The sequence below is a fragment of the Lethenteron reissneri genome, chromosome 33 (genome assembly GCF_015708825.2).
Source record: "Lethenteron reissneri isolate LAM-NWPU_2019-01 chromosome 33, ASM1570882v1, whole genome shotgun sequence".
Classification (NCBI taxonomy): domain Eukaryota; kingdom Metazoa; phylum Chordata; class Hyperoartia; order Petromyzontiformes; family Petromyzontidae; genus Lethenteron; species Lethenteron reissneri.
In genome coordinates this window covers 14,756,248-14,900,022 of record NC_083811.1, presented here as the reverse complement: position 1 = coordinate 14,900,022, position 143,775 = coordinate 14,756,248, and the positions used below count along the sequence as shown (strand labels likewise).

At 47.0% G+C, this 143,775-nt stretch overlaps 4 protein-coding genes, 1 long non-coding RNA gene, 7 other non-coding genes and 2 pseudogenes across 23 annotated transcripts; 11 read left to right on the top strand and 3 right to left on the bottom strand.

Annotated features, from left to right (window-relative positions):
• Positions 1 to 21,523: 21,523 nt before the first annotated feature.
• LOC133350411 (gamma-crystallin S-like) lies at positions 21,524 to 24,659 on the bottom strand. The gene is made up of 3 exons (XM_061564748.1): positions 24,621 to 24,659; positions 23,315 to 23,557; positions 21,524 to 21,927 (listed from the first exon to the last, which is right to left on the bottom strand). The coding sequence occupies exons 1-3, from the start codon at positions 24,627 to 24,629 to the stop codon at positions 21,652 to 21,654; spliced, it is 528 nt and encodes a 175-aa protein (XP_061420732.1). The 5' UTR covers positions 24,630 to 24,659; the 3' UTR covers positions 21,524 to 21,651.
• A 3,888-nt stretch (positions 24,660 to 28,547) lies between these two features.
• Positions 28,548 to 36,531, top strand: LOC133350438 (gamma-crystallin S-like). The gene is made up of 3 exons (XM_061564776.1): positions 28,548 to 28,566; positions 31,120 to 31,430; positions 36,197 to 36,531. The coding sequence occupies exons 1-3, from the start codon at positions 28,548 to 28,550 to the stop codon at positions 36,470 to 36,472; spliced, it is 606 nt and encodes a 201-aa protein (XP_061420760.1). The 3' UTR covers positions 36,473 to 36,531.
• A 13,322-nt stretch (positions 36,532 to 49,853) lies between these two features.
• Positions 49,854 to 50,913, top strand: LOC133350437 (uncharacterized; annotated as a pseudogene).
• Positions 50,914 to 66,947: 16,034 nt separating this feature from the next.
• Positions 66,948 to 90,648, bottom strand: LOC133350381 (uncharacterized; annotated as a pseudogene). The gene is made up of 4 exons (XR_009756056.1): positions 90,594 to 90,648; positions 90,102 to 90,169; positions 86,430 to 86,549; positions 66,948 to 69,211 (listed from the first exon to the last, which is right to left on the bottom strand). The product of XR_009756056.1 is annotated as an uncharacterized LOC133350381 (transcript).
• Positions 90,649 to 90,765: 117 nt separating this feature from the next.
• Positions 90,766 to 109,624, top strand: LOC133350377 (D-2-hydroxyglutarate dehydrogenase, mitochondrial-like). Of its 2 annotated transcripts, XM_061564696.1 has the most exons (12): positions 90,767 to 91,260; positions 91,390 to 91,499; positions 93,416 to 93,594; positions 94,542 to 94,721; positions 96,505 to 96,562; positions 98,415 to 98,554; positions 99,932 to 100,125; positions 100,691 to 100,859; positions 101,930 to 102,073; positions 103,301 to 103,443; positions 104,366 to 104,531; positions 107,611 to 109,624. In XM_061564696.1, exons 3-12 carry the CDS (start codon positions 93,441 to 93,443, stop codon positions 107,862 to 107,864), a joined length of 1,602 nt encoding a protein of 533 aa, XP_061420680.1. In that variant the 5' UTR covers positions 90,767 to 91,260; positions 91,390 to 91,499; positions 93,416 to 93,440; the 3' UTR covers positions 107,865 to 109,624. The 2 variants fall into 2 exon arrangements, with proteins under 2 accessions (XP_061420681.1, XP_061420680.1); XM_061564697.1 differs by lacking the exon at positions 91,390 to 91,499 and having other exon boundaries at positions 90,766 to 91,260.
• A 144-nt stretch (positions 109,625 to 109,768) lies between these two features.
• Positions 109,769 to 124,298, bottom strand: PIH1D1 (PIH1 domain containing 1). Of its 6 annotated transcripts, none has more exons than XM_061564702.1 (11): positions 124,234 to 124,298; positions 119,636 to 119,709; positions 118,109 to 118,178; positions 116,899 to 117,096; positions 116,479 to 116,540; positions 115,832 to 115,913; positions 114,239 to 114,335; positions 112,743 to 112,784; positions 112,086 to 112,173; positions 111,132 to 111,279; positions 109,769 to 110,570 (listed from the first exon to the last, which is right to left on the bottom strand). In XM_061564702.1, the coding sequence occupies exons 2-10, from the start codon at positions 119,705 to 119,707 to the stop codon at positions 111,139 to 111,141; spliced, it is 852 nt and encodes a 283-aa protein (XP_061420686.1). In that variant the 5' UTR covers positions 119,708 to 119,709; positions 124,234 to 124,298; the 3' UTR covers positions 109,769 to 110,570; positions 111,132 to 111,138. The 6 variants fall into 6 exon arrangements, with proteins under 6 accessions (XP_061420686.1, XP_061420684.1, XP_061420683.1 ...); XM_061564700.1 differs by lacking the exon at positions 124,234 to 124,298 and adding an exon at positions 121,963 to 122,323; XM_061564699.1 differs by lacking the exon at positions 124,234 to 124,298 and adding an exon at positions 122,017 to 122,323.
• LOC133350379 (uncharacterized) lies at positions 123,121 to 141,161 on the top strand. 5 transcript variants are annotated; one of them, XR_009756054.1, is made up of 9 exons: positions 123,121 to 124,631; positions 129,116 to 130,897; positions 131,926 to 132,051; positions 132,701 to 132,772; positions 133,863 to 133,933; positions 135,023 to 135,093; positions 136,187 to 136,258; positions 137,343 to 137,414; positions 138,502 to 141,161. It is a non-coding gene; the product is annotated as an uncharacterized LOC133350379 (long non-coding RNA). The 5 variants fall into 5 exon arrangements; XR_009756053.1 differs by lacking the exon at positions 131,926 to 132,051 and having other exon boundaries at positions 123,123 to 124,631; positions 129,116 to 129,186; positions 129,697 to 130,897; XR_009756051.1 differs by lacking the exon at positions 131,926 to 132,051 and having other exon boundaries at positions 123,122 to 124,631.
• LOC133350468 (small nucleolar RNA SNORD53/SNORD92) lies at positions 128,913 to 128,998 on the top strand. The gene has a single exon (XR_009756076.1). It is a non-coding gene; the product is annotated as a small nucleolar RNA SNORD53/SNORD92 (small nucleolar RNA).
• LOC133350465 (small nucleolar RNA SNORD53/SNORD92) lies at positions 132,491 to 132,576 on the top strand. The gene has a single exon (XR_009756073.1). It is a non-coding gene; the product is annotated as a small nucleolar RNA SNORD53/SNORD92 (small nucleolar RNA).
• Positions 133,653 to 133,738, top strand: LOC133350464 (small nucleolar RNA SNORD53/SNORD92). Its single transcript, XR_009756072.1, has one exon. It is a non-coding gene; the product is annotated as a small nucleolar RNA SNORD53/SNORD92 (small nucleolar RNA).
• LOC133350463 (small nucleolar RNA SNORD53/SNORD92) lies at positions 134,816 to 134,901 on the top strand. The gene has a single exon (XR_009756071.1). It is a non-coding gene; the product is annotated as a small nucleolar RNA SNORD53/SNORD92 (small nucleolar RNA).
• Positions 135,977 to 136,062, top strand: LOC133350466 (small nucleolar RNA SNORD53/SNORD92). The gene has a single exon (XR_009756074.1). It is a non-coding gene; the product is annotated as a small nucleolar RNA SNORD53/SNORD92 (small nucleolar RNA).
• Positions 137,133 to 137,218, top strand: LOC133350462 (small nucleolar RNA SNORD53/SNORD92). The gene has a single exon (XR_009756070.1). It is a non-coding gene; the product is annotated as a small nucleolar RNA SNORD53/SNORD92 (small nucleolar RNA).
• LOC133350467 (small nucleolar RNA SNORD53/SNORD92) lies at positions 138,296 to 138,381 on the top strand. The gene has a single exon (XR_009756075.1). It is a non-coding gene; the product is annotated as a small nucleolar RNA SNORD53/SNORD92 (small nucleolar RNA).
• Positions 141,162 to 143,775: the final 2,614 nt, after the last annotated feature.

The following is a 143,775-nucleotide window of genomic DNA, read 5'->3' as shown; positions in this document are numbered from 1 at the left end:
CAAGCTCTTAAGGCAAATGGTTACTCCGACTATACAATCCGCAAAGCCATCACTCCAACCATCAAGAAGGATCCTGTTGAGGAGCCTTTCAAGACCATCACCTTACCCTACATTGCTGGGGTCACAAAAAAGATCTCCAAAATCCTGATTAAACACAAGATCCAGGTCCGATTCAACACAGTACATAAAATCCGTGATCTGGTACCGTCTGTAAAAGATGTGGTTCCAGACATACAGTACCCTGGCGTCTACAAACTAAGTTGCCTCTGTGGTAGCAGTTACATTGGGGAAACCAAACGACATGTCTCGGACCGCATCCGTGAACATAAAGCTGACCTGAAACACGGTAGGACTAACACCTCAGCCGTGGCAGATCACTGTTACAACTCAGTGGGCTCACATGATATTGACTTCTCCAAGACAGAGGTTCTCTGCAAGCCATCTGGCTATCATGAGAGATTCGTTCATGAGGCGATCCACATATACAAACACAGAGACAACTTTAACCGAGAAGATGGATTCTGGCTCAGCAATCATTGGAAGGACGTAATAAACCATTTCGATACACATTAGGGTGTGTAGAATAATACATAGTGTGATATTAAATGTATAAGATATAGGTTGGTTTACAGCAATACAGTATATAATTTAATGTTGGGTTTATCTATGGCAGTATATAGTACGGTATATGCTCGTGTGATGTAAGAGAATAAGGTTTAGATGGAAGCATATTATAGAATTTTTACGAGGTAAAATTGTAATGTATTACTTGCTGTTAGTAACTCAGCTTATTATAGAGTATAGTAAGTATACTGATGGTGCGATGCAGTTTATACTTTAGTTTTTTATGTAGTTTATACTTTAGTTTTCTACGTGGTTGTTGAGTAACTGCAGCTACATATCATTAACATTCCTTTCCTTTGTTACTGCTAATCCCTGCACCCCCCTTGGTTGCTGCTGATCCTGCATAATGCATGGGCATAATATGACTTTGACACCCCCCCGCCCAACGCCTACGCATTTTCCATGAATATGCTAAATCCCTCTTCACATGCACATTCTTTTTGTTAAGGCGCTCTTCAACCCCCAATGCAGCTTATATATAAGCTCCTAGTTTGGTAGTGTCTCATTCTTCACCTGAAGACGGCTGCTTGCGTTGTAGCCGAAACGTCGTGAGAATTGTTTTATTATGTTTTGTTTTTATTATTTTTGATTACTTCCCTTCTACGTGACTTTACCGAAAGAAACAAGAAGATGAATCCCTGCAGTCACGAAAGCTTTAAATCGAAATGTTTCTGTATGGTGGGAGAAACAGCTTGGCGGATGGTGCGGTCAGAGTATCCGTTCATCCTGAGGGCCCGATGTACATGTCTTAATTCACTGGCCAGGTGGTGTTGGTCAGAAATGCCATGAGCTCTGTGGTATAGCGTTTTGATGAGAGAATTCTTTTGAGATGGGTGGTGGTGGGAATCGGGTTTCAAGTAGGAATCTGTGTGGGTGGCTTTCCTGTAGACAGAATGTCCCAAGGATCCGTCAGGTCTCCTCTCAAACAGAATATCTAAGAATGGTAGTTTACCATCATTCTCCACTTCCATGGTGAATCTGATGAATGGGTGTCTGGAATTGAAGTGGTCCAAGAAGTGGTTCAATGCTGGGAGGCCATGTGGCCAAATGACGAAAGTGTCATCCACATACCTCTTCCACAGGGAAGGACGCAGTGTGGATGTCTGGATGGCGTCCGATTCAAACTTTTCCATGAACATGTTGGCTATCACTGGTGACAAGGGGGAGCCCATAGGGGTACCCTCATTCTGTTTGTAGAAGGTGCCATTCCAGGTAAAATAAGTGTTGGTGAGGCAATGCCTAACCAGCGCAGGTACATACGAATTCAATCCATGTTGGACCAAGTCCTCAATTATTGTTAGGGTGTCAGATACTGGGACCTTGGTAAACAGAGATATTACATCAAAACTGACGAGGATATCATCAGGAGATAGTACCATGTCCTTGACCATAGAGTCTTATTGGGTTGAATTGAGTACTGCCGAAGAGGTCTTGCCTGTGAAGGGAAGCAGAGTATCTGATATAGTAATACAGTATGTAATTTAATGTTGGGTTTGTCTATGGCAGTATATAGTACGGTGTAGACCCGTGTGATGTAAGAGAATAAAGTTTAGCTGGAAGCATATTTAATTTTTTGCGACATAGAATTGTAATGTATTACTGTTAGTAGCTCAGCTTATTGGAGAGTATATTTAGTATACTGATGATACTATGTAGTTTATACTTTAGTTGTTTACGTGGTGGTTTAGTTACTGCAGCTACATACTATTAACATTCCTTCCCTTTATTAATGTTACCCCTATCCCCTCCCTAGGATGCTGCTAATCCTGCATAATGTAAGGGCATAATATGACTTTAAACCCCCTGCCAAACCTCCTACGCATTTTACAAGTAGTACTAATCGCATATCTGCATTTTTCATAAATATGCTAAATTCCTCTTGATATGCAAATTATTTTGTCAAGGCGCTCTTACCCCCTCCATCCCAGCTTAAATAGACGCTCCAAGCCTGGGGTGTGTCATTCAGACTCTGTCTTCTCGACAGACCTGTTCTCCACCTGAGGACGGCTGCTTGCATTGTGGCCGAAACGTCGTGAGAATTATTTTATTATGTTTTATTTTTATTATTTTATTATTTCCATTCTACGTGACTTTACCGAAAGAACCAAGAAGAAGGTGACACCAGTTGGTGCGATTATTCGCAAATGGAAGAAACACAAAAGAACTGTCAATCTCCCTCAGCCTGGGACTCTATGCAAGATCTCACCTCGTGGAGTTGCAATGATCATGAGAACGGTGAGGAATCAGCCCAGAACTACACGGGAGGATCTTGTCAATGATCTCAAGGCATCTGGGACCATAGTCACCAAGAAAACAGTTGGCAACACACTACGCCGTGAAGGACTGAAATCCTGGAGCCCCCTGCTCAAGAAAGCACATATACATGCCTGTCTGAAGTTTGCCAATGAACATCTGAATGATTCAGAGGACAACTGGGTGAAAGTGTTGTGGTCAGATGAGACCAAAATGGAGCTCTTTGGCATAAACTCAACTCGTCATGTTTGGAGGAGGAGGAATGCTGCCTATGACCCCAAGAACACCATCCCCACCGTCAAACATGGAGGTGGAAACATTATGCTTTGGGGGTGTTTTTCTGCTAAGGGGACAGGACAACTTCACCGCATCAAATAGACGATGGACGGGGCCATGTACCGTCAAATCTTGGGTGAGAACCTCCTTCCCTCAGCCAGGGCATTGAAAATGGGTCGTGGATGGGTTTTCCAGCATGACAATGACCCAATACACACGGCCAAGGCAACAAAGGAGTGGCTCAAGAAGAAGCACATTAAGGTCCTGGAGTGGTCTAGCCAGTCTCCAGACCTTAATCCCATAGAAAATCTGTGGAGGGAACTGAAGGTTCGAGTTGCCAAACGTCAGCCTCGAAACCTTAATGACTTGGAGAAGATCTGCAAAGAGGAGTGGGACAAAATCCCTCCTGAGATGTGTGCAAACCTGGTGGCCAACTACAAGAAACGTCTGACCTCTGTGATTGCCAACAAGGGTTTTGCCACCAAGTACTAAGTCATGTTTTGCAGAGGGGTCAAATACTAATTTCCCTCATTAAAATGCTAATCAATTTATAACATTTTTGACATGCGTTTTTCTGGATTTTCTTGTTGTTATTCTGTCTCTCACTGTTCAAATAAACCTACCATTAAAATTATAGACTGATAATTTCTTTGCCAGTGGGCAAACGTACAAAATCAGCAGGGGATCAAATACTTTTTCCCTCACTGTACATATAACTTAGCCTAATCGCCATCAGTCTAACTCACCGGACACCACCCGAAGCACAGCCCAGTCACACTCCGGGAATTTTTGTTAAAAATTTAAATGATAAATAAAACACACATTTTAATGCGTTATTTGATTTGATATACATTATATGTAGCTTAAACGCAATGATTTGAGTGCAAGCCAGCAAAGTACAACTCAAAAAGGGGTGAAATTTGCAAACATGACCATATACAAACAATGGTGTTCATCGTGAATAAAAAAAAAAACGTGACAAAACAGCACTTGTATTACCAAACTATGACAATATAGAAGCATTGCAATTCTGCACACAACTATAACATTGGTTGAATTCGCGAGATGCTGTTCTTATAGAGTTGCAGGAATCATGGTACAAACATGTATTTAATTATTTGCACAAGTACCACGACTGGAAGTCAATGCACACAATTTGTTGAGTAAGTAAGCCAGGAGAAGTTACGTTATTGTGTCCAGGTCGACAGGGGCATTTAAATAAGAAATATTTAGAAATGATGCCACTCCAAAAGACGTGACAGGGAAACATACTTGCAAAGACAATATTTACGTGGAGCCACGACCACGGAACAACTCCGCAAGCGCCGCGATTCCCTCCTGGCCCCTTAACTAAACACACACCCGCACGCAGCGCACCCACGTAGTGTTCTGGCGGGGGATTGCCTGGCACATCGGGTTTTAATGCAAAGGGCTCGTAGAGGGAGAGTCCCACGATTTTCCAGTGCCAGGAGATTGGCCGACCCTCACAGGACAGGTTACATTGCGGTGCCCCTAAATTGGATTAAAATTATATGGGCGCAGAAGGAAAAGGTTCACTGGGCCAACAGCAATACGTAATTCACGACATTGGGAGAGACTGAGGGTGGAATATTAGAAAAGAAACTCCTTTAAAAAAAAAAATTAAACAACGGTTTTATTAACAACTTCGTTTAACTCACAGTGCGGCCTCAGTTGCTACGGCTGGTACACGACCACCCGCTAGGGGGCCATGAGGGGGAACAGCACACTCAGGAGACCCTGCGTCGCCAGCATCTCTGGCCCAAACTGAGGCAAGACGTGGCCGCCTGGGTACAGGGCTGCCGCACTTGTCAACAGTGTAGACAGAAACTGGCATGGTATCAGGTGCCCCTGATGCCGTTCCGCATCAGCCAGGCGAACCAGCTAGTTGGAGTCGACCTACAGGGGCCATTCCCGCGATCCCACCAAGGCAACCGATATATTCCCGTAGCGGTAGAATATTTCACGTGCTATCCAGTGGCATTGGCCATCCCCGATAAGACGGCCCTTGTGGTCGCTCGTGCATTTGTGGAGCATTACGTGCTTCAACATATGGATCCCCAAATGAGTCATTACTGACTAGGGTAGTGAGTTCAAGGCAGAGCTAATTCAGGCGCTGTGCCGGGAATTCAGAATCCAGAAGGACCAAACCACGTCATAACACCTCCCGGCGAACTGGAGGAACGGAGCCAGCCCGTGGAGCACTTAATGGGGACCCTGCGGGGGGCCCGTGGCCAGGCCTACCAACAGGGGGAGGCCGCACATCAGCGGCAAGAGTGGGGCGCCGCCCCCATGTGAAACCCCCTTCGACTCAGCGGGCTCCAAGGTATGGCTGCATACCCCATGCCCGATGGCACACCTCCGTACATGGGCCCCGCTGGGCCCCAGTTCCCAGCGGACCCCAAACCCGGCAACGAGGCGACGGGCGCGGCGGCACATATCCCTACGCCTCTGAGTTTGTTCCCCAGCCAGTGGATGCCGGAAGACGGGAGCAGCCTCTGGAATGGACACAGAGATCGCCGCAAGAGCCTCGGACAGCTCAATCACCACCCACAAAACCGCCAACAAGGGCCGGGCGAGTACCACTGACTCCCCGGCGCTACTTGGTTGGTTGTTGGTTGGAGCGATCCAGGCGAGGTGCTCCAGTCAGCCCAGGATGGGGACAAGCACCTAAAGGGGCTATGTGGTGCCATGACCACGCAATTTCGTCCCGGCCCCTGCACTAACCCTCACGCAGCGCACTCACGTAGTGTCCTGGTGGGGGATTGCCTGGCACATCGGATTTTAATCCTAAGGGCCCCTAGAGGGAAGTTCCCATGGTTCCCAGTGCCAGGAGATTGGCATACCCTCACAGGACAGGTTACATTGCGGTGTCCCTAAATTGGCTTGAAATTGAATGGGTGCAGAAGGAAAAGGTTCAGTGGGCCAACTGCAATAAGTGAACATAAAGCAGACTTGAAACACGGTAGGAGAAACACATCAGCCGTGGCAGATCACTGTTACAATTCAGTGGGCTCACATGATATTGACTTCTCCAAGACAGAGGTTCTCTGCAAGCCATCTGGCTACCAAGAGAGATTCGTTCATGAGGCGATCCACATATACAAACACAGAGACAATTTCAACCGAGAAGATGGATTCTGACTTAGCAATCATTGGAAGGACGTAATAAACCATTTCGGATCTTAACTGATTGTGTTCACGTTTACGGTGACTTTCAGACCGCGTTCCACTCACTGGCATTGTATTCTCCGCAGGGAATGGATTCTTTGCTCCGCTGCATTGCCATATTTTGTTTCTTCCTCTTAGTATCTTTCACACGACGGTCAACGGTACAATGTATAATAACAAATAGTATAAAAATGTATATGCTTAATACAGTGTACAAAGTAATATATAGTATCGTAATTGTATAGTGAATATACAGCAGTGTGATATACATTAGGGTGGGTAGAATAATACATAGTGTAATATTACAATGGATAAGGTGGTTTATAGCAATACAGTATTTAATTAAATGTTGGGTTTGTCTATGGCAGTATATAGTACGGTGTAGACTCGTGTGATATAAGAGAATAAAGCTTAGATGGAAGCATATTCAATTTTTTACGACGTAGAATTGAATGTATTACTTACTGTTAGTAACTCAGATTATTGTAGAGTATATTTAGTATAATGATGATACCATGTAGTTTATGCTTTAGTTGTTTACGTGGTGGTTTTAGTTACTGCAGCTACATACTATTAACACTTCTTCCCTTTATTAATGCTACCCCTATCCCCTCCCTGTGATGCTGCTAATCCTGCATAATGCACGGGCAAAGTAGCACTAATCACATACCTGCATTTCCCATATCCCCTCCCTTGGATGCTGCTAATCCTGCATAATGGACGGACATAAGTAGTACTAATCACTTACCTGCATTTCCCATAAATATGCTAAATTCCTCTTGATATGCAAATTATTTTGTCAAGGCGCCCTTCCCCCCCCCCCCCCCCCCCCCGCCTTCTAACCCAGCTTATATATATGCTCCAAGCACGTGTGCTGTTTCATTCAAACGCTGTCACCTCGACAGCTCTGGTTTCACCTGAGGACGGCTGCTTGCGTTGTGTTCGAAACGTCGTGAGAATTATTTTATTATGTTTTATTTTTATTATTTTATCACTTCCCTTCTACGTGACTTTACCGAAAGAACCAAGAAGATGAATCCTAAACAATACAACAAAGCACTCAAATGCTGTCCTCATGACCCTCAAGTCCACACTACACAACCCCTTTGACACTTCCAAAAGCCTAAAGAACAATTAAAGATCAGCTGACACGACTCTACAAATGTAACCTTTCGTCTGTTGATGGTCGGCTAATCTCGACGAGCTGTGGCCGATGCACTATGATGCATACGAGCGTTCAGGGTTTCAATGCAATCGTCCTCGCTGCGTATTGACATCGTGGAATAGCATTGATTTCGGATTGATTGCTACCCTAGTCACGCAGTTAAATACACCCCTGGAAAAAAAGTATCCCAGAAATAAATATTTAATTGCCTCGGCCATTTTTTATTATTTGCTACCCCAGGGTACTGCCATAAGGATGAATTAGCAAATGCAAACAAAACACCGCCTACTGTACAATAACCACCACATACCGTCATACACTCACCTACGTGTCGGCCGTGACCTGCTATATTTGCGCAGTGGAACCTAGCGTTGTGGCATCGTCATTACACCCATGGGTGACTTTTTCACCACCCTAAATGGGTCTCCAACGGGGTGGCTAAAATGCGAAGCTCATCGCATTTAATGTAGGGACATCTGTGGGGGCTGACGCCCACCTTCCCGCTCCCCGTGAGCAGGCGGGGCGCGGCGTCCACCCCCTCCACTTCCCCCACCTCCTCGGCCACTTCTCGCCGGGCCACCACCGATCGGGTGATTGCCCCCCCCGCACGAACGCCCTCTCTGAGGGACATGGCTCGCTTGCTGGCTCACCACCGCCCGGGAGTTATCCCACACACTCCCACGTACACCACCACTAATGCGGAGGTGGCTGCGTGCACGCGCCTGCCCGTGCATGCACACGTTGCCCACCACGGCTAGCGCTAAAAATAGCCATGTGAATATGCACCCCTACCCTCCAGTGGATCAGCCTTAATCCGCGGTGTACCAATACTGATGCTACACGAAAAGAAGAAGATGACCTGCGGCAGGACCCTGGGTACACGTCTCGCCGTTAAGGCTATTTCTACAGTGTAAACGCGCCACGTAAAACACACTGTGTAAACACGCACGCGAGTGCAAGCACGCGGTAACGATGACAGTTGTATAGATGGTAATCTATGCGCACCTCACACACCCAACCCGAGCTGACACCCTGTAGCCCCGCGCTCGCTCTCTCACGCACCCCACCCTGCACGCAGTCGCTCCACTCAAAAAATCACAGACACCACGCACAAATACACCCACACACAGATATCACACTACACCAGGCCTCCTAAAACTGTAGATTCGCTATAAATAGCGCCACATATCTACAAACTAAGCCTGGCTGCGTCTACAAACTAGTGAGTGCGCGGAGTGCGCAGTTGCGTAATCCGCGGCAAGACGTACCGCATCGTTATACCGAGCATTGCAGCTGCAGCAACATGGGAGGGAAGAAAGTGGCGACGCCGTTCCAATCCTCACACACCCTTCAGTATCATCACGACGGAGGCCAATGGCGCGCAGTCCTGTCGTTGCTTGTTCTGTGTTCACCAAGGCCGTGATGTGGTCGAGGTGACGGGCGACTCGGGCCGCAAGCGCAAGAACCGCACCGACATCAAGTACTTCACGAAGCCGTTCCTGCCGCATCAGTACCGCCACCATCTTGAAGGGCAGCACAAGGAATCGTGGATGCTCTACCAGATGCTGTCGCCCGATGAGAAGAAGAGCTACTTCAATGGCATGGCCAAGCGCACCAACACGCTCCACAACTACATGGACCTGTCGACCGCGTCGATCGACTACGTGATCCAGAACAGCATCATTGAGACAATTATCGGGGACTTGTTTTTTCGCGATGACGACGAGGACAGCGGCGACGACAACGACGACGAGGACGCGGCCGCAGCCATCGCCAAGAAGGCCGCCAAGAAGGCCAAGGAGAAGGTCAACGCGATGAAGCTGTTCGTCAAGAAAGTGAACATCGAGACGGGGACGTATACGTACACGGCAACAATCAAGAACGAGATGCGCTTCGAGCTCGCCATGGACCACGTCGGTGTCGGCATGTCGTTCCGTCAAACGGCTGCTGCCATCGATCATGCCAGGATCCGCACCAACACGCCGAAGCTGCAGGGCATGAACGACCTCATCGTCGCACAGTCAGTCCGTGTTCTGGTGGCCGACGGGCTGCAGATGATCGCCAGGACAATCGACGATCCATCGGTGTGGGCCTTCTCTCTGGCTGGCGACGGCAGTACTCACCACGGCCAGTCGTTCTTCGACCTGCGCACCCGCGTTTGTTACCGCGGATTCCTCGTCAATCTGCACCTGGTCGCGATCCCTATGTTCGAGCGTCACACTGCTCAGAACATCTTTGGCATGCTCATCAAGTTCCTCGACGAGCTGTACCCCAACTGGCGCGCCAAGCTGATCGGCTTTTCATCGGACGGCGAGAATACGATCACTGGGCGTCATGGGGGGCTGGTGACGCTCATTGTGAAGGAGGCCGAGAACGACGTCATTCGAATCTGGTGTCCGCTTCATCAGATCGATATTGTGGTCAAGAAATCCGCCGAGTGCGTCTTCGATGGCAGCTGGGTGAAGATCGTGTACGACTTTTCGGTGTACCTCCGCGCCCAAAACAACCTGATCATCAAGATGAAGGTCAAGTGCCCCAGGAAGGCTAACCGATGGGCCAATCTCGGGAACGTGCTCAAGTTCTACAAGCAGTACCGCTGAGCATTGATCGAGTACACTACTGAGAACAACCCCGCGAAGCTGCCCACCGCCGATTGGTGGTTTCTTACCTACGCGCTCGCGCCCGCCATCGACGCCATCAACGTCACTATCGTCCAGCTCCAGAGCCAGTCGCTGCTCATCGCGCAGCAGGAGGAGCATATTCAGTCGCTTATCGGGTCGCTCACCGTTTTGTTCAGTGTTGAGATCGTTGATGGCGTCAACAATCATGATGAGGCGTACATGTCGTATCATGATCAGTCGATGCGCATCGCGTCTGCCGCGATCATTGCCCACATTGAGGACCAGGGATCGTTTGCGCAGGAGAGCTACGAGAGTCTCAATGAGGTCGACAAGACAAGGATCGTCAAGGAGATCTCGATATATGCGATGACGCTGATCGCGGGTCTCAACGACGTCAAAGCAGAGCGTAACGATGCCAATCGAGCTCTCGACCAGGATGCGGCGCCTGTGATTCCCGCTCAGCTCGTGAAGATGCATCCTGGTGTGTTCGTGAAGGACGTGCTGGCAGTGCGTCGCGTGCATGTTACGAAATTCTGGTCAGCTGTGAAGGTCGACATGGTCGAGGAGGAGCATCGCCAACTGGTCAAGCTCTACAAGGAGGACACGATCATTCACGACGCCATCAACAAGCACACCAACACGACGACATTCAACGACGCGTGGGATGTGCTGCCGAGTGGTTTCGACAACCTCCGCGCTTTCAGCGGCGGGTTGGCATCGGTGCTCGCCAACACGACGGCAGTCGAGTCGGACTTCTCGATACTCAAGTGGGAACTCGACGAGTTCCGCAGTTCTATGATGCATCTGTCCCTTGAGGGCATCTTCCAGACAAATCAGCGTCGCCTCCTGGTGTCGTTGCTTCGTTAGCGAGCGTAAATCAATGAAACAATGGGGCTCTATAGATGATCTACATTTATTCTACAAACTAATCCTGGCGGTGTCTACAAACTAAGCTAGTCTGTATAGTTTGTAGATATGCACAGTTTTAGGAGGCCTGCACTACACTGATCTTCTGAACTGAAGTTTATTAATGGCGCGTCTATAGAAAACCCTGTGTGGCCCGGAGTAAATATTCTATGAGCAGCGCCTAGCCTATCCCTATTCAATCCCTGGGTGTACCCCCACTCTACTTCTCACCTGCAGACGCACTCACGGTGTCGCACAGACGCGGTGAGAGTCGGAGGGACGGGGATTCGAGAGGTCTCTGCCTGGGGTCGAGTCGTAGCAGCACTCGCTAGCGTCTCTCGGACGCTGCGAGCGGCTGGAAGTCGGATCGGGCAGCTGAACAGCTGGAGGAGAACTACCCATCGTTTTTCCGCTCCTTCCTTTTATGCCCTCGGAATCCATAGATCAGGGTCACGTGGTGTTTTCCTTCGCGGCCAATCGGGTGCCTACCTTTCGATTTTAAACTGATGCCCCACCCCTACCTGGAGCGTTGCTTCCCATTACGACTTGATCCATTGTCTACGCACCCATCCTCCCTACCCCGGACTCAAACGGTTTGATCTGGGTGGCCGTCCCGCGGAATACACCTGCAGTGGGTCCAGGAATTTCTCTCCCACCTCCTCTTATGTGCTGCTCGCACAGTGTTTGCCCTCGAGGCCCTATCTCCCTGTGCTGTGAGTGTCTCATTGCGGTTAGCCCTGTGAGCTTCGTCGCGCCCATACATTTTAAGCCAATTCACGGAGGCCGCAATGCAATTTGGCCGGGGGGGGGGGGGGTCGGCCAATCTCCTGGCAATGGGAAACCGTGGGACATCACCGCTAGGGGCCCCTCGGGTAAAAACCCATGGTACCAGGTGACCCCTCCCCCCACGAAACCCTACGTGGGTGCTTGTGTGGGCTTAGTGGTGGTGTGCGTGCATTCGTGTGGAGAAGTGCGAGGGGATGGCGGCACCGACGGAGTTGCTCCGTTTCTGTGGCACTACACATCTCTCACTCGGACACCTTCAGAGCTGCCCCGAGACCTCCCTGAGGCACAAATCAGACTGTGGTGTTGCATCGGTTTCTAATATGAACTTAAAATTGTATCTTCATTTGTCCATTCATGTTATATTTTAAATTTTTAAACACAACAAAACAATGTATAGAAAATTATTTTATTAGAAGAATGATTTAGCATCTCCAGCTGATTGGTGGGACGGAGCCCCATCGCCTCTAGTGGACGAACCGTGCCTGGTTGTGAAACCAAAATATAGTTTGTAACTAATTGAGTGTTTCATGCTTCGTCACCCTGGTGCAGAAGGTCAAATAGCATCATTATAATAACGTTCACTTCATTCATATGAACATCACACATCACGTTGCATATTCAAAAATTTTCATTGTACGCTGTGTGAAATTGGGAGAGCAACGCGAGTTAGACATCTGCTTTGTGGACATGTTAAACAGCACACATATATAAAATATGAACCCATCACATTTATTTTTCTGATGTTGACCTCGGCATCTACAACGGTGCACGGTTCACCGTGTACAAACATGGAAACAGCAGCCACAATGCAGGTATTGCCATAATGCAGGTATTGTGGTCTATGCAAATGTAGAGGTGTAATTGCGCATGTCTACGAATGTTGAGGTGTGATTATGCATGGCCACGGATGGCCAACAAACACAAGGGGCGGGGTTACGGCCGTACACAAGGGTGGCGCTCGCACCGACGTCCGCATGTGTATCCCCCACGGGCCCCCCCTTGGGGGCAAGTCCTATAAAAGGTGATGAGCCGAAAGGCTCGGGAGTCGGGACTCAGCTATAACCAGAGAAGACGGAAGACCTGCTAGTGTAGGCCCCAGAGCTCCCCTGGCTCGCTGTCCTTATAAGGGCCGACCAGGGCAAGCCGGTGGCGTGGCCCCGAGAGCCCAGACGAAGCTGGTCTGGTGACTCAGGGAGCCGGGATCCCAGCTTAACCAAGCTGGGACAGATAGCCTCCCCTAGTCCCGTAGTGGAGGAATTGGTATAGGTTAGAGGGGTTAGCTGTCGAGAAATCCCTGTAGCCCAGTGACCTGTAATAACTGTGTTGGTGTAATAAATAAGTGTGCCTCCGATCCTGTCGTCAAGCCTCCATATACTTACTACATCTGGTGTCAGAAGTAAAACGTCCAAACGATGGACACACGAGGGACGACACGTACCAAGGAGTCGGAGATGGAAGACGCCGCGGCCGATTCAACACCAGAGATGGCCGGGGTCGGATCGGAGCAGCCGGGGCCAAGTACGCCCGCGCCGCTACGACAAGAGGGGGGGGATGCGTCGGCTGAAGGACTCCGGCTGGCCCACTCCCGCCTGGCGGAACTGCTCTACGCCGCCGCCGCTGCGTTGGAGGAGATCACGCGGCTGGGGGCTGGAGGGGCAGCGCGGGTCGACGACAGCAGCCGGCGCGCGGCGACGTTTCCCGCCACCCCGACGCGGCTGGCGGTTAAATTTCCCGCCATCTCTACAGTGCGAGCGGACGGCGGGGCCGGCCCGCGTCACGTGACTGCTGAGCGCCAAGCACAAGCCGTGACATCATCAACACCGGCCGGCGCGTCAACATCGGAGCGACCGGCGATGCCATGTGCACAGCCCGCCCACACTGTATCATCGGCGGGGAGCGACGGAGAGCGATCTACAGCCACGGACGTCGCCTTGCAGCAGCGTCTGCCGCCTCTGAAAGAATTCGTAGGCGCAGACGGAGACTGGGGCGGCTTCAAGAGGCGGTTCATCGCTCATCAGGAGATGGCGAACTGGACGGACGCCGAGGCTCTACGCGCGCTGCCAGCGATGCTGGACAACGACGCCCTGGCTACCCTCACCTCGGCGCCGAGGGAAAAGCGCGCCACCCTACACCTGGCGTTGCAGCTGCTGTCAGCCGTCTATGGGCCGCCTTCGGACTGCAGGCAGCTTTTCCACGATCGGCGTCGGGGCACCAACGAATCACCTCTGGCCTTCCGGACTGCTCTCCTGGCTCTAGCGAAGGCTGCTTTCCCAAGGATGGACGAGGAAGGAGTGGATGCCATGGTGGCTGAGAAGCTGCTGCTACTCGCTGATGAGCTGGACGTCAACGTCCTGGCTCAAGACGACGCAGAGATGTCGTCCCTGCTGGTCGCGCGCCACATCCACGGGGGCTTGCGGTCCCTTCGTCGAAAGGCGGCAAAGGGGGCGGCCAGCCATGCCATGGCGGCTACCGCCCTCCCATCGAAGGAGGTCTGCGGGGTGGAGCGGCGAGGGGAATGGAGAGCGGCAGCACCGCAGGCTCGGAATGGACCGAGCCGCCAGGAGCAGCCCAGGACATCGGGGGCGCTCACACGCTGCTACAACTGTGGCCTGCAAGGCCACGTTGCGTCAGGATGCCGGGCTCCCCGTCAGCGCGGGGCGACACCTCGTCAGGACGCCACGCCGTCTCCTCCCAAGCTCCAGCAGAGGAATACGGCGAGTCGCGGCACCTCACACGTTTGGCCCACGCACACATCCGACACACACTCACGCGCCCAACTAAACAGGGCTCCAAATTCCCCATCCGTCGCGCGCGATTGTTCGGTAATGCGGCGGGCGCTCCAACCGGGTCAGTGGTCGGAGCTCGCCCATCGTGTCGTTGCTGCGTCGGCGGGATCATCGGTCGTGGTCGGTCACATTGATGGGGTAGAGGTGCGGATTTTAATTGACACAGGGGCATCGGCGACCATTATATCTGATTTAATTTGTAACATCCTTCCCGTTCAAAGTCGTCCCTTGCTCCCTGTTGACGTGCCGTGCTATGCCGCTAACGGGGGCTCTCTGGGCATTATTGGCCAAATCCGCGCCACTATCTGCATTGGGGACATTAAATTATCCGGGCCTGTTTTGGTTTCCTCCTCACTCGCGGTTCCGTGCCTGTTGGGGACGGATTTTCTGGCCAAAATGCCCATCCGCATCCTTATTGACCAAGGGTGCATTGAGCTCCCATCAGGCCGACGCGTTACATTTCTGTCTTCCCCCACCACGGAGCGTCGGGCGTTTGCCACCGTGCAGGCGCTCGTCACAAAAACTGTGCGCGTGCCTCCGGGGGCTCAGATGCTCGTCCCTCTTAGGTTGCGTCGGCCGTTTAATGAAGGGGTTGCGGATCGGGGGGTCTTGTTGGGACCATCTCGGGCCGGGGTAAATGGACCCGATTTGCTCGCGGCTCAGACCATGGTGAGAGGGGATGGGGACCCCTTCATTGCAGTCCTTAATGTGGGATCGCGAACGGCCGTGGTTCCTCAAGGGACCGTGCTTGCACACGCAACGCCGGTACCCTATGAGGAACAACTCGTGGGTCAGGTATCCACCGATCCTCCGTCGCGACCGCATTCGGACTGTGATGACGGATGGCTGGATGCGCTTTGCGCGGGTTCAGTGGACCTGTCCGACTCGCAGCGCGCGCAGCTGCGAGTTCTTCTGAGCGAATTTGCTGACGTTTTTAGTCAACACAAATTTGATATTGGTTGTACTAAATTGCTGCGACACCATATTGACACGGGTGACAGCGCGCCAATCCGCCAAAATCCCTTTCGGTTGAGTCCCGCCGAAAAGGATCATGTCAAATCGGCTGTTGATGACATGCTAGCCGCCGATATCATTTCCCCTTCCAACAGCCCGTGGGGCGCGCCGATCGTTTTGGTGAAAAAACACGACGGCTCACTGCGGTTTTGTGTCGACTTTCGGCGTCTGAACAAAATCTCTGTGGCAGATGCGTACCCGCTTCCTCGAATGGATGAGTCGCTCGATGCCTTGGCGGGGGCGCGATTCTTTTCCACCCTCGATTTGGTATCTGGATTCTGGCAGCTTCCTCTGGATGACGAATCAAAACCTAAGACTGCTTTTCGGACACCGCAAGGTCTCTTCCAATTTAACCGCTTGCCGATGGGTTTACATTCTGCGCCGGCAACTTTTCAGCGGTTAATGGAATTGGTCTTGGCAGGTTTGCAATGGGATTCGTGTTTGATTTACTTAGACGATGTCATCGTCTTTAGCAAATCCTTCGAGGAACACCTCCAGAGGTTGCGTGCTGTTTTTCTCAAAATGCGGGCTGCCAATTTGAAATTTAAACCACAGAAGTGCCATTTACTCCGCGAATCGGTGCGATATTTGGGTCACATTGTTGGGCGCTCGGGGATATCCACTGATCCCGCCAAAACGGAATGCGTCAGCTCCTGGCCGACTCCCACCTCTGTGGGAGAGGTCAGGAGTTTCATTGGGTTCGCGTCGTATTATCGCCGATTTGTGGCTGACTTCGCTACGATTGCGAAACCATTGCATGCCTTGACGTCCAAGGGAGTCAGGTTTCATTGGGGGCCGGAGGAGGAGGCTTCTTTTCGCGCCCTCCGGAATGCTTTGGTGGGGGCTCCGCCGTTGAATTACCCGGATTTTTCACAACCCTTCTTGCTCGATACAGATGCAAGTAACACGGGCATCGGGGGCGTGCTGTCCCAGCTCATTGGGGGCGTAGAGCATGTGGTGGCTTACGGTAGTCGGGTACTGTCTCCAGCCGAACAGCGGTACTGCGTTACCCGTCGGGAATTATTGGCGATTGTTTATTTCATTCAGCAGTACCGCCCGTATCTGTACGGTCGGCGGTTCACCGTCCGTACAGATCATGCGGCCCTACAATACGCCCTGCGGGTTCAACAACCATCGGGCCAGTTGTCTCGATGGTTGGAGATTCTCCAAGACTATGACTTTGTCACCACATATCGTAAGGGTCTCCGCCACACGAACGCTGACGCCCTGTCGCGATTGCCACCCACTTCGGAGTGCGCGTGCCTCTTGGGTTCGGGGCGTTGTAGGTCTCCGAACGTCACCACCGATTCGGTCCTCGTGGTCGCTGCCGATGCGCCTTCGGTTTCGGGTCCTATCGAGCAAGAAGGGAGGGATTCGTTGCTGGGGTTGTCGGTCGCAGAATGGGGTCGCCTCCAAATGGAGGACACCTCCCTCCTCGCTCTGCGCCGTCGCGCCGGGGGGGTTGGCCAGGGGGTGGAAAACGTTGACTCGTGGGGGTTGTTCCAGGGACTTTTAACGCACTGGGATGGTAAAACCCGGCGCCAGCGGCTCGTGGTGCCTGCTGCTTTAAGGGGTAAGGTGGTATGGGCTGTTCATGAGTGGCTTCTGCACTTGGGGGTTCATAAGACCTTTGCCACGCTCCAGCTAGATTTCTTCTGGCCGGGCATGGAAAAGGACGTGGGGGATCTCTTGGGGTCATGCACGCAATGCGCGCAGAGGAAGCCACCTGCTAGGGGGTCCAACCCTCCGCTGCAGTCCATAAAAGTTTCCAGGGTTAACGAGCTCGTCGCTCTGGACATACTTGGCCCATTTCCCGCTACACCCAGGGGCAATAGGTATTTACTAACGGGGGTTGAATACTTCACGAGATGGCCTATGGCCTGGCCCCTGGCGAACCAGTCGGCAGCAGCCATCGCGGAGGCCTTTGTCCAGGGCTATGTCCTCGACAAGGGTGCTCCGGAACGGCTGCTTACTGACCAGGGTAGGAATTTTTCTGGTAAACTCCTACGTGAGGTGTGCGACCTCTTGGGTACGGAGAAGGTTCGGACCTCTCCGTATCACCCACAAACTGACGGGATGGTGGAACGGCTGCATCGGACCATCACGTCCATGCTGTCCCAGCAGGTGTCGGTATCCCAGACGGATTGGGACCTCCGCATAGCCGGTGTGTTGCAGGCCTACAGAATGGCTCCCCATGCGGCCACCGGATTTTCCTCTTTCTTTTTAATGTATGGGCGCGAAGTTAACCCTCCTGTGGCAACCCAGCTGAAGCTCTCGGCGCTCCAGGCGAAGTCTAATTTGTCCGAACACGTTAAATTTAACATCGCTCAATTGTCTGAGGCGCGGGAAGCGGCCGTGCAAAATTCTGAACTCCGCCAGAAGGCGAACGAGAGGCTTCGGTTGGGGCGGGTGCAGGTGGTCAAATGGGAACCAGGGGACAGGGCGTGGTTGCACTGTCCTCAGGTGCCGCTGGCAACCTCGTCGAAATTGGTACGGCCGTGGCGGGGGCCAGTGGAGGTCGTGCAGGTTTTGCGGCCGCAATGTGTTCGCGTCAAATGGGGGAGGCGCCGGTGGTACGTGCACCCCTCAAGGTTAAAACCATTCGTCACGCCGCCCCGGGGTTCACACACACACACGCATGGCCAAACGTGTGAGGGTGTCGCCGACTCCCCGTCGTCGCTGCACTCGCCTAACCTGACGCCAACTGTTCCGTCCCCAGGTGAAACAGGAGTGACGGGCCCACGCCCACCAACCCCTCCCAGAGGGGTCGGGGGTCACTCGGCAGCGAAGCCTGACCCTCTTGCACCCGGACCGTCAACAACCGTCACTGAGCGTGCCGGGACGGGCCCTTGTGACGGACCCGCCGCGAGAACGCGCGCCAAAACGCGCAGACTTTTGTGAGGTCGGCCGTTGGGGGGCCTTGCGGACAAAAGGGGAGGGGTGTTGTGAGGTCGGCCGTTGGGGGGCCTTGCGGACGATGGGAAAGGTGGCGTCCGGAGTGTATATATATGTTGGTTTTGGGGTGTTATCCGGTGGGGGTGCGTCGGGTTATTTTTTTCTCTCTCTCTCTCTTCCTCTCGTTGTTCTTGTTGAAGTTTTCTTGTTCTTGTTAAAAATTACGCGAGGCACACACACGGGGTTTTTGTGAGGGATGCACCTTTATTCTGATTTTTTTTGCAGCCGGGGACGGCTGCGAGCTGTACAGGGGGGGGTGATGTAGAGGTGTAATTGCGCATGTCTACGAATGTTGAGGTGTGATTATGCATGGCCACGGATGGCCAACAAACACAAGGGGCGGGGTTACGGCCGTACACAAGGGTGGCGCTCGCACCGACGTCCGCATGTGTATCCCCCACGGGCCCCCCCTTGGGGGCAAGTCCTATAAAAGGTGATGAGCCGAAAGGCTCGGGAGTCGGGACTCAGCTATAACCAGAGAAGACGGAAGACCTGCTAGTGTAGGCCCCAGAGCTCCCCTGGCTCGCTGTCCTTATAAGGGCCGACCAGGGCAAGCCGGTGGCGTGGCCCCGAGAGCCCAGACGAAGCTGGTCTGGTGACTCAGGGAGCCGGGATCCCAGCTTAACCAAGCTGGGACAGATAGCCTCCCCTAGTCCCGTAGTGGAGGAATTGGTATAGGTTAGAGGGGTTAGCTGTCGAGAAATCCCTGTAGCCCAGTGACCTGTAATAACTGTGTTGGTGTAATAAATAAGTGTGCCTCCGATCCTGTCGTCAAGCCTCCATATACTTACTACACAAACATGAATCCTCGTAAAAAAAGGTGTCAGTTTTGTTGCCAGATAAAAGGGTAAAAAAACAATTATCATATAATTTTTACTGGTAAATGAGGTTCCAATGGTGTAAATGCTTACCCCGAGCTCTCATACTCTGATGGTGCATTGTCTTTGAGTTGTGCGCCTTTTGGCGTCATCTGGTCCAACCCATGTGAGACTAGGCTCTAAGGAAAGCTGTCTCGGGTGTAGACCAATCAACTTCAAGGACAGTGCATATATTATCAGAGTTATGTTTTAAGTTTGCATTATGGCTGCAGGTATTGTGGTCTATGCAAACATGACTCCTTGTAAAATTAAAGGTGTCAGTTTTGTTGCCAGATAGAAGAGTAAAAAAACAATTATCATATTTTTTACTGGCAAATGAGGTTCCAATGGTGGAATAGCAAAACAATTAAATTAACGTTTCTATATCAGCATTTTTGTCTAAGTTCGGGGTTTGTCGGAACTGTATGAAAATGGTGAGTAATACTTATTTTAGATTTATAAAAAAGATATATGGTACTGATGCAACTCGTGTTTTTTTTATAATACTTGTACAGTCCCGAAAGGATAAATGCAGGCACCCTAAGGATGGGATGTCGGTGAGTTTGAACAAAAGAACAGAGCCGTGGATCAGGACAAATATGATCCAAAGGAAATTAAGTAATGGTTTAAATGTAAATATAATTATTATATTTACAACACAACTGATCTAAAAAAATGTATTATCAATCTGCAAATGTTATTTTATGTTTTGCAGGTGGACTTTTTAAGGAAATAGATTTTCTTTATAGATTTTTACATTTTAATTATTCATTAATATCTATTGTTGAAACCCAAACTTCGATTAATAGTCACCTAAAAAATAAATCGAGTTTGCCCTGGCTAATACACCTGTAGAGAATATGTACATTTTGAACATCAGGAGGACCTGGGAAAGAGAGCAATATATACTGCAGGAACATCTGTACCCGAGATCAATCGTGGGAAAAATTGTATAGGCCAATCGCTGAACAAACGCAAAGTATTTCCACGCAATGTGTCGCTAACATCATTGCAGAAAATCGAGCTGGAAGGTAGGCAGCAACAAAGAAGACAATACAAAAATACCTCAGTTAGAGGAATTATTGAAACATCAAGTGTTGACACATTTCAACCTAAACAAACAGCCAATCAAAGACACAAAATAAGGGCACAGGCAAAAAAGACTGGTCAAAGAAAGTCTTGCAGTTTCTGCAGTCAAATAAACTATTGATAAATATAGGAAAATCGAAGTGGTGCCAGCTTCTGAAATGTATGTTTCTATTACTGAGTTTACACTGGAAGTTAGATAGAATGTGAAAGCGGCCTTTAAAATAGTTTTGTAGCATTAATGTTTTGTAATTTTCTGATGTTAATATTTTTGATTATTGATAAAATATTACGAAGTTTGTGCTTTTTTATGTTTGTCATGAACTCTGTGTGAGCAGGGATAGAGCACAAATCAAGCACGGATCGCGCTCTCATCGAGTACGGATCGAGATCCCATCGAGCACCGATCGAGCTCTGATGGATCACGGATAGCACCGATCGAGTTATGACATTTTGAATACACGTGTCTATGTCTTTGAGCTTGGATCGAGCATGGATTGATCTGTGATATTTTGATTACCTGTGTCTATGTTTTCCAGCATGGATCAAGGTGTGGTATTTTGGATACCTGTGTGTATGTGTTCGAGCATGGATCGAGCATGGAAGCAAGCTGTGATATTTTGATTACCTGTGTATACGTGTTCAGGCACAGATCAAGCTGTGAAATGTTTAATGACTGTTGGATTTTACTGTGAATTAGGACGAGAATCTAACCACTGTTGGATGAAGTTTTCTCCATGCCGTGTTGGTTACTGGGTTTGTTGAACTATACCTCACCATGCTGCGCAATGCAAGGGGTGCCTAAGAATTTGAATTTGCTACTGGTTTTCGCCATATTTGGGTATCGAACTCAAGTTATTGATTCATATTGCAGTGCACTAACCACTGCTCATCTCGTATATATGTTTTATAGTTGTGATGTTCAGCGATATATGATTAGATCAACAAACACACCCGTTGGTACCATTGTCAGGCATCACAAGAAATCTCACACTCTCAGATAGGTAATGCTCATCCAATCAATTTATTGTACAGAAAACCAATACAATTATTTTCCAACTTTGAAGATTGTTCAGCACGAGTTTAGACCGTTACATGGTTTGTTTTAACCTCGGTGAGCTGCAGCAAAGCATTCAGAATCGTCGGATGCAGCGCACCGACTGCATGGTGGGGCTCATTGCGCCGTACTCGCAGCACTTGCGGTAGTCGCCCTTCTCCAGCAGGTACTGGCGCCCGCGGTAGTGCGGCTCCTCGTACCCCACCCAGGCGCCGTCGTGCACCCTCACAGAGCGCACCTCTCTCATGCTGAAGCGGTCGTGCAGGTGTGAGCAGTCTTCGGTCAGCTCCATGGTTTGCCCACCGAAGTCATCATGCTGATACATGGCAATGCGGAAGTTGGAACTGTTTTGCTGAAAGAAGGGAACAAACCCACACACAAACGGGGTTTTAGATTTAATGCGTGGGGTTTCGCAGCCAATGTTATGGTTCGTAATGGATTTTGTTTGGGGGGGTTAGGCCCCGTAATGACCTCACCGGACGGTAGCCAGACAAGATATCACGTGCACACTTTTCCTGTGAGAATGTTTAATCAACCTGACGAGTGAAATGAAACAATAATGCATTGCGCGTGAAAACTGTGGTGCACGTGGCAAAATCATTTCATTGGATATATCCCGGTGGATATATCAGCATTGTTAAATCTTACTTTTTTTAAACAATTGAATAAAAAAAATAACTCGAGGGCTCTCAGTTACTTTCAAATCAGCTTCGTGTCGTTATTATTGGCAGTGATTTTTATTTAGAAATTTACTTATTGAAACGTCTCATTGCAAAGGTGTCCAGGGTGTCAATAAAAATATACAAAGCAGCAAATATATGACTTTTTTTAAAATATAACCTACACCGTATTTTATAGAACACAGTTGCTGAACACAGGAGGAAAAAGCCAAGCAGACAACAACACATATTCATTGCGAGCTGAGATAGAGCCAATGTGGTGCTCAAACCAAACGCATGAAAAATAAAATACCGCATAACCCTGCATGTTTGAGTATTTTAAGTTCGTTTAAATGACAATCCAAAGGTGAAAAACGTAGAAACGGTCAATGAGCAGCAACACAAATAATAGTCGATACCATACGAAATATGTACAATAATACAGGTCTACAAATCGCTTCATGGTCTTGCCCCACCATATCTTGCCAATCGTTTATCTTTCTACGTCCCCTTCTTGCCCTCCACGTTCTCAATCTTTGCTGTCGCTCTCTGTTCTTCCATCTTCTTGCGCTCAATCCACGCTTTCGCTATTTTTCTCTTCTTGCCCCCCATTCACTGGAACAAACTTCCACATTAATAGGTCACCTTCGCTCACTCAGATTCTGCTATCTCTCTCAAAACTCAATTATTGTTCTTTAGCTCACCACACGACCCGTTAACCCCCCCCCCCCCTCATAACCACCACCGTTACTGAACAGCAGCATTACATGGCTACCACACATTCCCCATTCATTCAATCCACCATTATTCACTGTCATCAATTCGCTTTTACCGAATTCACGAATCACAGATTTGCCCCATTGGTTCATCTCATCTATTTAATTCACCGTTACATTCACGTACGTTGTACCGTTATTAATTCTTCGTAAAGCGCCTTATTTTATCCGCTTTTAAAAATTCCAGTAGAATGAGATAAGCGTCAGGAAATGTCGGAAGTCATAACTCCGGATGTCACACTTTTCTTTCTGCTCCTTCCCCCTCCCCACCCCCTGTGCACTGGCCGCACGTTGGGATACTCACACCACGAATGGTTCTGCAAGAGCCGATGTGGTCGTTGTGCGCCATCCAGCGCTGGTACTCGGGGTACTCCCCGGGCTCCATGATGTACATGTTGCCCTTGTGGTCCGGACGCTCGTAGATGACCCAGGCGCCGCCCTCCACGCGGATCGAGTTGCAGCGGCTCAGGTTCGACGCCAGGTTCATGCAGTCCTGGCCGGACTCATAGTGGCGGCCCTTGAAGTCCCGCTCCTCGAAGAAGATGATCTGCGGTGCGCAGCCGAGCGTGGGGCACACATGCCGGATTTCACGAGCCGTTAAAAGTTGTGAAGTTGCTGCTTCGTGAACTTACACGTAGAAGCAAATGTTTATTAAGTGTACTACATTATGTTTAATATAGTACTGTACTGCCATTCAGAGGAAAGGAAGTTTTTAATATTTCGACGAATTGGCTTTCCTCTAAGTAAATCTTCCGTTTCTTTTCCGTGACTTTGAAAAATAAACCACCACTCTGCTCTAATGTATACAAACATGTTCTAGTCCAATTCCAATTTTATTTTGTTTAGCCAGGTGAAAAACTTTGATGCCAGGATGAGTCTCATTTTCAAGAGTAACCTGTGCCACCGAATTACAAAAACAAGAGCATGAAAAAACAAGTTCAACATTGAAGCAAATATAATTAGAGAATGAAAACATCCCTAAATGTAACTCTTCATTTAAATTAAAAAATTGATAATTTGATTTAGAATTCACCAACAAAAGCCTCTCGCAGTGATTAAAACAATCTTCAGAAACAGCACTCGTGTGTTTGGGTGTGATATTAGATTGTTCACACACAATTTGTATTAGTAAGAGATTTAAAATATCTGCTTATGTCTCATGTATTAGCTCAGTGCCAGTTGAGACCCTGGACACCCTTTACAAAGATAAGTTCCATCTCTAGGGATTTCAAGGTGAAATTTTTTAATTGGTAAAATATAACACCCAGGATTTCAACCCATGTGGCCACACTTGCTGTACAGTGTGAACCATCAGTAATGCCACGAATCCCCACTAAGTAAGCAGTGAGTGAGTACTCAGTGAGTGAGTAGTTAGAGCTACAATGGTGAACGCTGTGTGATATCTGTGTGTATGTGTGTGACACGCTGTATATAAGCACAGGCACACATATCGCTTGTTCTTATTAGCAAACCAAATGTATGTACTTTCTAACAACCACCGCTTCATCCCACCTCATATTGACAATACAATGGCGTATACCGTTTACGTAAACACGATGCTCAGCTGAATTGTGGTATATTACCAACACACCGATACTTTACCACTTTACCTTTTTCATGGTGAGGCTGTGGTTGTCAGCGCAGAGGAGTGCACTTAGTTGAGGCTACAGGGACACTATATATAGGGCTGAGCGTTCCCCTTCGGTGACAATCCAATTGTCAACCTCTCACAATGTATTAATTGTTACGCTGCGTTTAGCAAACCGTTGCTTATTGAGTGGTGCATCAGCAAGATAAATGCTTACTCTGCACTTCTATATCGCTCGTGCAGCGAGCATCCACCGCGTGTTGAATGTTCACTCTCTGTAATTAGTCATTGCGAAGCTAAACATCAGGAGTACATGCTTAAAGAAAGTTTTACATTAAATCGTATAATTTGCGTGAAATCGACATGCACATACGCCAATGGATACATACTCATTATCGAATTCATATTTAACCACGAACACAAAAAACAAGTGAATATTTAATAAAACCGGAGAAGGCAGTTTATTCTTTATATTAATTTGATATATAGTGATTGTAAGAGACCCGTTTAATAAATACGCTAGTGCATGTATTGTTGTTAAAGGGTTAAAATGTCCTTTCATATTTTAAATCCCGTTTAGGTAACAGCCAAAATCTTGTCCCGTGTTACTTATGACCGTGTTGAGGAACCTTCCCATGCTGTTGTTGTCCTTGCAGCCTTGAGCATGCAGCATATAGGGAAATGTGATCGGGTAGTCTGCTTGTATACAGCGAATTGTGGCATAGCAGGATCAGGAGAGATGGTGATTGCGTGGGGAGGCCTTTATCCAGCAGTAGATAGAAAATGGCATATGTTGATGTTTATTTTGCTGCTGCTGCCACAATGTCATATCAACTGTGGATTGTGCTGCAGCCAAGAGGCATGACACACAACGCTGCTCGTACAATGGACTCACGAATCACTTACCTAGCAGAGCAACACTGAGTCCAATGACTCAAATCCAGGGCGGTCCTGCATTGCTTTTTTATGTTAAACACTTTACATTTAAATTTGTATGTTAGCAGGTAAGGCCCACTGAGCTATATAGCTCTTTTTCAGAAGCGACCTGGCTATCACAAATAATTGCTCAACGAAGTGATTTTTCACGTGGAAATGTATAGCAGCCAAATACCCTAAAGGCGTGTTGATTCAAAATGTGGAGGAAAAAAACCGGAGAACCCGGAGAAATATTCACATGACCACAGGGAGAACATACAAACTATAAATATACAGCAGGCGTAAGAGTCGGGATCGAACCCACGACGTCCTCTATACTAGGCGAGGTAGTCAACATTTCACGGGCGATACAATAAAACGAATACTGTTCGTACAAAAACAATTTGCATGACTACAGGGAACCGTTAACGCGAAATCTCCCAGATAACTGTTATTATTATCATTATTAGTATCACTATTATTGTCATAATCATACGAACCGCCGCTGCAGGATACACCACGAGATTGACACGGTGGAGACCGAGAACGCACTGATGTGATGTTTATTGTTTCGTTTAATGTCGTCCTGTAATTTCGTTAACAAATTACTGCAACCGAATCCCTAAAAGTTTGACAATGATATAACGTCACTTGCCTAATTCTGTCCACGTCCAACTAACCAGCTGAATTCCATGGCTGCGGGTTTTTGTGTGAGTCTATGGGGTCTCTGTGTGAATCTGTGGGATGTCTGAGTGAGTGTAAGGGGTCTCTGTGTGAGTCTATGGGGGTTCTGTGCGAGTCTATGAGGTCTCTGTGTGAGTCTATGGGTTATCTGTGTGAGTGTAAGGGGTCTCTGTGTGAGTCTATGGGGTTTCTGTGTGAGTTTATGAGGTCTCTGTGTGAGTCTATGGGGTGTCTGTGTGAGTGTAAGGGGTCTCTGTGTGAGTCTGTGGGGCCTCTATGTGATTCTATGGAGTCGCTGTGTGAGGCTATTGGGTCTCTGTGTGAATCTATGGGGTATCTGTGTGAGTCTATCGGTTCTTTATGAAAGTATGTGAAGTCTCTATGCGAGTCTGTGGCATCTCTACCTGAGTCTATAGGGTCTATGTGTGAATCTGTGAGATCTCTATGCGAGTCTGTGGGGTCTCTTTGTGAGTCTGTGAGGTCTCTATGTGAGTCTATGGGTCTCTGTGTCAGTTTATGTAGTTTCTGTGTGAGTCTGTTGGGTCTCTATGTGAGTCTATGGGGTCTCTGTGTGAATCTATGAGGTATATGTGTGAGTCTGTGGAGTCTCTATGTCAATCTGTGGGGTCTCTGTGTGTTGGGTCTCTTTGTGAGTCTGTGAGGTCTCTGTGTGAGTCTATGAGCTCTCTGTGCGAGTCTGTGGGGTCTCTGTGTTTGTCTTTGGTGTCTCTATGTGACTATATGGGGTCTCTGTATGAGTATATTTGGTCTCTGTGTGAAACTATGGGTCTTTGTGTGAGTCTGTAAGGTCTCTATGTGAGTTTGTGGGGTCTCTATGTGAGTCTGTGGAGTCTCTATGTGAGTCTGTGGGGTCTCTATGTGAGTCTGTAAGGTATCTGTGTAAGTCTGTGGGATGTATCTGTGAATCTGTGGGTTCTCTGTGTGGGTCTGCGGGGTCTCTTTGTGACTCTATGGGGTCTCTGTGTGAGCCTGTGGGGTCGCTATGTGAGTCTGTACGGTCTCTATGCGAGTCTGTGGGGTCTCTGTGTGAGTCTATGGGGTCTCTATGTGAGGGGTCTCTATGTCAATCTGTGGGGTCTGTTTGTGAGTCTGCAGGGTCTCTATGTGAGGGTCTCTATGCGAGTCTGTGGGGTCTCTGTGTGAGTCTATGGGGTCTTTGTGCAAGCCTGTGGGGTCTCCATTGTACCATTTGTGACCGGGCTGAGACCATCATTCCAACGTCCTGGGAACTCTGGAGCTTTGCGGTTTAGGTGCTGCGAAGTCACGGGGGGTTGTTTGACCAAAACCCAACCACGCTGATCATTGTGGCTTGATAAAGGGAATAACATTGTTTTCTCGCTTCTTGCGTAGCACCTAACTCGCGTGGGTGCCCCTATCCAGAAGAGCTGCTCAGGTTTTTAAGATCCCTCAAGCTTTTTTGGCATGTCACAGTCCGCTAGAGAATAATTTTCAAGAATGAAGCACAAATCCGCTCGTATAATAGCCATGCATGTCTGCGATGTCTTTAAAATTGGATATCATCATCAACATCATTACAATTACGTGTATTTTTATTTCCTTACGTATTTTTGTATACATTTTTATTTGATAATTATTAGCAGAGTTTGTTTGTATTATCTGTGTACGGAACTGGATAAGTGATTTACACCATTGGAACCTCATTTGCCAGTAAAACATATGATAATTGTTTTTTTACCCTTCTATCTGGCAACAAAACGAACACCTTTTTTACAAGGAGTCATGTTTTCCAGATAGAAAGGTTAAAAAACCAATTATCATATTTTTTTACTGGCAAATGAGGTTCCAATGGTGTAAATGCTTACCCCGAGCTCTCATACTCTGATGGTGCATTGTCTTTGAGTTGTGCGCCCTTTGGCGTCATCTGGTCCAACCCATGTGAGACTAGGCTCTAAGGAAAGTTGTCTCGGGTGTGGACCAATCAACTTCAAGGACAGTGCATATATTATCAGAGTTATGTTTTTTGTTTGCATTATGGCTGCAGGTATTGTGGTCTATGCAAACATGACTCCTTGTAAAAAAGGTGTCAGTTTTGTTGCCAGATAGAAGGGTAGAAAACTTATTATCATATTTTTTACTGGCAAATGAGGTTCCAATGGTGTAAATGCTTACCCCGAGCTCTCATACTCTGATGGTGCATTGTCTTTAAGTTGTGCGCCTTTTGGCGTCATCTGGTCCAATCCATGTGAGACTAGGCTCTAAGGAAAGCTGTCTCGGGTGTGGACCAATCAACTTCAAGGACAGTGTACATATTATCAGAGTTATGTTTTTTGTTTGCATTATGGCTGCAGGTATTCTGGTCTACGCAAACATGGCTCCTTGTAAAAAAGGTGTCAGTTTTGTTGCCAGATAGAAGGGTAAAAAACCAATTATCATGGATAAGTGATGTGCAGCGTTGTGGGATGTAATTGCAGGAATTACGTTCTATGAAATGAAATTATTATTATTTTACGTTTCATTGACTGCACAAAAGATGACAATAAAGAGAGGCATGAAGAGGGAATGATTGCGCTCGGGAATGTCGATCAATATTGAACACACCTTAGAGTAATAATTCGTTTATTTTGGGAGGGAAACAGCAGCCATTAGAGTTGATGGAGAGGTTAAGTGTTGTGTCCGTAATGAGAGGCTTTAGACAAGGATGTGCATCATCAGCTGATTCGTTTGTCCTACATCGTGAAATGATTCTAAGAGATAGAGGAGCTACATGCAGGAAAGGTTGGTGCTCAATATCTAACTCACCCCGAGATATGCAGATGATAGCTGTGTTGTATTTATGTATGTAATGTATATTGAACTTATTTCGCACCGTGCTAATCGGAGGTGATGAGGCAAGGTTGACTGGAGACCGATTAAGGGATTTGAAGGTGGTCGGCTGGGAGTTTAGGGTCGGTTGAGAAGACTCGGGCACCACCCGAGGAACCTGTACGCAGAGAATGCGTCAGGCCACCTGGGCGCCTGTTGTGCGTTGCTCGTCACACGCCTCAAGAGAGTCCCCTTGCATGTCTGCGAGTTATCGGGATATTAAATTAAGCGCCTGCGGACATTCCTCGTCCGGACTTTCCCTTCACCTCTATACAGCATTTTTCATGATGTGTGCATATAGAATCTATTTTGAAAGTATCGCACGCGTGTTCCGTTCTGGCACAATGGATATTGCACAGGACTGATATTATCCAAAAAGCTTTAGATATGTCAGGCTTGCATCAGCAGCTTTTTACCTTGTTTCTGACCTGCTGACCAATCAACTAACACGCGGTATGTTAACACGAACAATGCACACAATGCAACGCGAGATTTAGCAGCAATGCTAAATAAGCGTGTTCACAATGGGCGGCTCTATATAAATACAGCTGTGGATCCGAGCCAACAGACTCGTTACATTGCTTACGTGTCCCTGCCTTCAAAATGAGAAAGGTACTTCGGCGCATCGTTCCAGCAGATGAGGACATCGTATGTGTGTACCTGTACGTGTGTGTACCTGTACGTCTGTGTGTACCTGTACGTGTGTGCGTGTGTACCTGTACGTGTGTGTGTGTACCTGTACGTGTGTGTGTACCTGTGCGTGTGTGTGTATACCTGTACGCGTGTGTATACCTGTACGTGTGTGTACCTGTACGTGTGTGTGTACCCGTACGTGTGTGTGTATCTGTACGTGTGTGTGTGTACCTGTACGTGTGTGTGTACCTGTACGTGTGTGTGTGTACCTATACGTGTGTGTGTTTGTACCTGTACGTGTGTGTGTACCTGTACGTGTGTGTGTGTGTGCCTTTACGTGTGTGTGTTTGTACCTGTACGTGTGTGTACCTGTACGCGTGTGTGTGCCTGCACGTGTGTGTGTGTGTACCTGTACGTGTGTGGGGAGCAGTAGTGTAGCGGTCAGCGCGCTGCGCTATGAACCCGGCGACCCGAGTTCGATTCCCGTTCACGGCCAACGCCAGTGACGATTATCTGAACCGGTACCGGGCCTCCCCTAGGTCGACTCAGCTTCAAATGAGTACCTGGTGCGGTGTTTAAACATCGCCACTAGGGAGACAAAGGCGGCCGGGCGTGGTGCTGGCCACCCACCCCGCTGTGTGCCGTGCCAACCTTCATAGGTGCTCGCTAACAGCACTTACACCAACAGTCTGTTCAGGCTATACGGGGGATCTTTGTCTTTTTTTGAACATGTTATTCTCCTCTGATAGGTATAAATAATATATATGTACAAAGGGTTGCCACTTATCCGGATTTGAGCTGGATAGTCTATGTGGCATCTGTGTTCGGGTAGCAGGAATTGATTTGTACTGCGATCTAGTACTGCTACTGTGTTGCACTTTATCACAGTATACTGCAACGTTTTGATATACGTCGGATAAATTGCAAAGTTGCTCACAACACTAAGATATTATCTTGCCTAGACCTCTCACACGTCCTGCTAGGTTTAGAGTCCACTGCTAAGCACTGTGCATAGATTTTATTTATGACAATATTTTGTTTGCGATGGTGTCGGGGGTATTCGATTGACACGGACATAGCACACACGTAATGGTATGTATACAAACATTTTCAAATTAGTAACATGGACTCTTTCATTTCATACGTGAATATCACACATAGTTAAAGACGTCACTTTTGTTTGAAGATTTAAGATTTTTCATTGCGACAGGTTTATATTTAAAAAAGATATACATTTGACACGGAAAATATGAATATGTTAAAATAACATGTTGGTGAAAATTCTAACAGCGTATTCATTTAATCTTGATTGCCACTGATAGGATATTTTCAGAGGAAGGCCAGTCAGTCAAAATGCCATCATCTTCTTTGTCTCCCAAGAGCAAGATAGATTTAAACAATAGTTTCATAAACTAATGATTCTACGTGCAAATTCACTTAAGCAGCAACTTCACAATTTTTAACGGCGTGTGAAATCCGGCGTGTGTCCCGCGCACTCGGCTGCGCACCGCAGATCATCTTCTTCGAGGAGCGGGACTTCAAGGGCCGCCACTATGAGTCCGGCCAGGACTGCATGAACCTGGCGTCGAACCTGAGCCGCTGCAACTCGATCCGCGTGGAGGGCGGCGCCTGGGTCATCTACGAGCGTCCGGACCACAAGGGCAACATGTACATCATGGAGCCCGGGGAGTACCCCGAGTACCAGCGCTGGATGGCGCACAACGACCACATCGGCTCTTGCAGAGCCATCCGTGGTGTGAGTATCGTAAATATTGCCTTGCAATGATACAATTCAACAAGTTAATAGTAGAGTTTTTTTTTTCAATTGAAATATTTCACCGCTTTTAGGTTGAACAGCTCGTTTGCGAGCGCGTTAACAGGGATACGTACACATAAAACACGTAATGGCACCGTGTACACACACATAAGCACGCGAGCTTATCCACACATATTCACATACCCCCCCATCCGACCACATGGATGAATATGTCTTTGAAATGAATGCCCAGACGTGCTGCTCTCAGGAGCTTATTTAAGCACATTCCTGTGGAGGGAGCTGGTAGGAACGTGTGCGTTGCTCAGTCAATGGCCAGGGTCAACGGCGGCGTGGTGTATTCCGCAAATATGCCCGACTGTGAGGGTGGGCACAAACCGGCATGAGTAGGTTAAACGTTGAGTTGTATAAGGGCACCACGGGGTGACCAGCCCCTCCTCACCCAGCCCCACCCCTCCCACCCCCCACCCAGCCCCACCCTCCCCACCCCCCCACCCAACCCCTCCCCATCCACTTCACCAACGTGTACAAGCTAGTATGGCGATGTACGGGTGGAAGCCTCCATCCCACATTAAATGACCACATATGAATAGTATGCAATGTTTACGTCACTAGATAACGACGCAGGATCGCCACGTGCCAGGGTTTGACGTCGACTGTCCAACAATTGGCGTCTTGTTTTGGGTGGCGGAAATGTATTTACACCAAGATTTGGTGCCGGCACTACGTTGAACTGTATCACAGTGTACTGCACAGTTTGGATAGACCTAGAGTCGCAAAAAATATGTGGGTTTGGTCTGTGGAAAAGGTAGCGACAATACCACTACATATGACTACGAGTACTTGTCGTTGTTGCCACGGATAAAACAAGTAGTAAAAACGAGTATGTTTCCATCTACGGATAATCTAAATTCTTAAATCATTTTGTATATATGTATTTTGAACTTCTTTCGCACCGTACCTAGCCAGATAGAAATAGCGCGACTGTTCTCGAGTGCCGTTGTATCGTCTCTACCAAAGCGATGCTCTGTGCGTGGGGTTGCCGCGATGGCAAGTCAGACTGCTCCACGGCTTTCAGATCGACCCTTGACCGCCCGATCCCGTCGGGACCTAATTTCTCAAACTTTATTGGATCTCCATTGGCTTCCGATTGATTGAGCTCCGTGCAGAAATTAAAAGACTGTGTTAAATTCACAAAACGCTGCGCTGTCTGCAATTGCAGCTTTACAATCCTCTCAGACGTTTGAGGTCCCTACACACTCCATGTCCCTCTGTCAGACAACGTTTCATCGATACATCTTTGCGGCTTGGCCTTTTTATGGTCCTTGGTTCTTAAATCTGGAATGCTCTGCCCGTAGAAAATGGGTAGTGTTTTTTTTCGTTACGAGGGGGTGGTGTCATTGACACATGTGTTGAGCATGTTAAAGAAGATGCCATTCCTATGCATTGCCACTGATATATTGCACTGTGAGATATCTATATATATAAAATCGTTCATGTCTGTCTGTGTGTGTGTGTGTGTGGATTTCGGCCCATACGCACTTTCATTGGACGACGGTTGCCCCTGGCAACGGCTAGCCACGCCTTCGCCGCTTTCATTGGACCTGGCAACGGCTAGCGACGCCTTCGCCAAGGGCTGCAGTTTCATTGGACGGCGGTTGCCCCTGCCAACGGCTAGCCACGCCTTCGCCACTTTCATAAGCTCCGTATTTAATTAAATAATAGCCATTACACAGTATTGTTGGAGCGCTGAGGGGGGGGGGGGAAGGCACGCCACCCGTACCCTGCCTCTTCCAAGCCGACAATTTTAGGCGAGGCCGCAGGCTTTGCACGCTACTAGGCCTCGACACCCACCACGCCACTCTGAGGTAAATTCATCAAAGTTTTTCCTACTCTTCACTACACCCCCACCACAATGTGTGCTATTAATATTACTTTTAAACCCAACGCGCCAACAATCGATTACTTTAATGTTCACTGTACAAATACTCATTAAGCTGGGTGAGCGTACTGCCAGTCTATCATGTACACTGTAGCCTGCTTATTAAGCTCGGTGAGCGTACTGCCACTCTATCATGTACACTCTAGCCTGCTTATGAAGCTGAGTGCGTGTACTGGCAGTCTATAATGTGGACTCTTGCCTGGTTATTATAATCGATTCTTTATATGTTCTTTGTACAAACAGTCATTAAGCTGCTTGAGCGACCCCAGTTCGATTCCAACTCACGCCCACCACCGCTGACGATTATTTGAAACGGACCTGGCCCTCCCCTAGGTCCACTCAGCCTCAAACGCGTAACTGCTGTCGTGTGTGAACATCGTCACTGGGGAGACAAAGGCGGCCGGGCATCGTGGATCCAAGTCCCGGGCGAAGCCGGGTCATGTGTATGTGTGTTTATGTGTATGTCTGTGTGTCTCTATGTATGTGTGTATGTATGTGTATGTATGTGTTTGTGTGTATGTGTGTGTGTATGTATGTGGGTTTTTTTGTATGTCTTTATGTGTATGTCTGCGTGTCTCTATGTATGTGTGTATGTACGTGTGTGCATGTGTTTGTGTGTATGTATGTGTGTGTGTATGTATGTGTGTGTATGTGTTTCTGTGTATGTATGTGTGTGTATGTATGTGTGTTATGTGTCTGTCTGTGTGTCTGCATGTATGTGTGTGTGTATTGTGTATGTGTTTGTGTGCATGTATGTGTGTGTTTGTGTGTATGTGTATGTCTGTGTGTGTGTATGTGTGTGTATGTGTATGTATGTGTTTGTATGTGTTTGTGTGTTTACGCTCGCATTACACAAATGTGTTGCAGGTCTAAGGCGTTCCTCGCGCAGCATTGCCGCTTTATTATTGCAGTCGTTTACTGCCGTGCGCACCCTGAAAGTCGTGTGTGTCTGCAGCAAGCGCGTGTATGTGTTCCTATGGACGCGCGCGCGTGTGTTGTGTAGGGGGAACGGTAGTGTAGTGCTTAGCGTGCTGTCTGTGTCTGTGTGTGTGTGTCTGTGTGTGTGTCTGTGTGTGTGCGTGTGTGGTGTGTGGGGAGCGATAGTGTAGTGCTTAGCGTGCTGTCTGTGTGTCTGTGTGTGTGTGTGTCTGTCTGTGTCTGTCTGTGTGTGTCTGCGTGTGTCTGTGTGTGTGTCTGTGTGTGTGTCTGTGCGTGTGTGGTGTGTGAGGAGCGGTGGGTGTAGTGCTTAACGCTACGCTGCGCTACCAACCCGGCGAACCGAGTTCGATTCCCGCTCACGGCCACCACCGGTGACGATTATTTGAACCTCCCCTAGGTCCACTCAGCCTCAAACGAGTAACTGGTGTTGCGTATTAACATCGGCACTGGGGAGACAAAGGCGGCCGGGCGTGGTGGATCCAAGTCCCGGGCGAAGCCGGGTCATGTGTATGTGTGTATGTGTTTATGTGTATGTCTGTGTGTCTGTATGCATGTGTGTATGTATGTGTGTGCATGTGTTTGTGTGTATGTATGTGTGTGTGTATGTATGTGGGTTTTTTTGTATGTGTTTATGTGTATGTCTGCGTGCCTGTATGTATGTGTGTATGTACGTCTGTGGATGTGTTTGTGTGTATGTATGTGTGTGTCTATGTATGTGTGTGTATGTGTTTCTGTGTTTGTATGTGTGTGTATGTATGTGTGTTATGTGTCTGTCTGTGTGTCTGCATGTATGTGTGTGTGTATTGTGTATGTGTTTGTGTGTGTTTGTGTGTTTACGCTCGCATTACACAAATGTGTAATGCGGGTCTAAGGCGTTCCTTACACAGCATTGCCGCTTTATTATTTCAGTCGTTTACTGCCGTACGCACCCTGAAAGTCGTGTGTGTCTGCAGCAAGCGCGTGTATGTGTACCTATGGACGCGCGCGCGTGTGTTGTGTAGGGGGAACGGTAGTGTAGTGCTTAGCGTGCTGCCTGTGTCTGTGTGTGTGTGTCTGTGTGTGTGTGTGTGTGTCTGTGTGTGTGTCTGTGTGTGTGTGTGTGCGTGTGTGGTGTGTGGGGAGCGGTAGTGTAGTGGTTAGCGTGCTGTCTGTGTGTCTGTGTGTCTCTGTCTGTGTGTGTCTGCGTGTGTCTGTGTGTGTGTCTGTGTGTGTGTCTGTGCGTGTGTGGTGTGTGAGGAGCGGTGGGTGTAGTGCTTAACGCTACGCTGCGCTACCAACCCGGCGAACCCAGTTCGATTCCCGCTCACGGCCACCACCGGTGACGATTATTTGAACCTCCCCTAGGTCGACTCTGCCTCAAACGAGTAACTGCTGTAGCGTATTAACATCGCCACTGGGGAGACAAAGGCGGCCGGCCGTGGTAGATACAAGTCCCGGGCGAAGCCGGGTAGTACAGCTAGTATCTTATATATGTGCTTTTGTGACTCATTAAAAGTTATTTTATCATCCTGTACAGCGCTCTGAAACCACGTTGTGATACGTTGCGCTTGAGAATGTTTGTTAAATAAACAAAGTGTACAAAACCAAACATATGTTTTTGCACTGATGGCTGCTGTATAAACTTTCCGAACGGTGGCTCATTCGCTAAACTTTAAAGGGAAACATATTCTCACAAAGCAATGTCAATATATCAGCGATCTGTGCATGTATGTCCTTTGGTCTGTACGAGGCAAGCTAATTTTTCTTTTTTACAACGGTGACAAATAAGACATTTCGAACGAGCAGCCAGAATTTCATCGTGCAGCAATGCAGGGTTCGAAATTGTAACACTCTGTCTTCGAATCCTCTCCGCGGTGTGTGTTCGCAGTGCAACACCACCAACAACCGCCTGTCCCTGTATCGCGAAGACAACTTCGGTGGCCACATGACGGAGTGCGCGGAGGATTGCCCACACCTTTACGACCGCTACAGCATGCGAGAGGCGCGCTCTGTGAGGGTGCACGACGGCGCCTGGGTGGCGTACGAGGAGCCGCACTACCGCGGGCGCCAGTACCTGCTGGAGAAGGGCGACTACCGCAAGTGCAACGAGTGGGGCGCAATGAGCCCCACCATGCAGTCGGTGCGCTGCATCCGACAGTTCTGAAGGCTCCACGGCAGAATATCCCTGCTCGGCCATTGCTGTTCATGTGATTGAATAGTTAATAAATAAGCATGCAACAAAAAATACCAATACGCCTTTTTGCTGTTTTTTTCCAAGGATAGACAAATGTTGTTGAGATTTGACTCTTCAGAATGCGATAGGATTTGGGGTTTTGCCCAAACTCTGCTATTTACTACTATAATGAGCCAATAATGTCTGTGTGTCTCACGCTTGACGTCACTCGACGGCCAGCCTCCCTCATTAATAATCATGAGCAGGTGACGTCACTCCACATCAAACAGCCCCCCTTATTAATAATCATGAAGAGGTGACGTCTTCCAAATGGACACCCCCCCCCCGCCATTAATAATAATTAGCGGGTGACGTCACTCCACATGGGGGGGCGAGGCGCCTCCTCCCCATTCCTCAGCGTCAACTTACAACCCTCACTACAAAGGCTCTCACGTCACGCGATCTCCGTAACGCTGTTGAGACATCGAAGTAAAAAGGAAGTCATGATGAACAAGGGATTATAACCTTTCAATGAAATAAGTCTGTGTCACCGCGGCGTTACAAATTGCACGCGAATTGATGCAATGAATATCACGTCGCGGTCTGCTTTTCGCTTGCAAGTTTCAGATTTATTGAAATACACACGTCCTTGGACGGGCAAAAGGCTCGTTGTACATAAGAATGGTGGAAATTCGCCAGTATATACGACGGCTTGCTGTGCCGGCAGTTCTCGCGACACCAAGAATGTCATGTGGAAATTTATAGCAGAAAAATAATCTCATTATTTACTGCAGCCATGCAATTCCCCCGCACTTGTCACTTTGTGGCGTGATTATATGCATGGTTTATCACAAATATAACCATACCTAGGCAGAATACCAGTACAATACCCGATTAATGTGGATATTGTAACATTCTAACTTTAAATGCAGCCCATAAAATAAAAAAATTAGGCAAGAGAAAAATGAATCTGGGTCTGTAATTCTTGACAGAAAAGACAATTTGGCTGGGACAGCAAACTTGACTTCATGGCCAAATTAAAACCGGTGGCTACGACTCCGTCTCATGTGTAATAAAAGGACTCGAACACTTCTTTCTGTCTTCGTGTCTTTATTCAGGTTCACGTCTTTACCCACACGGCACTCTGTTATAACTCCTGTATTTGTAGCCCCCGGCTATTCACTGCTATTATAGCTTCCTCTCCCCTCTGACTCTCTGCTTCATCTACTGTAACCTCCTCCCTGCAGACTCGCTTCTACCCCTACGCAGACTCCTGCTGCTACCCCTATGTGCAGACCCTCTGGCTGTCACTGTATGCAGACCCGCTGCCCACTCTCTCTCTGTGCAGCCCCGCTGCTGACTGCAGCCTCCTCGCTGCTTCGGGTCGGTCACCGCTGGCCAACGGTGCCGATCCTCGCTCCCCCCGTGTTCGTGGCGATCTCGCCACACCCTGCTTCGCCCTTCGTGGCCTTCCTCTGTTCCTGGTTCCCCGTCACTCCCCTTGCTCTTCCGGTTCCCCTCCTTCTATACTCAACCCCTCTGCCCCCCACGTGACCTAACTCCTCCCCCCCTGACGGCACCTCAGAAGGGCCGTTTACAACCGCATTACATCACCCTCCCCCCTAAAGAAAATCCAGCCGACCTCGGCTGAATTGCAACCTGAAAAGCAATGCGGGTGTAAAGGGCCAACACGCAAAAAGACACGAAGCATTGAAGAACATTATAACAATAACACAACACAACACAATCTAACGAAACGTGAGGGATTTCGAGCGAGTACGGGTAGCCGGGCCGTCCCGGACGGTCGGCGGCCCACCCGCCGAGCGGGAACGTGGAAGGGTTTTAGGGGCGACGGGCGCAAGTTCTTCCGTCGCCATTGGAGGCCCGCCACTGTCCCGCTCGCGTCCAGAAACATCCCGTACTCGCGTCCGCGGAGGGATAGGAAGAGCTGCAGGTCCCGTGGGTTCTGCGGCTCCGGTCGGCGTCCCACAAGCGGAAGGTCCTCCTCCCTGCGTTGTCACGGCCGGCTTGTCTGTGAAGGGTACGACAGGCGCTCTCGCAAGGTCAGCAGACACAGGCAAGGGCGAGTCGGCAGCAACAGACCCCGGCAAGGCAACTTCGGGAGATGACGCATCCGGCCGTGGGGCAATGTATGGCTTCAACCGGGACGTGTGCACGAACCAACGCCGTGCACCAACCTGAACACGCGCCGACTGTGGGTTGGGAACCTCAATGAGGCGGACCGGACCCTGCCAAGGTCGATGTAATTTAGGAGATGTACCTGGCCGCACCTGTGGGCAATGAAGCCAGGCCAGGTCCCCCTTTCTCCAGGGACACTCCCCCTTTGAACGTCGGGCACACCGCTCATTCCTGGCCTGAGCCTTGGCAGTAGCCATGCGGGCATTTTCCCTCGCCTCAGCGACACGCCGAACGTTGTCCTTAATATACTCAGGAAGAGGCTTAACAGGCCCCCTCGCACCGGTTCCCAACTGGTCATGAATCGGCGGCACATTCTCACGGCCGTACATAAGAAAAAACGGCGAGTATCCAGTAGCCGCGTGCGGCGTCATGCGATACGCCGAAAGCACCCCAGGGATATGAAAATCCCAATCAGATTGGTTTTCCCCGACCGTATGGCACAGCATGGCGGACAGAGTCCGATTCAACCGTTCCACCATACCATCCGTTTGCGGGTGGTAGGGGGACGTCCGTATCTTTTTAGTTCCAAGAGCCGCACACACCTCCCCCAACAATTTAGACGAAAAGTTACGTCCCTGATCCGTAAGGAGCCTCTCCGGAGCCCCTTTGTCCATTACATACCCAAATAGAAAGGCGTCCGTGATAGACGCCGCTGACTGGTCAGGCAAGGGCCAGGCCATCGGCCAGCGGGAGAGGTACTCCACCCCCACCAGTAAATACTTATTCCCTTTAGCTGATGGCGGAAAGGGTCCCAAAATATCTAACGCCACCAACTCATTAACCCGAGATACTTTAATCGATTGTATCGGCGGAACATATGGATGTTTAGGCGGCTTACGGCGGGCACAATCGGGACACGCGCGAACGTGACCGACGACATCCGTCGTCATGCCGTGCCAATAATAGTCTCGCTGCAGCGTCAATAGGGTTTTCTGCACCCCCAGGTGTAAAAGTGTGTCACAGTGCAAGGATCTAATCAACTCATAGCGCAATGACGCAGGCACAACGAGACGCCAGTGTTCCTGTATCCCTTCCCTCCACATCAGTAACCCATCTCGGAGAGCAGTTTCCGAATTACCACCCGCACCGACTTCCTTACCCGCCCTCTCCGTTCGTTTCCGTAACGACACCAAAGAATCGTCCAACATTTGCTCCCGAATCCACACAGACCTTGGAAGACGCAAAATCCCGTCAGCCGGTCCCCCTTCAACCGGTCCCGGTGTAAGCGGAGGTTCGAGAACATCCACTGCCCGCGCGACAGGCTGAGGGGGGGGCTGAGCCGGTCCACACCTATGCGTCCCCGACGCACACGCACAAGGGGATTGTTGCGGCAATCTGGACAGTGCGTCCGCGTTAGCGTGACGCACACCCTTCCGATGGTGAATTTGGAAGGAGAATTCTTGCAACGTGTCCAGCCATCTCGCCAATTGTCCGGATGGCTGGTCCATCTTAAGAGCGTACTGCAAGGCCGCATGGTCCGTTCGGACAATAAACGACCGACCGTACAGATACGGTCGAAATTGGCGGAGAAAATACACAATAGCCAAAAGTTCCCTGCGAGTGACGCAGTAACGAGTTTCCGCGGGAGACAAAACCCGACTCCCGTACGCCACCACACGCTCAACACCACCTTTTGACTGGGACAACACCGCCCCAATCCCGGTGTCACTCGCATCAGTATCCAGAATGAAGGGATGGTCAAAATCCGGATAATCCAACGTCGGCGCAGTAGCCAGTAAGTCGCGCAGGCTCCGAAACGCCGCCTCCTCCGGCGGTCCCCACACAAATTTGTGCCCCTTCCCAGTAAGGAGATGCAAAGGCCTGGCGATAGTAGCGAAATTCGGAACAAACCTCCGGTAATATGAGGCGAACCCCAAAAACCGACGCACATCACCCACCGTGGCGGGGGTTGCCCAATCCCGGACACACGCAGTTTTCTCTGGATCCGTGGCCACCCCGTCCGCACTAACAATATGTCCCAAGTATCGAACGGAACGTTGCAGTAGATGACATTTCTTAGGCTTGAATTTCAAATTAGCAGAACGCATTCTGGCAAAAACGGCCTCCAACCGCAATAGATGCTCATCAAATGTGCGGCTGAAGACAATAATATCATCTAAATAAATGAGACATGTCTCCCACTGCAACCCCGTCAATACCAACTCCATCAATCTCTGAAAGGTGGCAGGGGCTGCATTCAACCCCATCGGCAGACAGTTAAATTGGAACAACCCCTGCGGCGTACGGAACGCTGTCTTTTCCCGCGAGGGCTCGTCAAGGGGAAGCTGCCAGAAGCCCGAAGAGAGATCTAGCGTTGAAAAAAACTTAGCCCCTGACAAGGCGTCGAGAGAATCGTCCATACGCGGCAGGGGATACGCATCTGCCACCGATACTCTATTTAACTTCCGAAAATCCACACAAAATCGTAATTTACCATCTTTCTTTTTAACCAACACAACAGGCGCGCCCCACGGGCTATTAGACGGAGATATAATATCCGCTTCCAACATGTCTTCCACTGCCCCTCGAACGTGCTCACGCTCAGCCGGACTCATCCGACGCGAGTTCAAGCGGATAGGGGCCGCGTCCCCCGTTTCGATGTGATGAGAGAGCAGCGAGGTGCGTCCCAAGTCCAAATCGTCCGAGCTAAACACATCGGAATAGCTCGCTAATAATTTATGAATCGCACAACGCTGCTCAGCGGAAAGGGCCGAATTTTCCGCACATAATTCGGCGATCCAACGATCGTCCACCCCTCCGTCGTGTGAAACACCACCCACCAGCCCCCCCGTCCGGAATGTCACTCTGAGCCGTAAACGCCGTAGTGGCGTGTGCCACAACGGTACCAGCCGGCACACACACGCTTTCAGAACTCGCATTTAACACCTGCAAAAACGGGCGCTGATCCGGACGGACAATGGTTTGCGCCCCCACCAGTGCCAATCCGCCCGTAACAGCGGCGGACGGCGACAGCAAAATTCCACAAGCACCCTGCCGACCCGGAACCGGCTTCCGGTATCGTAGGGGAATGAGCATCTGCGAGCCAGGTGGAATATCAACTGAAACTTCCGATAACGCCTGCACCTGGGCAACCGGAGCCGGTCGCCCCCAGGTGGACTGTAAAAACGCCAATTTGCGGCCCCCTGGTAGTTCAATGCAATTTTCGTTGATCCTAATTAGAATGGGCATCTTAGCCAAAAAATCCGTGCCCAACATGCAAGGAACCGCCAGGGACCTCGAAATTAACACAACGCCCGAGGCCGAGACCCCCCCGATAGAAATATTAGCGTCCACCTGTCCCACGATGCCCATACTACCCCCGTTCGCAGCGATGCAGGAAGCGTAAGCCGGCCTCACGGCCCCCGGTGGGATGTTCAAAAGATGAAATATAACATCCGAAATAATGGTCGCGGACGCCCCGGAATCCACCAAAATACGCACGTCCACCCCTTGGATCGACCCCGGTACAGTGGACGAACCTGTAGCGGCCGCGACAACCCGCCGAGCCAACTTACGCCACTGCGTTATCGAGCGACAAGGCGCAGATACTGGCCTCCCGTATTTTAGAACATCCGCGTCGCACAACAAGGGCGATGAGTGAGGTGTCAGGCCTTGCCGGGTGTCTGGTGCGCACCGACTTGCCTGTGCCGGAGGGTCTTTCTTTGGGACGTCCGCGATCGAGGCCTCCTGCTGGGGCGGCCCCGGAACCCGGGCCCAGCAGTCCCTGGCATAGTGGCCCCGACGGCCGCAACGGAAACAGTCGACGTCGGGTCGGCGCGCAGCAGGCACCCCGTCCCGACGTGGCCGCGCCGGCGGCGGAGCCCGCGGCCCCGGCCCGCTTCGAGCCGGCCACGGAGTGGAGGCGGCCGACAGCTCCTTTGGGCCGGTCGCATCCGGCACGTACACGGCCTTTGTAGGGTCCCACCCTACGGCCCCCCCATCGACGACAGGACCGCCCGTCCACGCCGTGACTTGTTTCCAGCGGCGGAGATTGAACTGGGCGTCCAAACACTTGGCCGCGGTCCGGGACGTGAGTTTCTCGTGACCGCACGCCGGCATAGGAATGCCCAGATCCCGGGATAACTCTAACATCTTCCCCAAGATGAGAGGTTCCAGCAGGTCAGGCTCCGTCTCCGGGTAAGCGGCCATCGCGAGTTCCAGCACGGCGCCCCTGTACGCTACAGGCGACTCCTCCGGTGCGCGTTGCCGCAGCACGAAGCGGCGATGGGCGTCATCCGGTGGCTCGTACGCGTCCGTAATTTCGTCGAACACTCCACGCAATGTTTTCTTCTTCGCAGCTTTTATAGAGCGAAAAAAACGAACAGACTCATCGTCAAGGAGAGTCGGAAGCACCTCCAGCGCCTCGGCGTCCGTCCACCTTGCCGTTCGTACCGCCGCCAAAAATCGACAAGCGAACGCACTCCAATCGCCCCCGATGGAGAACTCCTTAACAGTTGTAAGGTGACGACTGCGGCTCCTTGGCCTGCTTCCGTCCGTCACCGACTCTTCCGGCGGCAAGTTCAGCAAGGCGTCGCAACGCGGTGTCTCCAAGATGGCGGACGATCCTCGTGGCGGCCCCAAAATGGCGGCTTCCCGCCTTCCGTGGTGCGCCACGCCCAAGATGGCGTCTTCACGCCGCGTGGTCGATGGCGGCGCCATCGAAGACGACCCGGGCTCCTGCCGATCACCACCATCACCTACCAACGCCGCCCTTGGCGTGACAAGGTCACACAACTCCGTGATGACGGTTTTTAGGGTCGCCAGTTGCTCCGCCATCCGGGTCCATCTTAAATCTTCGTCCTTCAACGCAGATGGGTCGGACGCAGCGGCAACCTCCTCCACACCCGGGCCCTCATGGATCTCTCCCTCCGCCGAAGTGAAGCCGACCTCAGGAGGAAGATCGTCGTCGTCCGATGATGAAGCCGACGCCGGAGATGGGATATTCTTCTTCCTCAGTTGTTTCGCCATGCCGTTTCACTTCTGACTCCAGTGTAATAAAAGGACTCGAACACTTCTTTCTGTCTTCGTGTCTTTATTCAGGTTCACGTCTTTACCCACACGGCACTCTGTTATAACTCCTGTATTTGTAGCCCCCGGCTATTCACTGCTATTATAGCTTCCTCTCCCCTCTGACTCTCTGCTTCATCTACTGTAACCTCCTCCCTGCAGACTCGCTTCTACCCCTACGCAGACTCCTGCTGCTACCCCTATGTGCAGACCCTCTGGCTGTCACTGTATGCAGACCCGCTGCCCACTCTCTCTCTGTGCAGCCCCGCTGCTGACTGCAGCCTCCTCGCTGCTTCGGGTCGGTCACCGCTGGCCAACGGTGCCGATCCTCGCTCCCCCCGTGTTCGTGGCGATCTCGCCACACCCTGCTTCGCCCTTCGTGGCCTTCCTCTGTTCCTGGTTCCCCGTCACTCCCCTTGCTCTTCCGGTTCCCCTCCTTCTATACTCAACCCCTCTGCCCCCCACGTGACCTAACTCCTCCCCCCCTGACGGCACCTCAGAAGGGCCGTTTACAACCGCATTACACATGGATGAACCAACTTAGATTCAAGAGGCATCATGACATGATGCCCTTTGGGCACCACGGTGGCTAGTAGATGTTAACTACCTAGCCTGGTATACAGGAGGGCGTGGGTTCAATCCCGATCCAGACCCTGGTGCCTGTATATTTGGAGTTTGCATGTTCTACCCGTGGATTTGTATCCAAGTCCTCCGGGTTTTCCCTCTAGAACTTCCACCAGTTCTATGTCGGCTCCATAAGTTCTCAAATAGTGGAACTATACTCTTCGGAGACTATTTTGAAACTTGTACAAAAATGTCTTGTATTCAAACAATGCTGCTTAAATTATCTACTCCATGATGGCCGTACAGTCATTATTTTTTACGCGGAGAGACGAATAACTGAACGTATTGGCGGTACACCGCGATTCGCAACCCGCTCAGAAAATCTTTTGCGAGGTAGTGGTGTCAAAATCAGTTCTCGTGATGTCAAAGAGGTCGGAAGACGAATGTTTATACGAGCAGCTGAACACGAAGCCTCACAGTCTGTTGCCACATAGCAGCACCCAGCCGGACAATTCACTGGCTCGGTGTTCCAAAGGCAGATTTGACTCCTCGTGCCCAAGACTTGGTCGGACGGTGCCTCGATTCATTTCTGGAATAATTTCTTGGCGGACGGTGGCATCAAAAGATTATGACTTCATGTCACACGTTCGAATGTAAAAGCATCTGCTGAATATAAGGCAACTTCTGATAGAGAGTCTGCAGCTCGCTCAATGGCAACAAAGACATCATCAGACTGTTCTATGAGGACCGGCGTGTTATGGTGCACCAGTGTACCGCCAATATGTCCATATGATGGAGACGGTGACCTACCTATAGAGAGTAACTATCGTTCAATCACCTCGACTTCATCACACAGCTGTCGTAAATCATTATTTATTTATTATAATCCATCCACACGAAATCATGTAGTGTTTAAAACCAACGTCTTTTCTTGACAAAAATACACGAGCACAACATATATCTATCCACAAGTGTGACTTGGGTCATCTAGAAACAAAATACACGATGTCGAGATGTTACTGCGATCAATCCCAGAGTCAACGTTTTATGCAAGAAACTGAGCAGTGCTCAGTCCCCTGGAGCCACACAGGAGGACGGAAAGGAGGAGCTGTATAATCTACAACATTTCTACAAAGTGCTATTTTATTCAACCGGGTTAACAATAACAATTATATATTGAAGAGCAGCCCCACAATTGTCCAAGTTGATGAAATAATACCACATACAGCAGTGCTCACTGCCTCAAACTAATTAATACTAAAATACAATACTAATGTCAGCGGTTGTCAGAATAACGTTAACTAAAAGACACTCACAAACCAAAACTTACATTCGCACAAAATAGTCTCCGTCTCCAAAATATCCATTGCAACACGCGGGAGGGGCGCATTGCATGACGCACGCTGCCATAGAGAGCGGCTCTCGTGCTGCTCCAACCCTCCGCGGTTCCCTTAACATCTTCGACGGCCGTTGACGTTCCGTTGCACTGGGCACTTTCCATGCCTGCGATTTTGTCCGTGTTTTTTGCAATGAAGGTTCTCAAGTAAATAATGTCGGAACAGGCACAGTCCCAGGGGTTGTTGAGGGCACGCTTTATAATTAATTGTACACATAATATACCAGTATTATGTTTTTTTGTTCATTTAATCTTTGATTACATTTTTATACCGTACAAGCAAACTACTGCACGTAGCTTAGACCGTGGCTCACCTTGCCACGGTTTAAGAATATGCGTTGTGCTTGATATCTGCATGCCCAACAGCAGCAGTGATGGTGCGACAGTAATATTTAAGAAGGCCATAATGAGTAGTCACGGTCATCTTGGATGATGGGACTGGTAAAAATCTGTTTCCAAAGTGAAAAACCATCAGGGACACGCTGGTGATGATGTTGAAGATCGGTGTGTAACCAATACAGATTTTTTTGTTGTTGCAATCCAAGTATCCATCCAAACTTCAGAGCATCGTGATGCGAAAGTTGACAGCGCATGATGCCATAGAAGCACTGATGGCGCAACCTGGATCTCTGAATGCATTTGTTTTTTTATAACCGTGCTGTACAATCTCAGCTTGCTTAGCAATGAAATGCAACTGCAATTAAAGACAGCGTCACAAATATTTTATTCAAAGGAAAAAAAGAAACTAAACATTGTTGAGAAACCTTAGCTTCAAATGTAATTATCAGTCAATTACAATCAACTATATAAAAAAAAAACTCGTTTATATGAATGAATATAGATAATGAAATAAATTTTCGTTTAAGCTGCAAAAAAGAAAATCACTGTGCACGTAAAATCAACGCCACAACTGGACGATTTCTAATTAATCTGTATCTTTATTTATCCTGGAAAAATCCGATTAGCTAAAAAGCTTTTTTTTTAAGATTTCCAGTAGGGGTGTTGCATAATGATACAAACAATACAAAAAACGATTGGAGTGCAAAGTATAGGAAAGGTAAGCAAATCACTCAAATAAATTCGTTCAATATATAAAGTAGATAAGTTCACATTACAACAGCAAGAACAGTCCCAGGCCACACCAATAAAATAGCACGTTAAAATGTAACTATCGATACACGGTTAAGGATCAAAGTTACAAGTCACATTTTTCAAGGGAAGATTTTAAGATGTTAAGAGAGGCAACAAGGTTATGCCAAAACGTTAGTTCTGGAACTGCAAAGGCTTTGTCAGCTATTATTATTCTTGTGATAGTTGGAATGATGAAGCATGTTTGGTTTGATCAGTGTTTCATAAGTGGCTGATCTTTAATCAGTGTCACGGTCGTCAATGGGTGGTATAATGATGCAGTCAACAATTTGCAGGCGCGATTGAATGGGAAAACGTTCGTTTCCGTATAAAAACCCGATGGGGCGGTTGTACAAGGAACCTTTCTTATTTCCATCAACTCTCACTTGCTATTGACAAATGCGTCTATGCGAAGGCTGCAATTGCGATGTTATTTTTAAGATCGCCACTTAACGTAATGTTTCAGTCGTTGGAACATTGGGCAGAAGAATCACCACAAATCAAAATGAGTTCACCTTAAAACAATCCAGAGTGTTTTATTTATACCACTCATTATGAACTCTGAAAATTCTTATTCTCACAAATTAGTCTATAATCACATTTTAACTTTGAAAGGAAAACCCTACCCACTTAATTAAAACGTATGTTATTTACATATATAAATATAACTCCCTCTAATTATCCTGAATAGACATTCATTGCGAGAAAATAGGACTTTAACACAGGGCTGGTATTAAATATATTTTTCCTCTCCAACGTCACAAGGCGAAGATAAATGTGGCATTCACAGTGATATAGTTTTAACTTGAACAAGGTGAAGTTAACTTCAACGTTCAAAGAACTGCAGCCTGGTTGGCAAGCATACCGGCTGGCAAAAACATATGGGGACGGGACGTGCTTAGGGATGCCACGTGTCCACGTTTCACTCGGCTCTAAGTAATGTGCACACTCAGCCTATGACAGGGGTTGGCAACCAAAACAACAAGAAGAGCCTGGGTTATTATTCGGTATAAGAAACTTATAATTTCAAGAGCCGCAATGCACTGTGGGTGAATATGAGACTCTGGTCCTTAATAAATACTGTAATGTCAATAAGCAGCATTCCTTAAAGAGGCAACGCATGCGGCTCCAGAACCATAGGTTGCTGACCCCTGGCCTAGGACAAACCAGGGGGAGACAAAAAGAGAGTACGTGGATATCTTTGTTTGGATTCACAATTAAATATATCCCCTTCATTCCCAAAAAATAAACATTAATAATAGAAACGCCCAACTGTATCTGTGATGACTATGATGAACGCTGCACTTCCCGTCGTTTTCAAGGAGGGGGCGCTGCAAACATACGCGCCCCGTGCATGAACGATGGAGGTGCAGGGAAGACTTCGATTACGTTTAAATCGATCTGTAGACAGCGGTCTTCTCACACGGCCAGCTCTATGTCACCTTATCTCGATCCCGCAATCCTAAACAGGTGAAAGTCCGCATCGCACCGAACCCTCAGCAAGGACATCTACTTAACGATGAGAGAAAATTTACACGAAATGTCGTTTACAATGAAGTCTTCCAGATCTAAAATGATATTAATAATATAAACGCCCAACTTTATCTATGATGAACATGATGAACGTTCGAGAGAGAGAGAAAACGAGGTGCATCGGTGTTGATTCCCAGAATCGATTCCCAGAATCGGCTTGGCCCCTATTGACACGACTTTGCCATTTGTTTTGCAACGGCGACAATTTCCCATTCTACCCGCATACGCTATCAAAATCAACAAGTCGCAGGAACAGACGTTCGATTACGTTGGTAAGCGCACTACTTTATCTATATTTGTATAATGAATATGATGAACGCTTGAAAGATAGAGAGAAGAGCGAGGAGATGCCAAGGAGAGGCGGCCCACTCTTCTCTCTCTTTTTGCCTTCATAATGTTCCTTAAAGACTTTTTTTCCCTTCCAGTAACAAATTATGGATGAGGACGAAGATCCCATCGCAAAAAAGCGTCGAAAGGCTAACAAACGAAAGCAAAGTTGGTTGGCTAAGCAAAGTCAGGAGTCGCTGGAGAGAATTAGTGCAGCACACTGTGAATCTCAACAACGTTACATCAATCGACAAACTGCTGAGCAATCGAAGTCACGGCGTGAAGCAGATGACACAGCCCATCGACTTCGAATCGCGCCTGAAACTCCTGAACCATCGCAGTAGCGGCGTGCAGCGGTCGTTCAGAGTCATCGCTTAGTTCCAGACCGTCAGCGAAAAGTGATCTGCAATGAAGCCATCAATTTCGACGACACTCGTGTAGAGGCGCACAATTGCAGTCCACTGAACATCACCTGCCAGTTCTGCGGCTCGAGGAACTTCATCTCAGAACGCCCTGTTGATCGGAAATTCACTTCGTGCTGCTGTAAGGGAAAATTCAAGTTGCAAAAGCCAAAGGACGTCAACGGAGTTGAGCTGGAATATCCTGAGTTTATCCACGCATTGCTGACTGACCCAACTCATCAGAATCACGCTCACTTGCGCGATCACATACGATCCTACAACAGCGCGGTCTCCTTCGCGTCGATGGGAGCGAAAATCGTCGATTTGCCAGGACGAGGCCCATATGTCTTCAAGGTCCACGGCCAGACATATCACCGCACATCTCACCTGCAGCCACTTGACAATCAAGCATCGCAGTACGTGCAGCTGTACGTGCTTGACAGCACGCAAGCAATGGAGATCCGTCAAGAGCACACCGCGAATGCTCAGTGTCGTCAACCTATCCTGGACGAAATTATCGCTTTTACTGCCGGCACAACAGATTCCCCAACAGCTACCAGTTGATGCGCGAAGTCGAAGCACGAGAAGATGACCGTGCATTTGAAGCGGGAGAAATAAATTCCGTTGGTCAGCATGGTGCTGAGACGTGACCGTAAGTCGGATCAACGACGATACAACGCACCAACATCAAACGAAGTCGATGGTCTTCGTCTATGAGGATGGCGAGCCACTGTTCAAGCATGACATTCGCATCTACCCGAGGAATCCACAGAATGCCAATTAGCAGTTCATCAACCTCAATATTTTGAGTCCCAACATGGATCCCATGACGTACGCGATTCTGTATCCATACGGCGAGCCCGGATGGCAACCAAACTGGCCTTGCAAGGCTTACGAGGGAACACAACTGAATAGAGTTGGGAACAATGTCAGCATACTTCAGTGTAAAGCAGCTCAAATGATGATTCGCGGCAACTTCAATCCAGTCATGAGTGCCGGAAAGCTGACTCAACAATGGTTGGTATATTCGTACCTGCAAGTCGCGTCCAACAATCTCAACTACAACCGTCAAAATCAGCAGTGACTGCGAGCAGAGCAGTACCAAGATCTCGCAGACCACGTCACAAACCCAAAATGCAAACATTGCAGCTGGTGTCGCAGTCATCCTCCCTTCGAGCTTCGAGAGATCGCCGAGAAACACGCACGAGCGATGCTGCGATGCAATGTGGATCTTTGCGAGATGAGGTGCACCCGACCTCTTCATAACGTTCACCGCAAATCCAAGCTGGCCAGAAATCAGTGACAACCTTCGATCGGGTGAGCAGCCATCAGCTCGATCTGACTTGGTGGCCTGTGTATTCAAAATCAAGTTGGACGCTCTGATTGACGATCTGACCAAACACGGCGTGTTTGTAGAATCGAAGGCGCACGTCTACACCATCGAGTTCCAGAAGCGAGGCCTTCCGCACGCCCACCTCTTGGTGACTCTGCGAGCTCAGGACAAGTTCACAACCGCCGAACGGACCGACCAGTTTGTGGGCACCGAAATTCCAACGCGGGACCATCCACAACTGCGTGAGATTGTTACAAGATGCATGATGCACGGTCCGTGCGGTGCTGCAAACCTACGTGCCCCCTGCATAAACAACGGAAAGTGCAACAAGGAGTTCCCAAAGTTTTCAACAATACCACAATCTCGAATGTGAGCGGCTACCCACTCTACCGTCGTCGATACACTGAGCAGGTAGAAGTCAGAGGTGTTTCAATGGACAATCGATACGTCGTGCCATACAACCCCTACTTGACACTCAAGTACAATTGCACACATCAACGTGGAAGTGTGCACTTCCCTTCAAGCCATCAAGTACATCTATTAATACATATTCATGGCATTCGATTGTGCCAACATTGCTCTCACTTCGAATGGACAGCCGGAACTGCGCTACAATGAAATCACCATTTCATCGATTGCCGTTACGTGAGCATTCCAGAGGCGATGTGGCGGCTCCTCGAGTCGAAGATGCACGATTCCTCGCATACGGTGATGAGACTGCCAGTCCATCTGCCCAACCAACAGACGATAATGTTTAAAGCTGTACACGAGGAGGAAGCTCTGCTAGCAGCACAGACCGGTTGCCCAAAGCTGGAATCGTGGTTCTTGCTGAACGGAAGCGATCAAAACGCATGTCAGTTGCTCTACATGGACATCCTGCAGCACCATGTCTACGTTCGAGGCAACTGGCAGAAGCGGCAGAGAGGAGCCGACAAGATCGTGTCCCACATGTACACGGTCAGCATCAAAGACGAAGAACGTTTCTTTCCTCGAATGCTGCTGTTGCATGTTCGAGGTGCGACCAGCTGTGAGTCGCTGCAGACCGTCGACGGAGTGGTGTGCAAGAGCTTCAAGTCAGCAGCTTCAGTGCGAGGTCTTCTTGATTCGGACAATGACCGGGATCGCTGCTTAATGGATGCCAGCACCTACATCATGCCGAAGCAGTTGCGCGACATGTTTGCTTTCATCTGCTGCTTCTCTCAGCCCACATCACCTTTCAAGCTGTGGGAGGACCACAAATTCGACTTAACTCTCGACTACATGCGAAGAGATGCTGACGACACCGCAATCAATAAAGTACTTCACGACATCAACAGCGTTCTGCAGCAGCACGGATTTTCTTGCAAAGCAATTGGCTTGCCAACACCAAAGGGAAACCCACCGGAAGAAGATGTGTATGTCCAAGTTGAGGAAGCAAATGAGGGCACATAACGTCTCGCGATGCTCAACGAGATGCAGCTCGACGCGTTCAACAAGATCATCATGGCTGTGGATGACGAAAATGTGACGAACCGATGCTTCTATCTCGATGATCCCGGAGGTTCGGGCAAGACCTTCCTCTACACAACTCTCATGGCGTACATCCGGGGTCGAGGACAAATTGTACTGCTATTTGCAACGACAGGCATCGCCAGAACAATGTTCAAAGGAGGACGTACTATTTAAAGCTCCCAGTTCCCTTGCTCGACACTTCAGTCTCTTGCATGCGACCTGCATCGCCACAAGCCGACGTTCTGTGCAAAGCTTCGCTCATCATCATCGACGAAATTACTATGATCTTATTCTTAGGTGTTTTCGGTAAAGTCACGTAGGTAAAACATCAAAATTAATAAAAATAATAAAGTAAAATAAAGATCACGACGTTTCGGAGGCAACACAAGTCTCCGTCATCAGGTGGGACAGTCACAGCCAGATCAGCTGCATCAAGTGAGGCAATGATTCAAGATGTAATCCCTTAAAAGCGAGTTGAGGGGGGAGGAGAGGGGGGGAGGGGCTCATCAGAATGTGGTAGCCAATGAATGGAAAGTATCGGGAGAGAGGGGCCAAAAAAGGGTGGGCGACGGCGTGGAAGCTATTGTGCGCAAGCGACACACTGCTGCCCACGCCAACGCATTGGACAGAGAGGGGGGAGGGGGGAGGTCTGATACACATGATAGAAAAGAAAAGGAAATGCGTATGTTTATACCAATGCTGGCTGAACAATGAAGAGATTACTGTTAAACACTGGGGATGTTAACACTCGGTAAAGTAAAGTAAACTAGTGCCTGTCAGATAAGATGGTCAAAAAAGTGTAATTAAGTCTTCTTTACGTGGTTAATAACATCTTTCCAATGATTACTAAGTTTGTACCCATCATCACGGTTGAAATTATGTCTGTGTTTGTATATTTGTATGGCTTCGTGTACAAACCTTTGATGGTAGCCAGGAGGTATGCAGAGAACCTTGGTCTCGGAAAAGACAATTTCATGAGAGCCCACTGAGTTGTAGCAATGATCGGCAACGGCCGAAGAATCAGTTCTGCCGTGTTTCAGATCTGACTTGTGCTCGCGGACACGATCAGCAACATGACGTTTCGTTTCTCCAATGTAGCAATCACCACAAATGCAACTCAATTTGTAGACTCCAGGATACTGTAAGTCAGGAAATCCGTGATCTGATTCCATCTGTGAAGGATGCTGTTCCTGACTTACAGTATCCTGGAATCTACAAATTGAGTTGCATTTGTGGTGATTGCTACATTGGAGAAACGAAACGTCATGTTGCTGATCGTGTCCGCGAGCACAAGTCAGATCTGAAACACGGCAGAACTGATTCTTCGGCCGTTGCCGATCATTGCTACAACTCGGTGGGCTCTCATGAAATTGTCTTTTCCGAGACCAAGGTTCTCTGCAAACCTCCTGGCTACCATCAAAGGTTTGTACACGAAGCCATACAAATATACAAACACAGACATAATTTCAACCGTGATGATGGGTACAAACTTAGTAATCATTGGAAAGATGTTATTAACCACGTAAAGAAGACTTAATTACACTTTTTTGACCATCTTATCTGACAGGCACTAGTTTACTTTACTTTACCGAGTGTTAACATCCCCAGTGTTTAACAGTACTCTCTTCATTGTTCAGCCAGCATTGGTATAAACATACGCATTTCCTTTTCTTTTCTATCATGTGTATCAGACCTCCCCCCTCCCCCCTCTCTGTCCAATGCGTTGGCGTGGGCAGCAGTGTGTCGCTTGCGCACAATAGCTTCCACGCCGTCGCCCACCCTTTTTTGGCCCCTCTCTCCCGATACTTTCCATTCATTGGCTACCACATTCTGATGAGCCCCCCCTCTCCTCCCCCCTCAACTCGCTTTTAAGGGATTACATCATGAATCATTGCCTCACTTGATGCAGCTGATCTGGCTGTGACTGTCCCACCTGATGACGGAGACTTGTGTTGCCTCCGAAACGTCGTGATCTTTATTTTATTTTATTATTTTTATTAATTTTGATGTTTTACCTACGTGACTTTACCGAAAACACCTAAGAATATGATTCCTTGCAGTCACGAAAGCTTCAAGTCTAGAAATACTATGATCTTGATTTGAAGCTTTCATGACTGCAGGAATCCATACCCTTTGGTTATTTCGGTAAAGTCACGTAGTTATAAATAAAATAAAATCATGATGATTGCTTGTGTTGTAATCGAAACGCAGTGATTTGTTTAATTTTATTTCTAACTACGTTACTTTACCGAAAGAACCAAAGAGTATGAAATTACTATGCTGCCGAAGAATGGACTTCGTTGCATCGGCAAGCTCTTACGCAAGGTGATAGGCAAAGAGAAACCATTCGGCGACAAAGTCTTCATTGTAGGCGGCGACTCTTCCCATTGTACCATGAGGAACGCGAACGGACATCGTTGGGTGCTATATCAAGGCAAGCCGGTTGCTTATGACAAACATGCACGGCGAGTGACAAAATGGGCACAGCGAATGGCTACTTATAGTTAGAACAGGCAGCTTGCCCCCAGTTACGGGAATCTTCTAAGAGAGAACAATTCGAATCCCGAAGCAGATGGTGGCAATGGAAGATCTCATCGAATCCATCTTCGGCAGCATTGGATATATGTCTATAGACGACCTATATTCTTAGGTTTTTCCGGTAAAGTCACGTAGGTAAAATTTTTAAATTTAAATTAATAAAAGTAAAATAAAAAATAAAATAAAAAATCAGGACGTTTCGGAGGCAACACAAGCTTCCGTCTTCAGGTGGAACCGTTACAGCACGATTGCTGTTTCAAGTTAGAGAAATTCCAAGAAAACAGTCCTTGTATATATACTGGTTGAGGGTGGGAGGAGCCAAGGTAGGCCCCTGGATATTATTATTGTGAGGTTCGGTGCGGCTGAAGCACGCTGCTAGGAATAAGCCTTTGTTGTGTAGACTGGTTGAAATGGGAGGTTCCAAGAGTTGTTAAGGTGCGGCTGATGTAAAGGTGCGGTTGCTGTAAATGGGACTGAGCCTTTGTTATGTAGATGAAACAGCACTTTGCTACGTTGCTGGGTTTAATTCTAGATTTGCCAAATATGTGTAAAGCAGGAAAACCAGTGTGTGAAAAAAGAAGAAGAAACTATACAGTAACTGAAGAATAGTGCCTGTCAAATAAGATTGTCCAAATATGTGTAGTTACATCTTTTTTGCAAGGTTAATAACATATTTCCAATGATTACTAAGTTTGTACCCATCATCACGGTTGAAATTATGTCCGTGTTTGTATATTTGGATGGCTTCGTGTACAAACCTTTGATGGTAACCAGGAGGTTTGCAGAGCACCTTGGTCTTGGAAAAGACAATTTCATGAGAGCCCATAACGTTGTAGCAATCATCGGCAACGGCGGAAGATTCAATTTTGCCGTGTTTCAGATCTGACTTGTGCTCGTGGACACGATCAGAGATATGACGTTTCATTTCTCCAATGTAGCAATCACCACAACTGCAACTCAGCTTGTGCCACCTCACGTCCTGCTGCTGAACAAGGGCGTCATCATCATGCCTCTGCGGAATCTCAACCCAAAAAAAGGACTTTGCAACGGCACGCGACTGATTGTCGAGGAGCTCGCGAGAAATTTCATCAAGGCGCGGATCATCTCCGAGTGTAACCAAGGCAATTCGGTGTTGATTCCCAGAATCGACTTGGCCCTCACCGACACGACTTTGCCATTTGTTTTGCGCCGACGACAATTTCCCATTATCCCCGCATACGCTATCACAATCAACAAGTCGCAGGGACAGACGTTCGATTACATTGGAATCGATCTGCAGATGGCAGTGTTCTCGCACGGCCAGCTGTATGTCGCCTTTATCTCGATCCCGCAATCCCAAACAGGTGAAAGTCCGCATCGAACCGAACGACGAGAGAAAATTCACACGAAATGTCGTTTTCAATGAATTCTTCCAGATGTAACATGATATACGCTTTTAATGAAGAAATACAATTATCTAATTCAAAACGTAATAAAATTCATAGATGTTTCATTTCAAAACTTCATAACAGAGCATCGGGTGCTTGCGAGTTGAGAACTAAAACCCTTACAGCTTCATGTTATCCCGACCCACTTCTACAAATCGCGGTTTTGGTTTGCGAAGCATTTTTCAATCCACCGCAGTGTGCCATGGTGTACGGAAGCAATAATCCACGAATTGTAAAGGTTCACGGATTATTGTACAGGGACTTAATGGACTTCTACTGTAATTGGTGACGGTTTTTTTTGGTACGAGACCTTCATCGTTCAATGATAAAGAGGCTCAGCGGACATGGAGTGAATAAGCATTGGAGATGAAGATCAAGAGTAATGGAGAGGAGATATGAAGACAAAGTAATGCAGCTTTTTCTGAAAGAATCCAAGCGGTACATTCCCAAGTGTTTTGCCCACTCTTGAATTCTTAGTACAATCCCCCAAACCGACATTTCCTTTCACAGGCATAAAATCATTTATTGTCGAATATATTTTTATAGCTTAATATTAAGACCGACAAAATAGAACACACAATTAGTTATAGGCTGGCTATTATTTTTTTCTATTTTTGAGTACATTTTGCAACTATGCATTTAGTAGCATCTTAGCTTTAAACTCTTAGAAACATTGATGGCTTTTTTAAAATATCATCTTTTTTTTATATGTGATTATCTATACCACTGTAATGTAGATATAATTATACTATTCACGCCTAAACCATTCCATTAAGCATACATTAGACTTTTGCTAGAACTATGCATTCACTTCTTAGCTCACAAAACGCCTTGAAGGGGATGTTTGTCAGATGGTTGAACTTCAAGTCAAGTCTCTCAGTGCTTGCTGGAATCCCAGACGGAACACATTCATGATTATTAGTGTCACTCCCCTTTAATACTTCAAAACAATAACATTCACAATTATGCATCTCCAGACACTTCACGGAAAATATATAGCATAAAAAACGCATTAGCTATATGCACATGAAAACAAATGAGTATGAAGTCATGACTTGAACAAGACCAGTCTCAATTACACGAAGTTCAAATGTAAGAACATTCCAGACATCAGGAGCGGAAGCTGATAGAGTGCAACCTCCCATAGAATAACGGTTGTCGGCTTTGTAAGAAGTAGGCCCTCATGCTTGAGTGGAAACAACGCGCCAGAAAATAAAGTGAGATCAGGGAGGAGAGGTAGGCAGACGCAAGACCACAGAGGCTCTTTAAAACAATCGCAGCAACCTTAAAGTGAATACAAGACTTGACAGGAAGCCTTTGTAGAGACTGTAGTACTAGAGTGATATGATCACGTTTTCACCTATGGGTGAGGAGACTTGCTGCGGCATTCCAAATTGCGAATGAGGGGATTTTGGAGACGGCAGAAGAACACGTTGCAGTAGTCCAGGCGAGATGTAACAAAGAAATGGAATAGGGTCTCAGCAGCCAATGAATCTGTATGCAGTCAATGTTACAAAGGTGAAGGTAAAAGATGCACAGTGCTGAGAAAAGGTTTGTGAACCCATTAGGATTTTCACATATTTTACACATTTGAAACGTAAAATGTTGTTGGATTTTAATCTAAGTCCTAATAATAGATAAAGATACCCTGATCAAACAAATGACACAAACACATGATATTTTTAAAATATATTTTTCCTCAAATGATTCTAAATTCAATAACCATGTGGGAAAAAGTATGTGAACCTTTAGGTTCAATAACTGGTGACACCTCCTTGAGCAGCAATGACTGCAACTAAGCGTTTCCTATGACCGTTGGTTCGTCTCTCACATCGGATTTGAGGAATTTTGACCAATTACTCCTAACAGAACTCCATCAACTCGGTGATATTTGAGGGTTGCCTTGTATGGACAGCTCACTTCAGGTTCTGCCACACCATTTCGATGGGGTTTAGGTCTGGAGTTTGACTTGGACATTGTATAAAACTAATTTTTTTCTTGTGCAGCAATTGTGTTGTAGATCTGCTTGTAGGTTCTGGATCATCGTCTTGCTGCAAGACCCACTTTCACCATGCTTGACGGTTGGGATGAGGTTTTTCTGTTTGAAAACAGTTTTTGGCTTTCGCCAAACATATTTTTTCTCATTGAGGCCAAAAGGTTCTGCCTTTGACTTGTCTGTCCAGAAAACATTGTTCCAGAAGTCTTGTGGATCATCTGTGTGCTCTTTGGCGAACTTCAGACAGGCAGAAATGTTATTTTGGGAGAGCAGTAGTTTTCTCATTGCTATCCTTCCATGAACCATGCTTGTTCAGTATTTTTCTATTAGTTGAGTCATGAACACTCACATTAGCCAAGTCAAGAGTGGCATGCAGATCATTAGATGTTTCTCTGGAGTTCTTTGTGACTTCCTTGATGATTTCCCAGTTTGTTCTTGGAGAGATTTTGGTAAGATGGCCACTCCTGGATAGAATGACTGTAGTCTTGAACTTTCTCCATTTGTAGACTATCTGTCTGACAGTGGATTGGTGGAGCCACAAATTTTTGGAAATAGTTTTGTAATCCTTTCCGGACTGATGAGCACAAATAACTATTTTTCTGAGGTCCTCAGAGATTGCTTTTGATTGTGGCATGACTTGTTTCCACACACCTGTATGGTGAAGACCAAACTCACAAAGTTTCTGATCACAAAGGAGACCCACAGAAGAGACCCACAGAGGAGACCCATAAAGGAGACCCACAGAGGAGACCTACAGAGGAGACCCACAGAGGAGACCCACAAAGGAGACCCACAGAAAAGACCCACAGTGGAGACTCACAAAGGAGACCCACAGAGGAGACCTACAGAGGAGACCCACAGAGGAGACCCACAAAGGAGACCCACAGAGGAGACCCACAGTGGAGACTCACAGAGAAGACCCAAAAAGCAATGGCTCCCCCGCTTCCCTTGAGAATGGGGGGGGGGGGGGGGCATGCCGGGAACCAATTCTATCTCACCCAAACGTCGCCAATACTGCAGTGGGACTCACGAGCAAACTTCGGCCCAAGATCCCACGTGTGGATGGGAGTGCTGATCGGTCGACTTTCTGGGTCCAGAATTTTCTTGTAGTCAATCAATGCTGCTTAAATGATCTCTTCCGTGATGGTGGTACAGTCATTATTTTTTACGCGGAAAGACGAATAACTGAACATATTGGTGGTACACCGGTGGTTCGCTAAATATATTTATTCATTTTATTTTCCCGCGATTCGCAACCCACTCAGAAAATCTTTTGCGAGGTGGTGGTGGTGTCAAAATCAGTTCTCGTGATGAACACGAAGCCTCACAGTCTGTTGCCACATAGCAGCACCCAGCCGGACAATTCACTGGCTCGGTGTTCCAAAGGCAGATTTGACTCCTCGTGCCATAGACTTGGTCGGACGGTGCCTCGATTCATTTCTGGAATAATTTCTTGGCGGACGGTGGCATCAAAAGATTATGACTTCATGTCACACGTTCGAATATAAAAGCATCTGCTGAATCTAAGGCAACTTCTGATGGAGAGTCTGCAGCTCGCTCAAGGGCAACAAAGACATCATCAGACTGTTCTATGAGGACCGGCGTGTTATGCTGCACCAGTGTACCGCCAATACGTCCATATGATGGAGACGTATCGTCTGCCTATTAATTATGTTCCTTGGAATTTAGCTCGGGTCCGGCCGGTTACAACAAACGGTGACCTACCTTTAGAGACTAACTATCGTTCAATCACCTTGACTTCATCACACAGCCGTCGTCAATCATTATTTATTATTATTTGAGGAGCTCTCTAAAATAATCCATCCACACGAAACCATGTAGTGTTTAAAACCAACGTCATTTCTTTACAAAAATACGCGAGCACAACATATCTATATCCACAAGTGTGACTTGGGTCATCTAGAAACACAATACACGATGTCGAGATGTTACTGCGATCAATCTCAGAGTCGACGTTTTCTGCAAGAAACTGAGCAGTGCTCAGTCCCCTGGAGCCACACAGGAGGACGGAAAGGAGGAGCTGTAGAATCGACAACATTTCTACAAAGTGCTATTTTATTCACCGGGTAAACAATAACAATTATATATTAAAGAGCAGCCCAATAATTGTCCAAGTTGATGAAATAACTCCACATACAGCAGTGCTCACTGCCTCAAACTGATAATTACTAAAATACAATACTAATGTCAGCGGTTGTCAGATTAACGACACTCACAAAGTAAAACTTACATTCGCACAAAATAGTCTCCGTCTCCAAAGTATCCATTCAACACGCGGGAGGGGCGCGTTGCATGACGCACGCTGCCATAGAGAACGGCTCTCGTGCTGCTCCAACCCTCCGCGGTTCCCTTAACATCTTCGACGGCCGTTGACGTTCCGTTGCACTGGGCACCCTCTATGCCTGAGATTTTGTCCGTGTTTTTTGCAATGAAGGTTCTCAAGTAAATAATGTCGGAACAGGCACAGTCCCAGGGGTTGTTGCGGGCACGCTTTATATTTAATTGTACACAACATTTCCCAGTATTATGGTTTTTTGTTCATATAATCTTTGATTACATTTTTATACCGTACAAGCAAACTACTGCATGTAGCTTAGACCGTGGCTCACCTTGCCACTGTCTAAGAATATGCGTTGTGCTTGATATCTGCATGCCCAACAGAAGCAGTGATGGTGCGACAGTAATATTTAAGAAGGCCATAATGAGTAGTCACGGTCATCTTGGATGATGGGACTGGTAAAAATTTGTTTCCAAAGTGAAAAACCATCAGGGACACGCTGGTGATGATGTTGAAGATCGGTGTGTAACCAACAGAGATTTTTTTTTTGCAATCCAAGTATCCATCCAAACTTCAGAGCATCGTGATGCGAAAGTTGACAGCGCATGATGTCATAGAAGCACTGATGGCGCAATCTGAATCTGTGAATGTATTTGTTGTATGCGTGACATTTATAGATCGGTGCACGAAACAATTCACGAAGTGGCAGTGGTCACGTAGGGTTACTGAGAAGTGCTGCTCTGTAGTTGTGCACGAGCATTTCAAAAGGAATATACTTATCTTCTGTATGGAATTTGGTAAACACATGCACTTGGACACCTTTATTTATTACAAAACTATTTTTTTAATCTCTTTATTTATTTTACAAGGTAAGGCTCATTGAGCTATAAAGCTATTTTTCAGAAGAGACCTGACTGAAAAATGATAGCTCAACGAAGTGGATTATCACTTGGAAATTTATTGTAGCCAAATACTCAAAATGCACGTTTCTGACGTCAGGGATTCGTAAACTGCGGGTGGCACAACACATTTTCCTTTGCATCCGATTACATCGGCCAACCGCCCTGGCCCGTCCGACACCCCAGATCCCGACCGCACAGACAGTGGGGAGGAATCAACCATTCGGGGATGCACATACGGCCCTAAGCGTGACGCATGGACAACCCAGCGGCGACGACCCACCCGCTCTCGCACACACCGCAGCCGTCGAACTTCCACAACTTCCACTGGCCCTTGCCATGGCCGGTTCCAATTTCGGGGATGTATGCAATGGCACTCATGGGAAGTAAAAGCCATGCTCTATCCTCTACTACACATGCCAACAAGTATACATGGCGGTGCACGTTATTCTTTTATGTTTGCGGCTTGCACCCTGGCAGCGTTTTTCTTGGCTGCCTCACCTAACAGGGTTCACACTCAAACCATTGCGCCCTGGACAACTTAGGGTTCTCCTCACACAACTTATCCATCCCTGCTTCGTCAGCTTCCACAGCATGCATCACCTATCCAATACCCATCTCCGCCATCCCTCCTCCGGAGCATGCAGTTGTGGCAGTAAGGTGGATGCCACCTCCGTCACCAGCTCCCGGGGCTGCTGGGGGATCCCTTGGTCGTCCTCCTCTTATGAAGCTGCTACAGGTGGGTTCCTATGCTTTCCTTTCTTCGGCATTTTACCATAGCCACTTCTGACATCACTGTAATGTAGCTCGAGACACCTTCTTGTTCAGTTATATGTATATTTATTATGAATAAAGTCCACCGACTCACTGACAACTTAGCGAGTAACCACGAGTGACTATATACACTTGGGTAACTTATGTGACTCTACGCAACTCTCCCTGTGTAGTTGGCTAGCTACACAGGAGCGGATGCATAGCAGTCACGGAAACAATATAACTCTAGCCTTCCAAGACTACAAGGTGCCCATTCCAGGACGATGAAGACAACCCGCTCCAAAATGACGACGGCGACGACAGCTCCTTGGTTACCTCACAACAGCAGCCCAGAGCCCTGTTCCAAGCCGGCTTTTATCCCTCTCACGACCCGGCCACGCCCCTCTTCCCGAATCCTCTCTCCCCACAGCTGGCCCTGTCTGTCTGTCCAAATTACAATTTTTCGTCCGTTTAGGTCCCGTGTTTCTCCTCACGCGACCCTGTCAGTGCCCGTAGCATCAATAATTATTAATGACCACTTAGATCCCACATTACCCTAAAGTGACCCTGTCTGTTTCTGTCACGTTAATTAGTAACCATGGCCATGGGGAGCTGTACTGTTCCTACATCACCCTGTACTGTCCTTACACATGTGTAAAGGAGTACTGTGAGTAGTCAATGAGGGATGAGCGTAAGGAAGTGCGAGTTGGTGGAGATTTATGCGAGGCCAAGGATGACGTAACATTCACGGGTCACGTAGGGGGACTTTTGGAAAGCACTTTTGGGAAAGTGGGCGGGGCCGAGCTGAGGGGAGGAGCTGCCAAAAGGGTTTTTTAAGGGGGCCCATGTGATGTGCACGGGGTCGTCGTGGGGAGCCAGGGTAAAGATCGGCTGGAAGAGGTCTCTCTCCTCATCATGGGGTGATGTTGGCTGATCCCCCGCCCGGGCAGATGGGTGAGAGGGCCTAGAAGTAGCCGGAGTGGGCCCGACGTATATAATTATCCCAGGACCAAGTGAAGGACAGAGAATATAGTGCAAGTACACTGGTGTGAGTGTAGGATACAGTGTGAGAGCATGCATTAATAAATGGCAATCAGCCCAATAGTATTACTCATCTCCACGTGGTTGGACTGCACTACACATGTGTAAGGACAGTATGGGGCCTAATGGCCGCAAATAAGGATTAAAGCGATGAGGACAGGCAGGGTCAAGTGAGGTAACTGGGTGAGGAGTCACCGTGGGGGGAGGGGTAAAACCCACGAGGTGTTTGTGAGGCTAAGGAAATCTCCGACAGGAGAGCATTCTGGAAAAGGGACATGACCGAGCCCAGGGGAGATTAAAAGGCAGCACAGAGCGGGGCTCAGGGCTGCTGTGGGGAGTCAGAGTCCGGACCGTCGTCGCTGTCATTTTTTTGGATCGCCCTCATTGTTTTGGAAGGCTAGCGAAGGAAGTTATATATCTCCGCCGTGGCTACTACATTGTTGGCTCCTCTATAGTCAGTCAGCTATGTAGTAAACTTCGTGTAGCAGCCACATAGAGTCACCCAGTTGTAATATAGTCAACCTGCATCCCTCTGATAGCACGTCATCAAGTCGGGTAGACTGTATTGTATAATAAATATATATATAACTTAAGAAGACAGCGTCTCTCAGTGCTACATTACACATGTTTTAGCAATTGAGAACCAATGGGATGCAAGGCTGCAGTAAAGGTTAAGAACCACTGCTTCAACATGAATGGAAAATTGTGTCTGAGCCATACCAGGACCACCCCTAGGTTATGATGGTGCAAATGACTTCTACGTTATTTTGGCAGTATTCTCAGTTTCATATTAATGACTGGATATTGTAACTTGTTTTTCTGTTTGTGTCTTTTAAGTCCAAGCAACAAAATGTTTGGGTTTGGTCAGATGCGGTTCCCAATTCAGAAGCTCCACTGGCATTTTAAAGACATCAAATGTATCTATGATGGATTGGTCCTTTTTGTAGATTATACACCATAAGAAATTAGACAACGGTCCAAATACTTTTAACACAATAATACAGGTGTAATGACAGAGTGACACCTGCTGGCCTGGAATGGGATCACGGGTACGGTTAAGTAACAACCAATCAGAGAAGGAGGTGTATCTGGGGAAAATGTAAAAGGTGGGGGTAGCCGAGACACTCCGGGAATCTGCTCGAAGGTTCCACGAGAGGACATGGCCGGAGGCGGGACCTAGCCACACCTGGGGGGGTATAAGGAGGAGCGGACCCAGGGCTCGGGGCTCGTGTGGAGTCGTGGGTCCTGGCTGCGTCGCTGCTTGCCGACATCTCTCTCCGTTGTCCGGCCACGTGGAAGATCTCCTGCGTGGTTTCCATCACCATCATCGTCACACTAGCCAGCCAGCAGCGTAGCCGACTGATGGCGATGGGACTACGCCAAGTGATCGACTGTGTGTAGCCAGTAGAGACGTTAATACCGAGTGTGAGAAGGAATAAGTATTGGCCTGTGTTATGCCCAGTGTGACTAATAAATAAGTACCCTCTACACGACGTGTCGCGAAAGTCGCTCATTCCATTTGAGTCAGAAGTGGTTGAAAACATTATTTAGTGCTTGACAGCGAAAAAGGAAGTATGTCTAAGCATCAGCAAAAACGGAACCCACCTGTGGTGTCTTCCGACGACGATGAAAATGCAACCCAAAACCTTCTACCAATCCCAGGAACCGTGGTCCCGGTTATTGAAGCCGCGGCGAGTGAGTTGGCTGCGCCAGAGATGGTGGAACCGGGAGCAGCCACTCCGCACCAGCAGCCCGAAGACAGCTGGCGGATGGTGTCAGTACAGCTGGACCTGTTGTGGGTGGTTGTCGTGCAGTTGCTGACGCTTATGATGGAGACGACGATGGCTGGGCGCATTGCACTGACATCGCTGGGAAGGAGCAACCAGGAGCCGGGAGTTGACGTTCTGGTGGGAACGTCCGCAAGCGCGACAGCCGCCATTACACGTGGCATGGAAAACACGCAGCCAGAAGCCGCCATTATGGGTGGCATGGGGGAAGCGCGAACCGAGTCCGCCATTTTACAAAACAAGCATGATACGCAAGATGCGGTACTCGCCTCTAGGAGTGAGGAAAGAGGAACCGAATGTACTCTAAGATTACCTCAAGTTAAATAATTAGTCGCGGCAAGAGGCGATTGGAGCGCTTTTACTTGGCGATTTGAGGCTGCCTTTCAATCGGTATATTGGACGGAAGATGAGGTGCTGATAGCTCTGCCGACTGTATTGTATGACTACACTCTAGCTGTTTTCAGGGCTTTTCCCGCTACTAAGAAGTCTACACTTCAAGGTGCTTATGCTGAAATGGTGGACGTGTACGAGTCACCTTCCAACACACACAGCAAGTTTCTTCAGCGGAGGCGAGGGGAGGCCGAGATGCCTCTCGCCTACCGCAGCGCATTGTGTGCTGGTGGGAGCAGGATCCGAAAGCCCTCGACTAGCTCGTCATGAAAAGGATGTTGGGACTGGCACGAGTGATGGGGGTTGTCGTGCCTGTGTGTGACGAAGATGAACAGACATACCGGTGGGCCGCCAGATGTCTTCAGGCCCACGAGAATTTGCATCTCAAATGGTGGCATGGACAGGGGACCCCAGCCGAGATGGGGTGCTGAAGGGGTGGTCGCCACAGAACGTCATGGTGCAGCCAGCTGAGAATGGGACTTCTGAGGACATCGCTGCTGTGTTCCCAGTGTGGAGTCGGAGGAAAGGGGATGCCGCACGGCATCAGAGGATTTGGAGATCGTGTGAGCAAGAGGATTCAATGCTACGGAGGCCCTCGCTTACCTGCTTCCAATGCGGCCAGCCGGAGTACTTCGTGCAAGGATGTCAGAACCTTCCTCGGGCAGCAACCATGACTCCGGCGCCCATAGTTCCACCCGACGGCTACATCTCAACCCCAACAGGCGGGTCGAGCCACATTAGACATCCGGCCCATATTACAATTTCAGACATCTAAGGGTTCGAGGGTTATCTCCACCTAGCAAGGCACACACATTGACACCAGGCAACGAAATTGTGTTACACAGCGGTGGCCTAGCTCGGGGACACAGTGGAGGAAATTGGCGCATTGAGTGATCACGGCGGCTGCGGGTTCTTCAGCAGTGTCTGGCTCTTTTCAGGGAAATGAGGTTTGTGTATTGGTGGAGATGGGACCCTCGGCCACCATTTTTTCCGATGTCATTTTCCAATTGTTGCTGATGTCTGAACGATGAGTGCGACCTGTTGTAAATGTTTGCGTCGTGGTGAACGGTGGGAGCATGGGTATCATTGGGCAGGTGGAGGCCCTCATCGAAATTGGCGAGGTCGCTGTAGTTGGACCCGTGCTAATCTCAAGGACGCTGGCGGTGCCCTGCCTTTTGGGTACCGATTTTCTGAGAAAAATGGTCGTTAAGATCCTGGTCGATCAGGGTTCTGTGGAAATGCCGTTGGGTCGCAAGTTGTTTTTTTTGGCGTCTCTGCATGTGAGTACAACAGCGAGTGTCATGGTCCAAGCCCTTGCCAGGGACTCGGTGGAAATTCCACCGGGCTCGCAGATGCTTGTACCGTTATGCTATCGCATGCAGTTGGGAAAGGTTGATCCGAAGGCGGACGTCCTTCTGACTCCATCGAACACGGCGACCTGTGGATTGGCGCTGGTAGGCGCACAGATGGTCCTTCGCCTCGACCAGGAGCCGTTCTTACAAGTGCTTAATGTGGGTCCGGGAACGATTGTGGTCCAGGCCGGTATGGTATTGGCTCACGCGACGACCGTATTTTGTGAGAATACTGTGGATGAAACCAGTGGTGTGGTTGGTGTAGTGAAACAGAGTGGATTTTGGAACGGGATGTGGGTATAAGCGCTGTGTCAGGAGAATTCACAGTTATCTTCGGTACAGCGAAGGGAATTACAATCGCTGCTCACAGTCTACAATATTGTAAAAGTACAGAACTCCTGTTATCCGCAATCTTATTACCAGTGACTCCTGTTATCCACACGAGCAGCGTGGCCCAGGAAAACTCAGAGGACACCACGGGGTAACAACAGGATCCATGATATTAGTCGCCCCCCCTCATGATGCTGCATGCGAGCATTCCTGTATATAGAGGAAACTTACAGTAAGCCATTGAACAAGACTTTCAAGCAGACGAGTTATTTTAATGGAAAGTTTAATGGCAAATATATTCATGCAAAGTGTGGTCATTTTATACATTTTCAAATTACTAAAGATAGATTAAGGAGGCCTATGGACAGCAGTTGTTCAAATGTCAACTGTTTAGGAAACCCGTTTTTCAGAAAGTCCTTCAAATTGCTGCGTTCCAAATATGTAAATGTATGATGCGTGTAGAGTATAACAGTAATGCGCATTGCACAGCAGAGCCTCGCTGCACGTCGACGCCACTTTGACTCCGCTTAGTCCCTTCCACAACGAGAGTGCAGCACGTGGGAAAGAGAGAACCAATGCACCCGGGAGCTTAGGCAACGCTCAAAAGCTCCTCAAAGATGTAATTGTCGGGACTGTACAACCGTCTCCTGGTCACATCTCAGCCCAAGCTCGCAATCAGCATGCCAGAACTGACCAAGATAAACACCTACAGGCATTTCTGAAGCATTGGCAACTTTGTCTGAAGGCTAACAACTATTGCGCAAACCTACGGGCCTCAACACTCATCTACAGGACCACGTGCTGTATTAGTGCCGCTGTGTAGCGCACGTGTTATTCAGCTCGTCCCTCCATATCATAGACATGGATCTGTGATGCCGTACCTCAACGACCATTTAGCCGAGCCTGATTGGCGCAAAGCTTATGTTGTATGCCATTGCTTGTATTCTCATTTCTTCGTTGAACAAGGTCGTGCATTTGTACTGGCAGGACGTAGCATCACTAACGTCTTCTCGCTCAAGAAAGTTTATCCTGTTATTGCTTTGAACGAAGTGGTAACGAAATATCAGGCTCTCCTCGCAGAGTGCACATTTAAAAATACAAACCCGGTTTGGACTCATTGTGCTGAGGTAAACCCGCTTAAGGGATTTTTTGTCCACATTTACAATCTAATTTTGCCCGTTTTTTTCATAGCCTGATCACACCAACATTGTGTGCCTTCACCCCTGACTGATTCAAGTACCGTCTTTTATATTGGTCTTCTAGACCACAGTGGAGGGACAGAAAGTACATTTTGACGGCTATCCTAACCTGTACTAAAAAAGAAAGTGGTAATCTCATTGGCTACGAGTCATGGTGTTACGTTTGAAAACAAAGTTGCAATGCATACTGTAGGCTGTTGTACATTTGCAGAATGTAGATTAAAAAAGCACAAGCCATAGCAACACCCATACGCTCATTTTCGTCAATATACACATTTATCTTTACAACATGCCACTTTATGAAATGGTGTTTGACATTTATCGGAATGTCCCATTCAAAAGCAGGCCTAGAGTATAACAAATTTAACTATCGACGATATAGCAGTGGGAAATAGATTAAATGACTGCGAAAGCCTGGGCATCACTACAACAAAGCACAATCATAAGCCTGTTTAGTATACACTGCATTAATTTCATTATTGTTTGTGCTCCATAAGCTCAATAGCAGGATGCAGAATAACGTGGTCCCTATTTTTGTCGCCATGCAACGGGGATGTCTACTTTACCACTCAATAACGGTGCAGCGGTTTTATAATGAAACAAAGCGAGCACGTTGAAAATAAATTACAAAATAGCAAGCACATGTGTGAGACAAAAGGCATGTTACACACATCCGTGTGCGTTCTGTGCTCATGGATTGCATTGAGATTGGTGGTCGAATTTAACTCCTTTATGAAGATGGATGTAGCAGGGGTGGGAGACGATGCTGTAATTTTGGGAGTTGGATATACGTGATTGCAAGGCACATTCTTGATGTCTTCTGGATTAACATCTTTGACGGCCGTTCCAGTTGGTTTTTTACAAGATGCACCAGAGTCGTGTTTTGGGTTTTCTTTCAGCCAATTTACAAAATAGATAATGCTAGCACATTCACAATCCCAGAGGTTGGAAATGCATTGGTGTTTTGTACTGCTTGCGTTACAATGTGAATTACAGGAGATGCCCTTCGCAGCATAATTAACAGAAAAAACAAATCTCCCCCCCCCGCCTTCAAGGTCACCGAGTCCCCTCTCAGCTCGCAAAACTTTGAGTTGCCTTCAGCGTCTCGGTGTTTGCAGGAATCCCAGTCGGAACAGCGGTCAGCTTTTTGCTACTGCAGTCAACAGTTTCAGGCGATGATGTCGTTGCGCTGGAGCAGGTGCAATTGTCACTCTTGCCGACCGCAAGGCAAGCTCTGGGTTGTCCCTGGGCCGAGCAACTCCCGCACCACGCGCCCAGGACGAGCAGCGCCACGATAAACCCCATCGCGGCTCGGCTCGCACGGGACCAACACTCAACAGCTGCAACGACAACATCACGCACACCGCGGTTAAAGGATACAACGCGGCATTGCGGACACAGAAAGTTGTGCGCAGCAGTGTGGGGCCGATCACGTGGGCGATTTTATGTGCTACTAGCAACTTGCCGAATTATAGGAGTTTCACTGCCATGCATTTGAAATGTCCTCTGTGTACAAATATGCGCAGTCTGAGGTCCGTGCGCTTCTGCTTGTAGCAGGCACTCGTGTGGCTTTTTAGTTCCAGCGGTAATGAGAGTTTTGTAATAATGTACCCCTCAAATACAAAATGCAGCTCGGAGCATGGTACGGAAATAATTTAAAGAATCGTGGACATTGTTCCGTCTTAAACTTAGGTTTTTTTTAATAGAAAAAATTATATATATATATAAATCAGGCATAAATTATTGAATGAGGCAACACGAACGTATTTTTGTTGCAAAAACTAAACATTTAAATGTACAACTGCGGCATCATGGAGATAACTTACTATAGACGCCAGTCGTCCGTTTTTATTTATCAAAAATACAATGTGTCATGTTTGCTCGAAGTGTGGTATCTGTGCTGCTATGCAGAATTTATCGTACATTTAATGCAGTCCTCTTCAGCTGCCGTACGCAGTTACGCACTGTACATATTCGAGACTGACTTCATGTAAATTTTAGTTTAGCGTTGATTAAGTGATGCATTTTGTCGACAGTAAATGTAATGTAATACATATAGATTTTAAAGCAGATGATACTGCTGAGCATCTCAATTATGTGTACGAGTCTGAATTCGGTTTTATAAATATCTATAACCGACCTCAGATATAATACAATGTCACAAGGTAGATAAAATGTCCAAGTGAGTACAGCGGTTTAACAAAAAGTTACATGTCTTGTTGGAACAATGCACTTTTAAGAGAAGTTTAATGTTAGGAATTAATTAAACAATTGCACGAGGAAACGTATACTGTTTAATGCTTACATTTAGACAAAATGCAGAACAGGTTATTGGTTGATATAGCATAGTGTAACGCTACGTGGTGTGATATAAAAGTGTTGTTGAATTGAGTCTGTGATAAGGAAAAAAAATTCGTAAATACTAAGAATAATATAAGTCAGTACAACAAGTGATTCGACTTTCAGATGTTCATGGCACACAATTCATAGATTAAAAATGTTTGTGTGGGTTGTTATGTGTTTGTTTAACATGTAGACTTTCGCCTGATGAGTCTGGTTGTAATTGTCGGCAAAACGTCGTACTTGAATTGTAAATGTTGTGGGTTCACTTTCCAACACACCGGTGCGCTGAAATAGTAACTAATTGGCATGTTTTGTTTACGTGTCAAACCTTACTAATTGGCTGTGTCGGGAGGTGGCGGGTTTAACGACACATTTATATTTACACGATCTAACCCAAAAAACCTCTATTATGGATGTTATGTGTTTGTGATTAATGTTCCAAATGAACCCCCTCCCGTGGACACCTTTGGAAATGAGATCTTCCATCTCAAGGGATTATCCATGTAAAATATGTTTTTATAAAAGAGATTGGTGAATAATATGTTTAAAGAAACTGGAAAATTATTTTAGGGTCTTCATAAGTTGAAGTATTGGAACAATACTATAATGGATTTTTTAATGAAAAATGAATCACTGCCCAGCAAAACCCATTCAAAGGTGATAGCATCGAGCAGCTATTAAAGAGGGTACACGTTGAATGCAAGAGACAAGTCAAATGAGGTGTTTGTTACTTTAAAGTTGTCATTCATTACGTGTGCGTTATGCACGCGTCAACCTCACACCCTTAGTAATGAGACTTTCCATCTCAAGGGGTTCTCCAGGTGATATATTTTATACGATTAAAATTTCCAAATAAAAAGATGCAAAACGTTGCCCTTGGACAGGTTGACAAAGGAAAGACAAAACAGCCCAACCATGTGTCCAAAGGGGAGAGGGCCGAAATGAGGGGCAGTGCCTAAAAAGGGAAAGGCGCAGAAGAGACGGGGGGGGGGGGCATGATCAGGCAAAAGGCAGTGCCTAAGAAGCAATGGAGGTGGGACATAAACAGAAAGGAGGAAGGGACAGGGTTTAGAAATGTTGAACTCCCTTATGATTTAAGGCAATATGTGCATCAGACAGTTATACCCTTAGGTTCCGTAGATGCAGTCATAGGTCAACTAATAATGTAATTTTTGCTAGACTTTATTTTTCCAAGATGGTTTAACAAAGATTGCCACCCGTCTGGGTTAACAGGGGTTTTGACCAAGGCAGTACGAGAATAGGCATCCGTGTTTCGGGTGGCAAGAATTGATTTGTACCGAGATCTGAATTGAGCTGGGGGGCATGGTGTACTTGGTGACATCGTGTTTGTTGGGGCTAATTTGATGGTACAGGCTCGTGGCGAGTGCTTTTTGGGCTGCCCTGGTGTGGCATCAACACAGGATCGCCTTAGAGGAGTTAGCACATGTGGATGGTACTGTGTTAAACTGTCTTACAAGATTTATAGACCACTGGCTGACTGAAAAATGTCTGGTTTTGCGATGTGTAAGGGTAACTTGGGACTGCCAAAAATTAGGAAGAGACCTTCATTCTGGGATGGAACCACAATTTGAAATGTCATTAAGAGTTGCTGCTCGCTAAAGCAAATGTTTGGCATTATGAATGAATCCACGTTTCTTGAGGACACAAGTGCAATATTGGAGTGAAAGGAGTCTGAGTAACAGAGAGCTTTGGTGACTATAATGGCACAAAGGGAATATATCAGCATTCTGTAAATGGCATCGAGAATGTACACAAATAACAATGCAATGCAAAAGTGAATATTCAACTCAAAGTATTGCCGTAATTAACAGCACAAAACCACTTGGACTTAATTAGTGAGTAGATTCAGACATGATCAATCCACTGCTGGATTTTTTTTTTCCAAACCATCTGCCAGTCTTCATGTTTTTGCGTGGCATAACCCACCGAACACATTTTACAGCGATTCAAATCTAACATTTATTATGTCCTATCGAAATGTCAATAGGCTAAAGCAGCCAAACAAGTAAAATACAAATATTCCATAGGCCTGTTTTAAAGAAGAAAAATATCCAATTATCAAAGAACATTTCATCGGAAACATTCTGTAACAAAAAAAAGCAATTAAATTAACACAGCCGGTATATTTTTTTCTTTCAAACTTAAACTTTCCTGTCAAGAGAATCTCAATTGAGAACTCTTCCAGAAACGAGTCCTGGGAATCCAAAGGCTTTCCTGGGTAAATTGCGTTATAAATGTCGTGGCAAATACACCACAATGTTATCTGCGAACCAACACAAAACCACAAATGGACAACTACACACAACTGAACAGAAAAAAAAAATTACTCAATTATTTGGTGGGCGTTGGCAATCGTGCGCAAGCACACATTTATAGAAAGGAAAAAATATGTAATCAGTGACGTTTTGGGCAGTGGGCCTTCTTCATAGCACAGAGATAGGCAGTCCAGAGACAGAGGGGATAAGCGTTGGAGGGGCTAATAAGAATATTGATTTGACATTCAACCACCGGCATGACTGCATCGACTTGCTCAGCTCTCATTGCCCTTAACATGATATTCTCATTGAATTCGCTCATGTACTTTTACATGCTTTTCTCATTAACTTTAACATGCTACTCTTTGTTACACATAAACTGACATTAACTTGCTAATTTTTTCATTAACTTTTACATGCTTCTCTCATTAAAACACATATTCTCTCTCTCTCCCGAGCCGTTCTAATGCTAAGTTCATTAACTTTAACATACCACGCTATTTATGACACATAGACTGACATCGACTTGCTCATCTCTCATTGACTTGAACATGATATTCTCATTAACTTCGCTCATTGACTTTGACATGCTTTTCTCATCAACTTTAACATGCTACTCTTGGTTACACATAGACTGACATTAACTTGCTAATTTTTTCATTAACTTTTACATGCTTTTCTCATCAAAATACATATGCTAATCCTACATGCAAATCTGAGCTCTTATGCGCTATGGAAGCTCATTAACTTTTGCACTATAATCCAACATGCTAATCTAAGTTCATTTCCTTTAACATGCCACGCTATTTATTACATTTACACAATAATACCCCATTAACACTACTTCGGCTACCTTTGTTCTCAAAAACGTATATAAACTCTTGCTGGTAACAGCTTCTCTTCACAAGGCAGCAGACATCGTGCTGCTCGCAGCAGACATCGCGGCTATCGCGATTTTCACCTGAAGACGATGGCTTGTGTTGCTATCGAAACATCGTGATTTGTTTTGTTTTATTTCTACCTACGTGACTTTACCGAAAGAACCAAAGAGTAGGGCTAATAAGAACTAAATTTTTTAAAAATATATTTAAATTGGCACGTGAATTAGTTACCCATCTTTCGTTATTGACTGACAAACGATTCAATAATCAAGAGGGTTTATTAAAAAAAACTCGTGTATTAAAAGTAACTTTTTTTAGTTATTGGCAATATTGCATTATGGGTAGACTTGTAGAGAGGTCAATGGATAATCCACTTGGGGATGTTGCAAATCCTGGGCGCAATCATCATTTCAATGGGGTTAGAGAAGCTCTGAAGAAATTTAAGATTGAAATGGATCAAGAGGCTTGCAACTGTTTACGAGGAGAATACAAAAAACTGTTTTGTTTGAGTTATTATTCAATTGGAACAACCGAATTCACGATGATTAATCTTTAACCATTTTAAAAGGGTAGATTGGCAGATATCTGGCCTTCGAAAACGCGGAAAAAACTCACCGCAGGGCACGCCCAGTTCGCTCTGGGATGTTTAAAAAATACTTTAATGTTTAGTGCAGGTGTAATGCGGTTGTAAACGGCCCTTCTGAGGTGCCGTCAGGGGGGGAGGAGTTAGGTCACGTGGGGGGAGAGGGGTTGAGTATAGAAGGAGGGGAACCGGAAGAGCAGGGGGAGTGACGGGGAACCAGGAACAGAGGAAGGCCACGAAGGGCGAAGCGGGGTGTGGCGAGATCGCCACGAACACGGGGGGAGCGAGGATCGGCACCGTTGGCCAGCGGTGACCGACCCGAAGCAGCGAGGAGGCTGCAGTCAGCAGCGGGGCTGCACAGAGAGAGTGGGCAGCGGGTCTGCATACAGTGACAGCCAGAGGGTCTGCACATAGGGGTAGCAGCAAGTCTGCAGGGAGGAGGTTACAGTAGATGAAGCAGAGAGTCAGAGGGGTGAGGAAGCTATAATAGCAGTGAATAGCCGGGGGCTACAAATACAGGAGTTATAACAGAGTGCCGTGTGGGTAAAGACGTGAACCTGAATAAAGACACGAAGACAGAAAGAAGTGTTCGAGTCCTTTTATTACACTGGAGTCAGAAGTGAAACGGCATGGCGAAACAACTGAGGAAGAAGAATATCCCATCTCCGGCGTCGGCTTCATCATCGGACGACGACGATCTTCCTCCTGAGGTCGGCTTCACTTCGGCGGAGGGAGAGATCCGTGAGGGCCCGGGTGTGGAGGAGGTTGCCGCTGCGCCCGACCCATCTGCGTTGAAGGACGAAGATTTAAGATGGACCCGGATGGCGGAGCAACTGGCGACCCTAAAAACCGTCATCACGGAGTTGTATGACCTTGTCACGCCAAGGGCGGCGTTGGAAGGTGATGGTGGTGATCGGCAGGAGCCCGGGTCGTCTTCGATGGCGCCGACATCGACCACGCGGCGTGAAGACGCCATCTTGGGCGTGGCGCACCACGGAAGGCGGGAAGCCGCCATCTTGGGGCCGCCACGAAGATCGTCCGCCATCTTGGCGACACCGCGTTGCGACGCCTTGCTGAACTTGCCGCCGGAAGAGTCGGTGACGGACGGAAGCAGGCCAAGGAGCCGCAGTCGTCACCTTACAACTGTTAAGGAGTTCTCCATCGGGGGCGATTGGAGTGCGTTCGCTTGTCGATTTTTGGCGGCGGTACGAACGGCAAGGTGGACGGACGCCGAGGCGCTGGAGGTGCTTCCGACTCTCCTTGACGATGAGTCTGTTCGTTTTTTTCGCTCTATAAAAGCTGCGAAGAAGAAAACATTGCGTGGAGTGTTCGACGAAATGGCGGACGCGTACGAGCCACCGGATGACGCCCATCGCCGCTTCGTGCAGCGGCAACGCGCACCGGAGGAGTCGCCTGTAGCGTACAGGGGCGCCGTGCTGGAACTCGCGATGGCCGCTTACCCGGAGACGGAGCCTGACCTGCTGGAACCTCTCATCTTGGGGAAGATGTTGGAGTTATCCCGGGATCTGGGCATTCCTATGCCGGCTTGCGGTCACGAGAAACTCACGTCCCGGACCGCGGCTAAGTGTTTGGACGCCCAGTTCAATCTCCGCCGCTGGAAACAAGTCACGGCGTGGACGGGCGGTCCTGTCGTCGATGGGGGGGCCGTAGGGTGGGACCCTACAAAGGCCGTGTACGTGCCGGATGCGACCGGCCCAAAGGAGCTGTCGGCCGCCTCCACTCCGTGGCCGGCTCGAAGCGAGCCGGGGCCGCGGGCTCCGCCGCCGGCGCGGCCACGTCGGGACGGGGTGCCTGCTGCGCGCCGACCCGACGTCGACTGTTTCCGCTGCGGCCGTCGGGGCCACTATGCCAGGGACTGCTGGGCCCGGGTTCCGGGGCCGCCCCAGCAGGAGGCCTCGATCGCGGACGTCCCAAAGAAAGACCCTCCGGCACAGGCAAGTCGGTGCGCACCAGACACCCGGCAAGGCCTGACACCTCACTCATCGCCGTTGTTGTGCGACGCGGATGTTCTAAAATATGGGAGGCCAGTATCTGCGCCTTGTCGCTCGATAACGCAGTGGCGTAAGTTGGCTCGGCGGGTTGTCGCGGCCGCTACAGGTTCGTCCACTGTACCGGGGTCGATCCAAGGGGTGGACGTGCGTATTTTGGTGGATTCCGGGGCGTCCGCGACCATTATTTCGGATGTCATATTCCATCTTTTGAACATCCCACCGGGGGCCGTGAGGCCGGCTTACGCTTCCTGCATCGCTGCGAACGGGGGTAGTATGGGCATCGTGGGACAGGTGGACGCTAATATTTCTATCGGGGGGGTCTCGGCCTCGGGCGTTGTGTTAATTTCGAGGTCCCTGGCGGTTCCTTGCTTGTTGGGCACGGATTTTTTGGCTAAGATGCCCATTTTAATTAGAATCAATGAAAATTGCATTGAACTGCCAGGGGGCCGCAAATTGGCGTTTTTACAGTCCACCTGGGGGCGACCGGCTCCGGTTGCCCAGGTGCAGGCGTTATCGGAAGTTTCAGTTGATATTCCACCTGGCTCGCAGATGCTCATTCCCCTACGATACCGGAAGCCGGTTCCGGGTCGGCAGAGTGCTTGTGGAATTTTGCTGTCGCCGTCCGCCGCTGTTACGGGCGGATTGGCACTGGTGGGGGCGCAAACCATTGTCCGTCCGGATCAGCGCCCGTTTTTGCAGGTGTTAAATGCGACTTCTGAAAGCGTGTGTGTGCCGGCTGGTACCGTTGTGGCACACGCCACTACGGCGTTTACGGCTCAGAGTGACATTCCGGACGGGGGGCTGGTGGGTGGTGTTTCACACGACGGAGGGGTGGACGATCGTTGGATCGCCGAATTATGTGCGGAAAATTCGGCCCTTTCCGCTGAGCAGCGTTGTGCGATTCATAAATTATTAGCGAGCTATTCCGATGTGTTTAGCTCGGACGATTTGGACTTGGGACGCACCTCGCTGCTCTCTCATCACATCGAAACGGGGGACGCGGCCCCTATCCGCTTGAACTCGCGTCGGATGAGTCCGGCTGAGCGTGAGCACGTTCGAGGGGCAGTGGAAGACATGTTGAAAGCGGATATTATATCTCCGTCTAATAGCCCGTGGGGTGCGCCTGTCGTGTTGGTTAAAAAGAAAGATGGTAAATTACGATTTTGTGTGGATTTTCGGAAGTTAAATAAAGTGTCGGTGGCAGATGCGTATCCCCTGCCGCGTATGGACGATTCTCTCGACGCCTTGTCAGGGGCTAAGTTTTTTTCAACGCTAGATCTCTCTTCGGGCTTCTGGCAGCTTCCCCTTGACGAGCCCTCGCGGGAAAAGACAGCGTTCCGTACGCCGCAGGGGTTGTTCCAATTTAACTGTCTGCCGATGGGGTTGAATGCAGCCCCTGCCACCTTTCAGAGATTGATGGAGTTGGTATTGACGGGGTTGCAGTGGGAGACATGTCTCATTTATTTAGATGATATTATTGTCTTCAGCCGCACATTTGATGAGCATTTATTGCGGTTGGAGGCCGTTTTTGCCAGAATGCGTTCTGCTAATTTGAAATTCAAGCCTAAGAAATGTCATCTACTGCAACGTTCCGTTCGATACTTGGGACATATTGTTAGTGCGGACGGGGTGGCCACGGATCCAGAGAAAACTGCGTGTGTCCGGGATTGGGCAACCCCCGCCACGGTGGGTGATGTGCGTCGGTTTTTGGGGTTCGCCTCATATTACCGGAGGTTTGTTCCGAATTTCGCTACTATCGCCAGGCCTTTGCATCTCCTTACTGGGAAGGGGCACAAATTTGTGTGGGGACCGCCGGAGGAGGCGGCGTTTCGGAGCCTGCGCGACCTACTGGCTACTGCGCCGACGTTGGATTATCCGGATTTTGAACATCCCTTCATTCTGGATACTGATGCGAGTGACACCGGGATTGGGGCGGTGTTGTCCCAGTCAAAAGGTGGTGTTGAGCGTGTGGTGGCGTACGGGAGTCGGGTTTTGTCTCCCGCGGAAACTCGTTACTGCGTCACTCGCAGGGAACTTTTGGCTATTGTGTATTTTCTCCGCCAATTTCGACCGTATCTGTACGGTCGGTCGTTTATTGTCCGAACGGACCATGCGGCCTTGCAGTACGCTCTTAAGATGGACCAGCCATCCGGACAATTGGCGAGATGGCTGGACACGTTGCAAGAATTCTCCTTCCAAATTCACCATCGGAAGGGTGTGCGTCACGCTAACGCGGACGCACTGTCCAGGTTGCCGCAACAATCCCCTTGTGCGTGTGCGTCGGGGACGCATAGGTGTGGACCGGCTCAGCCCCCCCCTCAACCTGTCGCGCGGGCAGTGGATGTTCTCGAACCTCCGCTTACACCGGGACCGGTTGAAGGGGGACCGGCTGACGGGATTTTGCGTCTTCCAAGGTCTGTGTGGATTCGGGAGCAAATGTTGGACGATTCTTTGGTGTCGTTACGGAAACGAACGGAGAAGGCGGGTAAGGAAGTCGGTGCGGGTGGTAATTCGGAAACTGCTCTCCGAGATGGGTTACTGATGTGGAGGGAAGGGATACAGGAACACTGGCGTCTCGTTGTGCCTGCGTCATTGCGCTATGAGTTGATTCGATCTTTGCACTGTGACACACTTTTACACCTGGGGGTGCAGAAAACCCTATTGACGCTGCAACGAGACTATTATTGGCACGGCATGACGACGGATGTCGTCGGTCACGTTCGCGCGTGTCCCGATTGTGCCCGCCGTAAGCCGCCTAAACATCCATATGTTCCGCCGATACAATCGATTAAAGTATCTCGGGTTAATGAGTTGGTGGCGTTAGATATTTTGGGACCCTTTCCGCCATCAGCTAAAGGGAATAAGTATTTACCGGTGGGGGTGGAGTACCTCTCTCGCTGGCCGATGGCCTGGCCCTTGCCTGACCAGTCAGCGGCGTCTATCACGGACGCCTTTCTATTTGGGTATGTAATGGACAAAGGGGCTCCGGAGAGGCTCCTTACGGATCAGGGACGTAACTTTTCGTCTAAATTGTTGGGGGAGGTGTGTGCGGCTCTTGGAACTAAAAAGATACGGACGTCCCCCTACCACCCGCAAACGGATGGTATGGTGGAACGGTTGAATCGGACTCTGTCCGCCATGCTGTGCCATACAGTCGGGGAAAACCAATCTGATTGGGATTTGCATATCCCTGGGGTGCTTTCGGCGTATCGCATGACGCCGCACGCGGCTACTGGATACTCGCCGTTTTTCCTTATGTACGGCCGTGAGAACGTGCCGCCGATTCATGACCAGTTGGGAACCGGTGCGAGGGGGCCTGTTAAGCCTCTTCCTGAGTATATTAAGGACAACGTTCGGCGTGTCGCTGAGGCGAGGGAAAATGCCCGCATGGCTACTGCCAAGGCTCAGGCCAGGAATGAGCGGTGTGCCCGACGTTCAAAGGGGGAGTGTCCCTGGAAAAAGGGGGACCTGGCCTGGCTTCATTGCGCACAGGTGCGGCCAGGTACATCTCCTAAATTACATCGACCTTGGCAGGGTCCGGTCCGCCTCATTGAGGTTCCCAACCCACAGTCGGCGCGTGTTCAGGTTGGTGCACGGCGTTGGTTCGTGCACACGTCCCGGTTGAAGCCATACATTGCCCCACGGCCGGATGCGTCATCTCCCCAAGTTGCCTTGCCGGGGTCTGTTGCTGCCGACTCGCCCTTGCCTGTGTCTGCTGACCTTGCGAGAGCGCCTGTCGTACCCTTCACAGACAAGCCGGCCGTGACAGCGCAGGGAGGAGGACCTTCCGCTTGTGGGACGCCGACCGGAGCCACAGAACCCACGGGACCTGCAGCTCTTCCTATCCCTCCGCGGAGGCGAGTACGGGATGTTTCTGGACGCGAGCGGGACAGTGGCGGGCCTCCAATGGCGACGGAAGAACTTGCGCCCGTCGCCCCTAAAACCCTTCCACGTTCCCGCTCGGCGGGTGGGCCGCCGACCGTCCGGGACGGCCCGGCTACCCGTACTCGCTCGAAATCCCTCACGTTTCGTTAGATTGTGTTGTGTTGTGTTATTGTTATAATGTTCTTCAATGCTTCGTGTCTTTTTGCGTGTTGGCCCTTTACACCCGCATTGCTTTTCAGGTTGCAATTCAGCCGAGGTCGGCTGGATTTTCTTTAGGGGGGAGGGTGATGTAATGCGGTTGTAAACGGCCCTTCTGAGGTGCCGTCAGGGGGGGAGGAGTTAGGTCACGTGGGGGGAGAGGGGTTGAGTATAGAAGGAGGGGAACCGGAAGAGCAGGGGGAGTGACGGGGAACCAGGAACAGAGGAAGGCCACGAAGGGCGAAGCGGGGTGTGGCGAGATCGCCACGAACACGGGGGGAGCGAGGATCGGCACCGTTGGCCAGCGGTGACCGACCCGAAGCAGCGAGGAGGCTGCAGTCAGCAGCGGGGCTGCACAGAGAGAGTGGGCAGCGGGTCTGCATACAGTGACAGCCAGAGGGTCTGCACATAGGGGTAGCAGCAAGTCTGCAGGGAGGAGGTTACAGTAGATGAAGCAGAGAGTCAGAGGGGTGAGGAAGCTATAATAGCAGTGAATAGCCGGGGGCTACAAATACAGGAGTTATAACAGAGTGCCGTGTGGGTAAAGACGTGAACCTGAATAAAGACACGAAGACAGAAAGAAGTGTTCGAGTCCTTTTATTACACAGGGACAGATATGTAAAGGAGGCCTATTGTCCGCTTAGTTATTTTGTTTATTGTATTCTCCACAACGACTCTATTGATTATTTTGCGTTACGTGTTTATAAAGTTTGGTGCCGAAAAAGGACCCATATCGAACATCGAGGTTCCTTGCCTGTAAATATTTTGGCAGTTCACCAGCATTGGTTTAAACAAGGCTAACTGCCGACCAGACACTATGTCAAAACCAGTCCGAAGTTTGCTTGGATTGCAACAATACTGCCGAAATTATTCACCCCCAGAAGCCTGCGTAGCTGACAAAAAGGGTTGATTTTAATTTTATTTTATTCAGAGGGCCCAATATTATAAAGAGGCATATGTACATTGAACTTCTTTCGCACCGTACGTAACCAAGTGGGCTATTCGGAGGTAAATATTATAACGGTCTGCTCCGTTATTGTATTTCTGTAGGATTTTTTGGGTAATCAGTGTTTCATGCTAATCAATGTTCGTGTTACTGTATTGTTACTAGTTTATTTTCAGCATTACTTTAATTGTTTTCGTTTTATAGTTGTAATTTCGTCTAAAAGTATTATTGCAGTATCGTCGTGACTGTATTTTAGTGTTAGAATTAAAGATTTACAGCTGAGAGTATTGTTAACGTAGCATCATACAGTAGAATTGCATTTTAAGCATGCCATAGCGTATAATGCTTGTTAGCAGGTCTTTGCAGCATACGGTTATGGCCGTAGGAATAGCCTCTAGAGTTTTCACGGCATTCATGTTAGTGTTACCGTATTGCAATAGATCACATTTAGCCTTTTTGCTTCAGACAATGTTCAGGTTAGAATGGACTTACGAATGTGTTAGTCTTGTTAATTGTATTGCGTTGTTATTGTTGTTGCGTTTCAGTCCTTGCTAGTATGAAGGTATTATACGTATCCCTCGATTTACAAAAGGGATGCGTTCTTTAAAAAAAAACACGCATGAAACTAAATTTCGTAAATTGGAATGTCTTTTCCCATTAATTTAATACTAAACATTAGGGATGTGTGTAGGCCAGTCATTGCAACTCTACTCATAACCTAAAAATATACACCTTTGTCACTTTTCACAGCACAAAAATTATAATAAAGTACATGGATATTTGAAACGATTGAATAACTAATCTAGAACAATAACAATTAACCTTTTCAGGGAAGTCACCAAAAGATATTCTGCATGTTGGAATGACTAGAGAGGCGATGTGGAGGCGTTACTGTTGAATTGCAGGAACGCCGTGAAGCACTCATGAATGGGTGACGTCGTACTCTCCCGGGTGGCTTCTTGTTTGATGATCTCATAGTACGTGCCGTGTTAATCGAAAAGTGTCCATAATTTGTCAATTGTGTTCAGGTGAGATTTCGTAAATCGAAGGCTGCCTGTACTGCCCTCTTGGACCTATTTTACTATATTGTAATCGTGTTTCAAGGTCACACGTGGACATTGGTTATATATTTCCATGTTTTATGCAAATGGAATGCACTTTCTACGCTACTTTTGTTTAATTAATAGCAACCTGCAAAAATGAAAATATTAATTGCGTATATATCTAGTTTCATTAGTTTCAGCTTTGACATGGGCAAAAGTAATGTTCACCGAATAGCAAAGCCTGATCTGACAAGAACGCCTCTCAATCCGGGAAACAACGTATGTTAGGGAATTTACCGTTATTATCAAACTAAAGCTCATGTCGACATCCCTCAGTTTCATCCATACATCGCTGGAGGGACAGACACAGCCCGGTCACATGACCACAGGCAGCTATCACAAGTGGAGTTTGCATGTGCTTAAGCAATGCTAATAAAATGAAGCACTCTCAGAAGGAATTGAAGTAGGGATGTATACAAAAAAATAAGTGGAGACAGATATATGCAGGTATATTGTTCGCTTGTTACTTATATTCTCCACAACAATGCTCATGATTATTTAGTATTAGGAACAAGTTGGTAAGACGCCCATTACACTTCAACGTGGCTTTTGATGATTAAACTTAGAATATAATAACGTGATGGTCAATGCTGTAAGCGGCACAATAAGTCACTTTCGTATTTCAACATTTACAAAGACGGGACAAAAATCTATTCGCAGGCAAACACAAGTCAGTTATCTTAAACAACAACAACAACAAATCTCGTTCAGGAGGCAAGATAATTTTAAATAGAGATTCACAGCGGCAGAGGCTAGCTGATGGGCAAGATGTCACCACTACATAATTAAATAACTAGCACTGTAAAATTACAGTGCGGTGAAAGTCAAGGGCAAATTAAAAGAAACAAACACCAGAATACAAAAAACCATGATGCAGAACATGTGAGCAATGAACAAGGATGCACATCATATTAAAAAATATAAAATAAATAAACCTCTTTAAAACTCAAGAAATGTATAGGAACAGTATTGAGAGCAAACCACCAACGTGATTGACAATGTCATAATAAATAGTGGGGCATAAAGGCAGCACAAGGGACATTGGTAACTGGGAAATTACACAAACTAAATTAAACTCAAAACTAGTGTTTATTTCACCAGGTAAGGCCCACTGAGCTAAATAGTTATTTTTATAATCTACCTGGCCACAAATAATAGCTCAATGAAGTGGCTTATCGCGTAGAGATGTATAGCAGCCAAATACTCTAAACGCGCGTTTCTAAATGTGGAGGAAAAAACTGGAGGGCCCAGAGAAAAATCCACGCATCCACGGGGAAACCATATAAACTCCAAATATACAGGAGTCAGGGTTGGGATCGCACCTACGACCTCCTGCATACAAGGCGAGGCAGTTAACATCACACCACCATGACACATGGAAGCTAGAAGAGCACAAGATGGAATAATGACACATGGGAGACAGAATCTTAAATCTAGTCGAGGAATATCACAGATATCCACAGAAAGAAGGTTCTAATTCCATTAGGTGGATGATCATTTCTCAGATGAAGATGATGACGTATCCGATATTACACTGGAGGTAAACTTTGTTCAAATCCAGCCGCCTTAAACAGCAATCTTCTAACACTAGAACGGACTTTGTTAGTCTTTTGGAAATGGTGCGTGCAATCCAAAAACAAGAGAGATCGTGCGCGTGCATGGCTTCTGTCACAGTTTCCAACGTGCATTTCTTCGGAAGTGTTTAATTTACGATAACGCACAATAAGATCGCGTGACGGGCGATTGCCGCAGTTTTACGTCACGTGTACGGGCTTAATCAGGAGGGCAGGGCGAGGCGCGGGTTTGACTTGCGATGTCGCGATGTGACACGGCCCAACGGTTGCGCGTTCGCCACTCGATGCAGAGGTCCGTGGTTCAAAACTGGTAGGCCTCCCTGGTTAGCACTACATGCCGTCTACATCACAGTGGATGCGATACATCCGGACATTATTTGAAACGGGTAAGACAATGTGTGCCGAATTTGAGAAATGTCCCCAGAAATGACTCGATTAGGATCACACGTCACAATTATCGCCTCCCCACTGCCAAACAAATGCCCACTCGTAGGCCAGGCACAGTCACATCGTGCCCCCCACAGGGGCAGCCACGACTGAATAGAAGTAACTTAACGCATATGTGCAGCATATAATCAGAAATGTATTATTAAATCAGGGAGGGAAGGTGCACACATCTTCACAGCGTTGGTTCTTATATCCCAAGTTTTGGGATGAACCTTTTGTCAATTTGGTCGGTTTTCTCTACGGTGAGTCAATATTAATGATATCTTACACCTGGATTTGTTCATATCGGGTCATCTCTATGCAAGTTATCGTGTCCCTGTTGTACAGGCAGAACAAGAGATGTAATGCAATTGCGCTGTCGGCTTTACATGGAAAGTACCGATGAAAAGCATGCCGTGCAACAAAATATCAATCGACCTCATCCATACACCTCCACTATTATAAATAACCTACGGCGTGTGTAATGGGGGGTTTTGATCATATACTCGGGAGGAGCCAGGCCCTGTTATCACTTGCCACAGCCTTGGATGGGAATAAAATAAAACATAATGGTAATAAAAGTAAAATTTTAGATCGCGTCATTTGTGCAAATTCCAACTCAAATGCTGCAGAATTTGTAAAATCGCAGTTTCCATGCGGAGGCGTGGGGAACCACAGATAAGCGGGAAGACAGCCAGAACTGGCGCTACCAATAATGATTGCCAAAGCTCTGCGATCCTATATTGGGATGTTTGGGGGAGAAAACCGGAGTTCCTGGAGAAAGCCACACGTGCGAGGGGTAACACTCAATCACCATACAGATGGAAATTCATCCATTTGCTCTACTGCCATCATACCCTGGCAAGCCAGGAGATGCTGACCTTGTCCTAGGGTTGGGTTTTTCATGGATGTGTTCGATCCACAAACTCAAACCTCGACAGTGCCTGGGAACGATTGGAATTGTGCAGCCTAACCTGACCACGTGGTCAGATGCTACCCTCCCTTATCTGCAAAAGTGCTGACCTTGTGGGGAGGGGATGGCGACTGCAAGGGTCCTTCTGAAAAACACACATTTGTACATTTCCCCAGGACCGTTCAGTATAAGTGACCACTCACATTTTGAAGAAATGCACTGAAATTAATTGTATTGCTTACTAGTAAATATTAATCACCAGCATCCATTAATCACTTTATGAAATTATAATTATTATGATCACTCCACTGTTGGATGAAGGTCTCCCCAGGTCACCTCCAAATCTTACGATGCAATAAACGACCCAGAACCCACACACGGAGCCGATTGCATCGCTCCACTTCCTCAGTGGTCGCCCTCTCCAATGCGTTCCATTCCCTTGGCTGCCACTTCGTTAGTCCTGTCTCTCGCTATAATGCCAACCATACCCTTCTCGATGCTTCTTTGTACACTTTTCAGGTTTTTCTTCATTCACGGTCCATGTTTATGATCAGGATGTAATAGCAGATAATAAGCACTGGTTCAAAAGTTATTATTTTTGCTGGTTCACCTCTGTATTGAATCGACTTGGTCGTGGTCCACCTTCAATGTTTTCCCAGAGATATCCCGATAGATTTTAGTGAACTTGTTTTTTTTTACATTTGAATATGATGTTGTTGTAAATGTGTGCAAGTAATTTTGTGATGCTGACGATTCCTTTTGACAACGACAAGACGCTGCTGCCGTCGGTTCATGTTGGTGAAAATACAGATGCAGACTGTGTTGAAAAAACAAAGATCTTAAACATTCCTCTACATGAATACATTTTTACAGGAGCTTAAAACAAATAATGTGAAAAGGAAGGTGGTATTATTTTAGGATATCCCTCAAACAGGAATAAACAGTTTGTAATTAAATAATATTCACCATTCAACAGCAATGACATGGACTGTATTCATGTAAAAAATATATAAACAAAATCTACTCCCCTATTGCAGTTTGCTGGGTAAGACCTTAGTCTTGAATTAATGCCCTCAATAAACGAATTGTTTAAGTTAATATATAACAAAAAAATACCGGAAATATAATCAGGAAAATGTCATGTTATTCTTACACACAGGGCATGTTTTAATTTAAAAACCGAGTTTGAGTGAAATTCGTTGTACGAAAACCAACAATAGCGTTAAGTTACGTTTTGACCTTATCTTGGTAATATTTCAATTTATTCTCACTTATAGTCAGTAAAATATCAACCAATATACAAGAAACATAGCTAGCATGGACTTACACATGTAGAAGGGTAGTACATTAAGCACATATAATTTGTAGTAGTTCTGAACATAAAGTCTAATTTTATTTTTTATTACAGTGTTAATTACCGATAATCTTCAGAATGATGAAATGTCGCCGACTGTGCTGTCCATGCCAGGCTTGCGCGAGTGTTGGCGCCCGGCGACACGACTCATATAGGCGCGAAAGGTCCACCTACAAAATGGCACCTGATAAGAGATCGTTCTTATTATTTTTTTGAACACTATCTAATCGAGCACATTATAGCCACTTCCTGTTGACTAAATTGCTGGCAGGAAAATGAGCTGGGCCGATAGGTATTATGATAGTAAAAGGCCATGGCAATGCCCCCATGTGCTCAGTTAAGTTGTGTTTTTCTTTTTCAGGAAAGTCAGACTACACATATATGGAGAACTAAACGGTCAGGGAGTGATGCGTTGCCAGAATTTCTTGTACATACTATGGGCAGTCACAGCTGTTGGAATTCAATTGTATTCAATCTAAGGAGCGCATTCCATAGGCGGGGAGCCATGGCACAATAATATATACGGTGGGTCGTCCTTGGGTCAAAGACGCGGCCTCGGGATGCAGAGAATGCCATGATAGGAGGCCCGTAGGTTGCGAAACTGTGCCGCGAAGATTCTATTGGTCACGAATGCATGTCGGTGCAAGCCCTCTTAATTCTTCAAATGTTTACCATATACTTTTTATATAATCTTGATGCAGTTTTTTCAGTTTGGTAAATGTCTTTTTTTTTATAACGGTATGTTTAAATGCTGTTTTATTTAGAACTTTGTTTGCATAAGAGCTTGGATGACTGCATCAATTTCCATTGGGAATACTATAGTTTTTATAATCTAGAAAAAAATTACTTTGTATAACTTGACTCGAGAACATTCTAAGCTGCAGTCTATATTTTGTGTAATAATTCGTATCTATAGCAGCAATACTAATGCATAAAGCAAGATAACAATTAGCGACCTTGTGGATACTAATACATAAAACGATCCACCACCTTCACAAATATGTCAATCCACAATTATTTTTTTTACATATCCCATCAGCCACACCCCAGTACTAGTCACTATTTCGTGTATAAGTAGTAAGAAATTAGTTGTGTATGGATTCAAACAGACGGTAGCAATTTAAAACAGTATTACTCTTAAATTTTTATTGAAAAAACTTTGGAGAAGCCATGAGGAGATGCGACTTTATACTCATTGTAAAAACTCAACATGCAAATATTATACACGATATGATAAAGCATATTACATAAAGATATTTGATTCAGTCTCATAAAATGTATCACATTTTAAAGATTAATATTTATATTATTGAAATGGATAAGGTATATATTGTTGGAATAAATATGCAAACCGTGGCCAGTAGCGTACAGAACTGTATTACAATCTTCAAAACATGTGGTATTTAAAATTATATTACTGTAACTGTACAGGTTTAACGCGTAGGTTTCGGGACCAATATTCTCCAGATGTTTTTGGGTTAGATCGCGTTAAACCCACCACCACCCGCCACAGCCAATTAGTAAGGTTTGTCACGTAAATAGAACATGCATAATGTTCGCTTATTACCATACGAATACCCCAACAGGTAATTGAACCCATTGCAATTTATAGGCACTAATTTATTACACCCATGGCATTCGCATTTGATTAGTTCACAAGTGACGACATCACATTTATCCCTGTATTTAAGAACAAAACAGGAGTATGTCTCCACAAATATGGCTGTCGTCTGATTATACTAGTTGTAATTATTGGCGAAACGTCGTACTCCAACAGTATATGTTGTTGGTTTACTCTCCGACACACAAGTGTGCCTGCATGCAGTGTGAGGGGACTAGTGGCTACGGGAGGTAATGATAGGGAAGTCAGCCTACAGTGCGAATGCACTAGTGGCCACGGGAGGTAATTACATGGGTATCAGTTGTGAGTGCGAAGGGACTGGTGGCTACGGGAATGTTCGAGAAGGGAGCGTGGTCAGGTGACGAAAGAGGACGGTGAAGTCTGCCGGTAGAGCGAGCGTCAAGGGGGGACGTGGCCTCGATTGATATATAAGGGAGATGCATGGGAGACTCTGGGCTGTTGCAGTGGCATCTCCGCCTGATGTCAAGTGAACGTGTCTTCAATAAAGTGCCATCTCAAGTCATTGCACTAGCAGCGAATTGGCATGTTCTGTTTACGTGACAAACCTTACTAACTGGCTATGTCGGGTGGTGGCGGGTTTAACGACACATATGCACGCGATGTAACCGTACAGGTGTTAATTCTCATTCGTATTTTAACATTATTTCGGTCCTGTATTTGTTTAATTCCTGTTGTTAAAGGAGTCGTTGGTCTACGTGTCACAAGAGCCGGGATGTTTCGGTCCATCTGTCCAGAAAGCACCTGCCATGTTCTCACACAAAATGATAAAAAGGCTCAAGGTAAATCAACACAAAACTTGCCACACAACAACGCCGAACCCAAGATCTGTAAAAGTTTGTGGGCAACTTGGCCGAGATATCTAAAGAAACAGGTGGGTGTGTGTGGGAGGAGCCGGCAGCTCCGTGGGATCGTCGCCGAGTGTCGAGAGAGGGCGAGGGAAGGCGCCACCGAGTGGCGAGAGGGCACAAGCAGGCTCCTTGCCACCTTTTTGCAACCACTGCCCAGAGGACAGCTAAATAAAAGTCTATTAAAACCGTGCAGTAGTGTCCTCTCAAAGTTCTGCGCAAATCAATTTCTGCCACCCAAACAGATTCCAATGTCCAAAGTGTTCAGGTACAACCCGGACAGACAACAAAATGCGAGGACGATGGAGCGCCGGTGTTAGGTTAGAGGGCAAGGTGACATGCCGATAGGTCCACATCATAACACATAATTAACGAATCAACTCAGATTCGTCAGTGAGGTTTTGGCGACGTTTTGAGAAATGGCCCTTCTTCATTACACAAAGTGCTCGCCACAAATGAACCACCAATACCTTGCTGATATTGTCAAGGAGCATAAACCATCACGCACACTCTGGTCATCCTCGCAGCGGCTTTTGGCTCGCCATCGAACAAAGACGGTCATTATATCGCGTGCTTTCAGATGCGCTTCTGCGGCTGTCTGGAACGCTCTTCCTTCCAATATTAGGAAGCGTCTGGAGCTATGCACTTTCACATCTGAATTGAAAACGCATTGCTTTAGAACTTTTTTGTTTGTTTGTTGTCCTTCCCCCACACCACCGGTTAGCACGATTGGCTACGTACGGTGCGAAAGGAGTTAAACACGCGGTAAAGTACATGCGCCCATTCCTTATTGTCTTTTAATTACAACTTTTAAAGCGCCGCACAGAATTATCAGCCAGCCTTTTAATGAGTTTTTTTTATTTGGGGAGGAAACCGGAGCACCCGGATAAAACCCACGTGGAGTGAGGAGGAAACATTATATCCCTAAGAGACGGTACCAGGTGGAATCAGGGCCGGATCAAGGCACGGGCTTTAGGGGCTGCAGCCCAGGGACCTCCACCAGCTGGAGGGCCTCTAGAGATTATTTGTGAATGCTGAATTTTATTTGTTGCTAGCCTTGTAAAAATGAATTTTTTTCTTTAACTTTGTTTTCCTTTTGAAAATATTACGGGGGGCCTCACAGTACCTGAAGCCCAGGGGCCTACACAATCTGAATCCGGCCCTGGGTGGAATCCACATTTTCTGTAGACTTCTCTTGGCAAGCCAGGGAACGGCAACCTCATCGATGCCCACGGGAAAGGCGTTTCACCTGTCTGATGCACCAATCCTCGCCTCTCGTGATAGATTACAGGCCATGTATCGCCACCACCGCCCGACCTAAAGCAGTGTCATTGGAAAATTACGTTTTATACAAAGACTGCCTTGTTATTCAATACCATGTGGCAGACAATAACTAAGCAAATACGACTCCACATAGCTTTACCTTCCCATTAGCCACATGACTTACTGGGAGTGCATCATTTAATTGGAATTAGTTTAGCTCAAACAAAACCCTGGACCGATGTCACCATGGTCTCATCGGCAGTCAGGCTTGGTTGACGTAATGCTGAACTGCCAGACGTATATCGGCGACGACCATTCTTCCTTTAAGATACGAGTTCGTTACACTGATTGTGCTATCATTTTGTTGCATTCCCGGTATTAAACCGCATGTAAAAAAAATATCGAATAAATCACTTATCAGTTTTCCGCGCGCGCATAACTGAGAAAAGATGGAATTTGTTTTATAAACTGGACCCACCGCAGAGGTTGCTGGTTCGACTCTATCTCCCGGCGCGGCAACTCCATAATGCAAAGGCCCCACCGGACTTGCGCCACTGCCGGCATTGGGGGGCGTCTCCCTATTTATAGTGCTGGGGACTGGGCTGTACCATGTCAGTGGAAGTCTGGGGGGAGGGGGTTGCGTCCACAGAGTTCTCCGCGAGGCGGAGGCAGAGGACATCACGACCCCCCCCCCTGCACAATGCGCTCGTCCTCAGCCTGCCCGCGGTGGAGGCGGCGAGCGCAGCTTCTCACAGCCGGGTTGGGTGCGAGTCGCCATGCAGAGGGAGCGCCGCGATAACAACAACCACAACAACAACCACCACAACAACAACCACCAGCACAGCCACTAGAAGGCTGCTCCTCCTCCACACTCCACACAGCCTCGCAGTGCTGAGCCTCAACTCGGCCCGAGGCGGAGGGCTAAAGCGACCCCCGTCACCCACTCACCCCCCTCAACTCTCCCGCTTCACGCACAACGTAGACACACACGCACTCCGCACATTGCAAGGTGTACACTCTCAGTTGAAGGGGGCGAGGAGAACTCCACAGTGAGACCGGGCGAGTGTCTGACGAGCGGTGACCCGCGGCCCTGACCCCCGCGCCTCCGATCAGCGGAGCTACGTACGGCGCGAAAGAAGTTCAAGGTACGTACACACATCGACTTGGAGATCCACAGCCTCGCATATGGACCCATGAGACTCACACGGACACCCACTTATCTTCATAATTGCTTGTTGTGTTAAGTTTGTTCTCCCCCCCGCACCTCCGATCAGCTTGGTTGGCTACGTACGGCGCGAAAGAAGTTCAAGGTACAGCGAGAGGAGTGGAGGAGAGTGGAGGAGTCTCCCCTATCAGCAGCAGCAGCGCCGACTTGCCTTGTCAGGTGTATTAATGTCGCTGTCTCAGCAGGGTTCGCCAGAAATTACACAACTTGTATCGTCAGCCAGATGTGGCAGTCCGCCTTATGATGCTCGTTGTAGTTACTGACGAAGCGTCGTTCTCGGATTGTAAATGTTTTGGATGTTCTCTCCAACACACCGGTTAGTGCTGTACGAGTAACATAGTGGCACGTTCTGTTGTTTACGTGACAAACATTACTAGTTGGCTCAGGGTGGTGTAAGGTTTCGCGACACATGTACGCGATCTAACACAAACAAATTATATATATTCTGTTAAACTGGGCTGCACTTATTCACGCCTGATTTATAGTTGAAAAACATTGTTTACATTTGATTTGTTTTCCTTCTCTTGCATCTTTTTCTCTCCACGTTTTCCATGTCGGATAAAAATAAGTAATATTTAAAAATCCTTTTAAAAACACGCTTTAATGAAATGTACCGTACGAGTAATGGCAGAACTCCGAAGCTTGCCACAACGTAAGGGGCCATGGTGAGTTACAGCCAACGTCAGTTGAGCGTGGACAATTAGACCCAAGTCGAAACATAACATGTAAAAAGAATGTTACAAAATATTTCTTTTAGTTTTAATGATAGAATATAGTATTGTCATTAGTATGACATAAGTATACCAAGTTTGCAGTCGATACCACATTGGGAAGTGGGTTAAAATTGAGTTACAAGATTTGAGGATACGACAACAACAAGTGAGTTAACAGAAAGCGTGTAGTAATAAAAAGACAATGCGCCTTCGCCTCGTTGAATACAGGGATGGCGCATTCAACGTGCAGAGCGCTCCAGGGCGCTTTATTGTTATTGAACGACCTGTTAGCACAGAGCGCAACGTAGCAGGAGCCCACGGCCCGAGGAGCTAACTCGTGTGTGTCTGTCAGGATCTGGCCAGTTACAGCTGAGGTTCTACCTCGTAGCGCTTCGGCAGAGTGCTCCTCCGCCCACAGAACACCTGTAGAATTACATCGCACACTCCGATTAGCATGGTAGGCTACGTACGGTGTGAAAGAAATTCAACAAACAATAAGACGAGTCTTGTTACACAAAACCCTATACCTGTCAACCTCTTATCAGTGCCTACCTTATTACAGATCAGTTGAGACCTTATTGGTCCATACTCTTAGTTCTTTCGGTAAAGTCACGTAGGTAAAAAATGAAATTAAAATTGATAAAAAATAAAAACTATAAAATCACGACGTTTTGGAGGCAACACAAGCTTCCGTCTTCAGGTGAAACTGTCACAGCAAAAAATCTGTATCAAGTGATACTGTCACAGCAAAAAATCTGTATCAAGTGATACAGATTTTTTTGCTGTGACAGTTTCACCTGAAGACGGAAGCTTGTGTTGCCTCCGAAACGTCATTTTTATTTTTTTATTAATTTTAATTTCATTTTTACCTACGTGACTTTACCGAAAGAACTAAGAGTATGAATCCTTGCAGTCACGAAAGCTTCTAATCTAGAACCTTATTGGTCACCTGGTGCCCTTAGAAATCTCAACGTTCATCCTACAAAGCGCCATCGCAAAGGCAGCAACACAAACAAATAGCAATTATGTTGCGAAACAAAAACGTTTATGTATTTATTTTGATAATTGGTGTCAATGATGCTACTTATGCTACTGTATGTGATCTAGCATGCTGACGCTGCTGCTGCTTGCTTGATATGTGGATGCACACACTCATGTTGTAAATGTACAACAATAAACACGGAATATTACGAAGGGTTAAACAATACTTTTTTTTATTTGGCCATATGATTTCTTTTTGGCCGTATTGCAACGGCTGTTCGCCGTATGGACCTGAAAACTCTATTTCTTTGTACAAAAATACGTGGTAGATAGGTATGCACAACGTATGAGTGACCCGTGTTCGTCATGTTTGCTCTGCAGAAGCCATTGTGCCACGAGAGCTGCGATGAACCTCTCGCGTCCATCGTCCTTGCCTGGCCTCCGCCGCATGTGCCGCTTATGGCCTCTGAGTCGTGCACCAGGGAGAAACGCGGCGCATCGGCCTTCGTGCTGTCGGACGTCTTTGTGTACAAGGGGTCACGTGACAAGCAGTTCGCAAGGTAACAACCGTTAGATGTGCTGATGGAGGTGGAATCGAGTCACGGTATTGGTGAGAAAACATCAAGGTCATTGCTACCTGCTGCATGGGAAAAGGCACCCTCCCATGTACCAATGTCCATTGCTTTTGCTGTGCCTCCAGTTAAAATGTAAATTTGCATAGCTGTCAGCCCCTTATCAGTGTCTACCTTATTACAGACCAATTCAGATCTTGTTGGTCACCCCGCGCCCTTATAAATCCCAACGTTCATCCGTATGAACTTGAAAAACTAAATTTCCCTGTGCAAGAATATGGGCAAACTGTATGGGTTGAAACGCATGAATTTGGCGCTGAATTACATCACCATTAATATTTTGTGTGGTGAAAAAACTATATATTTTTCTTGAAGCGTGTTGTCATGGTCAGGAGTATTTATGAATGTTGGTGTTATGTCACCTATAAGAACGAGTTGAAGTATGCTTCGTCAGGGAATTAAACCATCCACTTTGGCTATGTGGCATATATGCTTTAACAAAATAGGTAAGCAGACAATGTCTCTTTCATACATCTATTCATATATATGTCTCAACATGAAAAGTCTAAATATTCTTTACACAATCTGTCGGTCCCACGGACTTTTTGGGAGTGAATAATTTCAGCAGCATTCATGACAAACTGTGAACTGGTTTCAATGTGTCTCATCAGCACAGTGAGGGTTGCTTTAATACAGGTGAACTGTCAGATGTTAAAGACTAGGGCCCTCTCTTTAATATATGGGAGCTAATTCAATGAACATTAACGTGTGTGTGTGTTTAGGTCATTGTTGATTTTTTTTTACAAACATTGTGTGTCAGTTTATATTTTTGTTCATGTGGTAGGTGGGAAATGCATTGAACACAGCAAGTAGATCATTTGTTCATATGGCTCATGGCACATTTTGTTAGAAGTATGTGCTTGGTTTTGTCACAGGAGGTGGCATTGTACGAGCAGACCCGAGCAAGATGACACATCCAGTGGTGAAACGAGGCCCTTTCTCGCTATTGGAGCCTCGGGACATAGAGGTTTTCCAAGCTATGCTGCCAGAACGCGTCATCACAGATCCAGACGTGCTAAGAGCTTCTTGTACTGACTGGCTGGGGAATTGTCCTGGTACTTTCTGCACCACATGTTAAAGCTATGGGGGGGGGGGGGGTGTCCTTCAGTTAAATTGGTAACAGCAAAGGCTAAAAGAAAACTAATTCAACTACAATAGTTTTTAAATGTATCCTTTAAATTCCTCTTCCCTGCTTGCACGGTTCAGAAACTTAACCATAGTAATATGGATAATATTGGTCACGAAAGCCTACGTGTTAAATTAGGAAACTTAAACATTTGAAGTCTCTTTGATCCTAATATTTGCCAGTACCAAAATGCATCCATCATTTTGATACTGGCAAAAAGGTCCCATATATATAACTGCTCAACCCGAGCTAATACAAGTAGTTCTCTACTTACGATGGAGATGCGTTACGACGACCCCATTGTAAGTCAAAAATATCGTAAGTCGAAGATGGCCTAGCCTACCCAGGAGTCTTAAAGAATGGTGATAATTCATCAAAACAGACCAATTTACAGTACCGTTCTGTATAAACTATATACGGTGTGTATTTATTAATTACAATACTGTATTGCACAGTAAAATGTAAAGTAAAAACAAGGTAAATTCTTAGCCTACCTATATGAACTGCAATTTCATAGAAAGTTTTTTCGGGAAACAATCCTATCTGCATCACACAAGGCTGGAGATGCGTACAGTACATCCCGGCAGCGTCCCAACGTACAGTATCGTACCTCGTACGCTGCTGCGTTTGCCTGCCGCGCGAAATTTAAAATATTTTACAATTTTGTCGTATCGCTATCTCCATCGTAAGATCGAAATATCGTAAGTCGGACCATCGTAACTTGGGGCCTATCTGTGCTACTTGCATTGCTTTTATATTGTTCGCCTTTTGGCCGTTCTGTGGTCTAACACTGGTGAGACATGGCCATAAATAATGCTGTCTGGTGTAGGCTAATCAGCCTCAAAGACAATGCATATATTTCGATTTAAAGCTTTCGTGATTGCAGGGATTCACTTTCTTGGTTCTTTCGGTAAAGTCACGTAGAAGGGAAATAATAAAAATAAAACATCATAAAATAATTCTCACGACGTTTCGGCCACAACGCAAGCAGCCGTCCTCAGTGAGGACGCAAGCAGCCGGAGAATGTTTATTTGCATATTTTGCCACAAGCATGTGTGGTTAATATCTTGATGCCTTGTAAGTAAGTATCTATTTGGTGTTTGAACATCTTAACACCTGTTTTATTTCGATTTTTAGCTTTCGTGACTGCAGGGATTCATCTTTGTGGTTCTTTCGGTAAAGTCACGTAGAAGGGAAGTAATAAAATAATTAAAATAAAACATAATAAAATAATTTTCACGACGTTTCGGCCACAACGCAAGCAGCCGTCCTCAGGTGAAGAACATGTCTGTCGATAAGACAGAGTCTAAATGACACGTCTTAGGCTTGGAGTGTCTATTTAAGCTGTGAGGGAGGAGGAAGAGAGCCTTTTGTCTGTCTTATCGACAGACATGTTCTTCACCTGAGGACGGCTGCTTGCGTTGTGGCCGAAACGTCATGAGAATTATTTTATTATGTTTTATTTTTATTATTTTATTACTTCCCTTCTACGTGACTTTACCTGTTTTATTGCCATAAATGTAAAGCCTAGTCTTATGTTTTCATAAAATATAGGCTTGCTGCCTCATTCGTTCTTGCGTGTGTTTAAAGTAATCTGTTGTAAACAGAATAATAATTTTCTCATGTAAATACCCTGGCAATTACTTTCTGACGACTATATATATTCATGTGTCAGAGTGCTAGCAAGTATGTTGACTGTATTTTGTTGGCAGGAAATAGTGTCCTTATGCTGAGACCACGCACCACCAAAGAAGTGTCTGAGATACTCAGGTGATTCTCCGACACACACAAACACGTGTCTTGTATGGTGGGTTGACTGTTGGTTATTTTAATATTATTTATACGTACAATAATAATGATTTTCAGCCATATTCCGAAACAAACACCATGTTAGTCATGGGGGATTTTGGACTGTACCTTCACACCGGTCAGAGCTTGTTTGTGAACTGGGGACACAGGACCGGTTCAGATATCGCTCAGCATTGCTATGGGGAGCCTGGTGGATATTACATCGTGGAATCGTGGGTGGCTTTGGGAGGTCCTCATCCAGCAGTGGACTAATCATGGTTGATGATGGTTAATGCAATTTCTGGCAAACGTTTATTTAATCATTATTTTCCTATTATTATACCAATAATTTAACGGCACTTGCTTTATTTAACGGCAAATGCTTTATTTAATGTGCCCTCCGAATAAAACTTAAATCACACACGCTAAATGTACTGATTAGATGGTATGAGGTATTAAAGGGTGTGGGTGGGGTGGGTGTTGCCACTGCACTGCCGTCTCCCTGTTTGTTTCTGGATTTTTTGAATCGCTCTGTAAGGCAAGGATTTACAATTGTATGATTAATTTGGTTATGCAAATAATTACATTTATATAGCGTTTTTCATCAAGGATCTCAAAGTGCTGAATGACATTATTAAGAGTAATAATGTAATTTATAATATGCACAATATTTTACAGCCGTACCAGTGGAACAATTGATCATTTCATCTAAATCATGCATTTTTCAGATATCAGGCGACGGTCGTAAGTAATAACGAGGCAGTCTGTAGCAGGCAGGACAGCGTATATAGGCTGTTGGAGGATCTTGACCGGATGATTTTTGAGTGTCGGCCTTTGTATGTGGCCTCTTCCAGGCACTTAAGTTTCCTTTCTAATTCGATGAGTGGTGGTTCGTTCTTTAGATCTCGATATTTCGAAAGGTGGAGTATTCGATGTGCCACGGTATCACATCGTGATATCGCAGACAGTGCGATACTACACCGTCACACTTGTCAAAACATAGTTTTACCGTTGCACATTTTTTTACGACTTTTTCTCAAACAATATTTTTGTCACATTTTTTTTATTTTTTGAAAACTCTGTTTGGAGAAAACTCATCACTCCTTATTCGCAGACAAATGCCCACTTGCAAGTTGCTGCTACATAAACCGTGTGCTGCATCGGGACAGCTGCAACTGGAGGTCTGCCAAATTGGACTCGATTAGCGAGAATTCGCTTGGCTAGACTTCGAATGAGCAGTGGAATGGTTGAGATGAGACGTGATGTAAGGTGCTTTCATATGCTTGAGGTATTTAAGTGCCATATACAGCAAATGATAATTATTACCCGGTCACACCCACAATGCCAGAAAACATCACAAAAACGACCTTCATCTCAAGTCTTGAGACTCGGTTGAGTAAAGGATATTAGTTTGAGCCTTTATATTTACGAATGTTTGTTGACATGTACACTGTATATGGTTTTCCTTTATGCAACAACCCCGTCTCCTTAGTACTGCATTCAAGGAATATTCTGCATCGCCCAGGACATTTTTAAGTGAAATCCAGTGAATGATTCAAATTCATATTCAATGTGAAAATTTCCTGTGGGCCAACAAGAGTGGGATTGGCAATAGAGTACTGTACAGCATACTAGCTAAATGTCTTGTTTTCTGCATCTGTTATGGCACCAAAGCACAGCCAACTGTTGATTAATATCTTATCAGTGGGTGGGTTATCCGGGTTTAGGATTAACCATTTGTAAAAGAAGTAAAAATAATAAAATATGGTACAAGGGTCGCCAAAATATTTTAAACCTCTTTGCATGGTTTAGTTTTTTTTGCCTTCCCACAAAGGTACTGCAATGAGCGTCAGCTGGCGGTGACACCCCAGGGAGGAAACACGGGGCTCGTAGGAGGCAGCGTGCCGCTATTCGATGAGATTATTGTCTCCACTTCCTTGATGGATGAAGTCGTCAGCTTCAATCCACTCTCAGGTACTCTATTGGCTGCTTCTCTGTGTGTGGTACATATCTTCTTCACTTCATTTGTACTATGTGGTGTACTGTATATGTTTAGGAGTAATAATAATTGGAACAATGTTTTATTTTTATATCGCGTCATTCGTCCAAATGGAATCTCAAAACGAATTAATAACACGCGGTCGGGTGCTACTCAAAATTCAAGGTATTTTCTAGGTCCTGCTTCTTAGTTTAATTTATTTTCCTTTTTAAACTGAAGTGCTCCAAGTTTAAAGACAATCCTTCAATATTTACTGATTGCTTAATGGAGTTGAAAAATGTATTGTGGCCAATACCATAATAACCCGATTGATGCCCTCCCGTTACATGTACTTTCGTCACAACGTGCTCAACTTATTGATACCAAATCCAGTTTTGCATACTGTGGTACCTCGCCATAGCATACTCGAGATTTACGAACTTTAACGCGAAGACCCCAACACTGTTTGCACTGCATGGCGACATTCACGCGCCAGACGGCGCCCAAGCGTTAGGGTCCCTCACTACAGCAGTCTCTTTATTATGTACAGCTCCTCTTCATATTTGTTTCCTTACATAACACATTCATGGCGACTATGTTTATACTAGTGTAAACTATATTTATATGAGAAACGGCTAATAATACAGAGTATAATAGACAAGTGAATATATCTTAATATATAAATAATATACACTTACTTTTGACGATGGTTGTACAGTATATATGTGCAATGGGTTACTGAGCATCCTCTGTAAAGGTACTGTACCACGTTACGATCCACCATCCCATTTCTTTGCTTCGATTTAAGTACTTTTGATTTACGTTCTAGTTTTCCGGAACGCATCCTGGGTGTAAAACGGGGTAAACCTGTACTTGTAGTCGCAGTGTAGAGGCATAGATGTAGAGGGCAAGAGGAGAGGACCCTGAGCAACTTGTGACTATGAACAGAGTAGAACGAGATTCTCAGCTGTTGACTTTTACATCAAAAGTATCAAATTGTAACTTCACTTTTCCACGTGCATATTGAGTGGCACGCTAGCGCACAGTTGTCACACTCATTCGGTTCGTGGGAACTGAAGAAAAGATCGTAACATACTTGAAATGAAGGACACAGAGATGAGGATAAGAGACAGTTGAAATGACTGAAAGGCAAGGATAAGCTAATTTAGAATTGTAAATAAGTCTTAGTGATGTTTTAATTTTTATTTGATGAGAGGCATTGAAAAGTGGGAAAATTCAGTGTCATGTTTATGAGATTTCTCTCGGCAACGTTCTGGACCATCTAAAGTTTGGATGTTAAGCATGCAAATCATTGTAGGCCCACCCCTCCTTAAGTACATTAACAAGTGTGTGTGTGGGAATTATTTTGCCAGGTGTGCTGGTTTGCCAGGCTGGCTGCGTGTTGGAACGTTTGCATAACTATCTGTCGGAGCACGGGCACATAATGCCATTGGACCTCGGTGCCAAGGGAAGCTGTCAGATCGGAGGCAATGTGTCAACTAATGCTGGAGGAGTGCGGCTCATCCGCTACGGGTCTCTCCGTCACACAGTACTGGGGGTCGAGGCTGTGAGTACCGGCACCACTGACATGGTCACATGGCCCATGAAGCGGGTTCTTGTTGCTTGTTGCAAAGGTTCACGGTTTGAATTCAGCATGGTGCTGTGTAGTTACTGGCTGATGGTATGGTGCTGTGTAGTTACTGGCTGATGGTATGGTGCACTGTAGGTGCTGGCTGGTGGTACGTTGCTGTGTAGGTGCTGGCTGATGGTACGATGCTGTGTAGGTGCTGGCTGATGGTATGGTGCTGTGTAGGTGCTGGCTGATGGTACGATGCTGTGTAGGTGCTGGCTGATGGTAGGGTGCTGTGTAGGTGCTGGCTGATGGTATGGTGCTGTGTAGGTGCTGGCTGATGGTATGGTGCTGTGTAGGTGCTGGCTGATGGTGTGGTGCTGTGTAGGTGCTGGCTGGTGGTATGGTGCTGTGTAGGTGCTGGCTGATGGTACGGTGCTGTGTAGGTGCTGGCTGATGGTGTGGTGCTGTGTAGGTGCTGGCTGGTGGTGTGGTGCTGTGTAGGTGCTGGCTGATGGTACGGTGCTGTGTAGGTGCTGGCTGATGGTGTGGTGCTGTGTAGGTGCTGGCTGATGGTACGGTGCTGGATCTATTGACCACGTTGCGCAAGGACAACACAGGCTATGACCTGAAGCAGCTGTTCCTGGGAGGAGAAGGCACGCTGGGCCTGGTGACTGCAGTTGCACTTGCCTGCCCCAGAATGCCCAGCTCACAAAACGTCGCTTTCCTAGGTACAGTAACTCCCAACAATGGGATCACTTGAAAAAGAACAATATGCAATTCCTATGAATGTATATTGTATAATAGTGACAGAGACTGTGAGGTTCAAATAGAATGACGTCAAGAGGATATCATGAACAATTAGGTTGATATCTCCACACAATATTACTTGTCCACACCCTGCACACTTTGTCTACAAACATCTGGCAGTTCACCTGCATTGATTTGTTCAAGCAAAGCTGATTGCTGATGAGATACTGGATGTTAAAAACCTGATCCAGAGTTTTTCTTGCGTTAAACCAATGCCACTGAGATTAAGCACTTTTAGAAGGCCGTGTGCATTTTACGAAATTTCCTCAGCCCACACTTAGTAGGTGCATACGTGATGCCGTTTGTGAATGGTTTAATTATGGTGATGAACGTGTTTACTTTCCTGGCATACTGACCCTTGTTTAATGCTGCTAAAAATGTATAAAAGAGGATGTTGACTGGAAAATTGGCTGCGTATTCCATAAGCACTTGTAATTTTGTGTGAACAATAGTCTTGTTGGCAACAGATGCTTGACGAAAATCAAGACATTATAGAAGTGATATTGGAACATTTTTTCCATGATTAAAATACCATCTCAACCCGCAGGAAATCTGATGCTGCTGATATACGTCTCTCATTTGAAATGTAACAAAGAATTACGATGATGCTGGTATTGGTGCTGGTGTTTGTGTACTCGGGGGGGGGGGGGGGGGGGCTGGTGGTGCAGTGGTTGGCTCACTGCACTACGATTCCGGTGACCCGAGTTCGAATTGAGCTCACGACCAATCAGCGGCCAATATTTGAATCGGTCCTGGGCCTCGCTTCCCTCAACCAACTGGGCCTTATATGGGTACGTACTGCAGCGTATGAACATCAGCACTGGGGAGATAAAGGCGACCGGGCGTGGTGTTAAACACCCACCCCCTCGTGCCGCACCAGCCTTCATTGGTGGTCGCTAACGGCACTTGCCCCAACAGTTTGTTAAAGGTTATCCGGGATAATCTTTTTCTCTGAGGGCAGGTTAAGGAGAATGTCCGTGGTGTGTTCCAGGCTGTGAAAGTTTTGATGCTGTGCTGAAGACGTTTGAGCTCGCCAGGCACAGACTGGGAGAAACGCTGTCGGCCTTTGAATTTCTGGATGAAGTTTGCATGTGGCTGGTGAACACTCACCTGGCGTTGGCCAACCCCGTCACTGGTAAAGTATAAAAAAACGCAACAAGCAGCCGCGCGAGTGACCATGTTGGTGATGACAACGGCTCACGTGCAGACACGAGATGGGCTGTAGAATCGTAGGACCACGAGGAGTGGTGTCGGTGTGTGGGTAGGCTTTCAACCGGCAGTGGATTTCTCATGGTTGGTGATAAATAAGTTCATACCTCAGTGGGCTTTACCTGGTGAAAAGAAAAAAATGTTCGTTTTATTTGTTAATTTTTAAGTGGTTTGTTTACCTTTCCTATACTTTGCACTCCTATTGTGTTTTTGTATTGTTTGCTGTAACGTTCTTACCCGCCCCTACTGGACGTCTTAAAAAAAAAGCTTTATAACTAATCAGATTCCTCCAATAAATATTCTGATAACTTGCTCAACTATCTTTAATATTTTAAATACAATTAAGGAGATCTGGCCGGATTTTCATTATACATGTGACATTGCATGGATTTTACAGCTGCTTAGCCTGCGACGTATCTGCATTATTAGGCTATAGGCCATTTCAGTGAGAGTTTTGCTGTATTTTGATTGCACCTTACCCAGTGGTCGCCATGTACCTGTATATAACAGTACGCCATGCCAGCAATTTTTACAACACCAAACGTGTATCAGCACTTTTGAGAACGGTTTCCATTCCTCATCTGTGGTGTTTCCAGAGGGGAAATGGCAGTGTGAGTGTTGGTGTGAGCGTGAGTTTGGGTATGAGTGGAGAGTGGTAGTGTGGCGGTTAAGCATGCTGCTCTATGAATCTGGTGGCCTGAGTTCGATTCCCACTCATGGCCAACACCAGTGACGATTATCTGAACTGGTCCTGGGTATCCCCGAGGTCGACTCAGCCTCAAATAAGTACCTCGTAAAATTGCCACTGGTGGCCATGGTGTGCTGTGCCGGCTTTCATAGGTGCTCACTTACAGCACATGCCCCAACAGTCTATTCATGGCTAAACAGGAGATCTTTGTCTTTGAACATGGGCTGCTGCAGGACAAATTGGCTTCATACCTGCATGGCTGCATTTCCATATCGAGTACTGCACACAAACACACACATTGAGTACCATATACGACACATCCAAAAATATACAACTTATGTCTTTTGATTGCGAATGAATCGCTGATAGCAATTCTCTTCTTGAAATTGCCGGACGACGTATTTCCCGTTGAGTTGGTGTTATATTTGTCACTGCCCAAGATGATCGCCCGTGAACTGTGCGCAGAGCACCCTTTCTACGTCCTGGTGGAGACCGCCGGCTCGTGCGGCCGGCACGACGACGAGAAGATGCAGGACTTCCTGCAAGAGGCGATGGAGACGGCCCATGTGTCGGCAGGGACGCTGGCAACGGACCCCTCCAAAGTGCAGGTAGAGTTCGTGTTTCGTTGTTTTTTTTTTACAACGCAGTTGCTGAGCACAGGGCCAAAGGCCAGAACCTATCAAATGGCCAGCGGTAAACGGCACGAGCAAAGTTAAAGCTCATGAAAACTGCGCACGTACATTTTTATTTACGTGCTTATATAACAGACAAGAGTGCAAGTCGTGAGACTTCTGGGTATGCAAACATAATTATAAATTAGTAGTGGTGTACAAGGACAATGAACAAAAACCCTTCACATTGGTCAATAAAATACGCCCTGCCATCACCAAGCAATGCCATTGCCTTCCACCCCACGGCTGGTTGAACTTTCCCCGTGGCTCTGCAGGGTGTCCACATGGCACACCTCTCGGTCCTCCCAGGAGTGTTCACTGTAGCTGCAGTGCTGCTATCACTCAGATGGGAATTAGATGACTCGCTTTTGGTAAAGAGTGGCTCTCTTAGATGCATGATCTCATCAAAACTCTCCTAACTACCAAGATGTCTCAGCCTTAATGTATGGATGCAGTTTTTTTTGCTCACATATTTACTGGGACATTGCAGCCGTTGGTAGTTTTAGATATGCAAGCTTTATGAAAACTTATCGTGTAGTTTTGCGTCCAACTAGGACCCAAATCTAACAGAGGGTCTTTGCGTAGAGACATCTGGCAGTTGACTAGCATTGGTTCAAGCAAGGCTTGACTGCTGATGAGACACTTAATGTTGAAACCGGTCCATAGTTTTCTTGTATTCAACCATCGCTGCTGAAAAAAATCACTCTCAGAAGGCCTTGTGGCCCATGGGTTTCTGTGGAGACAGACACGAGGAGGGGTTTTTTCTGCTTCTTTTAGTTTGTAAAACTGGTGTTGATGGCGAGTGCGGTGACACGCGCATGCACATGTCACTATTGACGTGCGTATATTTGTATTACAGGCACTGTGGAGTGTGCGTGAACGCATCACAGAGGCACTTTCGCGTGATGGTTTTACCTATAAATATGATGTGTCGCTACCAACGGAGGACATTTACAACTTGGTCGTGGAGACGCGACGGGTGTTTCAGGGTGAATCCAAGCACATTGTGGGCTACGGACATCTGGGTGAGTTTGTTTCCTGATTGGGGATCAACACAGACCATTACTAGGTGTGCATTAAACCAAGGGCAGTAAAATCACATGCTGATATGAACCAGATTAACATACTTACAAAATGATTAGATATTCTTAGGTTTTTTTTCGGTAAAGTCACGTAGGTAAAACATTAAAATTAATAAAAGTAAAATAAAATAAAAATCACGACGTTTCGGAGGCAACACAAGCTTCCGTCTTTAGGTGGAACCGTCACAGCCACGACAGCTGTATCAAGTAAATGAGAGATTGCAGGAGCTACCACTCCATTTATATAATGGTTGGAGAGGTGGGGAAGGGCCAAGTACAGCACACTTTTTATTCATATGGTAAGGTGAGGCTTAAGAGGGTGAGCCTTTGTTATGGAGAGGTACGGTTTGTGACTCAACCTGTGAAAAGGAGAAAACAACTGAACATGGTAAACCTGTAATAGTTGTCTGTCAAATAAGATTGGCCAAATAAGTGTAGTTAAATCTTTTTTGCATGGTTAATCACATCTTTCCAATGATTACTCAGTTTGTAACCATCATCACGGTTGAAATTATGTCTGTGTTTGTATATTTGTATGGCTTCGTGTACAAACCTTTGATGGTAGCCAGGAGGTTTGCAGAGAACCTTGGTCTCGGAAAAGACAATTTCATGAGAGCCCACCGAGTTGTAGCAATGATCGGCAACGGCCGAAGAATCAGTTCTGCCGTGTTTCAGATCTGACTTGTGCTCGTGGACACGATCAGAAACATGACGTTTAGTTTCTCCAATGTAGCAATCACCACAAATGCAACTCAATTTGTAGACTCCAGGATACTGTAAGTCAGGAACGACATCCTTCACAGATGGAATCAGATCACGGATTTTATGCACTGTACTGAATCGGACTTTGATCTTATGTTTGTTTAGAATACGGGGTTCCCCAAATGATTAGAGATATTTTATAAAATATCAGTTTGTTGTGTTTATATAGTATTCTATTTAAATTGTGGGCAGCTGGATTTTTCAGCGAGCCTGACCAGGACTTCCACCGATTCGTCCGGCTAGCCGGGGTGGCGGTAAATTTGGTACAATTTACGGGGAACCCCGTATTGTCCCCCTACACTCTGCCACAGAAACACAGCTGTTTGATTTTGGAAAGGAGTCATCTGTGGAGGCATAAGGACATTTCATCACTCGTTCCCCCCCCCAATCACAGACATATGTCTGTCACGCAGTCTACAGACTGGTGCGTCTGTTGAATTGTGTCTGTGTGAGCAGCACCTGCCTCAACAGGCGAATGCCAATAGTTTGCACCAAAAGCCTATGTATGTATATATAACTTTTTGCACTGTATGTAGCTAATCGGAGATGCAAGTAAGGACAACTAAACACAAAATGCAGTTCTAAAGAAACGAGTTTTAGATTTAGATGGAAAAGTGCATAGCTCCAGTGGCTTTCTAATATCGGAAGGGCGTTCCAGGTGGCTGCAGACGCGCATTTGAAAGTGCACGGTGCAGTGACCGTCTTTGTTCGATGGCTAGCCAAAAGTTGCTGAGGATGACCAGAGTTTGCCTGATGGTTTATGCTCCTCGACAACATCAGCAAGGTATTGTAGCTCATTTATGGCAAGCACTTTGTGTGTAATGAGCGCAACCTTAAAATGTATTCGGTCAGCAACTGAAAGCCAACGCAGCTCGGTGAGCACCTGACGGACATGGGCAGATTTTGCAGTACCCGTCACGACACGTGCCAGATAATTTTATACACGCTGTAGCTTACTCTTTGGTTCTTTCAGTAAAGTCACGTAGAAAGAAAAATAAATTAAATAATAGCATACGACGTTTCGATTGCAACACAAGCAATCATCATCAGGTACGAATGAAAGAGAAAACAAACCTAGTAAACTTAAAAATATAATGCAATACAACACAGAGAGTCGGCTAACATAACTCAACACCCTACCTGGTTGATTACGTTCTTACAAAGATTGCTAGATTTGAGAGACGAAACACAGACACAGAGACACATAGACAGACACATAAGCAGAGAGAGATAACAGAGACACACACAGAGAGACACACATATAGGCACACAGAGAAAGAACCAAAGAGTAATTCCTGCAGTCACGAAAGCTCCAATTCAAGTTTGAACCACCTCCACGGGGAGCTTTTAAGTTTGTTTTCTCTCTCTCTGTGTATCTGTGTCTCTGTGTTGTCTCTCTCTGCTTATGTCTGTCTTTGTGTCTCCGTGCCTGCATCTTGTCACTCTCTCAAATTTCACTTAACTTCTAATTTAGCAATCTTTGGAAGAACGTATGTGTTGCATTGCATTACATTTCCAAATTTTACTAAGTTTGTTTGATTAAGTGTGTTTTCTCTCTCTGTGTGTCCTTGTGTTGTCGCTGTATTATTTCCTGCAGTCACGAAAGCTCAAAATCTCTCATTGACATGCTCATTTCTCTACCCCGCCCCTCTCTCTCTCTATTTAAGGCCTCGACACAGAGGCATTGTTTCTGTCTCCGTGTTATCTCTCTCTGCTTATGTGTCCGTGTCTCCATGTCTGTGTTTTGTCTCTCAAATTTAGCAATCTTTGGAAGAACGTAATCAACCAGGTAGGGTGTTGACTGTTATGTTAGCCGACTCTGTGTTGTATTGCATTATATTTCGAAGTTTACTAGGTTTGTTTTCTCTTTCAGTCGTACCTGATGATGATTGTGTTGCAATCGAAACGTCGCATGCTATTATTTAATTTTCTTTCTACGTGACTTTACCCAAAGAACCGAGTAATTCCTGCAGTCACGAAATCTTCGCTGTAGCTTGGTCATGTGTTTGTCAGCCGTCCCGTCTAGTGAGTTGCACTAATCGAGTCTTGTAGATACTATGCTACACGCCACCGGTGTTGGCTATGTCACAACTCAATGGTGGCCTCATGTGTCAGAGCCCTGATATGAAAATTGCAGAACCTGACTATATAATGCACGTGGTGATCAAACGACGTTCTGGTCGAGTATGGTGCCAAGGCGTTTAAGATGAGAAAAAAAATAAGGCCGCCTTTGACCTTGCTGCCCGTATGCGCGCCATAGGTGACGGTAACCTGCATCTGAATGTCACGGTGCCGGCTCATGATGCCGACTTCAAGAAGCGACTGGAGGAGCTGGTGTACGGTTGGACGGCGCGGTGCCGAGGCAGCGTGAGTGCGGAGCACGGGGTGGGCACATTCAAACGGCACGTCCTGGCAAGCACCAAATCGCCCGTGGCGCTTGGCATCATGCGAGGCATCAAACAGATGCTCGACCCGAAGGGAATCCTCAACCCGTACAAGATCTTGGCAGATTAATCACGCACAGCCACGTGAAGCTCTGTAATACAAACGAGTTGTGTGATGGACATTGAGACGTTGCCAGTGTAATGTTTCTCCAGTGAATGTCAACGTGTGTTTTGTGCCCATATGGGGAAACAAAAGTTAAATTGAATGAAACAGTACATTTATTAAATTATACATGTTTAAAACTATTTATTTTGAAAAATGTAATTACATTGGCAAATACTGTCTTGAAAAATAAAGTGTGTAATCCTCACGTGTAACAAAATACAGTAAAATCTTGGATTGCGAGCATAATTCGTTACGGAAACGTGTTCGTAATCTAATGCACTTGTATATCAAAGCAAATTTCCCCATAAGAAATAATGGAAACTCAGATGATTCGTTCCAAAATACCTTTTTAGATTTTTATTATTAAAATTTAATATAAAGTAATCTAATTTATTAATTAAATTTAATCGTGGCTGGTGTGAGAGAGACGAGGAGAGGAGGGTTATTGTGTAGGACGACTTTTATTTGCAGTACAGTTACTAAAGAACAGTCACTGCACTTGGACACAAAATAAAAAAATGCTTTACGCACACACACGTGGTCACAACACTATAGTAAACAGTATACACTCGCATGGATGTTGACTATACGAGTGAGGCACTTCGACGGAGATCGAGAATGGGAGACAATTACCCACAATCCCGCAGCGAGAGAGCGAAGAACCATCGGTTCAGTTGTGATCACGTGACGCTCGGCAGACAAAGCGTATACTGTACGTACTAGAGTACTCGTATTGCAAGACATCGATCGTCTATCAAATTAACATTTATAAAAAAAATTTGCTCGTCTTGCAAAACACTCGCAGACCAAGTTACTCGTAATCCAAGGTTTTACTGTTTTTCTTATTCCCAGAAGCCCTCAAAAGCTTGTTCCTCATTCAGCAAATTTGTCAACGAATAACAAAAACTCATTATCAAAAACACTATGGCCTTAAAGTATATAGGGGGAAAATATAATAAATAAACAAATCAGGCTTTTAACCTGCACAATATGTACTCGCTTTCGACGTGAGAGCATGACTCAAGAGGTACTAGGAGGAACCACAGACGAGCAGGAATTCCCCTCTCCAAGTTCTGCAGTCCTCTATATATCAATGTCTTAGCGTTCAATTAATGAGTGGTTACATTGGGAGGAAATCTGAGCACCCCGAGATAACCCACGTGTGTGAGGGGGCAACGCTCTATCCATACAGGGATGGAACAGGTGGAGTCCACATGTGCTGCATCGCCTTCTGGCAAGCCATGGTATATGACTCCTCGACGCCAACGGGAGTTTCCACAACAGTTGTGATCCGCCAACCCCTCGTTTCCAGTGCTGGATTAGAAGCCACCACCACCCCGCTAATAGGCGACGTTTCGGGCAATGGCCCTTATTTATAGAGAACAGATGGAGTGAACAATAGTTGCAAGCCGCACTATATACCATGGGGCCCTGATGAAAAATATTTTAATGTTTATTAGGGCAGCACAGCATTCTATCATAGTTTAATCATGTGTAATATGCTTAGTCGTGAATACTGCAGGGATTACTCCAACACACAAGCTTGCTGTAAGCAGACATCCACATCCTTGTATGTCGCTTAATAACGTGGTCTGTTCTGATGTTACATTGAACTGAAACAAACCAAATATTAGTTGTAAATGCAGATGTTTAAGATACCATGATCAAACTCGGTGTTTAAAGGTCACTGCTATTGTCAACTCACGATTATTTGGAGCAAAACACGGATAATGCAAAACGTGTGGCGTTCACGAGATGCACCAAAACACAATGCACTCCCCACAAGCTTGAGAAGCCACCCCTCCCATAGACAGTCTCTCAGCGGTACTCCCCCCACCCTTCATCAGTAACACTCAAACACAACGATAATCATGTGAAATCATTTATTTAGTTTTTTTAAATATCAAATAGGCAAGTAAACAATATTGGTCACATTTGTGAACACAAACAAGTCTACACAGAACAACTTTTTCCGCGATTGCCAATGGACCAGAGACGTGCTTTGACCTGAACTGTACCTCATCTCCCATCCACAATGACCCAGTTTAGTTTCCGAATTAATTTTGTTTAGCCAGGCGATAACTCAAGAGGCAAGGACGGCCTCGTATGCAAGAGGCACCTGGGTCACCAAATAATCCGACCCCAGGAGAGCACACCGCATCTGGAATCGAGGAGCATCAGGGTGGTGGTGGTGGTAATGGTCGGGAAGTAATGAGCGCAGGTTATCTAACTTGAGGTTAAATGTCCACACCGTGTGTCTGACACTGTTAATTGGTTAAGTGGGTTTGAGTGAGATGAGCGATATCACGGCTGATGCTTCTTGTAGCTACGGTGACAACGAAGCAATGTCACGGGTCCTGCCGCCATTGCACCAACGTCAGCACTGACAGTGGTGCTGTCTCAGCACGGTCCCGGCATGCTCATAGCCGCGGAGGCCTACTCTGAGTTGTATGCACGTGGCCTGATGACGGTCCACCGTGGTTACAATATGCTGTGGACACTCGGCATGATAGAGCTCCATAGACATTACTCGCCCTCAAAGTAAACAGAGGCCCTCACTCAGGATTGGAGCGCAGCACAGACGCAACAAGAAGCCCGAGCTCCGTCATTTTAATTCTCTGTTGCGTGGCAAGACCTTTACTCCTGAACGGGCATGGTGATGTGTAGGATCTGCAAATAAAGCACAACACTTTGAATGAATGATCCATAAGTATTTGCAGTACTCGGTCTATACTTGTGACAGCATTCTACTCTGAAGTATGATTAGTTGTGGCCGAAACGTCGTGAGAATTGTTTTATTATTTTATTACTTCCCTTCTACGTGACTTTACCGAAAGAACCAAGAAGATGAATCCCTGCAGTCACGAAAGCTTTAAATCAAAATCATGACTAACATTTAGTAATCTTGTGCCTAACAAACGGGCTGCTGGGAGAAGTGCGTTTCAGATGAGGGCGGGGGTCGGCAACGTGCAGCTCCCGAGCTGCACGCAGAGCTGCACGTGTGTTTGGTGCTTGCATGCAGAGCTGCACGCAGCTCTTTAATGTCTGCTTTGTGGCGTTATTGTGATTTTTACCGAATTTAACAAAAAATGTCCCTTGTTATTTTGGTTGCTGACCCCTGTATAGGGTGACTACAGAAATTCTGCGTGTCGTGTTGAAGCTTACACATTTACCCGTGTCTTGTACTGTAACACATATTTATGAATGTGTGCGCGCGCACTAATGGGATACCTTGGTGTCACGATTGAACTGGGCTGAGCTCTCCTCCTGCTGTACACACCACGGCAAGTCGAATTCTAAACAAGGCAGGACGACTTGGTTGCGTGGACAGCACCACTCGGTCTTCTCCCAAGTCCAGCTGTAGGGAGCTGCTGGATGTCTAACACAGCATAGAGGCACTATTTGTGAACTCTTGACAGTTATACAGCAAAACGTGACAGCACTTAACAGGGCATCAGCAATTTGTCAGAGCTTCTCGGTACCCGAGAGCATGCATATGGATTGTCCTTCCCGGCACCTCTGATTAGCACGATTGGCTACGTACGGTGCGAAATAAGTTGAACTTACAAACATATAACGAACAAACTGCACGGTGGTCTAAATTACCACGTGGTACATTTGCGCTCGTAACTCAGGTAAAAGGTGCAGCTCTGCAACGTTTTTGAGAAAAATCCCAAAGCTCCCTTACATAGAGACCATTAACAAACACTCGGGTTGTTAACCGATAAGCATTTTCAGAATCGATTACCTGGTTCTAAAAGCAAGGAACTGGTAACCGTTTCCAGTAGAGGGTTAGGAATGAATGCGCTGATCAGCACTCACTTCGATGAGCATGGTTAGTTACATACGGTGCAAAAGAAGTTCCAAGTACGGACATGCACACAAGTGAGTTTTGGACAGTGCTCATTTCCATGACTGGCTACTCATAACTGGCTACTCCTTGCCAGTAAAGGGAATTCCACATTCTCATGAAAGAAGCCAGTCCATCCATAATATGACCACTCTTGGAGCGTTGACATGTCCTAGGGGTAGTGCGTCCGCTGCTTGTTTGCGGAGGTTCACGGATCGATCTTAATTCCTGGACTTTCCAGGTCAAACCCAGGCAGGTGGCAAGTCTGGTTACGCATGAAGCTGTAGTGTTATGGAGCAGTATACTGGTAATGTGCTCCAATGTATTGCGATTACCATCTTCGGCAAGTTAATTTCCGCAACCAGAAAACGCGGCTGTCCACTTGCGGGCTCTCGCAGCAGTCGGTACTTTGGCTGAACGATCCTGCGCACATGAGCACACATGCGCTGTAACACAACCGTGTTGAGATTCACCTTCATGAGAAGTAACTTATGAGTGATATCAAATTTAATGATCGTTTGGAACAGCAAAAATAATGACATTTTACGTGATATGCGTAACGATAGAAAGACCTGAAAACGTAATACGATTTAAGTTTTGGACCGTTCAAATTAGAGGGATATTTTTTTTACATTTTATCCTGACCTACGGGAATTTGTATCCGGAGGTTTTGAGGGGCGCTAAATATGAATGTACATTTTTTTTCTATAGACCCTTCTGGGGTAATTTTGGAAACTAGGGGGCACACACAAAGTGGGCAAAGACTGAGACCAGTTTACTTGAATCAAAGCAGCAGCCGGGGGTGAGGAACTTCACGTTTCTCTCTTCCATATTATAATCGTCGTATTGCTCTCGTGATCACTTGAAGGTCTGCCGTTGAGTGATTTTCTCGACCGTGCCCATTGGGATGGTTGTTATCCAATGTGTTACTGCCAAGAGCTGGTGGCCTGTACATCACCGTGTACGTACAAGTACTGTGGCTTCATACTCACGATTCTCTCTCCTTGGGTTGGTTACTCGGTAGTTGTGATGACCTGAGAAAGGCATGGTTAATAAATAGACACGTTCATGTTCTATCACCATTTACACTTTGTGCAAACAAGCACGGTGGATGGTGAGTCGCTGGAAGTTACCAACTCGTCAGATAGTTCTATATATAGAATAAGACCCAGACCTATATCCCTTTTTAATGCATATCATTGAATATGAAATACAGTAGAATAAAGATATTGCAGGTTTGTATGACTGCGGAGCAAATCACGTCCCCTGAAAAAAACTGTTCAGTGGCCAATCCAGCCCCCATCTCCCACCCTTCCCTCTCCATTGGTCGCGGCGCAGTTCAACAGCTGACAACGAAACAGACTCACGCAGAGACTTAAACAAAGACAAAGATCCCATGTATAAACTTAACAAACTGTAGGGGCAAGTGTTGTCAGCGAGCACCGATGAAGGCCGGAATGGCATGCAAGGGGGTGGGTGGCCAGTACCACGCCTTTGTCTCCCTTGTGGCAATATTTACACACCACACGGAGGTACTCATTTCAGGCTGAGTCGGGAGGCCCACGATCAGTTCAGATAATCATCAGTGGTGTTGGCCGTGAGCGGGAATCGAACACAGACACACAGAGACACAGATACACACACACGTGCATTTTCCAGTTACAATATGGGTAGCCTACGCGATGGTTATTCATGTTCCCCGATGCCCGCGTGAGACCGGGATTTTATTGTACATGCTATTGGCCATGTAAAAGCATAAGTTATTTACATTTTGTAAAATGCAGCTATACTAGTTCAAAAGTAACGATTTTAAATTGGAGACATGATTGAAATGTTTTAAGTAACTTTCTAAAATGTCAGTTTAACAAGTAGGCTTTCACGACCAATATTATTCATGATCAAGTTTTTTTGGTGAGATCGTGTAAATTTTAACGACGCATTTATATTTACACAAACCAAAAAAACCTGTTATGATGGTGAGATGCCATCGTGCAGCTAGGGGCAATACACAGCTGGACAGCCCCTACTTCCCGTTTGCCCTACTGAAGCTTCACTAAGAGTGGACAGTCCAGAGTGGGAGCAGAGAATTTGTCCGTAGTTAAAGAGTGGAAAAATCCGACGAGGCAAACTGATTATACTTATATATAACACGAAATATTCACAAGCGTCGTTGAGAATACAATAAGACAATACGCATCATTGAAATACACGTCACTCCACATATAAAATTTAAGTTTTTTACACATTCCATCAGGCAGTTCACCAGCATTTGTTCAAACAAGCCTGACTGCTGAAGAGACACCGAAATGTCGAAACCGGTTCGAGTTTGTTTGTGCTGAACCAATGCTACTGTAATTATGCACTCCCAGAATACAGTGTGACTTGATGGGACTTGTACAAAATACTTTTATTTATTTTACGTAGATTATAGATAGGTATGTGGAGGCGTATTGTCTGCTTCGTCATTTTGCACATTCACGGTCGTTACCCGGAGGACAGCTCCTGGATGACGGGGCGAGGACGCGTTCGTACGTGCTGCTGGGACAGGGAGCCCATGAACTTGCGGTTCTTCAGCAGCTTCCACTCTGACACAGCGACACGTGTGACCCGGTCGGTGTTTTATCAGCCAAGCATGACGAGCAAAACATGGCGATTCACATCTTAGCCTAAATTATTGACTTTCATGTGATTATCATAGGCAAATTAAGACAACAGTAATTTAGATAATACGAAGACGGAAAACCAGTATTTTGTACATTGGCTAATTAACAGATCTAATTACTCTGGTATTTAAATGCCAAGTTCTGTGAACTCCAGGATGTTTAAGTGCATCAGTCGTGCTTCCAGCTGTGGGCTCTTCGGTGTTTGCCTAACCACTGAATCAATCACGAACAAGTTTACCACGCAACATTGACAATGCTCGAAACTTTATAATTAATTGGTTGGTGAGATTGACAGCGGAGTGACTTGAAAATGTTTTGGCCTTTAACATTTATGAAAATTTAAATTCTCCCGTGAGCAGATCGAGACGAGCGAACAGGGATAGATGGGGTCATGTGGTGAGCACATGCTAACCAGTACGTAAAGATGCAGCTGATGGCAAGGACAACTGGCAGGTGCCGTTAAGGCTACTGTGAGTAACACCGACACTAGCCATACTTGTCCTCTGAGGGCTCTTGTGACCAAAGTGTTCTACTCCACATTCAAAGAGCATCAAGTGAAGGAATTCTGTCAGGAGTCAGAGATCCGGAACTGGGCACAGAGCCCCAGCCATGCTCCGAGTCGCTGGTTATCTGCTGTAAAGACTACTCCCCATTACGCTGTGACAATGGGGACAGTCATGTAGAGACGACAACGTCTGTGGATTTGTTTAACACGTAGTAGCAGGCTTTCACGACCAATATTATCCATAACATAGGTTTTTTTGGGTTAGATCACGTAAATATAAATATGTCGTTAAAACCCGCCACCACCCGACACAGCCAGTTAGTAAGGTTTGTCACGTAAACAAGACATTCCAAATCGTTACTCGTTCTGCACACCGGTGTGTTGGAGAGTAAACCCACGACATTTACATGTCGTGGGTTTTCATCAGGCGACAGACAATTGTGGAGAAATCCTCCTGTTTCGGTATGTGGATTTCCAACTACAGGGCCCGGTTGTACTGCTGGCATTTGGCATTGTCAGATATCAATAAATATCAACTGTTTGGTGCACGAGTAGAATCGAGGGCAACTGGCTGGGCAAGGCAATGTTATTACACTTCATTTCGAAATTGGAATTTGTATTTCCGTATCCTGGGTGGAGCAAAATCAGCTTATCACCACCCTGCCAGGGTTCATAACACGAGTACCACTTTGCAGAAAGTGACCAGCTGTAAGTAGCAATTTGGATAGACTGGTCCTTACATTGGAAATGGAATTTCCACCATGAGCTCAGAGCATCCACCAAAAATAAACAAGAGACACGTCTTTTCATATAAGCAGGGAGACGTATTCACTGTTGACTTATCAACGGTAGTTTTACGTATGAAGCGACCCACAGAAATGCTCTTGTGTAAGAATATTGCACCGACAGTCACCTTTGTTTATCTGAATGTGGTACTTGTCCTCCAATCCCTCGAGCACCACGATGAGCAGGAAGTTCATGAAGAGTTCACTCCCCTGACACACGCAGTGGGAAAGAGCAATTGCCTAATCACTCACGACAAGGGTAACATGTTCACATATCTCACCGTTGTCGCAGTCTGTGCACACATTGTTACAGGTTGGCCAGCCAGGTGGCTCAAATTGTCCCAGGATTCCACCTACTGTGTTAACTGTGCTGTCATTTATCAGAGGAAATCAAACAAACAGCAAGGCAGCCAGGCGGTGAGCTGGTGTCAACAATTGCCCAAGTTCTGCAATCCTATATACATATGAAGATGTTTTTCACCAAACTCATGAGCGTTTATATATGTGAGGAAAACGGAGCAACAGGAGAAACCCATACGTGTGATTTGGACAACACTCTATGCATGTGGAACCAGACAAGAGTCCACATTTAACTCTACTGCCTTCACCTGGCAAGGCAGGGTATGGCACCTTGACACCCATGGAAAGAACAATTTTGAGATCCACCAATCCAGTTGCCTCCATCGTGGCGGATGACAGGCGTGTGCAGTCACCACTGCCCGGCTGTAGGGGTTGAAGCGTGGCGCACCATGAACAATGCAAAGGCTTTACCCACCTTTGCCCGGTCATAGAATTCCGGGTTTATGACCACGTCGTACGCCGTGCAAACATTTCCACCTGTGAACGACACGAAAGTATTACAAACATCCCCAATATAGTTGGCGCCAAGTCTAACTACCTTATTCTTAGGTTTTTTCGGTAAAGTCACGTAGGTAAAAAATTTTAATTAATAAAAGTAAAATACCTACGTGACTTTACCGAAAAAACCTAAGAATATGAATCCTTGCAGTCACGAAAGCTTCAAATCTAGAATCTAACTGCCTTCCCAATTGCTTATGGTTTTCTGTGCCACTGAATCATTCTCTATGAGAGTGAACGAACACCGTGCGCGTTACAACCTATTAAATGACCAATTATAATTATCAGTTGCAACACTGGGGAAACTCAACACCTTGTTTATGCTGTAACCACATACCTGTGTCAAACTCATCGTGTGGCTCTCCAAGGCTCATGGGCACGCGATAGGAGGTGGGATCGCTGGAGTCCAGCAGCGCAGCCAGCTGCTCCTCCGATATCGACGGAGGAGAAGGCACCGCGGGCGACGTGCAGACGTTCACAAAAACCTTGCCAGGCTGCTCTCCCTCGGGACCCCCTTGGGTTTTTACACACAAGCCTGCATAACGGAGAAATGTCGAAGAATCATGAACACATTGTAATTATTGTGATGAAAAAAGAAATAGGTTTTACCCTTTTGGCATAAATTTGAAATACAGTGGTCCCTCGTTTTACGATGCCATCGATTAACGATATTTCGATTTAAAGATCCGCCTTCCGTGGGGTCCCATTGTGTCTAGTGGCGACAAATTTTCGATTAACAATAAGTGTTTACGATATCACACGGACCCGCCAATTTCGGCCAATCAGAGCGCTCCTAAGTGGACTCGGCAGACCTCAGCCAATCAGCGACATCTCCTTCCAAAAAATTTCTCCCACCCTAACTTCTCCATCAACCCCTTCAATCTTCTTAGCCTAAGGTAAGCATTTTTATTTAATGCTCTATTTATATACCTTTTTTATGCAATATTTATTCATTATTTATCAATGTGTCCATTAATATTAATGCTTTAATATGTTCTTATAACGTTTAATTATTATAAACTATATTTTTAGGGTGAAAAAGGTCAACTTCCGATCGTCTTGGAAAAAAATTAGCCTTTAATATGTATTTGCTATATTCCATTTACGATAATTTCAATTAGCGATGGTTTTCGTACACTCAATTAATATCGTTAACCGAGGGATCAATGTAATTGCTCAAACCGAGCTATGAATGCTTTGCCTTTGTATTTTTGCCTTTTGGAGTTATCTGGTCTAACGCTTGATAGATCCATTTAATCATACGTATGTATGTTGAAACTTCTTTCACGCCGTACAAAGATAATGAGACTTGCGTCTTTAGCAAGCGAAAGCCAGGTAAATTTCACCATTTCACCGAGCTATTTGTTGCACAACAGCGAGGTAAGGTTCAGCAAGCACAGCTCAATTGTGGCTGCTCACACATCCATCTCCCAACTTATCTATGAATCCTCAGATAATCGATTTAACACCCCTGGTCTCGTCGTACTAGTCGCCTTGCATTTGTGATATTTATTTTAAAGGAGTAATGATTGGTGATGTGCAGTTACCTGGCGAAGGGGTGATCTGATTTGATGGAGGGACGGGCACAGGATGAGCTGCCTGGGCTTCTTCTACAGCCTGGAGACATAACGTACACACGCTTAACACAACGACAACAAAGATCCCCGTGTAGCCTTAACAGACTCTTTGAGATAAATGCTGTTAGCGAGCACCGATGAAGGGCAGCATGGCTCATGAGGGGGTGGGTGGCCAGCACCATGCCCGGCCGACTAGATATCTGTGAAAAAGAGCTTTATAGCCCATCGGATTCCTCCAGTATAAATAAATATTCTGATTTTGATTCTGACTCCGTAATGGTGATGTTTAAACCACTGCAGGTACATGGATCTGTAATGGAACCCATGGCTACAACATCGTCAAATGGCTCCTTTATTATCCAAACCAGCAGTGGCCAATACGTGGATCATGATTTAAGGATGGAGCTCGAAATATTTTTTGTGGATCTCAGCACAAATCAGAACACTGACATAAGCACATAACAATTCTCGGCTGATGGCAAATAAAAATCCCCGACTAAGACTTATACATACAAAATATGATTTCTACCAATAGATGGTGGCAATATTTTGTCTACAGTGACGCTTGGTATTGGGTAGTTGTTGGCCATCGCTTTCTTGTGCTTCATGAAGCCCGTTGAGATCAGCCAAAATGGATCACGGTGCTCGGTGTACTCGTCGCTGTTTATCCAAAACCAACATGCTCGTCACCCCGTTAAGTAGGTTGCACATCATTTTATATCTTTTAAAAAGACTGAGCACAGGCCCATCAAACAAAACAACACAACTTTGATTGAACACCGCACAGATGAGACGAAATAATGGACATTGTTGACTAAAGTCCAATTTCACCTTGTAATGGATTGGCGTTAGTGAGTGCTGGTGTCACTGGTGAGCACTGGTGACCGCTGGTGTGTTCGTGAGTGCTGGTGAGTATTCGTGTTAGTGAGTGTTCGTGAGTGCTGGTGAGTGGAAGTGTATGCCTGGTGAGTGTTAGTGAGTGTTCGTGAGTGCTGGTGAGTATTCGTGTTAGTGAGTGTTAGTGAGTGCTGATGAGTGGAAGTGAGTACTGGTGAGTGTTAGTGAGTGTTGGCGAGTGGTTTTGAGTGTTAGTGAGTGTTGGTGAGTGTTAGTGAGTGTTGGTGAGTGTTAGTGAGTGTTGGTGAGTGTTGGTGAGTGTTAGTGTTGGTGAGTGTTAGTGAGTGGCAGTGAGTGTTAGTGAGTGGCAGTGAGTGTTAGTGAGGGCTGGTGAGTGTTGATCAGTGTTAGTGAGTGTTTGTGAGTGTTAGTGTTGGTCAGTGTTGTTGAGTGTTAGTGAGTGTTGGTGAGTGTTAGTGAGTGTTAGTGAGTGTTGGTGAGTGTTAGTGAGTGTTGGTGAGTGTTAGTGAGTGGCAGTGAGTGTTAGTGAGGGCTGGTGAGTGTGGGTAAGTGGTGGTGAGTGTTAGTGAGTGTTGGTGAGTGTTAGTGAGGGTTGGTGAGTGTTGGTGAGTGGTGGTGAGGGCTGCAGTCTCTGGATACCTGCAGCATAAGGCGCTTATAGAGCAGCTCGTCCTCCTGGGTGCCCAGGTGCAGCAGCTCCGTGTTACTCATCTCTATCACGAGCACACACACGAGCAGTCAGCCAGGGGCTGCATAGCACGCACCCTGTACACAACAATCTGAAATACATGCATCATATATGACATCTACACAGCACTGCAATACATGCACCCTATACGACATGTACACAGAACTGCAATACATGCACCCTATACGACATGTACCCAGCTCTGCAATACATGCACCCTATACGAAATGTACACAGCACTGCAATACATGCATCATATACGAAATGTACACAGCACTGCAATACATGCATCATATACGAAATGTACATAACTCTGCAATACATACACCCTATACATGTACCCTATATATGTACACAACACTGAAATACATTCACCCTATACGTGTAGTGACATAGCGCCGTAGTGACATAGCGCCGACTGCTGTCCAGGGCGGAGCCAGGCCGCGCCGAGTAGGATAAAAGCACTGGAGAGCGAGAGCTCCGGACTGCCGGTTCTGGGAAGGGGACTCATCTCGTCGTCACCGTCATCTTCACCGCCTTCGTCACTGCCGTCTTCACTTGATAATTGCGCGGCCAGATAGTTGTGTCAAGGCTAGGCTATGCGACTTGAGAGGAACGAGAGAACGAGGGCGAACCTGTGAATCCAAGAGTGTTAATAAAGAAGGTTCCTCCTCAAGAATCCTGTCTCCCGCTCCGTCGACACGACACGTGCACAGCACTGCAATACATGCACCCTATACGACATATACACAGCACTGCGGTGTTGCGTACATTTCAAATTGCAATTGCGTCTGCGAGCAAACTTCTCTCGGTGCAGAGTTTTCACTGCAGCCTGAGCGAGTGGTTGTTGCACTGTACGTGTACGGTAAGCACTGCACGTGGGGTGGCGGAATCGTGATCACCACCATCAGTGATGACAGACACATGCGATGGGAGTGATTTTTTTTTGGAAAGCTGAATTTAATCATGAAACATTAAAATGGCAAATAGACAAACTTTTCCTTCTTTTTTTTAACGCAGTTGATAAACACAGCGATCCAACGATCCAGAGCGTCAAGTGGTCATCAACAAAACGTAATATCAATGTTGCTATAGATATCCGAGTTAACAGGTTATTTTAAGAGCTCAGGGAAAGGAGATGTGTGAGGATTTCCAAAATGAAATTGCGCTAAGCAGAAGAATCACAAACAGGAGCGTTGTTGACCTGTCATGTGGTGGTGGGGTTAGTTGCTGTGACCTGCAGTATAGTGAGTTGTAACTGGGTGAGTGGTGAGCAAGGGTGGCAGTACGGTACGTATGTACTGTATAAACTTCTTTTGCACCGTACGTAGCGAACCGTTCCAATCGGATGGACACCAAATGTGACCGTTCTGGTACGGTACGACCATTTTTTTCAAATTCCATTACGGTACAATGTTTTTTTTGTACGAAATACGAAAAGAATATCGCGTCATACCGTACTGCAACCCTTGGGAGTGTGACAGTGATGTTCTCTGGCTCCTACAATTATTTAACATAATTTTTGACCACCCAGTTCGAAAAGCTTACCACAGATTGCAATGGGAGGCTTGATCAATGCCCGAGTCAGGTTAAGGGATAACTCCCTATTGGTAAACCATGTTATTTATGGCGATGATCTGGTGATTGATGGTCACTCAAGAGGAGTTGAAGAGTTGCTGCTGGAAAGTTCCACTGAGAGGTGGGGCCTTACCACCAGATCCCTGTGGTATTGTCATCAAACACTCCACCCCCTTAACTCCCACGAGTGACGGGGCAGTTGTGAAGAGAGATGTTTCCCATACCCAGGCAGTATGCTTATGACCAGTTCTCGTTTGGCAGCAGGTCTCACTCCGAATTATTCGAGCGGCGTTATAGTTTCATGGGCTGCGCAACGCTGTTTGGAAGCTCCCACAGGAGGATGTGGAGCTGAGTGGACTTGCCGATGACTGGTACCAGCGGGTGTCAAGATCGGCCTCTGTGGAGGAGGCTCGTGAAGGGCGCTGCTGCTACTGGGCAGTCGGAGGCAGTCGCCCTCCAGCAGCAGCGGAGGGCGGGTGGATAGAACACAGCGAGGTGGCACGGCGGGGAGCACCGGCGGTGCCTCTCTGCCCGTCATCTCAGTCAACTCACGACACTTGGGTCTGTCCCGTGACCTGCCAGAAGCCGAGCATTGCAACACTTCACGTGGCCTCGAGGTGCACCTAGCCTGGCACGAGCGCTTGCGGTGACGTCCCCACCACTTGCGGCTGTGTGTTGAGTGCACGAGCTGCCTTGTTGCCCGCAGTGTTGTTATTGTTGTTGTTACCCGCAGTGTTGTTATTGTTGTTGTTACCCGCAGTGTTGGTGGTGGCTGAGCGCAGTCACGGGCGAGAATAAACAGCCAGGCAAGGAAGGCCTCAACGCGGGTCGGGATGAATCAATGAATGAAGCAATGCAGTTCGCACGTCAACGACGGCAATAACGGCAGACGTAGCGAGCGACGGATGAGCGACGGTCCGGGGCAGGCGACGAGTGACCTGCAAGGTGAATTCGCCGAGCTCGGGGTCAAGTCGGCGGCCACCGCTCGGCTCGTGGTGGAGGCGCGCGAACTCCGCCGCCAGAGGCCCCTTGACGACCACCTCCCACCCTGCACCGCGGCGCGCGTGACGCGCGGCATCCGGGTCAGGGGTCGCGCATCGCTTCCGGATCACGCGCCGCGCACGTGGCCGCGGTTCGCACGAGGTAGTGAGAGGGCTCCCCGTGGTGGTGATAGAGGGGGTCTCGTGGTGGTGAGAGGGGGTCTCGTGGTGGTAATAGAGGGGGTCTCGTGGTGGTAATAGAGGGGGTCTCGTGGTGGTAATAGAGGGGGTCTCGTGGTGGTGAGAGGGGCTCCCGTGGTGGTAATAGAGGGGGTCTCGTGGTAGTGAGAGGGGGTCTCGTGGTGGTAATAGAAGGGGTCTCGTGGTGGTGAGAGGGGGTCCCGTGGTGGTAATAGAGGGGGTCTCGTGGTGGTAATAGAGGGGGTCTCGTGGTGGTGAGAGAGCGGGTCCCGTGGTGGTAATAGAGGGGGTCTCGTGGTGGTGAGAGGGGGTACCGTGGTGGTAATAGAGGGGGTCTCGTGGTGGTAATAGAGGGGGTCTCGTGGTGGTGAGAGGGGATACCGCGGTGGTGACAGAGAGGGGGTCCCGTGGTGGTGAGAGGGGGTCCCGTGGTGGTGAGAGGGGGTCCCGTGGTGGTGAGAGGGGGTCCCGTGGTGGTGAGAGGGGGTCCCGTGGTGGTGAGAGGGGGTCCCGTGGTGGTGAGAGGGGGTCCCGTGGTGGTGAGAGGGGGTCCCGTGGTGGTGAGAGGGGGTCCCGTGGTGGTGAGAGGGGGTCCCGTGGTGGTGAGAGGGGGTCCCGTGGTGGTGAGAGGGGGTCCCGTGGTGGTGAGAGGGGGTCCCGTGGTGGTGAGAGGGGGTCCCGTGGTGGTGAGAGGGGGTCCCGTGGTGGTGAGAGGGGGTCCCGTGGTGGTGAGAGGGGGTCCCGTGGTGGTGAGAGGGGGTCCCGTGGTGGTGAGAGGGGGTCCCGTGGCGATTCCCCCGCGGGATGTTACTGCCATGAGTCGCAGCAACTCGCGTAATGGGCAACGGCAGTGAAACGACACTGCGACATTTTGAGCGCATAACATCGCGTGATTGCTGCTGATGCTGCTGTACAAGTAATCCTGCCACACGAAAGAAGTGACCGCCTAGCTGACCCTCGCCATGGCTGAGAAACAGAAGACTGAAGAGGCCGATGTCGGTTCGACGAGAAGACGTCGAACCATCATCACGATGGAGATGAAGATGGACATAATCAGGCGGTCCGAGAAAGGCGAAACTTCTGCGGCCATAGGCCGTGCACTAGGCCTCAACCGGTCGACGATCGGGACGATAATAAAAGACAAAGAGCGAATCGTGGAGCACGTGAAGATCGCGGCGCCTGTAAGGTCGATCATCATCACGAAGCAAAGTTGCGTGCTCAGCGAAATGGAAAAACGATTGCTGATGTGGATCGAGGACCAGAATCGGCGGGGTGCGCCCGTAAGCCTCTTGCAGATCCAGAAGAAAGCGAAAAGTCTCTACGAGCATTTGAAGCCGAAGCTTGGCAAGGGTGCGAGCAAGAGTGACAAGTTCGTCGCGAGTCGTGGATGGTTTCAGAGATTCAAGTCGAGGGCGAATTTGCGCCACGTTAAATTGAGTGCGGCGGCCACCGCGAGTGCTCGTGGTGAAGAAGCAGCAGCAGCAGAATGCCCAGACGATTGGGCCGATACGATGAGCGAGGAGGAGGGCTTCAGTGCCCAGCAGGCGTCCAACTTGGACGAGACGGGAAGTTTGTGCAAGAAGACGCCTGGTCGCACCTACATCGCAAAAGAGGGCGAGCAAGCGCCACGGGTTGGAGCTGCTGCGGACGATTCCGGCGCGGGTGGGGACACCGGTGGACACGGCCGCTGACGAAGTGGCCGAGGAGTTGGGAAAGCAACTTAAGCCGGAGGCTGAGGCTGATGATGATGATGCTCAGCAGTTGCTCGGTACCCATTCGCAAGAGCTCACCAACGTGAATGTCGTGGAACTTGAGGCACAGACGTCTGCAGGCGAAGCTGAGGTCGCTGATGTTACGGAGCCAAAGAGATTCACAACCAAACAATTGGCGGAAGCTTTCCGGCACTTTGAAGCTGGCTTGGCTCTCCTTGAGGCACAAGACCCCGTCCGCGTCTCGATTCGCCAACATCGCCAGAGTTGTATGCGGTGGGCTGAGTTGCTACAAAGAGATTTATGAAAAAGAAATGAAGGTTGAAAGGAAGCCAAAGCCGACCCCATCAACATCGTCAGCAATAACTCCAGAAAAGTCTCCCGAAGGGTGTCCTGCACCATCCTCCTCGCCTGCATCGCTGTCTTTTTACAATTAGGCATCTATCCTACACAAGCAAGTCAGCATGAGTGTACTCAAGGTAAAGAAAACAACACGGAGTTTTGCTATGTTTTATTTAGTATATTGTATTTGTAAAATGTTACGTGCAAATGTAGGACGATTCTTATGAGTTTAACAACAATGCTTTCCTTTTTCAACGATTTTAACTTGATTCCTCTTTGTCGTGGTCAAATATTGTAATCAAAATTTCGTCCACTTCCCGTTGTCCAATCAATTCCACATTTTGCACACGTACTCGGATCCGGTGACAATACATGCCTGTATCAAAATCGGCATAAATTAATTCGCTACTTTAAAAAAATGTACATTTTGTATGGAGTATGTGTGTAGGTCAAAAACGCCGCGGTCCCTAAACCGTGGAATCGGCACAAAAAACAGGCGCCACGTGTCTCAGGCGACATTGACGCACTTCTAGACCGCGAATTGAACGAAGTTTAATAAAACCGTTGTTACCTTTTTAAAGGAGTTTATTTGTTGTTGAACCGTAACACATTTCAAAGCATTGACCGTGCGCGCATTTAAATACAGAACATTATTACATTTATTGTGTTACGGACTTACGAACGGTTCGACTTACGAACGGTTCGACTTACGAACGGTTCGACTTACGAACGGTTCGACTTACGAACGGTTCGACTTACGAACGGTTCGACTTACGAACGGTTCGACTTACGAACGGTTCGACTTACGAACGGTTCGACTTACGAACGGTTCGACTTACGAACGGTTCGACTTACGAACGGTTCGACTTACGAACGGTTCGACTTACGAACGGTTCGACTTACGAACGGTTCGACTTACGAACGGCCTGTTAAGGCTACCCGGGAGATATTTGTCTGTTGTTGAGGGGAGGCGCGCGAGGCCTTGGGGGCAACGCACGTGGCGCTGCCGGAGCGTGCCGCGGGGTCCCCACCGGCGTTCGCTGGGACGCGTGGACACGTGGTGGCTTCGCGTGGACACGTGGTGGCTTCGCGTGGACACGTGGTGGCTTCGCGTGGACACGTGGTGGCTTCGCGTGGACACGTGGTGGCTTCGCGTGGACCTTTTCGTTCGCATTGCTTGACCGCACTTGCGAGGGCAGGTCACGACGCGTCTTGTTTTGCTTCTGCCACTTTTGAATTGCCTCTCGTCTCTTCCCCATAAGCTCAAATAATCGCTCTGCTCACAGTTCAAATAATCGCGTTCACCCATATGTCATTCGTTACATCCAACGTCGATAGTGCTGTTTGTTGCTGGCCGCTTAATGGGGTTCTAGGCCCGTCCCCAGCAACTATTTAAGAAAATATATCTCCAGTTTTATGCCAAATGTAACAATAAATCGGCGTTTGAATCGTCACTCGTGGCCTGTTGGATTGAGAACGTGGGGAGTTCTTCCGCGTGTTGTCCAGTGGGAGCCGCAGTGAGTGTCCGTGGGAGGCCTCTGAGGCCCATGAGCTGACCACGAGGTGAACCTGAAGGAAACAGAGCCAGAAGGGAAATAAATGACACGGAAAATGCCTTAATTCAAATGCGTTTAACGGAACATTTGCAAGGATATTCGCTCATTGGTGAAGCAATTGTGAGAAAAACACAAAACATTTTGTGCATCGGTAATTGGGACATGAGTGGGAATGCATCGGTTATCAGGACGGGCTGCAGCGTCTGTAATAACACGAAGCGCTATTCACGTCTCCTCGCTCTCCTACCATGTGCAAAATAAAGTTACACTAACTGCGGGTTTGCTTTCTTACATTCTCCGAAACAGTAGGGAATGTTTTTGTTACACTTATTTAACTTGCCCTGTTGACCGTTTATATTATTTCCAATCTTTGACGCGTAATATCTTCGGATCTACGAAATCTTCCGAGCTGAATGTTTTAACACACAGACTCGTCGTAAGTCTCGCGTGTGACAATTTAAGATTAAATTAAAAAAAAGTCTGGTCCAAGTGCCGCCAATCCTGGGCCTATTCGTGTTTTTTTAAAACTTATTTTTGTTGTCATTAATACCCGTACATTCGACATGTCTAATTTGCGTTATGCAAGCCACCCACTTTTATTCAGCACATCAAATTTGATTAATTCTGTGGTCATAATAATGTATTTTCTACTGTTGAGTGCAAATAAAAGTGCGTGCATTAAAAATCTTGATTTATTTTTTAAACCATCATGGGACCTCCTTTGCCCAGTACCAAAAAATGATAATAGGTTTTTCCCTTTTTTTCTGGCAACAAAACAGGTGTTAAGATGTTAAAACACCAAACTGAAACCTTTTGGCGTCCTCTGGTCTAACACCGTTTGAGACGAGGCTCAAAAGAAAGCTGTCTCGGGTGTGGACCAATCAGTTTCAAAGACAATGCATATATTATCAGTGTTTTTTGTTTGCATTCTGACCACAAGCATTGTGGTTAATGCAGACATGATTCTTTGTAAAAGGTTTCAGTTTGGTGTTTTAACATCTTAACACCCATTGCCAGAAAAAAGGGGAAAACCTATTATCATTTTTTTAAACCAGATTTATAGTCATCAAACGGCTCACTCGGTGCTCTGGCGTTGCCAACATTACTGCGTGACTGCAGTCAAGTCGGGAAGCCACAAGGTGGCACGGCGAGGAGGATGGGGTGAGGGATGCCAAGTCACACAGCTGGCAGTTAATGATAGATTCTCTCTGGGAGGAAACGAGTTTGCCATTCATAATACAGGTGTTTTGGGTTGGATCGCGTAAATATATAAATGTGTCGTTTAACCCGCCACTACCCAACACAACTAGCTCACTAACTGGCGAAACGTCGTACTTGTATTGTAAATGTTGTGGCTTGGCTCTCTAACACACCGGTGTGCTGTGCTAGTAACGAATTGGCACGTTCTGTTTGTGACAACCCTTACTATTTGGCTGTGCCGGGTGATGGTGGGATTAACGACACATTTATATGTTTACGCGATCTAACCCAATAAACCTGTATTATAGATGATATTGGTCGCGAAAGCCTACGTGTTAAACCGAGTTTGCCATTAGTGCGTTCAGTGGGTGGGCAGAGCGCTCCGGTGCGCTTTGCAGTTGGACCAGCACGTGTTCCCAGAACGCATCGTAACGGGAGCTCATGTTCGTCAAGGAGCTGGCCCCTCTTGACGTGGAGCGTTCGGTGTGGGGTGGCCGCCAGAATCCACCCGATCGTTTTTGCGAATTCACTGTTTCCCGGACACGACGTGCACGCACTCAGTGGCCGAGTGGGAGCAGCGCTTTGCGCACCGTTCATTAGGAGGCAACTTGCGCCCCGTAGTGCTGCTGCAGAGCGCCTGCCACATTGATAGCACCCCGGGTGATAATTTGAGCCTGAATACTGTACGCTCTGTTTACAGAGTCGCCCCCGGCCTATATAAGTAAAATTAGGGCGGTAAAGCGAGCAAACGAGATTCTCAAGTCATAAAAAAGTGCGTGAGGTGCAGTAAAGTGATTAAATACGTCCAGAATCAGATTCGATATTTGTTTATTCTGGAGGAATCCGCTGAGCTGTGAAGCTCTTTTTTCATGGATGTCCGGTAGTTGCAGGTCAGAGCAAGTCAGAATGTTACAACAACAAACAATACAAAAACAATATGTGCAAACTATAGGAAAGGTAAACAAAGCACTTAACAAATATATACAAACGTCCATTATAACTTGCAATTATATGCCAATAAAACATAAACAGGCAATTGATTGCAAAGGACGAGCATTTACAATGGATAAAGTTGGCCTGCTAACTCCACCGATAGTTACCGAATTAAACGGTTATGAAGTGTAAGTCCTTTGAGACCTTACTCACCATTTGTTATAGGCAATTAACGATGGTATTTATGGCTAAAACTGCCAAGCTATTTATGGTTATACCTTTAAACTCTAACGTTGTACTTGGCTTGACACTGAACTTCCAACAGCTACATCCTGCCTTACACAGAATATCACTCCTGAGTTGCAATGACCGCTGTGCGGGTTTGTTCATTAGCTCATGCCAATCAGCACGTTCATTCCTAACACTCCACTGGAAACTTCACCGGTTTCCGACTTTTAGAACCAGGTAATTGTTTCTAAATGGTTATCGGTTAACAACCCGAACGTTTGTCAACGGGCTCCGTATATATGTATGTATGTTGAACTTCTTTTGCACCGTTAAGTAGCCAACCCTGCTAATCGGAGGTGTGGCGAAGAGGAATGAAAGGATCATTGGGATTTATTGTCTCTACGTTTTTGTCATTCTTTAAGCCATCTTAGTACTCTTTGAGATGCATTATTCCCAACAGCTATGCCCACTTCCTGCCTCACACAGAATATCACTCCTGAGTTGCAATGATGATACTTGTGGCTGGTTTCGCTAAACTGTTCTGAGAGGAAATGATGCCTTTGTGTTCCACTTGGCTGGCTGAGCAGCTCACAGAGACCCACTCACTGTACAGACAGCGTGCCGGTGCTAATTAATTACCTAGTCACTTTTTATGTGGTTTTATAACGTGTGTTGGTGGTGTGCTTTGTGGTTGCGATGTGCAGGTTCAATAGGCGCTGTGAGGAGGTGTTGTACGGAGAGCTTCTATTCAGGACCACGAGCACCATGGCAACAGGTGCACTCACAGTGACACAGGGCCAACATGGCTCGCCTGGTCCTCTACAGGCATTTTACCGAGCCATGCTTCACTGGACTCGCCAGACATTGTCGTAGCCTGGAACTAATCGAGAGCTCTTTGAGATTCAGTATTTTGTTGTCATTAAACTGAGAGCCAGATGAGATTGCTTTGTCCTGTTCTTATAGCATAGGACACCACTCAGATTGACTACAGCATTTAATTAAGGTATCAATATACAGGCAGTCCCTGATCTTGCGTACACGCAACTTACGAACACTTGCACTTATGAAGGAGATTCCATGAGAAATTACATTTTTCAACCATCCAACTTGCGAACGTGAACTTGCACTTGTGAACTGAACCGCGGAACTATTTGGTTCGGCGCAGCGATCCTCCGCGCGATGAGTCTCAGCATCCCACGTAACACCCAACGGGAGTGAACCGGTCGGCGACATTTTGCATCCATAACCTCTCGCATGCTGTTTATGCTTCTGTGCATACGTTTAGATATCGTTACTGACCCTCACCACATCTGAGAAAACGAAGACTGACGGAACTGATGTTGGTGTGTCGAGAAAACACCGCACCATTACTATGAAGGTGGACATAATCAAGCGGTCCAAGAACGGTGAAACGCCTACGACCATGGGATTAGGCATTAACCCGTCCACGATAGAAAAAATAAGACAAATATCGAATTGTCGAACATGTGAAGGGCTCGGTGCCTCTAAAGTCCAGCATAATTACAAAGCAAAGGGAGTGCTGTGATCAGCAAAATGAAAAAACAGTTACTTATATGGATTAGGACCAGAATCGGCATCATGTGCCGGTAAGCCGTTTGCTGATCCAGGTAAAAGCAAAACGTTTGTGCGAACATTTAAAGGCTAAGCTAGGTGAAAGTGAAGAGTTTGTTGCAATAGATTTAAAACGAGGACAAATTTAGCGAAACATTAAATTGAGTGGGGAAGCTGCTAGTGCTGATGTTGAAGCAGGTCTTGAATTTCCAAATCGTTTGGCCGATGTAATTATTTAGGAGGGGGGGGGGGGTTAAGTGCTCAGCAGGTGTTCAACGTCGACAAGATGGGAAGTTTTTGGAAGAAGATGCCTGATCGTACTTACATTGCAAAAAAGTCTATGCCAGGGTTTAAAGCTGCTGCGGACCATTCCAGGGCAGTTGTGGACACGATAGACTGATGAAACGGTTGAATTGGGAAAGCAACTTCAACCGGAGGTTGATGATGCTCAGCAGTTGCTCGGCTCCCATTCGCAAGACCTAACCAACCTGAATATCATGGAACTGGAGGCACAGACGTTTGCAGACGAAACTGAGGTCACTGACATTTTGGAGCCCAAGAGATTCACAACCAACCATTGTGGGGGAAGCTTTCCAGCATTTTAAGCTGGCTTGGCTGTCCTTGAGGCACAAGACCACGACGCGTCTAGATTTACCAATGTCGCAAGAGTTGCCAACGATGGGCTGAGTTGCAACAAAGAGTTTTATGAAAAAGAAGATAGCATCTGTCCAAGTTTCCTTTGGTGGGGTTTTCATGACGTTTGAAAGGGAGCCAGAGCCGACCCCATCAACATCGTGAGCAATGTCTCCGGAAAAGTCTCCTGAGAAGTCCCCTTCACCATCCTCGCCTGGATCACTATCTTCCAATGAAGCATCTATCTCTGTTACACAAGCAAGCCAGCATCAAAACTAGAGGTAACGAAAACAAATTTTTTTCATGTTACTTTTGTTTTATGTGTTATTTATTCTACAGGTGTGTCGTCTTGCTTAACGAGTGAGATACGTTCGGCAAAAATTGCTCGCTAAGCGAACGCTCGTTAAACAATCGTCGTTTTCCCATTGATGTTAAAAGCTGAGATATGTTTCAACCCCAAAATGTTCTACTCTAGAACAACTTTTTTAAATGTGAGAACTACAAATGACTGTATAATTGTAAAATAAAGTAAAACATAAAATGTAACGCCACACATGAAGAACCACAGTGTAAGATCCCCCTATATATCCTGCAATATCACCTTACAGCCACATTTGAAAAAGACACTCGCTCGCAATCTCTCTCCACTCCATCACACAGACCCCTCGCGCCCTCTCACACTCCGTAACATGCACACCTCCTCTCCCCCGAGACAAAGATCCCCCTTATAGCCTTAAACAGACTGTTGGGCAAAGTGCTGTTGGCGAGCACCTATAAAGGCTGGTACAGCACAAATTGGGCTAAATTCAAATTGCTTTCGTAAAAAAGAATGTTGTTAAGCCAGACACGCCTTACACGATTCTCCCCAGTGTTACATGCAAATGTACAATATAATTTTTATTTATAAGTTTACCAATGTTTGTTTTTTGTTGAACCGTAGAACATTTAATGACAGTGTATGTTACTATTTAAATAGAGTACGTTATGTTCCAACTTACGAACCAGTCGACTTATTAACAAGTATCAGGAATGGAACCCGTTCCTAAGTAGGGGACTACCTGTGACCAAAAAAACACAAGAGTGGCACTTAAACTGCTGGCCCAAAGAAAGGTGGAGGAAGTGAAGTTTTTGATGACCCCTTATGGGCCATCCATTTATTACGTACGCGTGGAGGGGGAAGGAGGGTTAACCCAAATGCGTACGCTTGCGTATGGGGGGTCGACTGACAATGTACGTACGCATAGGAAACGGGGCGGGGGGGGAAGCCTCGATAATAATTTGTCTACATTGGCCTTCAAATGAGCTACAGTTCAGTTTCTTCAGCTGTCAACAAGTACTACCGGGAGAAGTAGGACTGTGGGAGAGGTGTCGCTTGTATGCCACCGTGACCCCTGACTGCAGCTATCATGCAGCTCGGCAAAATAAGTGGGCCAAGGTACGCAACTTAATTCTTTAATGCAACCGGCGGTGGACTATCTGTTTGCTTAAACACTTTAATATTATTTATCCTTGATCGTTTTTGCGTGGATTAAATATCGGCCGTGCGTCAAACGTGCATACGCAGGTGGGGGGGGGGGTGTAAGAAGTCCACGTGCATAGAGGGAGGGGTCAAGTTTTTACACTTTTTTGCGTTCGTACTGAATGGATGGCCCAATACGGTACAATTTGGCAATCAGCTGTCAGCAGCTGACAGGCTCTTGAATTAACATAGAGCGAGGATTAGTGTGAACGCGTAAAAATAGATGACTTGCGAATATATAGATGAGTAATCTAAACCTCTAGTAGCAGCAGCATTCAATGTCTGCATGGCTTGATACTAAACTCCCAATGGCTACATTCAGAGTTCCTGCCTCGCACAGAATATCACTCCTGAGTTGCAATGATGATACTTGTGGCTGGTTTCGCTAAACTCTTCTGAGAGGAAATGATGCCCTTGTGTTCCACTTGGCTGGCTGAGCAACTTACGAAGACGCACTGACACTGCAGGTATTGTATGGTGGTGCTAGTTTATGACCGCCTTGCTTCTTGTCTGTGGTGTTATAACGTGTGGTGGTGGTGGTGTGCTTTGTGGTTGCGATGTGCAGGTTCACTAGGCGCTGTGAGGAGGTGTTGTACGGACAGCGTCTATTCGGGACCACGAGCACCAATTGCAACAGGTGCACTCACAGTGACGTGTAACCCTTTTCCACTGGAGCGTCTGAGTTTTGCCAGCACAGGGCCAACATGGCTCTAATGGTTTTCCACAAGAATTTGACGGAGCCAGAACCTAGCCATTCTACGCTGACCTTACCAGACATCATCGTAGCCTGTGACCAATTGAGAGCCCTTTGACATTCAATTTTCTGTCATTAAACCATCTGATAGCCAGATGAGATTAGTTCTTCCTGTCCTTTGCGTGTAGGACACCACTGAGATACAGTGCAGGGTTTATTTGGGTTGTTAAATTAGTTTTGTTTGCGTGGGGCTTGGACACTGTTTAACTGACAAACTCATTGAGTGGCCACAGTGATGTAACGGTTAAGATGCTGGACATCTAAGATTGATTGGAAGGTCACGTGTGGTGGGGTAAAGTGTGAGTATGCCCTCATCTTCTAAGACGTCTGGTCGGCATGGAAGAGTAGACCAAGTACCGCGCAAAAACTTCCTCCAGTGGAGTTCCTACCACCAGCGGTGTCGTGAGCAAGCAGTTGCTGAGCTGCACCTTCACCTTTTTACTTGAAACGAGGGCAATGTACCACGTGGTGACTTAGACCGCTGTGCAATTTTTATTTGTTCGCACGTGCCAATCCAGGCGTTCATTCCTAACATTACACTGGAAACGATTATCGGTTCCTGACTATTGGAGCCAGGTAATCAATTCTGAAAAGCCTCATCGGTTAATAACTCTAGTGTTTAGTAATGGTCTATATGTAAGGGAGCGTTCGGATGTAATGTCTCTACATTTGTAATTATTTTATCCCTCTTAGTGCACTTTGAGATAAATTTTTCCCAACAGCCATTTCCACTTCCCGCCTCACACAGAATATCACTCCTGAGTTGCAATGATGATACTTGTGGCTGGTTTCGCTAAACTCTTCTGAGAGGAAATGATGCCCTTGTGTTCCACTTGGCTGGCTGAGCAACTTACAAAGACGCACTGACACTGCAGGTACTGTATGGTGGTGCTAGTTTATGACCGCCTTGCTTCTTGTCTGTGGTGTTATAACGTGTGGTGGTGGTGGTGTGCTTTGTGGTTGCGATGTGCAGGTTCACTAGGCGCTGTGAGGAGGTGTTGTACGGACAGCGTCTATTCGGGACCACGAGCACCATGCCAACAGGTGCACTCACAGTGACTTGTGTGCCCTTTTTCCACTGGAACATCTGAGTCATGCCAGCACAGGGCCAACATGGCTTTGATGGTTTGCCACAGGAATTTTATGGAGCCAGAACCTAGCCATTCTACGCTGGCCTTACCCAGGCATCATCGTAGCCTGTGACCAATTGAGAGCCCTTTGAGATTCAATATTTTGTCATTTTTAAACCATCTGATAGCCAGATGAGATTACTTCTTCCTGTCCTTTGAGTGTAGGACACCACTGAGATACAGTGCAGGGTTTATTTGGGTTGTTAAATTAGTTTTGTTTGCATGGCACTTAGACATTTTTAACTGACAAACTCATTGAGTGGCCACAGTGAAAAAAACGTTAGGATGCTGGACATCAAAGATGATTGGTAGGTCACGTGTGGTGGGGTAAAGTGTGGGTACTCCCTCATCTTCCAAGAAGTCTGGTAAGCATGGAAGAGTAGACCAAATACCCCCAAGAACTTCCTCCAGTGGAGTTCCTACCACCAGCGGTGTCGTGAGCAAGCAGTTGCTGAGCTGCACCTTCACCTTTTTACTTGAAACGAGGGCAATGTACCACGTGGTGACTTAGACCGCTGTGCAATTTTTTTTGTTAGCACGTGCCACTCCAGGCGTTCATTCCTAACATTACACTGGAAACGATTATCGGTTCCTGACTATTGGAGCCAGGTAATCAATTCTGAAAAGCCTCATCGGTTAATAACTGTAGTGTTTAGTGATGGTCTATATGTAAGGGAGCGTTCGGATGTATTGTCTCTACATTTGTAATTATTTTATCCCTCTTAGTGCACTTTGAGATTAATTTTTCCCAACAGCCATTTCCACTTCCCGCCTCACACAGAATATCACTCCTGAGTTGCAATGATGATACTTGTGGCTGGTTTCGCTAAACTCTTCTGAGAGGAAATGATGCCCTTGTGTTCCACTTGGCTGGCTGAGCAACTTACAAAGACGCACTGACACTGCAGGTACTGTATGGTGGTGCTAGTTTATGACCGCCTTGCTTCTTGTCTGTGGTGTTATAACGTGTGGTGGTGGTGTGCTTTGTGGTTGCGATGTGCAGGTTCACTAGGCGCTGTGAGGAGGTGTTGTACGGGCAGCGTCTATTCAGGACCACGAGCACCATGCCAACAGGTGCACTCACAGTGACTGTTGTGCCCTTTTTCCACTGGAACATCTGAGTCATGCCAGCACAGGGCCAACATGGCTTTGATGGTTTTCCACAAGAATTTGACGGAGCCAGAACCTAGCCATTCTACGCTGACCTTACCAGACATCATCGTAGCCTGTGACCAATTGAGAGCCCTTTGACATTCAATATTTTGTCATTATTAAACCATCTGATAGCCAGATGAGATTAGTTCTTCCTGTCCTTTGCGTGTAGGACACCACTGAGATACAGTGCAGGGTTTATTTGGGTTGTTAAATTAGTTTTGTTTGCGTGGCGCTTGGACATTGTTAACTGACAAACTCATTGAGTGGCCAGAGTGATGTAACGGTTAAGATGCTGGACATCTAAGATTGATTGGAAGGTCACGTGTGGTGGGGTAAAGTGTGAGTATGCCCTCATCTTCTAAGACGTCTGGTCGGCATGGAAGAGTAGACCAAATACCGCGCAAAAACTTCCTCCAGTGGAGTTCCTACCAGCAGCGGTGTCGTGAGCAAGCAGTTGCTGAGCTGCACCTTCACCTTTTTACTTGAAACGAGGGCAATGTACCACGTGGTGACTTAGACCGCTGTGCAATTTTGTTTGTTAGCACGTGCCACTCCAGGCGTTCATTCCTAACATTACACTGGAAACGATTATCGGTTCCTGACTATTGGAGCCAGGTAATCAATTCTAAAAAGCCTCATCGGTTAATAACTCTAGTGTTTAGTAATGGTCTATATGTAAGGGAGCGTTCGGATTTATTGTCTCTACATTTGTAATTATTTTATCCCTCTTAGTGCACTTTGAGATTAATTTTTCCCAACAGCCATTTCCACTTCCTGTCTCTCACAGAATATCACTCCTGAGTTGCAATGATGATGCTTGTGGCTGGTTTCGCTAAACTCTTCTGAGAGGAAATGATGCCCTTGTGTTCCACTTGGCTGGCTGAGCAACTTACAAAGACGCACTGACACTGCAGGTACTGTATGGTGGTGCTAGTTTATGACCGCCTTGCTTCTTGTCTGTGGTGTTATAACGTGTGGTGGTGGTGGTGTGCTTTGTGGTTGCGATGTGCAGGTTCACTAGGCGCTGTGAGGAGGTGTTGTACGGACAGCGTCTATTAGGGACCACGAGCACCAATTGCAACAGGTGCACTCACAGTGACGTGTAACTCTTTTCCACTGGAGCATCTGAGTCTTGCCAGCACAGGGCCAACATGGCTCTAATGGTTTTCCACAAGAATTTGACGGAGCCAGAACCTAACCATTCTACGCTGGCCTTACCCAGGCATCATCGTAGCCTGTGACCAATTGAGAGCCCTTTGAGATTCAATATTTTGTCATTTTTAAACCATCTGATAGCCAGATGAGATTACTTCTTCCTGTCCTTTGAGTGTAGGACACCACTGAGATACAGTGCAGGGTTTATTTGGGTTGTTAAATTAGTTTTGTTTGCATGGCACTTGGACATTTTTAACTGACAAACTCATTGAGTGGCCACAGTGAAAAAAACGTTAGGATGCTGGACATCAAAGATGATTGGTAGGTCACGTGTGGTGGGGTAAAGTGTGGGTACTCCCTCATCTTCCAAGAAGTCTGGTAAGCATGGAAGAGTAGACCAAATACCCCCAAGAACTTCCTCCAGTGGAGTTCCTACCAGCAGCGGTGTCGTGAGCAAGCAGTTGCTGAGCTGCACCTTCACCTTTTTACTTGAAACAATGTACCACGTGGTGACTTAGACCGCTGTGCAGTTTTTTTTGTTAGCACGTGCCACTCCAGGCGTTCATTCCTAACATTACACTGGAAACGATTATCGGTTCCTGACTATTGGAGCCAGGTAATCAATTCTGAAAAGCCTCATCGGTTAATAACTCTAGTGTTTAGTGATGGTCTATATGTAAGGGAGCGTTCGGATTTATTGTCTCTACATTTGTAATTATTTTATCCCTCTTAGTGCACTTTGAGATACATTTTTCCCAACAGCCATTTCCACTTCCCGCCTCACACAGAATATCACTCCTGAGTTGCAATGATGATACTTGTGGCTGGTTTCGCTAAACTCTTCTGAGAGGAAATGATGCCCTTGTGTTCCACTTGGCTGGCTGAGCAACTTACAAAGACGCACTGACACTGCAGGTACTGTATGGTGGTGCTAGTTTATGACCGCCTTGCTTCTTGTCTGTGGTGTTATAACGTGTGGTGGTGGTGGTGTGCTTTGTGGTTGCGATGTGCAGGTTCACTAGGCGCTGTGAGGAGGTGTTGTACGGACAGCGTCTATTCGGGACCACGAGCACCAATTGCAACAGGTGCACTCACAGTGACGTGTAACCCTTTTCCACTGGAGCATCTGAGTCTTGCCAGCACAGGGCCAACATGGCTCTAATGGTTTTCCACAAGAATTTGACGGAGCCAGAACCTAGCCATTCTACGCTGACCTTACCAGACATCATCGTAGCCTGTGACCAATTGAGAGCCCTTTGACATTCAATATTTTGTCATTATTAAACCATCTGATAGCCAGATGAGATTAGTTCTTCCTGTCCTATGCGTGTAGGACACCACTGAGATACATTGCAGGGTTTATTTGGGTTGTTAAATTAGTTTTGTTTGCGTGGGGCTTGGACATTTTTAATAGAGAAACTCATTGAGTGGCCACAGTGAAAAAAACGTTAAGATGCTGGACATCAAAGATGATTGGTAGGTCACGTGTGGTGGGGTAAAGTGTGAGTATGCCCTCATCTTCCAAGACGTCTGGTCGGCATGGAAGAGTAGACCAAATACCGCGCAAAAACTTCCTCCAGTGGAGTTCCTACCACCAGCGGTGTCGTGAGCAAGCAGTTGCTGAGCTGCACCTTCACCTTTTTACTTGAAACGAGGGCAATGTACCACGTGGTGACTTAGACCGCTGTGCAAGTTTTTTTTGTTAGCACGTGCCACTCCAGGCGTTCATTCCTAACATTACACTGGAAACGATTATCGGTTCCTGACTATTGGAGCCAGGTAATCAATTCTAAAAAGCCTCATCAGTTAATAACTCTGGTGTTTATTAATGGTCTATATGTAAGGGAGAGTTCGGATTTATTGTCTCTACATTTGTAATTATTTTATCCCTCTTAGTGCACTTTGAGATAAATTTTTCCCAACAGCCATTTCCACTTCCCGCCTCACACAGAATATCACTCCTGAGTTGCAATGATGATACTTGTGGCTGGTTTCGCTAAACTCTTCTGAGAGGAAATGATGCCCTTGTGTTCCACTTGGCTGGCTGAGCAGCTCACACACCCCAATTCACACTGCACTGGCAGGGCATGGCAGTGCTTGTTCATAACTTCGTCGCTTGTCTGTGGTTCTATAACGTGTGGTGGTGGTGTGCTTTGTGGTTGCGATGTGCAGGTCCATCTAGGCACTGTGAGGAGGTGTTGTACGGACAGCGTCAAATCAGGCCCATGACCACGAGCACCATGCCAACAGGTGCACTCACAGTCACTTGTAACCCCTTTACACTGGTGCATCTGACCCGTGCCAGCACAGGGCCAAAATAGCTGGTGGATTTCCACCGGCATGTTACCAAGTCAGAACAGAGCCATGCTACGATCGCCTCACCAGACCTTCTTGGGCTGTGCATCAGTTTAGCTCCAGAGATCTGTACAACGTTTCTCCACAAATTTAAAGACTCCATCTCGCACCACGAGTGATGACTCCGTATTCTCGCTAAGGGCTCCCATTTTCTGCGTTGAATCCAGCTTTGTGAGGTTCGATTGTCTTTTGAAGAAGAGAGATCATTTCTGTAGGCCTTGGCCAATCCGGCGTGGCTGGGTTGGGACCAGGGGAACTATGTTGCTGTGCCCTTTGCACCCTCCCAGTGTGCGTGCCTGGCATCTGGCACTTGTTATCTTTCACTTGATGAACAACATGGGCTGTTACTCTGAAGCAATCGACGTTTGGATGACTTGCGTTTAACCTCTCCAGCATTCTGATTAGCTTCCAGCCGCACATTAGAACTCGAGCTTTTGGGGTTACGGCAGTTGCTCTAATTGCATGAGTCGTAATTATGTAAAAGTATTTTGAAAGGGCGCTTGGGACGATGCCAGCACCAGGATTGGAAGGCGGTGGCAGTGCGAGCGTCGAGCGTATGGCACGACATGGTGTGAACGTGGTGCAATCCACAGCAGTTGCTGATTTTCGCGTCGTGCTAAGCGATGTATCGGTCCAAAATGCCACGTTCCTGTAAGGTGTGCATCGTGAAAGTACGTTGGCGCACACCAGCTCATGTTGTAACGATAACGAGTACAAGGGAACGAGCATACAAAAAAAACCTCACCACTTGTTATCTAACACTGCCTGATAAGACTTTACAGACATTGTCTCCTTTTATAAAGCAGAAGAGAGAGAGAGATAGATCGCAGTTTTGGAGATCAAACTACACACTGGGGCTGTGAGAAAACTTGAACATTTATTTTTATATAAAGTTGCCCAATTGTACATCAGTAGATGGTGAATATCAAACAAACTAATCGAAAGTCAAAATTAATCAAGGAATCTCTTGTAAATAAAAATTATGACCTCACCCAGGAAATATGGCAATTACCGTCAGGCACTGCCTCACCTGCACACGGCGGTGTGTGAGCTGACCCCCACACCCTGGGGTCAACGTGACCACAGCCCACTGGATGTGGTCGGTGACAGGCCACGTCCTCCTCGCACTCCGTCCACGAGTGGCCCGTGACTCGACAGTGGGCCCTCCCTCCTCCCCGATGCCGATGAAGCGGCCGTCGCCTAACTCGGCAAGACGAGCGAATGATAGTAAAATTAAACATCTTCATCAAATCCGTAGATTTGGATCCTGGAATAATAGGGCAGTGAGGCAGAGCCTCTGTCACCTGTCGTGTTTCCTGGGAGAGGTCGTAGCTCAGAAGATTGTAACCTGACAATAGAATGGTTTTACATGTGTCGGTGTTGACTGTAACATTGTGTTTACTTTACTTAATTTACAATAATTCATTTACAATAATAATTTGTATACCAGCTTTGGGCAGGTATACAAATTCGGAGACCTCAGTCAAAATTACAAAGTCATTCTAAGGCATATGGAGTACCATTTTGTAGGTATTTGTCTCGTAAAAAAAATAATTGGCTCGTCATAACTGACACGTAAGTGTGACACATACACGAATCTGAACCCTCACTATCCATCTCAGTGTGGATCAGTGGTTCTTAACCTTTTTGGAGGTACCGAACCCCACCAGTTTCATATGCGCATTCACCGAACCCTTCTTAATTGTAAAAATAAAATATGATTTTTTCAAATTCAAAACATAGGTATATGTTTTACTGGTGCACAATCATATTAGTCGGGTGTGTGTCTTAACCTCCGCCGAACCCCTGAGACTGACTCACCGAACCTCTGGGGTTCGATCGAACCCAGGTTAAGAACCACTGGTGTGGATGAACAAGTTATTTCATGTTAGCATAACACCATGGTATATCATGAGCACAGAAGTGTACAATTTATTACGATGAGAACTACACTGCTATTTGGATGACTTACTGTGCCCAAAACAGAAGCCACTCGATGACATGGCCCAACAGTGTGGCCCAGCAGGAGTGCATTTCCCACTTGTTTCAGAAGTTCACAGTTGGAATTCAGCAGACCGCCCTGGTTATTACCGCGGCGCATACTAACTGTAAAAAATGCTCCGTGCCATCTGCTTCACGCACAGTGGACAAAGATTCCCGGGACATAATTTAAAACGAGGAGGCAATTTTCCGGCATTACGGGTCAATGTTTTCCCATTTGACAAATTACACCGCAAATGACTCAATTGGGATTATACGGAGTAATCGGTGCCCCCCTACTGGCAGACTGATAGTCCCTTACCGGCTGTTACAAATCTAAATGCAAAAGATGATTGACTGTACGTATACCCACATCTTTAAAGAGTTTGAAATGTATGTTTGATGTTGTGGAGCTGCAGCTGTTTGACATTCTCTTTGAGCGTTGGTGATATGTTTCTGGATTAGTTCTAATAAATATTCCATGCGCTCGGAACAAGTGCCCGTTTCTCTGGTAGTTTATTGTGTTGTAAGTTTTGTAAACGTGTTATCGTTCGTGTACCGAAGCACAGCTTAACACATTTAACTGACTGTATCTATTGTAATCGTGAAATTATTTCTCTATTAAAATCGTGTTATGTCCATGTGTTCAATCCAGTCATGAAATAATTGATTAATTATGTATCTTTCATGGAAATGATATGCAAGTGTTTCCCTGATAAACCAATGGCATTGGAAGAACAGAATGGAACAGTCTGAAGCATCCTCCCTGGGGCCATCTGAGCTACTCGCTGTTCCAGGATTGAGAACTCGCGAACGACGGCATAGGAATGATTATACCCAGCACCACACTCCTCTCCCTGTGTGGGCCCCCCTTGCTTGAAAAACAGTCTCCCATACAGAATAAGTGGTGAATCTGTCCAAATAGCTGCTTCAAGACCTGCCCCACCAATTTGACAGAATTAGGTGTCACTTGAAATTATATCATCTGGAGTTTAAGTACGCTAGTTGGGATTAATGGGTTTTCCCCTTACCAGGCCTGACGCTGCTTATCCGATGTTCTGTTTACAATATCCCGGTGCGTGATACGATACACATTTCTAAATCCTGTAACATATGGAAGTGCAATTGAGAAGGGATGTTTGTCGGAGTGCAGAAGCCACCAACACGTGTTCCTGCCTTTGACACTCATTGATTACAAGTCAAATATATATAGTAATGCTATACGTAATAAGTATTTGTACACTCGCAAGTCAGACTAGTGCTGTGTGTGTGTTTTTAAGCAAATCTAGACTTAACGCTTTCGTGACTGCATGAATTCATATTCTTTGGTTCTTTCGGTAAAGTCAACTATCTACATAACTTTACCGAAAGACCCCAATCATGTTTTTAAGTAGTTACTAAGCAAAGGCCCAAAACGTCAAGTGGCCAACAACAAACAGCGCTAAGTGCTAAAACATTTTGTGAAATGAGAGCTTGGGGAAAATAGACTGATGAGGAGGAAGGCATTCCACAGTGGAACAGTGCGTGGGAAGACGCAGAGAGAAGTGGTATGACCTGTAGTGGGGCGAGTGAATGCGTTGTGACCTGCAGTATCGCAGTAAATATGCAACATTGGCATGTGGTTGGAACCGTTGAATCAATGTCCCAACATCACCCCAACGTACCGTATTTCCTGGGATGGTTGAACACCTCCGATTAGCACGATACAGTGCGAAATCAGTTCAACGTACATATGTAATGTGAGGATATATCCGGGTTGCTGACGGATCACAACTCGTTACGATGATTGGCTCTGCCGGTCCTGGCCCATAGCCAATGGAGGGGAAGTCTAGGGGCGTGGCCCTGACGTAATGAGAAGGTGACATCTGTAAGTACAGGATTGGTTCTGCTGGCTTTAGCCACAACCAATGGGATGAGTCAGGGGCGTGGTCCCGGGAGCGTACGATGGAGTCTAGAAGATTCCATAGAGGTTAACCAGGATTGGTGGAAAGGTAACACGTGACCCGGGTATTAAATAGGGGTGGAGACGAACAACACGTGGTCAGATCTGGAACGAACGGAGGGTGAGGCCACGCTGGAGCGGGGTCCAGGCTGCTACGTGTCTCTCTCTTTATCCCTCTCACCCGTGAAGGAGTAAGATAGGAGTGTTGTGAACGAAAGACAAAGACCGGATTCCAGAAGTCGCTTCCACGACCTTTATTACATTGGTGACAGGGAGTGCTTGAGACCGTTTGGACAATTATTAGAAAATGCCCAAGCACCTCAAGAAAAGAAACCCACCGAATCCTCCGTCGGATGAAGATGTCAAGGCGGACGAGGACGAGCTACTGGGAGCCACGGGTCCTCTACCGCTGTCTGCCGCTCTCCCCGACGCCGCGCATCGACGACAGGCCGGCGAGGCGACGTCTCCGGCTGCGGACAAGGGGTGGTGTCGGGTGGCGGAGCCGATAGAGTCGCTCCGTGCGATCCTGCTAAATCTTGCAACGGCGGTTGCGTCTTCAGCGGCCCTCGGTCGGCCGCGTGGAACTCACCCAAGGGCAGATGACCAAGATCTTCAGCGGGAAACGCCGTCCGCTATTACTCCTGCCGCGGAGGGGGAGGCCTCCATCTTGGGCGGGGCTGCTGCCACGGGACCGCCGGACGCCATCTTGGGCGGGGCTGCTGCCACGCGGCCGCCGGACGCCATCTTGACTGGAGCCGCGTGCTGCGCGAGGAACGGCATCTGACATGCCCGAGGCCTCGTATATTTACCGCGGCCATCGCCTTCCTCAAATTAAAGAATTTGTCGCCGGGGGTGACTGGAGCGCGTTTACGTGGCGGTTCAAGTCAGCCTTTCGGTCGGTGCGATGGACGGAGGCAGAAGCGCTGGAGGCTCTGCCCACGCTATTGGACGACATCTCCTTGGCAGTCTTCCGCTCCATCCCGGCGAGTAAGAAAAAGACGCTGCGTGACGCTTTCGCGGAAATGGCGGAGTTCTACGAGCCGCCGACGGCGGCTACCAGGAAATTCATGCAGCGGCGTCGAGGAGCGGATGAATCGCCCTTGGCCTACCGAGGGGCGCTGTTGGCACTTGCCATGGCCGCCTACCCCGATTCGTCAGCCGATCTCCTG

Coding starts and splice junctions, on each gene's coding strand:
- LOC133350411 (XM_061564748.1), bottom strand. Junction 21,928..23,314: donor CTTGCAGAACCATTCGTGGT/GTGAGTATCCCA, acceptor CCCTTCTTTCAG/CAAAACAGTTCCAACTTCCG.
- LOC133350438 (XM_061564776.1), top strand. Junction 31,431..36,196: donor CTTGCAGAGCCATCCGTGGT/GTGAGTATCGTA, acceptor GTGTGTTCGCAG/TGCAACACCACCAACAACCG.
- LOC133350377 (XM_061564697.1), top strand. CDS start 93,441: ATGAACCTCTCGCGTCCATCGTCCTTGCCTGGCCTCCGCCGCATGTGC. Junction 93,595..94,541: donor CGTGACAAGCAGTTCGCAAG/GTAACAACCGTT, acceptor GTTTTGTCACAG/GAGGTGGCATTGTACGAGCA. Junction 100,860..101,929: donor ACAAAACGTCGCTTTCCTAG/GTACAGTAACTC, acceptor GGTGTGTTCCAG/GCTGTGAAAGTTTTGATGCT.
- PIH1D1 (XM_061564698.1), bottom strand. CDS start 121,420: ATGACAATACCACAGGGATCTGGTG. Junction 119,710..121,395: donor AATACCACAGGGATCTGGTG/GTAAGGCCCCAC, acceptor TGCTCGTGATAG/AGATGAGTAACACGGAGCTG. Junction 117,097..118,108: donor TCAGATCACCCCTTCGCCAG/GTAACTGCACAT, acceptor TCCGTTATGCAG/GCTTGTGTGTAAAAACCCAA.